Source organism: Somniosus microcephalus, chromosome 28 (assembly GCF_052327205.1).
Source record: "Somniosus microcephalus isolate GS21.2 chromosome 28, FLI_Smic_1.0, whole genome shotgun sequence".
Lineage (NCBI taxonomy): Eukaryota > Metazoa > Chordata > Chondrichthyes > Squaliformes > Somniosidae > Somniosus > Somniosus microcephalus.
This window is the reverse complement of record NC_141014.1, coordinates 24,212,419-24,356,259: the sequence shown is the minus strand read 5'-3', so window position 1 is coordinate 24,356,259 and position 143,841 is coordinate 24,212,419. Positions and strand designations below refer to the sequence as shown.

Below are 143,841 nucleotides of genomic sequence, written 5' to 3'. Positions count from 1 at the left end.
CTTCAATCACCTTAAATCTATGTCCTCTGGTTCTCGACCCTTTCGCCAATGGGAACAGTTTCCCTCTCTACTCTGTCTAGACCCCTCATGATTTTGAACACCTCTATCGGATCTCCTCTCAACCTTCTCTGCTCTAAGGAGAACAACACCAGCTTCTCCAGCCTATCCACATAACTGAAGTCCTTCATCCCTGGAGCCATTCTTGTAAATCTCTTCATAGAAATCATAGAAATTTACACCACACACTTCTGTACCCTCTCCAAAGCCTTCACGTCCTTCCTAAAGTGTGGTGCCCCGCATTGGAGACAATACTCCAGCTGGCGCAGAACTAGTGATTTTTATACATTTAAAAAGAAAGTAAGACTTGCATTTAAAATACGTCTTTCACAACCACCGGACATCTCAAAGCGCTTTACAGCCAATGAAGTACTTTTGAGTAGTCACTGTTGTAATGTAGGAAATGCAGCGGAGGAGGAATTCACACTGCAGGTCGCATGAGGGGCAAACTTTTCTCATATTCATGTATGTATTCATAGTTTGAATAAAAGCTCTATCATACGGGACAGAGGGAGGCAATTCGGCCCATCACAGAATCACAGAAACCCCACAGTGCAGATAGAGGCCATTTCGGCCCATCGAGCCTGCACCGACACATATCCCACCCGATCACCGTAACCCCTACACCAACACATATCCCACCCTATCCCCGTAACCCCACGTATTTAATCCCCCTAACACTAAGGGGCAATTTATCATAGCCAATCATCCTAACCCGCACATCTTTGGACTGTGGGAGGAAACCGGAGCACCCGGAGGAAACCCGGTGCTGGCTCTTTGAAAGACCTATCTCATTAGTCCCACTCCCTTGCTCTTTCCCCCTCTAAATAGAGCATAATTTTTCTATTTACTTTGGTGTCTCACAATATGGGACCATTTGTTATTAAAGTTGGTATTTTTTTTTGGATTCCTTTTCACCATAAGATTGGAGTTAAGATACAGAGCAGCCATGATCTAATTGAATGGCGGAACAGACTCGAGGGGCTGAACGGCCTCCTCCTGTTCCGATAGGTCCTAGAACTCATGTCATGATCACAGCTGCTGCTTTGCCTTGATCTTGGTAAAAGGTGTTAACCCAATGTTGTGTATTAATATAAATCAGATTGAGGTATATAAGAACATAAGAAATAGGAGCAGGAGTAGGCCATACGGCCCCTCGAGCCTGCTCCACCATTCAATAAGATCATGGCTGAACTTCGACCTCAACTCCACTTTCCTGCCCGATCCCCATATCCCTTGATTCCATTAGAGTCCAAAAATCTAGCCTTGAATATACTCAACGACTGAGCATCCACAGTCCTCTGGGGTAGAGAATTCCAAAGATTTACAACCCTCTGAGTGAAGAAATTTCTCCTTATCTTAGTCCTAAATGTCCAAGCCCTTATCCTGAGACTATGCCCCTAGTTCTCGACTCTCCAGTCAGGGGAAACAGCCTCTAAGGGGGCGATTTTCCCACTGGAGGCGAGATGGAGGCGGGTTTCAGTTTGGGTGGGATTGAAACCCGCCTCCACTGATAGGTTTCAAAAATTTGCGATTTTCCCATGATTGGCCATTTGATTTCAGAGGTGTGGGATGCCCTTGCTTAATTAGTGTTTTGGGACTGAAACTCGCCTCTGTTGACAGCACTTTTCCAGTCTGATTTTATGGCTTCTTGCTCCCTTGGCTCATTCCACAGCATTTCTTCGTCTCCTGCACCACCTCCAACATCTTTTGAGAAACCACTATGTCCAATTCCAAGGCAAGGGCCTACCCGAGGCTCTCAGATGAGGCGCTGCAAATGTTGTTGGAGGGGGTGACACTAGCAGGGAGGTGCTCTTCCACTCATCTCAGAGGAAGAGGCCTGCCAATGAAACCAAGGCTGTGTGGGTACAGCTGGCAAGGGATATAACCTCCAGATCTGTGTGCAGATTGGAGACTGTTTCTGTGTACAGGAAACTCTTTTTTATCCGGCACCGACGGGACCGGCGTGGTGCCGGTTTATCAAAAAGTCCGGATTAGAGAGAGGTATAGTAAAAGGTACGAGAGCCCCGTACACAGCCACAGATCCAGGCATCCCTGTTGCATGGCAACAGGTGCAGGAACCCCGGCCACAGACCAAGCGTCCCTGTTGCATAGCAACAGGTGCAGGAACCCCGGTTACACGGCCACAGATCCAGGACCGGCCACTAAAACTTACCTGAACCTACTCCTGAATTTTGCCGGTTAACAGAGATTTCTGGTTATTTAGGTGCCGGTAAATCGAGAATTTCCTGTATTGATGAAATCCCATCCCTGTTGGAAAGCATTAAAATGATTTGAAGCTAAAATGTTGGTGTAATGCCATCTGTTCTTTCGCCTTAGGCAGCTCCACAGTGTGGGCACCGCCACACTTGCGTTGTCAGGTTGGTGGCCTGAGTGAAAGGAGGCCAGAGAGTCATGTCCGTTGTCAATGATGTCCTAGGATGGAGCAAAGGACATGTGCCAACTTGGGCAACCTATGCAAATCTGGCCATGATAAGTTCATCCCTTGCATCCCGGGCAGCCATGTGTTCGCGTGCTGCCACTGCCGCTGGTCGATACACCGGCGCTCTGACTCCTCCTCCAGGTCCTCCTCCTCCTCCAGATCCTCCTCCTCATCCTCATCTGAGGTCCATGCAGAAAGAAAACGAATGGTTCCTGACGTAATAAAACTCACTACACACTTGGTTTGAGCATAAAGCAAGGCTTTAATCAACTTATTTCAGAACATGGAGGTCTAGTTGTATCCACTAGCTCCTTGTCTTTTACAAAATGTCCCTGGCAAGCTGGGGTCAACGCCCAAGTATTTATACTCCTTGGACAGGGCCACCAGCTGGCCGTCCAGTGTTACAGGAAACTTTCGATTTACCGGCACCTAAATAACCGGAAATCTCGGTTAACCGGCAAAATTCAGGAGTAGGTTCAGGTAAGTTTTACTTCATATTGTACTTGCCTTCCTCGATCTGTTGCTGTGCAAGGGTGTGGCTGCAGCTGTTGCTAAGCTACAGAGACGCTTGGAACTTGTGGCCATTGTTCTGAACCTGTTGCTAAGCAACAGGGTTTGTTGCTTTATACGGAGCTCTCAGCTCTCCGTATGTTTTACTATAGCGTTCGGTTATCCGGAATTTTTGATGAACCGGCACCACGTCGGTCCCGTCGGTGCCGGATAAAAAAAAGTTTCCTGTATTTCATCGGTAGTTTCTCGATGATGAGATTTATGACAGTTCCCATGCTGCTTGTAGATGCCTTTTTGGGGAAGCGCTCATTGCAAGCGGGGAGAGGGTCTTCCAAGGAGGTCCCAAAGTTGATGGAGTCAAGCTGCAGCACCTCCGACTTCGGAAAGCCTTCTAAAAGTGCTCAGAGACCTTTTAAAGCCAAGGCCTGGCACCTGCCAGTAATCCTTGCTGCAATAAACGATGTCTTGTTAGACCTGCAGCAGCGAGGAGGCCACCCACGAGTCAACCCGCCAGGTTTACCTAGCGTGGTTTAGGAGGTGCGCGGATCACGCCGAAAAGCTGGAAAAATCACGAGGGCCTCTCAAAATAGGCTTAGAGAGGCCCTTAACAAGCATTTAAGGATCTTTAATAGCGCAATGGCCAGCTGGAGGCGGGAGCGTTTCCCGACCTCCAAAACCGGCACCAGCAAAATCCCTTGGAGGCTGGTTCTGAACCCGACCTCTTTGAATCTGATTTTCCCGCCTCCAAACCTGCCTCCTCCGACGTCAGAAAATCGCCCCCTTAGCATCTACCCTGTCAATCCCGCTCAGAATCTTATATGTTTCAATGAGATCACCTCTCATTCTTCTAAACTCCAGAGAGTATCGGTCCATTCTACTCATGGTGTTGGTGCAGCTTTGAGCATGAATAGGAAATTGGTAAGAAGTTTGTTGTTATTTTCATATATTCACTTTCTTCCCTTGGAGAGAGTAGTGTGAAGTAGTGGAAGGATTCGCAGGCCGATTAACAGTCTGACAAACCACAACGTGGATGCTCCTTCCAAGGCCATAACCATCTTCATACCAGCTGACGGGGTGGTTAGTCCTATAGGGCGAGTATTTTATGGGCTCCCACAACCCATACAATGGGGGAGGAGCACCCACAATCACCAGACGCAGGTTTCCCGCTGGATGTCAACCTAGTTTTCAGAGGCAGAGCTCCGGTCTCCACTCACCAGGACTGTCTGGAGCACGGTATGAATCTGACTCAGAGGTAGGAATGCCAAAGACTCGCTCCAGTAGGGAGGTACGAGGTGACGGTTAAGATAAAAGAAAATATTTCTGGCAGGAAGTGACAAGTGGTGTCATCCAAGGATCTTTGATGGAGCCCAGCTTTTCTTCTCTACATGTCATTTGGTGTGGGAATAGATGGGAGTATAGCCAAGTTTGCCGATCATACCAAATTAGGAGGTGTTATAATTTGTGTAGAAGAAAGCAGAAAAAATTGCAAAAATACATACAGGAAACTCTTTTTTATCCGGCACCAACGGGACCGGCGTGGTGCCGGTTTATCAAAAAGTCCGGATTACAGAGAGGTATAGTAAAAGGTACGAGAGCCCCGTACACGGCCACAGATCCAGGCGTCCTTGTTGCATGGCAACAGGTGCAGGAACCCCGGCCACAGAACAAGCGTCCCTGTTGCATAGCAACAGGTGCAGGAACCCCGGTTACACAGCCACAGATCCAGGAACGGCCACTAATATGAAGTAAAACTTACCTGAACCTACTCCTGAATTTTGCCGGTTAACAGAGATTTCTGATTATTTAGGTGCCGGTAAATCGAGAGTTTCCTGTAGATAGTTTAAACAGATTGATGGCAGATGCAATGCATTAATTAGAACACTTTGGCCATGAGAATAGCAGTTGGGGATATAAAGAAAGAAAAAGATCCTATGTAGCACCTTTCATGTCCTCAAGACATCCCAAAGTGCTTTACAGCCAATTAAGTACTTTTTGAAGTGTAGTCACTGTTGTAATATAGGAAACCAGGCAACCAATTTGCACACAACAAGCTCCCACAAACAGCAACATGATAATGACCAGATAATCTTTAGTGATGTTGGTTGAGGGATAATTATTAGCCAGGACAATTCCCCTGCTCTTCGAGAAAGTGCTTTGGGACCTTTTACATCCACCTGAGAGGGCAGTCGGGGCCTTGGTTTAGCACCTCATTAGAAAGACAGCACAGCACTCCCTTGGTACTGGCATTGAAATATTAGCCTAGATTTTGTGCTCGAGTCTCTGGAGTGGGACTTGAACCCACAACCTTCTGACTCAGAGGCTATCCACTGAGCCACAGCTGACACATATAGACTAAATAGAAAGCATAAAAAGAATAAATGAACAATGGAATTTAGGGAAATAGTCATTAAAAACTAGCTCACTGCTGTCAAAAGCAATCCAAAAAGGCTAATGGTATGCTGGGCTTCATCACAAGAATATAAAAACAAAGATGTACTATTGCAGTTATACAGGGTGCTAGTCAGACCTTATTTACAGTATCATGTTCAGCATTGCCCACTCTACCTTAGGAAGGAAACAATGGCCTTGGAAGGAGTCCAGAGATGATTCACCAAATGATAACTGGGTTGAAGGGACTTTACTACGATGAGAGACTGGGTAAATTTAGATCATATTGCCTAGATATGAGGAGGTTAAGGGGTGATCTGTTTGAGGTAGTAAGGAAATCCAGAACAAGGAGAAATAAAATGTGTTCTGAGCAGGTTAAAAAGTGAATCGAAGAAAAAAATCTTCATACATAGAGTTGGGAGAATATGGAAAGCACTGCACCAGAGTGCCATAGATGTGGAAACGAATAAGGTGTTTTAAAGGGTCAGAGATATTTACTTGGGAGTTAAAGGGCTTGGAGAAAGGGTGGGAGACTGGTATTATAAAGACAAAATGGCAGAGCTGTCCCAATGGTCCACATGTCCTAATCCTGTATCTATGCTGCGTTGCACAAATATCTGCCTAATTAAGTGGGATAAAAACGGAGGTCCTCTTTTATACATGGTTAAAGATGGGATTGGAAGTTGTAATAAGTATTGATAGAGATGATAGAATATTGTGCAGAACAAGATAGTTCCTGCTGGGACTATAACAAACAGCAACAACTTGCATTTATATAGCGCTTTTAATGTAGACAAAGTCCCAAGCCACTTCACAGAGACATAATCGGAAAACAAATGGATGCCAAGCCAAAGAAGAACGTAGGGCCTAGACAGCAGAAGGCACAGCTGCCAGTGGTGAGGTGAAGGGCAGGCAGTTAAAACACAAGAGGCCAGAGTCGGAGGAATGGAGAGTTCAAGCGGTCATAAGACTGGAGGAAAGAAAGACTTGCATTTATATAGCGCCTTTCACGACCTCAGGACGTCCCAAAGGGCTTTACAGCCAATTAAGTACTTTTGAAGTGTAGTCACTGTTGTAATGTAGGAAAGGCCGCAGCCAATTGCACACAACAAGCTCCCACAAACAGCAATGTGGTAATGACCAGATAATCTGTTTTTTAGTGATGTTGATTGAGAGATAAATATTGGCCAGGACACCAGGGATAACTCCCCTGCTCTGCTTCGAAATAGTGGCAGGGGATCTTTTACATCCACCTGAAAAATCAGACAAGGCCTCGGTTTAACGTCACATCCGAAAGATGGCACCTCCGACAGTGCAGCACTCCCTCAGCACTGCACTGGAGCGTCAGCCTAGATTTTGTGCTCAAGTCTGTGGAGTGGGCACTTGAACCCACAACCTTCTGACTCAGAGGCGAGAGTGCTGCTGAGCCACGGCTGACTAAGTTACAGAAATAGGGAGAGGCAAGGCCATGAAGGGATTTAAAGAGAATTTTAAATTTACGGAAATAAAATGTCAAGCAAGACGACTGGCCAAGGATGTTTAATGTAGGATGCAAATCTAGTTAGTTTTGCTTTGTTTATCTTTGTTTTTTGGCATTGCTATTCAAAAAAATGCATTTTATTTCAATATAAATCATCTGCCGCTCCTAATCAATCAGCAGTGTTACTCTCTGGTCATATAACAGAAGATGCTCTGGGTAAGTAAAAATATATCTGGAACATAACATTTTAACCAGATGAATCTGGGAACTGGCAATTTGTAAGGTTTTTTAATCCGTGCATTTTTATCCTCTTTGAGGTGAAAATTATTAGTCTTGAGAGTGAAACATTCTTCCACTTTAGACACACATTGTGAACATCAAGAGCATCCAGGTCTCCTTTAATGCATGTTAAAACACCCTTTACAATGCCTCAAGCTCAGCAGAGCACTCATACAGCATAAGTGAAAATCCAACTCCCACTCTGGCCATCTGATGGTCTCCATAACACCAATCTTGTTGTGTCAGGACAGAGATGAGGAGGAATTTCTTCACCCAGAGAGTGGTGAACCTGTGGAATTCTCTGCCACAGAAGGCAGTTGAGGCCAATTCATTAAATATATTCAAGAAGGAGTTAGATATATTTCTTAAGGCTAAAGGGATCAAGGGATATGGGGAGAAAGCAGGGACAGGGTACTGAATTTGGATGATCAGCCATGATCTCATTAAATGGCAGAACAGGCTCGAGGGGCCGAATGGCCTACTCCTGCTCCTATCTTCTATGTTTCTATGTTTCTCTGTCTGTTGTGGAGCCATTGCCATTGAGAAGTAAATTGAGATTGTTTCAGATTATATTACAGAGAGACAAAATGATCATTCCTTCAGAGTGGACGTGTCAGCCATGGCTCAGTTGGTAGCATTCCTTGCCTCTGAGTCAGAAGGTAGTGGGTTCAAGTTCCCACTCCAGAGACTTGAGCACAAAAAGAATCTAGGCTGACACTCCAGTGCGGTGCTGAGGGAGCACTGCACTGTCAGAGGTGCCGTCTTTAGGATGAGACATTAAACCGCGGCCCTGTTTGCCCTCTCTCAGGCGGATGTAAAAGATCCCATGGCACTATTTTGAAGGAGAGCAGGGGAGTTCTCCCCGGTGTCCTGGGGCCAATATTTATCCCTCAATCAACATCACTGAAAAAACAGATTAGTTGGATTTTCACTTATGCTGTATGAGTGCTCTGCTGAGGTTGAGACATTGTAAAGGGTGTTTTAACATGCATTAAAGGAGGCCTGGATACTCTTGATGTTCCCACTGTATGTCTAAAGTGGAAGAATGTTTCACTCTCAAGACTAATAATTCTCACCTCAAAGAGGATAAAAATGCACGGATTAAAAACATTAAAAATTGCCAGTTCCCAGATTCATCTGGTTAAACACAGAAACATAGAAACATAGAAGATAGGAGCAGGAGTAGGCCATTCGGCCCCTCGAGCCTGCTCCGCCAATCAATGAGATCATGGCTGATCATCCAAATTCAGTACCCTGTCCCTGCCTGCTCTCCATATCCCTCGATCCCTTTAGTCTTAATAAATATATCCAACTCCTTCTTGAATATATTTAATGAATTGGCCTCTACTGCTTTCTGTGGTAGAGAATTCCACAGGTTCACCACTCTCTGGGTGAAGAAATTCCTCCTCATCTCTGTCCTAAATGGCTTACCCCTTATCCTTAGACTGTGACCCCTGGTTCTGGATTCCCCGGCCATCGGGAACATCCTTCCTGCATCTAGTCTATCTAGTCCTGTTAGAATTTTATAAGTTTCAATGAGATCCCCTCTCATTCTTCTAAACTCCAGCGAGTATAAGCCCAATCGACCCAATCTCTCCTCATACGTCATTCCTGCCATCCCAGGTATCAGCCTGGTGAATCTTCGCTGCACTCCCTCCATGGCAAGAAAACATCCTTCCTCAGATAAGGCGACCAAAACTGCAGACAATACTCAAGATGTGGTCTCACCAAGGCCCTGTACAACTGCAGCAAGACATCCTTGTTCCTGTACTCGAACCCTCTCGCTACGAAGGCCAACATACCATTTGCCTTCTTAACCGCCTGCTGCACCTGCATGCTTACCTTCAGCGACTGGTGCACAAGGACACCCAGGTCTCGTTGCACTTCCCCTTCTCCCAATCTATTGCCATTCAGATAATAACCTGCCTTCCTGTTTTTGACACCAAAGTGGATAACCTCGCATTTATCCACGTTATATTGCATCTGCCATGCTTCTGCCCAATCACCCAACCTGTCCAAACTAGTTTCTCGGCATCCTCCTCACAGCACACACGCCCACCCAGCTTTGTGTCATCTGCAAACTTGGAGATATTACATCTAGTTCCCTCGTCTAGATCATTAATATATATTGTGAATAGCTGGGGTCCTAGGACCGATCCCTACGGTACCCCACTAGTCACTGCCTGCCACTCGGAAAAAGACCCGTTTATTCCAACTCTTTGCTTTCTGTCTGCCAACCAGTTCTCTATCCAAGTCAATACCTTGCCCCCAATCCCATGTGCCTTAACTTTACACGCTAATCTCTTATGCGGGACCTTATCGAAAGCCTTCTGAAAGTCCAAATACACCACATCCACTGGTTCTCCCTTATCTATTTTACCAGTTACATCCTCAAAAAATTCCAGTAGATTAGTCAAGCATGATTTACCTTTTGTAAATCCATGTTGACTTTGTCTGATCCTGTCACTGTTTTCCAAGTGCTCTGCTATTACATCTTTTATAATGGACTCTAGCATTTTCCCCACTACCGTATGTTCCAGATATATTTTGCTTATATGACCAGAGAGTATCACTGCATTATCACATTTCTGTTTTGTGGGAGCTTGCTGTGCGCAAATTGGCTGCTACGTTTCCTACATCACAACAGCGACTACACTTCAAAAAGTACTTCACTGTAAAGTGATTTGGGACATCCGGTGGTTGCGAAAGGTGCTATTTCAATGCAAGTCTTTTTAAAAAATCTGAATCTTAATTTCAGAGGTGAAAGGACATGGCTAAATCCAGAGAATGGGAATTAATTTAATATTCAAGGCAACTGCGTGTTCGGAAAGAACAGAAAAGACGTAGTGTAGCCATATACATCAGGGATAACTAGGAGGTAAGTGAACTTGATCAGGTGAGAGGGAAGGTAAACCACAAAAAGAATCACTGGATAGAAATCTCTAATGTGAAAAATATCCAAGCTAACCCTATGGGATGTGCTATTGATCTCCAGATCAATACAAGAAGGAGGAGATTTTGCTCTATAAAGAGATAAGAAGGGTTTGTGAACAGGAAATTTTACTCACTTAATGGGAGATTTCACTCAACCCTCGATCAATCGGGGAACCCCAAGTGAGATAGGGTCAGAATTGGTAAATGTTCTGCATTTCTGTTTCACGATTTCATGCATAAGGGAAGCCACAGTATGCAGTGCTTATCTTGACCTGGTATTTGTAAATGACAACATACAGGAAATGGAAGTTGAGCATTCCTGGGGCACAATGACCACAGAATGAGAAAGTTTAGCATGATTATACCAAAAATCCAGGACTTTAACTTTAAAAGTACCAATTCAAAGAGATGAGGGAAAAATTAAAACAAATGGTTTGGAGGAGAATGTCAACAATTCCATAGAAAACAAATGGAACAAATTTAAAAGCATAATTAACAAAGTAAAATGAAGAGGAAAAATGATTACAAATCCAGGAAGAAGTTAGGATCATGCAGAATCAAGGTAAAAGGGTGATCAGGAGCAAAGAGAAACCATGGGTAAAAAACATAACTTGCAGAGGCAAAATATAACAGTACTTTTTTTTTGTTCTTGCGGGGGTGGGGGGTGGGGTGTTCGGTGACACTGGCAAGGCCACATTTATTATCCGTCCCCTGTTGCCCTGAGAACGTGCTGATAGGCCTTCTCGAACCACTGCAGTCCGTCCGGTGATAATGCTCCCACAATTATTTTAGGTGGGGAATCCCTACCAGCATTTTGACGTAACAATAATGAAGGAACGGCGGTGATATATACCCAAGTCCAAATGGTGTGTGACTCCGAGAGGAAACCGGACCTGATAGTGTTCCTATGACATTGCCACTTTTGCCTTTCTTGGCGGTAGAGGTAGCCGGGGTTGTCAGTGCTGTTGAAGGAACCTTAGTGAGTTGCTGCAGTGCAGCCTGTAAACTGTACATACTCTTCTTAGGCAGTCCCTCGGAACCGAGGATGATTTGCTTCCACATTAAAAATGAGTTCTCAGGTGACTGATGAGTCCAATGCGGGACCTACAAGGGTAGATTTTCCCGAACCTGTCGGGAAGAAGGCGGGACTTCCCCTTTCGGGTTTTTGACCCGCCTACTTCGACGTCCGGCCAATCCGCGAGATTGTCCCTTGATTGACCTTGTTGAGCCCGCCCAGCGGGCTCAGCAGGCCAATTAAGGGCCACCCGGCAACAGGTGACGTCACAGACTGAAATTTCTATTGCCTCACTATTGCCTCACAGCACCAGGGACCCGGGTTCGAATCCGGCCTCGGGTGACTGTCTGTGTGGAGTTTGCACATTCTCCCCGTGTTTGCGTGGGTTTCCTCCGGGTGCTCCAGTTTCCTCCCACAGTCCAAAGATGTGCGGGTTAGGTTGATTGGCAATGATAAATTGACCCTTAGTGTTAGGGGGATTAAATACGTGGGGTTACGGGGATAGGGTGGGATATGTGTTGGTGTAGGGGTTACGGGGATCGGGTGGGATATGTGCCGGTGCAGGCTCGATAGGCCGAAATGGCCTCTATCTGCACTGTGGGGTTTCTGTGAAGAGTTCTTGACAGATGAAATATCAGTGTTTCACAGCTGTTTGAAGCTGTCAAACACTGACACTCTGAGTTCTAACATGAGTCCTTCTGCACAGACTCAGTTAGAACTCTCACCGGCACTCAAAGCTGAAGGCTGTCACTTTTGACAGATCGCAGCCATTCAGCTTTCAGTTCCGGCTGAGTGATGCGTTCCCGACGGCTACAGGAAGAAAGGCTGTTAAGGTAAGTACAGGTAAGTAAAAGTTCTTTACACACTTTAGACACACCAAACACACTTACCTTTACACACATGCACCCATCACTCACCTGAGCACCGACATCGCGACCCCTCCAACTCCTTCAACCCGACGGCCTGCCTGCTCTAACCTGGCGTGGTTTGGAGCCGTCAGGAAACCCACACGAAACCCCTCAAAATAGGGATTAGGCTAAAAACTGCCTGTTAACTACCTGTTAACAGGCAGTTAATTGGCACTAATCCCTTCCCTCCTGGTTTCGGCGGGTCCCAGTGCGGGGCGGGTAACCGCCGCCCCTGAAACTTACGTGGGGCGGGGTTTTGGGCGGGATGGTGTCGGGACCCCCAAATTCGGGATTTCCCCCCCCCCACACGCCTGAAACCCCGCCTGATGGCTCCACGAAAATCTAGCCCACAGTCTCTGTCACAGGTGGGGCAGACGGTGGTTGAAGGGGGCGGGTGGGTGGGGTGCTTGGGTTGACGTGCGCTCCTTGCGCTGCCTGCGCTTGGCTTCCGCTTGCTCCCGGCGAAGAGACTCGAGGTGTTTGGCGCCTTCCCGGATGCTTCTCCTCCACTTTGTGCGGTCTTGGGCCAGGGATTCCCAGGTGTCGATGGGGATGTTACACTTTTTCAAGGAGGCTTTGAGGGTGTCCTTGAAGCGTTTCCTCTGCCCACCTGGGGCTCTCTTGCCGTGCCGGAGCTCCGAGTAGAGCGCTTGTTTTGGGAGTCTCGTATCGGGCATGTGGACAATGTGACCCGTCCATCGGAGCTGATTGAGCGTGGTCAGAGCTTCGATACTGGGGATGTTGCCCTGTGCAAGAACACTGACGTTGGTGCGCCTATCCTGCCAATGGATTTGCAGGATCTTGCGGAGGCAGCGTTGGTGGTACCTCTCCAGAGCTTTGAGGTGCCTGCTGTACGTGGTCCATGTCTCTGAGGCATACAGCAGGGCGGGTATACTGTTGTGCAAGTGGTGGAGGGGTGGAGATTGAATCCAGTAGGAGGGATGCCGATCAAGCAAAGTGTTTTGTCCTGGATTTTGTTGAACTGCTTGAATGCTGTTGCAGCTTCACCTATCCAGGCAAGTAGTGAGCATTCCATCGCACCTCTGACTTGAGCCTTGTAGATGGTGGAGAGGTTTTGAGGAGTCAGGAGGCAAGCCACTTGTCACAGCGTATCCAGCCACTGCCATAGCCACAGTGTTGATATGATTGGTCCAGTTAATCTTATGGCCAATGATGATTCCCCCCTGCCTCAATAAAATATGATAGATAGAAAGTCATTGATGAAGTAGGTGAAGATGATCGGGCTGAGGAAGCTTCCCTGAACACCTGCAGCAATGTCCTGGGGCAATGATGTTTGGCCTCTGACAACCATAACCACCTTCCTTTGCATCAGATATGACTCTAGGTGTTGGAGGGTTTTCCCATTGACCTCAATTTTGCTACTGTTCCTTGGTGCCATACCCAATCATATACTGCGTTCATGTCAGGGGTAGTTACTGTCACCGCAACAGTACTTGAATAGCAACAGGATTGTTAGAAAAGAGAAAGAAAGACTTGCATTTCTATAGCGCCTTTCACAACCTCAAGTCCCAAAGAGCTTTACAGCCAATGAAGTACTTTTGAAGTGTAGTCACTGTTGTAATGCAGGAAACATGGCAGCCAATTTGTGCACAGCAAGCTCCCAGAAACAGCAATGTGATAATGACCAGATAATCTGTTTTTAGTGATGTTGATTGAAAGATAAATATTGGTCAGGTCACCGGGGCTAACTCCCTTGCCCTTCTTCTAGATAGTGCCATGGGATCTTTTACGTCCACCTGAGAGGGCGGACAGGGCCTCAGTTTAACATCACCTCCGAAAGACGGCACCTCCGACAGTGCGGCGCTCCCTCGCTGCACTGGAGCGTCAGCCTAGATTTTTGTGCTCAGGCCTCTGGAGTGGGACTTAAACCCACAGCCTTCATAAGTACCAACGGAGCCACGGCTGACCTTCACAATGTGCTATAAAATTGACCTAACCCTGCAGGCACTGTCTCTATGTAAGGCAGGACCCTTGATATTTCCGTGGTGCAGCTGAACGTCAGGGACCGTTTCAAATGAACTCAACCCCTCCTCCAGACAGTGCTTGCTGCTGGCTTGTGCATATCATACTGACACTGCCAATGTGCCAAATTATTCTTTTGTAAGTAACATACAACAAATCTGTCACTGACTTCCGCAAAATATATGTATTTTATTTTTAATTCTATAAAACAACAAAGTCCAATTAAGGAACTGGGAGCCCTGGGACCAGTTGTTTCATCAGAACTACATTTATTTTATATTTAATACATTTTGATGGTACAAGGCAAATCTTTTGGAAGAACATGGTGAAAGGGAGGAAAATAAAAAAACACTTCTGCGCTCTAGATTTACAGCCATTCTGCATTCACTATGCACAGTCTTTGCCTCTTTAACCATTCCCAATAAGCAGAGCTCAATTAAAAGTGCCAGGACACAAACTCTTCTGTGTCTCTCAATCCAAACTATAACATTTATATTCTACTCTGCTCTTCTGATGTCTCATGGGAAACGGTGTCTTAATGTTGTAACCCACTGATCCTCACGGTGATACAACATGGATTTTCGCTTGCTATTTCCTTAAATCTGTGCACGTTGGAACTTGGCAAGAAAACTAATGAAAGGGACGACCCTTGAACTAGCACAAGAAATGAGAGAAACGATGAGGCTAATTCTGATCAGAAAGATGACACACTGGGGACACATTCAGGAGTCACAAGGAAAGTTGTTCAGGTTGTTAATGTCTGGAAACGGTGATGGTTTGAGTGTCAGCCGTGGCTCAGTTGGTAGCGCCCTCACCTCTGAGCCAGAAGGTTGTGGGTTCATAGTCCCACTCCAGAGGCTTAAAAACAAAAATCCAGGCTGACGTTCCAGTACAGTATTGAGGGAGTGCTGCTCTGTCAGAGGTGCTGTCTTTTGGATGAGACGTTAAACTGAGACGTTAAACTGCTCTCTCAGGTGGATGTAAAAGATCCCATGACACTATTTCAAAGAAAAGCAGGGGAGTTATGGTGTCCTGGCCAATATTTATCCCTCAATCAACATAACAAAAAAACAGATTATCTGGTCATTATCACATTGCTGTTTGTGGGAGCTTGCTGTGCACAAATTGCCTGCTGTGTTTCCTACATTACCACAGTGACTACACTTCAAAAAGTACTTTGTTGGCTGTAAAGCGCTTTGGGACGTCCGGTGGTCATAAAGGGCACTATAGAAATGCAAGTCTTTCTTTACAGATCAAAGGGGCAAGCAGAGATAAGTATGGCTAGATAATGTGATGGAATTTAACTTCAGGAACTGATGCGCTCCACCCAGGCAGAGACTGGAAAGTACAGAGTGCACGGGTCACCGGGCTCCAGAGAGGGGAAGGCATATGCAAAAAATGATTTCCTTATATTGAGTTTTCAATCTCAGCTCAGTCACCTCAGAGAGGCCAATGGAAGGTGGGCACATGCCCAAATGGAAGGAAGGAAAGTTGAAGAGACACGTTCTGTAAAACAAAGGGCTAATCGTTGAATCCTGCAAAGCTGAAACTCAGACAAAGGCGTATACATCCTGTATTATCCAGAGTTTCTAGTTGAAACCGGTGCCTGCTTGGCCGCAGTCAGAATGATCCGCAAGATCCTGCAAATCCATTGGCAGGATAGGCGCACCAACGTCAGTGTTCTTGCTCGGGCCAACATCCCCAGCATCGAAGCTTTCACCACGCTCAATCAGCTCCGATGGACGGGTCACATTGTCCACATGCCCGATACGAGACTCCCAAAACAAGTGCTCTACTTGGAGCTCCGGCACGGCAAGAGAGCCCCAGGTGGGCAGAGGAAATGCTTCAAGGACACCCTCAAAACCTCCTTGAAAAAGTGTAACATCCCCATCGACACCTGGGAATCCCTGGCCCAAGACCGCGCAAAGTGGAGGAGAAGCATCCGGGAAGGCGCCGAACACCTCGAGTCTCTTCGCCGGGAGCAAGCGGAAGCCAAGCGCAGGCAGCACAAGGAGCGCACGTCAACCCAAGCACCCCACCCACCCGCCCCTTTAACCACCGTCTGCCCCACCTGTGACAGAGACTGTAGGTCCCGCATTGGACTCATCAGTCACCTGCGAACTCATTTTTAATGTGGAAGCAAGTCATCCACATGCGAGAAGCATCAGGAACAAGGTAGATGAATTAGCTGTGGAAATAGAGGTTAATAATTATGACCTAATTGGGATTACGGAAACATGGTTGCAGGGTGAGCAGGGCTGGGAGCTTAACATACAGGGGTATTCAGTATTTAGGAAGGATCGACAAAAAAGAAAGGGAGGAGGGGTAGCATTGCTAGTAAAAGAGGGGATAAATGCAATTGAAAGGAAGGATATTAACTCAGTTAATACAGAATCTATATGGGTGGAGCTAAGAAATAGCGAGGGGCGAAAAACATTAATAGGAGTGGTATATAGGCCTCCAAATAGTAAAATAGAGGTTAGGGAGGGCATCACGAGGGAAATTAGAGAAGCGTGCAATAAGAGCACAGCTGTCATCATAGGTGACTTTAACTTACATATAGATTGGACTAGCCTAATCAGTAAAAATAATGAGGAGGAGGAATTCCTTGAGTGTTTGAGGGATGGTTATCTGGATCAATATGTCGAGGAACCAACTCGGGAACAGGCTATATTGGACTGGGTACTGTGCAATGAGAAGGGACTAATCAGTAATCTTGTTGTACGGGGACCCTTGGGTCAGAGCGATCATAACATGATCGATTTCTCACTCGAAATGGAGAGCGAAGAAATTGACTCAGAGACTAAGGTCCTGAATTTAAACAAGGGGAATTATGATGCCATGAGACGGGAACTGAGTAGGTCTGATTGGACAACGTTCCTGGGAGGACTGGAGGTAGATAAACAATGGCAAACATTTAAAGATAGAATGACAAAATTGCAAAAATTGTTTATACCAATCTGGCATAAAAGGAAATCTAAAAAGGTGACTCAACCGTGGATAACAGGGGAAATTAGAGACAGCATAAAATCCAAAGATAGGGCGTATAAAATAGCCAAAAAAAGCGCCAGAGCGGAAGATTGGGAACAGTTTAAGATAGAGCAAAGGAGGGCAAAGGGCATAATCAAGAGGGGCAAAATAGCTTACGAAAACAAGCTGGCGGAAAATATAAAAACTAACTCCAAAAGCTTTTATAAGTATATCAAAAGGAAAAGACTGGTGAAAACCAAAGTTGGTCCATTGCAGTCAGATACGGGGGAATATATAATGGGAAATAAGGAAATGGCAGATCAACTAAATGCATACTTTGGGTCAGTCTTTACGAAGGAAGACACAAAAAACCTCCCTGGGATATCGGGAAAAATAGGGACATTGGCAAAGGAGGAACTGACGCAAATCAATATCTCTAAGGATATGGTGTTAAGGAAGCTAAAGGGATTGAAGGTGGACAAATCCCCAGGGCCTGATAACATGCATCCTAGGGTACTGAAGGAGGTGGCCCTAGAGATAGCGGATGCACTAAGGATGATTTTTCAGAATTCATTAGACTCGGGAACAGTGCCGATGGATTGGAGGGTAGCTAACGTTACCCCACTATTCAAAAAGGGGGGTAGGGAAAAAGCAGGTAATTACAGACCTGTAAGCCTTACATCAGTTGTGGGCAAAATGCTGGAGTCCATCATTAAGGATGAAATAGCGGAGCACTTAGCAAATGGGGACAGGATAGGACAGAGTCAACATGGATTTACAAAGGGTAAATCGTGCTTGACTAATCTATTGGAATTTTTTGAGGGAGTAACTGGTAGAATAGATGGGGGAGAGCCAGTAGATGTGGTGTACCTGGACTTCCAAAAGGCCTTCGATAAGGTCCCACATAAAAGATTAGCATGGAAAATTGAGGCTCATGGGATAAAGGGGAAAGTTTTGGCGTGGATAGGGAACTGGCTGTCAGATAGAAAACAGAGAGTTGGAATAAACGGCTCATTTTCTGAATGGCAGGCAGTAACAAGTGGGGTACCACAGGGATCTGTCCTGGGCCCCCAGCTGTTCACAATTTACATTAATGACCTGGATCAGGGAGTCGGATGCAGCATTTCCAAATTTGCAGACGACACTAAACTAGGAGGGGGGGTGGGCTCAGAGGAAGAGACCAGGAAGCTCCAGAGCGATTTGGACAGACTGGGCGATTGGGCGGATAAATGGCAGATGCACTATAATGTGGACAAGTGCGAAGTTATCCACCTTGGGTGCAGGAACGGGAGGGCAAATTATTATTTAAATGGCAATAGATTGGGAGAGGGGGAAGTACAGAGAGACCTGGGTGTTCTTGTACACCAGTCACTGAAGGCGAGCATGCAGGTGCAACAGGCAGTCAAGAAGGCAAACGGTATGCTGGCCTTCATAGCAAAAGGGTTAGAATACAGGAACAGGGATACCTTGCTGCAGCTGTACAGGGCACTGGTGAGACCACACCTCGAGTACTGTGTACAGTTTTGGTCGCCTCATCTGAGGAAGGATGTTCTTGCCATGGAGGGGGTGCAGCGGCGATTCACCAGGCTGATACCAGGAATGGCGGGAATGACCTATGAGGAGAGACTATGTAGTTTAGGGATGTACACACTGGAGTTTAGAAGATTGAGAGGGGACCTCATAGAAGTGTATAAAATTCTGACAGGTCTAGACAGACTGGATGCAGAAGGAATGTTTCCCTTGGCGGGTGAGAACAGAACTAGAGGACATAATTTGAGGATAAGGGCTAAACCATTTAGGACAGAGATGAGGGGGAATTTCTTCACTCAGAGAGTGGTGAACCTGTGGAACTCATTGCCACAGAGGGCAGTGTACGCCAGCTCATTAAATATATTTAAGAGGGAATTAGATATATTTCTACGGGCAAAAGGGGTTAAGGGTTACGGAGAGAAGGCGGGGACGGGATACTGAATTAAAAGATCAGCCATGATCTCATCGAATGGCGGAGCAGGCACGAAGGGCCGAATGGCCTACTCCTGCTCCTATCTTCTATGTATCTATGTATCCTCGGTTCTGAGGGACTGCCTAAGAAGAAGAAGAGTCTGAATGAGATCACTCAAAGTTGTAGACTGCACTGGTTAAAGTGCTATGAGTTTTACAAGGAAGAATCCAGGAAGACAGTTCATAGCAGGGCCCTGTTGTCCTGGTTATGACCTGGAGATTAGCAAAAATGAAAAGAGTGTAGCATCTGAGTGGAGTGCTGTCCTTTGTGAGACTAATTGACATCTGGCAATCGTTGTTTCAAGACCGATCGATAGATTTTAGGATACTGAGGGACTCAAGGGATATGGGGATCGGGCAGGAAGGTGGAGTTGAGGTAGAAGATCAGCCATGATCTTATTGAATGGCGGAGCAGGCTCGAGGGGCCGAATGGCCGACTCCTGTTCCTATTTCTTATATTTCTGATACTTACCTGTCCAGTTGAATGACACCTTGGAAAGAATCCATGTGACAGATTTGATTGTCTGGATTGGTCTCTGCCCTGTCCCTTAAATAGGATTGACTTATTAAAAATAAAGATGTCCTCATGGTCCTCCTATGCTTTGCTCACAGAAAGTCAGGACAAAGTGAATTTCCTTCAGAGTGCTTTCGTGCTGTACGGAGATTTGCAGTTTCTGGTGCTTTTGAAACTCCATCTAGTGGTAGAAGTGCAGAAAAAGAAAGAATTGCATTTATATAGCGCCTTTTAAAAAGATTAGCTGGCGCTCCTGTAAGATGCGAATCATAGAAACTTACAGCACTGAAGGAGGCCATTCGGCCCATCGTGTCCGTGCCGGCCGACAAAGAGCTATCCAGCCTAATCCCACTTTCCAGCTCTTGGTCCGTAGCCCTGCAGGTTACGGCACTTCAAGTGCATATCCAAGTGCTTTTTGAATGCAATGAGGGTTTCTGCCTCTATCACCCTTTCAGGCAGTGAGTTCCAGACCCCCACCACCCTCTGGGTGAAAGAAGTTCTCAACTCCCCTCTAATCCTACCAATTACTTTAAATCTATACCCCCTGGTTATTGACTTCTCTGCTAAGGGAAATAGGTCCTACTTATCCACTCCATCTCGGTCCCTCATCATTTTATACACCTTAATCAAGTTTCCCCTCAGCCTGCTCTGTTCCAAAGAAAACAACCCCAGCCTGTCCAATCTTTCCTCATAGCTAAAACTCCCCAGTCCCGGCAACATCCTCGTAAATCTCCTCTGTACCCTCTCTAGCGCAATCACATCTCAAATCAACTTTTATTGTCATTGTTAGTGCACAAGTGCAGTACAACGAAATGTAGGCTTCCGGCTCCCGAGAGTGTACATTTGGATTAAGACATTTAAACATTCAGCATACATTTGGCTTGTAGTATATTAACATAACATAACCATAATAAAGTGCATTGGCAGATGTGCAGGCTTTAGAGTTTGTTTGTGGAGTTCAGTAGGATGATAGCCCTGGGAAAGAAGCTGTTCCTAAATCTGGTCGTACGGGTGCGAATGCATCTGTAGCGTCTCCCAGATGGCAGGAGGGCGAACAGACTGTGGCTGGGGTGGGTAGGGTCTTTGATGATGGACCGTGACCTCCGTAGACAGCGTTTCTGGTATATGTGCTCTATGGTCGGTAGCCGGGTGCCGGTAATGCGCTTCTGTAATGTGGTGACCAGATCTGTACTCAGTACTCTAGCTGTGGCCTACAGGGCTACGGACCAAGAGCTGGAAAATGGGATTAGGCTGTATAGCTCTTTTTCAGCCGGCACAGAAACGATGGGCTGAATGGCCACCTTCTGTGACATAAATTTCTATGATTCTATGTTAAACCAATATTTTGTATCTGTCTTCACAGTAGAAGACACAAAAAACACATCAGAAATATTGCAGAACCAAGGGTCTAACGAGAGTGAGGAACTTAAAGTAATTAATATTAGTAAAGAATAAGTACTGGAGAAATTAATGGGACTAAAAGCCGACAAATCCCCTCGACCTGATGGCCTACATCCTAGGGTTCTAAAAGTGATAGTGGATGCATTGGTTGTGATTTTCCAAAATTCCCTAGATTCTGGAATGATTCCAGTTGATTGGAAGGTAGCAATGTTACCCCGCTATTCAAGAAAGGAGAGAGAGAGAGAAAACAAAACTACAGGCCAGTTAGCCTGACATCAGTCATCAGGAAAATGCTGGAATCCATTGTTAAGGAAGTGGTGACAGGGCACTTAGAAAATCATATTATGATTAGACAGAGTCAATATAGTTTTATGAAAGAGAATTGGTGTTTGACAAATCTATTAAAGTTTTTTGAGGAGGTAACTAGCAGGGTAAATAAAGGGGAACCAGTGGATCAAGTACATTTGGATTTTCAAAAGACATTCGATAATGTGCCACACGAAAGGTTGTTATACAAGATAAGGGCTCATGGGGTTGGGGGTAATATATTAGCATGGATAGAGGATTGGTTAAAGGTCAGAAAACAGAGAGTAGGAATAAACGGGTCATTTTCAGGTTGGCAGGTGTGCAACGATCAGTGCTGGGGCCTCAGCTATTTACAATCTATACTAATGGCCCTGAAATTAGGATCGGGAGCTTGCCGCGCGTGCAAGCCCCCGATGTGCACTCACCCTGCGCGCCGACATCTGAAGCCCGGGCCTGCTCGCATTTCCTGTCACTGGCTCGGTTCAGATGTCGGCGCGATGTGCTTACCTGATCCAGCGGCGTAGTTAGTGCGATGTGCCGGCTGGGATCAGGTGAGCACTGTGCAGCCAATCAGGGGAGGGGAAACTCATTCATGAGTTTGACAGTAAGAGCTGTCAAACTCAGGAAAAGTATGGGCTGCCAAAACACTACTTTAACTTTAAATAAAATTTTAAAAAACATCCCACTGATTATATTAACTATAAATAAGTTTAAAAAAATGTTTTAAACAATTAATCAATTTTTTGTAAAAAATAAATTTTTAAGAAATAGGGTCTAAAACTAAACTTACCTTACTGTAAATTCTTTAAAAATAACAAACCTGTGGAAAAAAAATGTCTACATTGTACTAAAAGCCCACTTACCTATAAAACTAAATACTTACATCTGGTTTTTCCACGGGTAAAAACCGGAGGCCTTTACACTCGGGCAACTGTGAAAAAAAAAAGGAATTTCACTGGGCACGCGCTGCCTGTGCAGTCGCGCGCATACTGCCTCTTAACCCCTTGGGTCAGAGGACAGGAAATGCCGGTTTTCAGCGCATGCGCTGTGCATGCTGAAAACCGGCAATTCCTCCGGGCACATGCGTGAGTACCCCGTCCGTACTCACGCGTTGTGCCCGGAATTACTGGGCCATTGACTTACATGAAGGGACCGAGTGTAATGTATCCAAGTTTGCTGATGATACAAAGCTAGGTGGGAAAGTAAGCTGTGAGGAGGACACAAAGGTCGGAATTTTCTGTACCTGGGCGGGTCGGGCGCGGGTGGTCGGCGTGGCGGGTCGCGAGCCCGTTTTTGCTTCCATCCCGCTGCAGAAATCGACTTTGCCCTAATGGGGCCTATTAAGCCCGCCCTGCGCGTTACCCGGTCCAATTAAATGGTGCGGGTCCGATTACGTCATCGATGACGCGTTTTCAGCCGGGATATTTAAAGGAGCCATGGCCACATTGCATTTGAAGGTGCTTCTGGGATTGTGCAGCCAGCACGCTGAAGGTTTTGATTTCTCCAAATAATTGGAGAGATGGCTACACAGAGGCAGAGGGCTGCACCCAGGTTCTCCGATGACTCCCTCCATATGCTTCTGGAGGGAGTCACAGCACGCAGGGTGGTCCTTTCCCTTCCAGTGGGTGGAAAAGACCTCCCCAGGAGATGAAAAGAGCCTCGCTCCAAATTACAGAGGAGGTCAACAGCAGGGATGTGTTCAGGAGGACCTGGGTGTAGTGCCGGAAATGTTTCAATGATCTCATTAGAGCTGTAAAGGTGTGTGCAAAGCCACATTCAACTTTATTCTGCTGTGCCTCTCATCACATCCCCATCACTCTGCCTTCCCAACCGTACTCCTACACATCCTTAGTCACACCAATATACCTTGCATGTCCACCCATCCCTCTCTCTCTAACTACATTATCACATCCCCATCTTACTAGCCACCCCTCACACTCAGCCTCATCCTAGTGCCATCATACCAACTAACACATAAGGAGGCCACATGGCATTGCCAACCCAATCCATCATAGTCTCCCTCTAAAGATGTAACCCATCCATTCCTTAGACTCATTCCATCACTCTCACTCAACCTTCTCTTCTTTCCTTCCTTGCAGGAGAAGAGAGCCCACAACATGAGGGAGAGGGAGAGAACTGGAGGTGGACTTCCATCATTTGCCACCTTCACAACAGCAGAGGAGGCTGAGTTGGGAGTATCGGGAGTGACCGAGCAGCTGGAGGTGGGAGACGGAGAGAGGAGGACATCTCAGCAACCTGGTGACAGAACTACATATCATACAACTACATGGCATACATCAGTCACTCATATGGGGACTGATGTCATCAGTCACTGAATGGTCATCAGGTGCATAATGGTATGTGTACCCATTCTTCATATGGCATATCTAACTCATCTCTTTACTCTCACACAGGTCCATCAAGAGCCCCACACCCCCCCCCCCCACCACTATCCAGGAGGAAGAGGAAGACAACTCCTCAGAGGAGCCTCCAGCCTCTGAGGACGCAGTGTCTCCAGACATGAGCGCACCCAGCACCAGCGCAGAGACGCACACCTTGGTGGGTCCCTCGCGAGATAGAATAGTGTTGTCACCGGGTCCGTCACAAGTCATAAGTGAGCAAGAGCATATGGTGGAGACAGGGACAGCAGTGGAGACTCCTCGCTGGAGGGCACAGGACACTCCCAGCTCTGCTCAGCTGCCTGCAGATGTGAGCCTCGGGGGCCAGCCAGAAAGAGGGGGATCCTGGAGGTGCAGGAAGAAGCGCAGGAGGCTCTGACAGGTTTTGCGACCGCGATGTCTGCAAAAGTTCGGAGAATGGAGGAGACCATCACCAACATGAGCACCACTGTGTCGCAGGTGCTGGCGACTGTAGGCTCTTCCATGGATAGGATGGCCACCTGCATGGAGCAGCTAATGCACCACTCACAGGAGCACATGGTCTCTATGGAGAATAAATGGCTATCTGTGGAGAATAGATGGCAGAGGCTCATAGACCTCCTGCCTAGTAGTGATGTCAGCGTAGACGTGGGTCCTCATGGCTCCACTGATGTGCAGCAAGGTGCTCTCCAGCTCCTTGCTAGCAGGGAAGTGTGGGTGGCCCATGAGAGGGATGACGATGAGAGGGGAGAGGGAAGTGGGGGCTCCTCTCAAAGCGCTTACGCTTCTCCCCCGTTGCCACTCCCTCAGTCAGAGCCCCAGATGCCGCCTCGGATCGCGATGGCCGAATCTGCCCCTGCACAGTCGCAGGAGGAGCAGACTTTGGTGGGCCCATCACAAGCTCCAAAACCCAGAGGACGTCCACCAAGAGTGTCTAAGCAGTCGCAGCAGGGAAGTAGGCAGGCTGCCTCTACCTCTGCTGAAGCCACAGGGGTAGCACCTCGTAGAAGCACGCGGAAGAGAAAGATGACACACAAGTAGATTCACAAGGGTAGCCACTTGGGTGTTTTAGTCAATGTTAATGTCAAGTTTCCATTAATGTATTGTCAACCATAAAAATCTTTATTTTCACCACTTTCCTGTCTTGGACACATTTGTTTGCACCTTTGGAAGTGGCTTAGTGAGTTGCAGTGAATGGTGAAACATAATGGTACCTCCAGTAATGGTGGTCAGTGTGAAAGGAATAGCTTGGTTATTGTCGGGATCCTTTATGGTGCTGCTGTGGGGTGGTGCCAACCTGGCACAGCATGTGGCAGCCATATGGGTGTACTGCGTAAAGTTAAGTAAATTTGGACATGATGAGGCCATCCCTGGCTTCCCGGTGCTTGGGTGCTGGTGGGATCTGGCCCGCAGGTTCCTCCAGCTCCTGCTCCTCTTTGTCTTCCAGCTGATGCTCCTCCTCCTCCTCCTCCGAAGAGGCTGTGTGCTCAGTGCTTTGCTCCTCATGCAGCAGTAATCCTCGCTGCTGCACCCTGTTGTGCAGGGCGCAGCAGACCACGACGATTCTGGAGACCCTGGATGGTGCGTACTGAAGGGCTCCTCCAGATCTGTCAAGGCATCGGAAGTGCATTTTGAGCATAACTAATTGGCCCAGAAATTCGGGTCGGAGGCTTCCCGCGGGTGCAAGCCTCCGACTTGCACTTACCTAGCGCGCCGGCCGTTGTGCTGTGGGCCCGCGTGGGATTCCGATCCTGGGCCTCCTCCAACTGCCGGCGCGCAGTGCTTGCGTATCCCAGGGGCGTAGTTAGTTCGAAGCGTCCCCTGGGATCACGTGGGCCATGGAGAGCCAATGGTAGCAGGGAATCTCTATTCATAGATTTGACAGGAAGAGCTGTCAAATCTATGAATACAATTCAGCCCCAAAATACCACTAAAGCTTCAAATAATTTTTTTTTAATCGCCTTTTTAAAATAACTATAAATTACATAAAATAACAATTTTAAACAATAATTTAAATTTTTGAAAAAATTAATTACAGTTTCTAACAGGGCTAAAAATAAACTTACCTTTCTTTAAAGTATTTAAAAATAATAAACCTGTGGAAAAAATATAACTTAATTCATCACTTACCTTGTTAAAAGCAGGCCTTGCGACTGTGTTTTACAAGCGTAGCTCCTGGAGACTTACCCTCCCGGAGAAAGCTACAAAAAAAACAGAAGTTCCAGGCGTACGCGCTGCCTCTCCAGCGCACGCGTTCGACCTGTGAACCCCTTCCTTTAAGGGAACGGAAGTTCTGGTTTCCCGCGCATGCGCAGTGCGTGCACGAAACCGGCACTTTCGTTGGGCCTACATGTGAGTCCCCAGCGCGTACTCACCCGTGGGGACCCGAAGTTCTGGCTTGTCTGCTCTATGACACATCTGGTGGAAATGTGGCTTTCATTGTGTCTTTCCTGGCCTCAGTACTTGGCCTTCTCAAGGGTGTCATGAGCCAAATGGATAGCTCTTGTCTCCAAGCAGCCAGCCGGAAAGTCTGTTTGGACGAGCGAAGAGCTAAGGGAGGCTGGACTGGCGAAGGACTAAAGAGTCATGGCAGCTGCCAGGGAATTTGGCACACACGTGCATGATGATCTTCCTATGGTTGCAGACGAGCTGTACATTGAGGGAGTGGAAGCCCTTGCAGTTGACAATGACTCCTGGGTGATGATGGGGTGCCCTGATGGCCACATGTGTGCAGTCAATGAGGCCCTGCACCCATGGGAAGCCAGGCAGAGTGGCAAAGCCAAGCGCTCGCTCAGTAACACTGGCTTCATCAGTGGCAAAGTTGATATAATTGGCTGACTTGTCAAACAGGGCATCGGTGACCACCTGATGCTGCACAGGACAGAGGGCATCAGCACAGGGCTGCACCGCACCAGTGGCGATATCCCCAACACAGGGTATTCAGGCAGAGGATGAGCTTCCTCAACATGACTGAGCAGCAGTGCCAAAGGAGGCTCAGACTATCGCGCCAGGTCATCGTAGACATTTGCACATTGCTCGAGCTGCCGCAAATGTCTGCTGCAGATCCCTGGAAGAAGTTGAGGGCACTGGTGACTTTGACAGCCACTGGTAAGGCATGTCCACCCGCTCCACAGAAAAGGTGGTAGAGAGAAAACAGGGAATTATAGACCAGTAAGCCTGACATCGGTAGTGGGGAAAATGCTAGAGTCCATTATAAAAGATGTAATTGCAGAGCACTTGGAAAACAGTGACAGGATCGGACAAAGTCAACATGGATTTACAAAAGGTAAATCATGCTTGACTAATCTACTGGAATATTTTGAGGATGTAACTGGTAGAATAGATAAGGGAGAACCAGTGGATGTGGTGTATTTGGACTTTCAGAAGGCTTTCGATAAGGTCCCGCATAAGAGATTAGCGTGTAAAGTTAAGGCACATGGGATTGGGGGCAAGGTACTGACTTGGATAGAGAACTGGTTGGCAGACAGGAAGCAAAGAGTTGGAATAAACGGGTCTTTTTCCGAGTGGCAGGCAGTGACTAGTGGGGTACCGCAGGGATCGGTCCTAGGACCCCAGCTATTCACAATATATATAAAAGATCTAGACGAGGGAACTAGATGTAATATCTCCAAGTTTGCAGATGACACAAAGCTGAGTGGGCGTGTGTGCTGTGAGGAGGATGCCAAGAAACTCCAGTATGATTTGGACAGGTTGGGTGATTGGGCAGAAGCATGGCAGATGCAGTATAAGGTGGATAAATGCGAGGTTATCCACTTTGGTGGCAAAAACAGGAAGGCAGATTATTATCTGAACGGCAATAGATTGGGAGAAGGGGAAGTGCAACGAGACCTGGGTGTCCTTGTGCACCAGTTGCTGAAGTTAAGCATGCAGGTGCAGCAGGCGGTTAAGAAGGCAAATGGTATGTTGGCTTTCGTAGCGAGAGGATGTCTTGCTGCAGTTACACAGGGTCTTGGTGAGACCACATCTTGAGTATTGTGTGCAGTTTTGGTCGCCTTATCTGAGGAAGGATGTTCTTGCCATGGAGGGAGTGCAGCGAAGATTCACCAGACTGATACTTGGGATGGCAGGAATTACGTATGAGGAGAGATTGGGTCGATTGGGCTTATACTCGCTGGAGTTTAGAAGAATGAGAGGGAATCTCATTGAAACTTATAAAATTCTAACAGGACTAGACAGACTAGATGCAGGAAGGATGTTCCTGATGGTTGGGGAGTCCAGAACCAGGGGTCACAGTCTAAGGATAAGGGGTAAGCCATTTAGGACAGAGATGAGGAGGAATTACTTCACCCAGAAAGTGGTGAACCTGTGGAATTCTCTACCACAGAAGGCAGTGGAGGCCAATTCATTAAATATATTCAAGAAGGAGTTAGATATATTTCTTAAGGCTAAAGGAATCAAGGGGTATGGGGAGAAGGCAGGGACAGGGTACTGAATTTGAATGATCAGCCATGATCTCATTGAATGGCGGAGCAGGCTCGAGGGGCCGAATGGCCTTCTCCTGCTCCTATCTTCTATGTTTCTATGTTTCTATGTCCTGGGGCTGAGATGATTGTCCTCCAACAACTACAACCATCTTCCTTTGTGCTAGGTATGACTCCAGTCAGTGGAGAGTTTTCAACCTGATTCCCATTGACTTCAATCTCACCTCACCTCTGGAATTCAGCTCTTTTGCCCATGTTTGGACCAAGGCTGTAATGAGGTCAGGAGCCGAGTGGTCCTGGCGGAATCCAAACTAAGCATCAGTGAGCAGGTTATTGGTAAGTGCCGCTTGATACCACTGTCGACAACACCTTCCATCACTTTGCTGATGATTGAGAGTAGACTGATGGGGCGATAATTGGCCGGATTGGATTTGTCCTGCTTTTTGTGGACAGGACATACCTGGGCAGTTTTCCACATTGTCAGATGCCAGTGTTATAGCTGTACTGGAACAGCTTGGCTAGTGGCACGGTTAGTTCTGGAGCACAAGTCTTCAGCACGACAGCCTGGATGTTGTCAGGGCCCATAGCCTTTGCTGTATCCAGTGCGCTCAGCTGTTTCTTGATAGCACGTGGAGTGAATCGAATTGGCTGAAGACTGGCTTCTGTGATGGTGGGGATCTCAGAAGGAGGCCGATATGAATCATCCGCTCGGCAATTCCGGCTGAAGATGGTTGCATACGCTTCAGCCTTGTCTTTTGCTGGGCTCCATCATCATTGAGGATGGGAATATTCATGGAGCCTCCTCCTCCTGTTAGTTGTTTAATTGTTCACCACCATTCACAACTGGATGTGACAGGACTGCAGAGCTTTGATCTGATCCATTGATTGTGGGATCGCTTAGCTCTGTCTATAGCATGCTGCTTCCGCTGTTTAGCATGCATGTAGTCCTGTGTTGCAGCTTCCCCAGGTTGGCACTTAATTTTTAGGTACGCCTGGTGCTGCTCCTGGCATGCTCTTCTGCACCGAGGTTGGTCCCCTGGCTTGATGGTAATGGTAGAGTGAGGGATATGCCGGGCCACGAGGTTACAGATTGTGGTGGAATACAATTCTGCTGCTGCTGATGGACCACAGCGCCTCATGGATGCCCAGTTTTGAGCTGCTAGATCACTTCTGAATCTATCACATTTAGCACGGTGGTAGTGCCACACAACACGATGGAGAGAGTCCTCAGTGTGAAGACTGGATTTCGTCTCCACAAGGACTGTGTGATGGTCACTGCTACCAATGCTGTCATGGATAGATGCATCTGCGACAGGTAGATTGGTGAGGACGAGGTAAAGTAGGTTTTTCTCTCGTGTTGGTTCTCTCACCACCTGCTGCAGTCCTAGTCTGGCAGTTACGTCCTTCAAGACTCGGCCAGCTCGGTCAGTAGTGCTGCTACCGAGACACTCTTGGTGATGGACATTGAAGTCCCCCACCCAGAGTACATTCTGTGCCTTTGCTACCCTCAGTGCTTCTTCCAAGTGGTGTTCAACATGGAGGAGCACTGATTCATCAGCTAAGGAAAGGCGGTAGGTGGTAATTAGCAGGAGGTTTCTTTGCCCATGGGGTCGGGAGTCAATGTTGAGGCCCACTCCCTCCCGACTGTATACCACGGTGCTGCCACCTCTGGTGGGTCTGTCCTGCTGGTGGGACAGGACATACCCAGGGATGGTGATGGAGGAATCTGGGACATTGGCTGATTCTGTGAGTATGACTATCAGGCTGTTGCTTGACCAGTCTGTGGGACAACTCTCGCAATTTTGGCACAAGCCCCCAGATGTTAGAAATGAGGACTTTGCAGGGTCGACTTGGCCGAAGCCAGTGCCGAGGTCGATGCCGGGTGGTCCATTTTAAAATTCTTATTATTGTTTTTCGTAGCGGTTGTGTATGACTGCGTGGCTTGCTAGACCATTTCAGAGGGCAGTTAGGAATCAACCACATTGTAGATCTGGAGTCACATTGATGTGCCAAATAACTGCCTGAATCCATGAGGTTAAAGCTTAAAACTAAAGGCTTTTATTAAGTAAGAACATGGCATCAAGTTAACACAGGGCAACCATCATTCATCACCGACCCAGCCCTTGGCAGAACATTCCAGAAGAGGGGCGGGGCTAGGGAGGAGCATTAATGGTTACACCGGTGGAACATTCCAGACATTAACAAGTACAACAACAACAACAATACAAATGCCAGAACACAGAGTTATTTCATCACATTCACCCCCTGCTATAGATTCAGTCTGTCAGGAGGTCTGATAATCCTCTGGGAATGACGTAACTCTTGCTGAGGCTCCTCCCGGAGTACTAACTCCGGTTCATTCGAATTCCCAGAATCATCAGTATTTTCCACACTGAGGGTTTGTGTCTCTGAAGGTCCAATACCACGATTGAAAACTCTACTCTCAGAGTCGAACTCTTTTCGAGCTCCAGCAGGTGCAAGATCTTTAATAGAGACCGTATCCTCTCGCCCATCCGGATATTGAATATATGCATACTGGGGATTAGCATGGAGGAGTTGTACTTCCTCCACCAGTGGATCAGTCTTGTGGCCTCTCACATGTCTGCGCAACAACACAGGGCCCGTGGTCGTCAACCATGTGGGTAACATTACTCCATTAGTAGCTTTTCTTGGAAAACTAAACATCCTTTCATGAGGGGTGGCATTCGTCGCTGTACACAAAAGAGACCTTATGGAATGCAACATGTCTGGCAGGACATCCTGCCAGCGAGAGGTCGGCAGGCCTCGCGACTTTAGAGGCAGTACGATAGCCTTCCACACTGTCGCATTTTCTTTCTCGACCTGCCCATTACCACGAGGGTTATAGCTGGTAGTTCTACTCGTTGCAATCCCTTTCGATAGCAAAAACTGTCGCAATTCTTCGCTCATAAAGGAAGAACCCCTATCACTATGTATATAGTTAGGCATGCCGAACAAGGAAAACAGTTGGCAGAGGCATTTAATTACAACAGCACTAGTCACATCCGGACAGGGGATAACAAAAGGGAACCGAGAGTACTCGTCTATAATATTAAGAAAATAGACATTACGGTCGCTCGATGGAAGGGGACCTTTAAAATCGAGACACAAACGCTCAAATGGTCGAGTTGCTTTAATAAGATGAGCTGGCTCGGACGGCTTATAGAAGCGGGGTTTGCATTCAGCACAAACACGACAGATTCTGGTCATTGTCCGGACCTCCTCAATAGAGTAGGGTAGATTGTGGGACTTAATGAAGTGGTTCATTCTGGTAACCCCAGGGTGGCAGAGTGCGTCGTGGAGACTTTGAAGCTTATCTATACCTAGACTAGCACATACTCCTCGTGACAAAGCATCCAATGGCTCATTAAATACTCCAGGCCTGTACTGAATATCATAGTCATATGTTGACAGTTCTATTCGCCATCTTAAAATCTTATCATTTTTGATCTTGCCTCTGCTTAGTGTTGAACATAAAGGCCACGGATCGCTGGTCAGTAATGAGCGTAAAACGTTGGCCAGTGAGATAATGTCTCCAATACCTGACTGCTTCGATAATCGCCTGTGCCTCCTTTTCCACTGAAGAATGTCGAACTTCTGGTCCTTGCAATGTACGAGAGAAGAAAGCTACTGGTCTACCAGCTTGGTTAAGAGTTGCTGCCAACGCAAAATCAGATGCATCACTTTCCACTTGAAAAGGGATCTTCTCATCCATGGCACATACCACTGCCTTCTTAATGTCCCATTTGATATTAAGGAAAGCCTTCTGAGCTTCCGCCGATAGCGGAAAAGACGTCGACTTAATAAGAGGTCGGACTTTATCTGAGTAGTTAGCCACCCACTGGACATAGTACGAGAAGAATCCCAGACACCTTCTTAAAGCTTTTACAGTGTGAGGTAAAGGTAATTCCTTAAGTGGGCGTAATCTTTCAGGATCTGGCCCGATTACCCCATTCTCCACAACGCAACCAAGAATACACAAACGTGTAGTATTGAAGGTACACTTGTTTTCGTTGTAGGTCAGGTTTAACCTCTTTGCAGTCTCTAGGAACTTCGCGAGATTTTGATCATGCTCCTGTTGGTCGCGCCCACAGATAATAACATTGTCCAGGTACGGGAATGTTGCTTCCAACGCGTATTCATCCACCATACGATCTATCTCCCGTTGGAAGACGGATACCCCATTCGTCACTGCAAAGGGCACCCTAAGGAATTGGTACAGGTGCCCATTAGCTTCGAAGGCCGTATAAGGTCGGTCTTCTATTTTAATGGGGAGTTGATCGTAGGCAGACTTTAAATCAATGGTGGAGAACACGCGGTACTGAGCTATCTGGTTCACCATCTCAGAAATACGAGGCAAAGGATAGGCGTCTAATTGGGTATACAAGTTTATAGTCTGGCTATAATCGACCACAAGTCTTTTCTTTTCATTAGTTTTAACCACCACCACCTGGGCACGCCACGGGCTATTACTGTGTTCGATGATTCCCTCCCGTTGAAGCCTTTCCACTTCCTCTTTTATAAATGTTTTATCTTCTGAACTATACCGTCGACTCTTAGTCGCTATAGGTCTACAATTAGGAGCAAGGTTCACGAACAAGGAAGGCGGACTTACTTTTAAAGTAGAAAGGCCGCAGACTGTGAGTGGAGGCTGAGATCCACCATACTTAAGGGTAACGCTCTCATGCTGACACTGGAAGTCCAAGCCTAAAATTAAGTTCACACACAACTGAGGTAATATGAGGAGTTTAAAGTCCTTATACTCCGTATCCTTAACGGTCAATGTGACTTTACAATAGCCAGTTACCTCCAAAGTAAGGAACTTGGACGCCATCACAATTTCACTTCGAGTAGGATACACCTTCAATGAACAGGAGTTAACAAGGTTGGGGTGTATAAAACTTTCAGTACTGCCACAGTCTATCAAACACCCAGTAGGACGACCATTAATCTTGATGTCCATCATAGATTTCGACAAGGAACACGGTATGGTCTGGTCAACCGTAGCCGAGGCTAGAGTAAAATGATAGGCAGCAGCAGAGAAGACATCGGGTACAGGATTATCCTTACACACTTTACTAAAATGTCCCCGTTTCTTACATTTAAAACAGGTAGCCTCTCTGGCTGGGCATCTTTGCCTGGGGTGTTTAGATTGGCCACAAAAATAACATGGGGTACGGCCGCAACAATAGGATTAAGTGGAGGCTCCATTGGTGTTATGGATGCCTCCATACTCGGAACACATGAGGCTGAGAGAGATGCATGGGCTGATGCATACACTTCTAAATTCTTCTGGGCTACATCTAACGATCAAGCAGTAGCGACGACTGTTTTTAAAACTAACGAGTCGTTCTCGAGGAGTCTCTGTCTAATATAATTAGATCGGAGGCCAGATATGAAAGAATCACAGGTGGCTTCTTCCTGATACACTATGGCAGAGACAGCCTTGTAGTTGTAATCCTTAGCCAAAGCCTTAAGGTCCTGCAGGAAATTATCCAGAGATTCCTCGGGTAATTGCCTGCGAGTAGACAAAAGATAGCTAGCGTATACTTTGTTAACCGACTTAAGGTACTGGGCCTTAAGGGCTGCGAGGGCCTCTTCATATGTAGTAATATCTTCAATTATCGAGTAAGTTTGATGACTTACCAAGTTGGTTAGAAGACCCAACTTGTTAACCATTGAATCGACCGATGCGATGAAGTGTTCAAAACATCGAAGCCAATGCGTAAATTTCTTTGATGCGTCTGCCAAATGGGGATCGATATCCAGACGCACTGGTTTCAAAAATCGATCCATCTTCCAAAAGTTGTTACTTAATAAAATTGATGTGCCAAATAACTGCCTGAATTCATGGGCCTAGAAATTCAGTTGCGTGCGCCAGCCGTTAGTGCCTTAAGAGGAGTAGACTTCGAGCGCTAGGCACTTAGCGGCCAGGCGCAGCGCGATCTGCGCCTACGCCCAACTTCAGTAGACATTTAGCGCCGGCGCAAAGTGTTTGCGCGCGCTCAGCTGCGCGCGCAGCTTATGACGTCATTTCGTCGTGCAACGCCCTTTGTGCGCCCCAAACCGGAACTTCAGTCGCGCCCGCCCAATGTGGGCGTGGCGGTGCTAAGAACTGTGAAGTGGAACGCAGCAGAGGCCCTGCGGGCCTCGGGGAGCGCTAATTAAAGGGCACTTACACTGAACGATAAAGGCCAGGGACCCGGGTTCAAATCCAGCCTCGGGTGACTGTCTGTGTGGAGTTTGCACATTCTCCCCGTGTTTGCGTGGGTTTCCTCCGGGTGCTCCGGTTTCCTCCCACAGTCCAAAGATGTGCGGGTTAGGTTGATTGGCTATGATTAAAAAAAAATTGACCCTTAGTGTTAGGGGGATTAAATACGTGGGGTGAGTGGGATATGTGTTGGTGTAGGGGTTGCGGGGATCGGGTGGGATATGGTGTCGGTGCAGGCTCGATGGGCCGAAATGGCCTCTATCTGCACTGTGGGGTTTCTGTGATTTGTGATTTTGCTGCAATGACTTTTGTGCAATGGATTTCTGGACAGAGACCAAGGAAGAGACCTTACTGATTTGGCCCAACATAGGAGAGGTATTTTTGGCTTCTGGCCAGAGCTTGGCAATTTGCCTCATTGTGATTTCATTGTTTGCCAGTATATTATGGGGGCTGCATGGGGTGCCAACCCTCAGTTCCAGCATTATGTGCGAAGGGCTCGCAGACGCGGTGTGAGAGGGGCAGCCATGCCTAGACGCAGAGGGGGCATCAGGCGTCGGCAACGTAGGCCTTACCCACTCAGGGAATACCGCCAGCAGGTGTCCTATCTCACCATGACTGCCGCGCAGTGTGTTAAGAGGCTGCGCTTCAGAAGGGAGGTGGTTGCAGAGATCTGCCAGCTGCTTCACAGAGATCTGCATCCACAGCTGATGTGCAGGACATCTCTGTCGGTGGAAGTGAAGGTCACGGTGGCTCTGAACTTTTATGCAAGCGGCTCCTTCCAAGCCGCTGCTGGGGACATAGCTAACATATCCCAGTTCGCCGTGCATCGCTGCATCCGGCAGGTCACCGATGCCCTTTTCACAAGGAGACACCAATTCATCTCCTTCCCCATGACCCTGGAGAGGCAGGAGCAGCATGCAGTCGGATTTGCGAGGATCGCAGACTTCCCCATGGTGCAGGGCGCCATTGACTGCACGCATGTGGCTTTGCGGGCACCTATCGACAATGCCGAGGATTACCGCAACCGGAAGGGCTACCATTCCCTCAATGTACAGCTGGTGTGTGACAACAGGCAGCGCATCCTAGCTGTCAATGCCCGCTTTCCAGGCAGCAGCCACGATGCATTTATCCTGCGCCAGACTACTGTGGCTGACATGTTCCAGGCACAGCCTCCCCCAAGAGGATGGCTTATCGGGGACAAAGGCTATCCTTTGTGTACATGGCTCATGACCCCGCTCCGCGCGCCCAGGACCCCTGCTGAGGAGGCATACAACGAAAGCCATCAAGCCACAAGGAACATCATAGAGCAAACGATTGGCATCCTCAAGCAACGGTTCCACTGCCTGGATCGCTCCGGCGGATCTCTGCAGTATTCGCCGGATAGAGTCTCCCAGTTCATCATCGTTTGCTGCATGCTGCACAACCTGGCTATCCGCAGGACTCAGGCACTGCCACCTCATGTTGGACCACCACCTCAGGAGGAGGAGCAGGAGGACCATGAGGAGGAGGAGGAGGAGGAGGAGGAGTACCAGCCCAGGAGGGAGCCACAAGGTCCAAGGGCCGTCCGTCGGCGGCTTATTGAACGACACTTCGAGGCCCCCTGTCAGGGAATGGCTTGTGGCAATGAAGGGACATGAATGCAGCCGCTCTGCAAGCCCTCAGCCGGTTAACGCAACAACCACTTCAAACATCAAACATGGACAAGCTGAATAAAGAAAAAGCTTTATTGAACAAACTCAGGGCCCTTCCCACATGAAACCCAAAAACAGACAACACCCCCAAAAAACAGTCAAACACATGACTCACTCCCACAACCTGGGGAGGAATAACAAAACTTTTCCATCCAAATGGCCTTCATCCTCGGCCTTACCAAAACAACCACCCCCATAGACAACACAACCACCCCCATATAAAAAAATATTTGGCAACACCCTCTACTTTGTGTGCCGAGAGGGCGAGTCCTTGTCCAGCCTTTTCCGGCACCTGGCCGACCTGCTGCTCCGCCTCAACCTGGGCCCTGTGGGTGCTGCAAGGCTGGGGGAAGGCTCCTGAGGGGCACATGGCGTGACGGCAGATGCCCTTGGGGGTCGGCCTAGACGAGCTCTGGCCCTCGAGGGGCCGGCTGCTGACTGCTGCAGCTGTGGCTGGGCAGCATCAGTCTCTCCAGCAGCTCGTGGCAGCTTCACTGGGGGAGTGGCAGTGGCGGCTGCAGCAATGGGGGCAAGCTGGCTGATGCCAGGTGCTCGCTGCTCGCCTGAGACACTGGCACTCGGCCGGGCTGGCACTGCAGCAAGCGCAGCAATCTGCTGAAGGCCAGACCGCTGTGCTGCTGCAGCGCGGCAGGTGCCCTGGCGATGCCTGGCTGACACAGCGAGTGTGGCAGCAGTGAGTGCCTGTACTGCCCTGGTCTGTGCCCGCATCAGACCAGCCAGTGACTGCACGGCACCACTGATCAACTGGCCACTCGCTGCCTGTGCTGCCCTGAAGTCGTCCCGACTCGCGTCCTGTGCTGCCCTGAATTCGGCCCGACTCGCGTCCTGTGCTGCCCCGAATTGCTCGAAACCCCTGGCCTGTGCTGCCCCGAGTTGCTCGAAACCCCTGGCCTGTGAGGCCCCGAAATCGGACACACTATGAGCCAGGGACTCGATGGCCCCAGGCAACCGTGCCACAACCCCCATGAACTCGGTGTGCCGTCGATCCGAGTCCGTGGACATTTGATCGAGGAGGCGCACCTCCTGGGCGAGGACCGTCTCCGGACTGGAGGCCGGACTCTCCCTCTGGGGAGAAGGCCACCGAGCTGCCCGACCCTTCCCGCGTGGCTGGACGCCACTGGGCCCAGCAACTACACTCCCCTGCAACACTTCCCCCCTCTGGGGAGAAGGCCGCCGAGCTGCCTGACCCTTCCCGCGTGGCTGGACGCCACTGGGCCCAGCAACTACACTCCCCTGTAACACGTCCCCCCTCTGGGGAGAAGGCCGCCGAGCTGGCCGACCGTTCCTGCGTTGCTGGACGCCACTGGGCACAGGAGCTACACCCCCCTCCGACACTTCCCCCTGGCTCTCCTCCAGGGAAGACGTGTCCCCTCCATTGCCATCCCCTGGCGCGGATGAGGGTTCCCCCGATGGGCCGCCTTCCTCTTGCTCCTCCTCGTCCTCCTCTTCCGAGGGACTGTCACTGGCAGCTTCAGGGACCTCCTCCTCACCAGCTGAAAGCAGGAAGGCACAAGAGTAGCTTTAGAGTGAGGACAGGGCGTCAGCGAGGGAGGCATGAGTGGTGGCATTCAGCGCATTGGTCGGACAGTGGCAAAGGATGTAGATCTGAAGCGCAAGGGGAACGAGAGAGGTCCAAAAGGTGATGTCCTTACCATTGGGGCCCAGCACAGGGTCAGCATCTCCACATGCAACGGGGCCAATCAGCCGGCCACCCATGAGTCGACCCACGCGCTCCTCCAGGTCACTGAGCTGCTGGAACTGGGGACGGCCTCCCCCGGTGTCAGTCCGGCTCCTCAGATTCTGGGCCAGCTTGGCCTGCAAGAGAAAGGACGGCCTCTAAGTACAGTGTGGTGCCCTGTTGTTGTGTGCACTGCCTCCCATGGTCGAATAGCTTGGCCAGTGTGGTGCCCTGTTGTTGTATGCACTGCCTCCCATGGTTGAATAGCTTGGCCAGTGTGGTGCCCTGTTGTTGTATGCACTGCCTCCCATGGTCGAATAGCTTGGCCAGTGTGGTGCCCTGTTGTTGTATGCACTGCCTCCCATGGTCGAATAGCTTGGCCAGTGTGGTGCCCTGTTGCTGTATGCACTGCCTCCCATGGTCGAATAGCTTGGCCAGTGTGGTGCCCTGTTGCTGTATGCACTGCCTCCCATGGTCGAATAGCTTGGCCAGTGTGTAAAGTGCAGAAAGTGCAATTGATGTTCATGCCAGTGCCATAGCTGCTGGATGAGGGCTGGCCATTAGGGCTTTGAGGTCCCTTTGCCCATAATGTGAGGTGCACATGCAAGGATGAGGAGGACACTGGAAAGGGCACTCACCCTGACAATCCGAGTGAGGTCGTTAAACTTTTTCCGGCATTGGACACCAGTCCTGGGGACATCGCAGGTGGCTGTGACCCTCTGGGCGACATCCCTCCAGGCTTTCCTGTACACCCTGGTGGCAGGCTTCTTGCCACTGTCCAGGAACAAGATATGGCGTCTCCTCTCCAAAGCCCTAACCAGCACCTTTAAATCATGGGCAGAGAAGCGCTGCGCTCGCTCACGGGCCCTCTGCATCCTTCCTGGCGCTATTTCTCTCCAGCAGCAGTGTTTAGGCCTAGCTGGAGGGCTGCAGTATCCAGGGCGTGGCAGCAGACGAACTCGACCCTTCCCCCTTTAAGAGCTGGCCGGCGCCAGGGTGTCTGCTGTCAATCAAGAAATGACCGCACCTGCGCTGCACCCGGCCTCGGCGGTATCACTCTGCACCGCCGGCTTAGCGCCTAAAGATAGCCGTGCACCGCCAGTTTTAGCGCTCGAGCAAACTCCTTGGCCAAAGCTACTGAATATCGGCGAAGTGGCCTCCACTTTGCGCCGGGCGCAAACTTTAGCGGCCGCCCGACTTTACCGCCCCAAAAGTGGCTATACTGAATTTCTAGGCCATGAGGTTAAAGCTTAAAACTAAAGGCTTTTATTAAGTAAGAACATGGCATCAAGTTAACACAGGGCAACCATCATTCATCACCGACCCAGCCCTTGGTAGAACATTCCAGAAGAGGGGTGGGGCTAGGGAGGAGCATTAGTGGTTACACCGGTGGAATATTCCAGACATTAACAAGTACAACAACAATACAAATGCCAGAACACAGAGTTATTTCATCACACACATATAGGCCAGACCAGACCAGGTAAGGACGGCAGATTTCCTTCCCTAAAGGACATTAGTGAACCAGATGGGTTTTTATTACAATCTGATCGTTTTGTGATCACCATAACTTTTTATTCCAGATTTATTTAATTAACTGAATTTAAATTCCCCAGCTGCTTGAGAAACAATAGAGGTGCCATTACATTGAGAAACAGTAGAGGTGCCATTACACTACTAGATGTATTCTATAGGCCACCAAGTAATGGGATAGGTACAGAGGAGCAAATTTGCAGGGAAATTACAGAGAGGTGCAACAACTATAGAGCAGTGATAATGGGGGGACTTCAACTATCCTAATATAGACTGAGATAGTAATAGTGTAAAGGGCAGAGAGGGGGAAGAATTTCTGAAGGTGTTCAGGAGAATTTTCTTGATCAGTACATTTCTGGCCCAACGAGGAAGGAGGCATTGCTGGATCTGGTTCTGGGAATGAGGTGGGTCAAGTAGAGCAAGTGTCAGTAGGGGAGCAATTTAGGGAACAGTGATCACAGTATCCTAAGGTTTAGATTAGCTATGGAAAAGGACAGGGAGCAATCTAGAATAAAAATACTTAATTGGAGGAAAGGCCAATTTCAGTGGGTTGAGAATGGATCTGGCTCGGGTAAACTGGAATCAAAGATTGGCAGGCAAAACTGTAATCGAACAATGGGCTGCCTTTAAAGAGGAGATGGTTCAGGTACAGTCGATGTACATTCCCACAAGGGGGAAAGCAAGGACAACCAAAACCAGAGCTCCCTGGATGACGAAAGAGATAGAAAGTAAGATGAAGCAGAAAAAGGGGTCGTATGACAGATGTGAGATTGAGAATACAAGTGAGAACCAGGCTGAATATAGAAAGTTCAGAGGGGAAGTAAAAAAGGAAATAAGAGGGGCAAAGAGAGAGTATGAGAATAGATTGGCAGCTAACATAAAAGGGAATCCAAAAGTCTTCTATAGGCATATAAATAGTAAACGGGTAGTAAGAGGAGGGGTGGGGCCGATTAGGGACCAAAATGGATATCTACGCATGGAGGCAGAGGGCATGGCTGAGGTACTAAATGAGTACTTTGCATCTGTCTTTACCAAGGAAGAAGACGCTGCCAAAGTCATAAGTGAAAGTGGAGGTAGTTAAGATACTGGATGGGATAAAAATTGATAAAGAGGAGGTGCTAGAAAGGCTGGCTGTACTTAAAGTAGATAAGTCACCAGGACTGGCTGGGATGCACCCTAGGATGCTGAGGGAAGTAAAGGTGGAAATTGCAGAGGTACTGCCCATAATCTCCCAATCCTCCTTGGATACGGGGGTGGTGCCAGAGGAGTGGAGAATTGCAAATGTTACACCCTTGTTCAAAAAAGGGTGTAAGGATAAACCCAGCAACTACAGACCAGTTAGGTTAACCTCGGTAGTGGGGAAGCTTTTAGAAACGATAATCCGGGACAAAATTAACAATCACTTGGACAAGTGTGGATTAATTAAAGAAAGCCAGCACGGATTTGTTAAAGGCAAATCGTGTTTAACTAACCTGATTGAGTTTTTTGAGGTAACACAGAAGGTTGATGAGGGTAATGCGGTGGATGTGGTGTACATGGACTTCCAAAAGACATTGGATAAAGTGCCACATAAATAGCTTGCCAGCAAAGTTGAAGTTCATGGAATAAAAGGGACAGTGGCAGCATGGATACAGAATTGGCTCAGTGACAGGAAACAGAGAGTAGTGGTGAACGGTTGTTTATCGGACTGGAGGAAGGTACAGTGGTGTTCCCCAGGGGTCAGTACTAGGATCACTGCTTTTCTTGATATATATTAATGACTTAAACTTGGGTGTACAGGGCACAATTAAAAAATTTGCAGATGACACAAAACCTGGAAGTATAGTGAACAGTGAGGATTGTGATAGACTTCAAGAGGACATAGACAGGCTGGTGGAATGGGTGAACATGTGGCAGATGAAATTTAATGCAGAAAAGTGCGAAGTGATACATTTTGGTAGGAAGAACGAGGAGAGGCATTTGCCCAGAACTTGGTGTCGGGGGCTTGCCGCGTGTGCAAGCCCCCGATGTGCACTTACCCGGCGCGCCGACATCTGAAACCTGGCCCGCAGTGAATTTCCTGTCAGTGGCCAGGTTCTGATGTCGGCGCGCTGTGCTAACCTGACCCAGCGGCGTAGTTAGTGCGATGTGCCGGCTGGGATCAGGTGAGCACTGTTCAGCCAATCAGGGGAGGGGAAACTTCATTCATAAGTTTGAGAGTAAGAACTGTCAAACTCATGAGAAGTACTGCACCCCAAAACACTACTTAAACTTTAAATAACATTTTAAAAAACATCCCAATCATTAAATTAAGTATAAATAAGTTTAAAAATTTTTTTTAACAATAATTATTTTTTTGGGAAAAAAATTAATTTTTAATAAAAAGGGTCTAAAACTAAACTTACCTTATTGTAGATTCTTTAAAATAATAAACCTGTGGGAAAAAAATTCTAAATTGCACTAAAACACCACTTACCTGTAAAAATAAATACTTACGTGTGCTTTTTACAAGCGTAAAGACCGGAGGCCTTTACACACGCGCAAATCCCCCAAAACAGAGGAAATCCAAGACGCACGCGCTGCCCCCTACAGCGCACGCGCTAGCCTCTTCACCTCTTGGGTTAGAGGAGAGGAAATGTCGGTTTTCAGCGCATGTGCTGTGCATGCTGAAAACCGGCATTTCCTCCAGCCAGACGCGTGAGTAACCCTTCCGTACTCACGCGTTTGGGGAGGAATTACTGCCCCAATATAAACTAACGGGTACAATTCTAAAGGGGGTGCATGAACAGAGAGACCTAGGGGTATATGTGCACAAATCGTTGAAGGTGGCAGGGCAGGATGAGAAAGCGGTTAAAAAGGCTTACAGATTAGGGTTAGGGTTAGGGATCCTGGGCCTCATAAATTGCGGCCTAGAGTACAAAAGCAAGGAAGTTATGATGAACCTTTATAAAACACTGGTTTGGCCTCAACTGGAGTATTGTGTCCAATTCTGGGCACCGCACTTTAGGAAGGATGTGAAGGCCTTACAGAGAGTGCAGAAAAGATTTATAAGAATGGTTCCAGGGATGGGGGACTTCAGTTACGTGGACAGACTGGAGAAGCTGGGGTTGTTCTCCTTGGAGCAGAGAAGGGTGAGAGGAGATTTGATAGAGGTGTTCAAAATCATGAGGGGTCTAGACAGAGTAGATAGAGAGAAACTGTTCCCATTGGTGGAAGGGTTGAGAACCAGAGGACACAGATTTAAGGTGATTGGCAGAAGAACCAAAGGCGACATGAGGGAAAAAAATTACACAGCGAGTGGTTAGGATCTGGAATGCACTGCCTGAAAGGGTGGTGCAGGCAGATTCAATTGTGGCTTTCAAAAGGGAATTGGATAAGTACCTGAAGGAAAGAAATTTGCAGGGCTATGGGGAAAGGGCAGAGGAGTGGGACTAGCTTAACTGCTCTTGCAGAGAGCCGGCATGGGCTCGATGGGCCAAATGGCCTCATTCTGTGCTGTAACCACTCTATGATTCCCTGGTGGGATTTTGAACTCACAGACTCCGGATTATTTGTCCAGTAACATAACCACTATGCTACCGTTCCTTCTGTGCTGTACTCTTCTCTGATACAACAGGCAGCCTGGGAAGTCTGTGAATCTGCTGAAAAGCCTATGAGACGGGACTGTTCCTTGCAACACCCTCCACCCCAGCCTTGTCCAATGTCCGGCGTGCGACCAAAGCCATTGAGTTGCTGAAAGCGGCACTGGGCCCCGACTCCACTAGGTGTATCGAGGAGGCTCAAGCACATGGGGCGATCCCGTCCTAACTGACCCCCGTTCGGACGGAATTCCTCATCGGTGCGTGGCCCCGAAACCCCTCTCGGGAACCGGCGCCTCACAACTTGAGCCGCCTCGGGGAAATGCCCTCCATGCCCTTTAGCTCTGCGCAGGGGGGTTTCCTGTACGGGCTGCTCCTGCACACTCTCCGCTTTGTCATCTTCGCCTGCCGACCAGACACGCCCTGGCATGCCATCTTGCCATCCGGCGGAGGTCCCCAATGGGGGACTCTCTATGTGGGAGTCCTCCCCTTTTCTATTGGGGACTTGGCCTGGAGGGTGTTGCACGGAGCAGTCCCGTGCAATAAAATGTTAAGTAGGTTCATGGACTCCCAGGCCGCCTGCCTTTTTTGCGGCCTAGAGGAGTCCGTGTTCCATGTTTATATTCAATGTGTGAGGTTGCAGCCCGTTCCATTATTTAAAGGGGCTGCTCCTCGATTTTTGGTTGCACTTCAGTCCCACGCTCCTGATCTTCGGTCACCCAGTGCGGAGGGGAGCGGGCAGGTCGGAGGACCTCCTCGTAGGGCTGCTCCTGGGCCTGGCCAAAATGGCCATTAATATTTTTCTCTCCCACATGGCAGCTGTCTCCCATTCTGCCAGCGCATTTCACGCCTAATCTAGAGCCGTCTTTTGTCTCCACTAGTCCTACCACCATCTCGTCTTGTTTTGAATAGCTCTCAATGTCTCTTCACTTCTCTTTTGTTCTTTCCCAGCCCCCATACTGGCCTTTTAATCTATTTCATTTCCTGTGCTTCTTCAGTCTTGACAAAGGGTTTTGACCCGAAACGTTGACTCTATTTTCTCTTCACGATGTTGCCTGGCCTGCTGAGTTTTTCCAGCATTTGCTGTTGTTATTTTGGCCATTAATAGGTCCAGGCAGCGGGCGGTCCTCTGGCCCAATTGCCTGCCTCTCTTCCGCGGCTATGTTCGCGCCCGGGTGGCCCTGGAGATGGAGCAGGCGGTGTCCGCCGGCACGCTCGAGGCCTTCCTTGGGCGCCGCGGGGACTGGAGTGCATCGTCACCTCACCCCCCCCCCCGCAAGGTAATTTTAATTTAATTTGATAAGTTTTATTTTAAGTTCTATTTAACTTACAGTTAATTTACAGGTAATTTGGTTCAATAAAAGAGCACCCTCCAGCCCCAGCGCTGTTAGCTTGTGCACGAATTCTAGTGGACAACGTAAGGGGCGGTGAGAAGTCTGTAATGGGTTTAAAGGTTTGCAGTGGCTCCGCCCTGAGGAAGGGCAGCATGGCGTTGGTCAGGACGGTGGTGTCTCCTGCCTGGCTGGCCGAGGCGGTGAAAAGCGCTAAGGCAGGAGCCCTGCGGGTGCTGGACTCCTCCTGGTACCTGCCCACCGTGCAGCGGGATGGCCGGCAGGAGTTCAAGGAGAAGCACATTCCCAGCGCCGTTTTCTTCGACCTGGACGAATGCAGCGACCGGTCCTCGCCTTACGAGCATATGCTGCCCGGGGAACAGCAGTTCTCCCAGTACGTGTGCCGGCTGGGCATCGGCGGCGCCACTCACGTCGTGGTCTACGACGCCAGCGACGTGGGCATGTTCTGCGCCCCCCGGGTCTGGTGGATGTTCCGGCTCTTCGGGCACAGCAAGGTGTCGGTGCTGGACGGTGGCTTGGCCAGCTGGTGCCGGGAGGGTCTGCCGGTCACTTCGGAGCTGGCGGAGCCTCCCCTCGCCCAGTTCAAGGCGAGCGGCAGTCACTGGGTCAAATCCTACCAGCAGGTCCTGGACAACATCGAGAAGAAAGAGTTCCAGCTGGTGGACGCCAGACCAGAGGGGAGATTCCGAGGCATTCAACCCGAGCCCAGAAAAGGTTTCCTAAAAAAAAAAGTTATTTTGATTTCTTCATCGCTCCAGATTTATGTATTATTCCCCATTGCATTCAGCTCAAGTATCCTGCAACATATTTTGCAACCTAAGATTTTTATTTACATATGACAATTTCTAATCTGTTATTTTTTTGCTGTAAACACAACAATTATTCATTCTTGGGAAGTGGGCATTGCTGGCAAGGTTGGCATTTATTGCCCCCCCCCCAGCTCTGAGGCAGTAGTGGTGGTGAGCCGCTGCGGTCATAGAATATACAGCGCCGAAACAGGCCATTCGGCCCAAAATGCCAGCGTTTATGCTCCACTCGAGCCTGCTCTCTGCTCCCTCATATGCCTATCTAGCTCCTCCTTAAATGCCTCTATGCCAGTCGCTTCAACCACTCCCTGGGGTAGCGAGTTCCACATTCTCGCCTCTCTCTGGGTAAAGAAGTTTCTTCTGAATTCCCTATCTGATTTCTTGGTGACTATCTTGTATTGATGGCCTCTAGTTTTGCTCTCCCCCCCCCCCCCCCCCACAAGTGGAAACACACTCTCTCTGTGTAGCAGTCCGTGTGGAGTTATTCTTTGTGGCAGTTTGGACCAACTCAGTGGTTTGGTAGGCCGCTTAAGAGGGCAGTTAAGAGTTGGTGTGGGACTGGAGTCATATGTAGGCCAGGCCGGGTAAGAACGTCAGGTTGCTTTCCCTAATGACCATTAGTGAATCAGTTGGGTTTTTATGACAATCCGACGGGTTCATGGCCACTTTGACTGTTGTCAGCTTTTTATTTACAGATTTTAAAGCCAATTACAAATTCTCAAACTGCCATGTCCACAGCAATGTGGTTGACTCTTAACTGCCCTCTGAAATGGCCTAGCAGCCACATGGTTGTTTGTATAAGGCGGCTCACCACCACCTTCTCAAGGGGCAATTGGAGATGGGCAATAAATGCTGGCCTTGCCAGCGACGCCCACATCCCGTGAATGAATTTTTTTTTAAATCTGAAATTACTGGATGCTGCCTGCCGTTTCACATTATTTGCTTATCTGCTGGCAGAAGGAGGATTTATTTTTCTGTCGAGCGAGAGAAGCGTTTCCTGTGCGAGCTGCCAGTGGGGAAAACCTCGCCTGTGGGTGGGGGAAATTCCGTGTCTGTTGCTCACGTTTTCCGGTGTCTCTGTTCCTGTGACTTCCTGAACGGTGCAGCTGGCGGCTGAGACTGGTAGTCAGAAGATGAGCCCTGATGTGTGATGTAATGATGTGTATTAGATGCATTGTTGGATCACTGCGCCTTTACGCTATATTGTGGTGGTGGCAGATAAACATGCCGTGGAATTCCGGCGCAGTTAGGATGCCCAGCATGTTTCCCAAACTCTTTTTGAATACAGGTTGAATGCTAAGTACAATAAATTTGATTTATATAGCACTTTTTATTTACATTTAATAGCAAAATGTCCCAAGGTACTTCACAGTTGGGGAATAGAAGTAGTGAAACTTTTGGTTACTTAGATTTTACTTAAAAACAGAACACAAAATGGTTGCCTCACTCAGTCAGCTGATGTTGTCCTAGGCTGTTGTCCAAGCAACCATAGTTTTAAATGAATTGAAACAACTTCCAGAAAATGATCCTTTAATACTAAGTTGCATCCTTCATAACTCGTCCCTGTGCTTTTCCCTAAACCACAATTGCTTTTTTGGAAATATAGTTCTGAATTTTCCATAACATTTTAAATTTCTGCCTGTATGCTTCTCGTTTTAAAATCCACATTGTATGTTCTGTTTACTTGTGAAGACGCAGTACCCTAACCCTAACCCATTTTCTCTCTTTTCCCCTACCCTGGGCCCTCAGTGATTGTTTGCTAACAATTCAAATACAGGGGTACAGTAGCACAGCGGTTATGTTGCTAGTAATCCAGAGACTTAGACTAATAGATCCAGAGACATGAGCTCCAGTCCCACCACAGCAGCTGGGGAATTTAAATTCAGTTAATTCAATAAATCTGGAATAAAAAGTTAGTGTCAGTAATGACGATCATGAAACTGCCTTTTGGATGAGACGCTAAATTGAGGCCTTGTCTACTCCCTCAGGTGGACGTAAAAGATTCCATGACACTATTCAGAGAAGAGCAGGGAAGTTCTCTCTGTGTCCTGGCCAATATAACTAACATCACTAAGGCAGATTATTTGGTCGTTCATCTCGCTGCTGTTTGTGGGATCTTGCAGTGCGCAAATTAGTTGCCATGTTTCCTACATTACAATAGTGACTGCACTTAAAACACTTAATCGGCTGTGAAGCACTTTGAGACGTCCTGAGGCTGTGAAAGGTGTTATATAAATTCAAGATGGTTCTTTCTTTATTTTCTTTCTTGGGTTTACATTTTAGAATTCTCTGGTCCCAAAACTGATGGGTGGGAAACCTGACTCCCCTTGAGCTGAATACTGGCCACGTTTCCACATGTGGGGGGTTGTTCTGCAGTGTGTGAAGCTACCCCCTCCACCCCGCCCTGCCCCGCAACATTACTGGCTCAGTGAGAGTTCGAGCAGGCAGGTATTTGATTTCTGACAATGTTCTCTAATGATTAACATCCGTGTTGATTCAGAGCAACAAATAAACCTTTACAAATGACTGATCAGGCATTCAACGATCAACGACTTCAATGACCTGGAACTTTCTTGTGTAATTTGTTTTTCATGGGCATGGGAGCATCTGTACACATCATTACTTATCACCAACCAGATTTCAGGTTGTAATCAGCCATCACGAAATATTCCGCTGTAGTCTTCCCGTACCAAGTGGTGAGGACGAGGTCAAGTAGGTTTTTCTCTCGTGTCGGTTCTCTCACCACCTGCCGCAGTCCTAGTCTAGCAGCTATGTCCTTCAGAACTAGTGTAAGAAGTCACACAACACCAGGTTATAGTCCAACAGCTTTATTTGAAATTTATTTGTGATTATTTGAAATCACAAGCTTTCGGAGTGCTGCTCCTTCGTCACTTCACCTGACGAAGGAGCAGCACTCCGAAAGCTTGTGATTTCAAATAAAGCTGTTGGACTATAACCTGGTGTTGTGTGACTTCTTACATTTGTCCACCCCAGTCCAACTCCGGCATCTCCACACCATGGCTTCAGAACTAGGTCAGTAGTGGTGCTACCGAGCCACTCTTGGTGATGGACATTGAAGTCCCCCACCCAGAGTACATTCTGTGCCCTTGCTACCCTCAGTGCTTCTTCCAAGTGGTGTTCAACATGGAGGAGTACCAATTCATCAGCTGAGGGAGGGCGCTAGGTGGTAGGAGGTTTCCTTGCCCATGCTTGACCTGAAACCTTGAAACTTCATGGGGTCCGGAGTCAATGTTGAGGACCACTCCCTCCCGAGCTTGCTGTGCGCATATTGGCTGCTGTGTTTCCTACATTGCAACACTTCAAAAAGTACTTAATTGGCTTTGGGACATTTGATGGTCGTGAAAAGCGCTATAGAAATGCAAGTCTTTTTTCTTTTAACTGGGCTGGGTTTGCACAACTCATTATTTTTTTGTCTTATTTCTTTAGGTTTTGAACCTGGTCACATCCCAGGCAGTATCAATATCCCCTTTACGGCCATCTTGAACCCAGAGACCCTAAAGGTGAAGAGCGAGAAGGAGCTGCAGCGCCTGTTTAAGGAGCACAACGTCGACCTGACCAAGCCGCTGGTGGGGACCTGCGGCACTGGGGTCTCCGCCTGCCACGTCGCTCTTGCCGCCTACCTCTGCGGGAAAGAAGACGTGATGATCTACGATGGTGCCTGGGTGGAGTGGTACACACGAGCCGAGCCGAATTGCATCATCTCTGAGGGAAATGAGAAAATGAAATAGGCATCAGCATTTCAGGTTGCGCTGCTCCGGCATTGAGATTAGTGGGAAAGTTAGTGACTCCCTCTTAATTTTTTTTTTTGACTAGTGTCAGGGCAGTCTATCTTTTATTGATGATGTGGAGATGCCGGTGTTGGACTGGGGTGGACAAATGTGAGAAGTCACACAACACCAGGTTATAGTCCAACAGCTTTATTTGAAATCACAAGCTTTTGGAGCGCTGCTCCTTCGTCAGGTGAAGTGAAGAGAAGCATACAGGCACAGCATATATAGTCAGAGAAAACTGACTAAAGGGCAGTTAGAAAGATTACCTGTAATCATTTGGCAGTTTTCTCTGACTATATATGCTGTGCCTGTATGCTTCTCCTCACTTCACCTGACGAAGGAGCAGCGCTCCGAAAGCTTGTGATTTCAAATAAAGCTGTTGGACTATAACCTGGTGTTGTGTGACTTCTCACATTTATCTTTTATTGGGTTGGGAGCAACGTTCCCTGTAAGCTGCACTTTGTTCTGCACAGCCTGTTTCTTTTACTGCGTGGTCCCTTTAAATTTCTGCACATGCGCGGTATTTACAATGGAAAAGCCGGTGAGCGGCCTGCGTGTGACCTTTCCCATTACTGTGCGGCCATGCAGCTTAGAGGGAATATTGGTTGGGAGATAGGAGGAGGGAGCCTTTAAAACCAAAGCTTGTAGAGATTCTTTAAAGGTTCAATCTGCTCCCTGTTAAAGCGATACTCCAAGTACTTGGCTGGAGTTCTTCGGTGTTGTTTGTGGCAACAATAGATGACCTTCCCTTTTAATGTTGCTTCTATTCATATTTGTGGGTTTCTCAAGTTGGTGAATAAACTGGAGGCTCAGCCTTTCACAAGGAAGGTGGGGTGGGGGTAGGCAGAGAAAAGCCAAGGGTGGTTTGTCTCGAGCAGCTCCCGTGCACAGCGCTTAGTGCATCGAGAATGGTGCCTTGGTGACAAAATGGTGTGGGGACAGGCCTGAAAAATGAAAAGAAAATCCATTTCTGGTGAAAGCTGACATCTGCCAGAATCAGCCGCAGACTTTTCCCCATGGTTCTCTGAGGCATCGCGTTGTCATTTACCCAGGATACTCGGTGCGCTCAGAGGCTGAGCGCCCGCTGCACAGTAATGTTCCTGAAAAGTGCTTCACGCAATGAATTGCTTCTTGAAATGCAGCGACGTGTGTGTGTGTGCGCGTGCAGCCCAGATTTCAAAGTGAGGCCAGATGTTTTTTGATGCGGTCAGGATCCCAGAAATTGAAATCTTAAGTCTGGAATATCTGCCTTTTCTAAGTGAAATTGTTTGTCAAAAGGCCAATGTTTCACTTATTTATTTTTGACATGTGCAACCTTGTAAATTGTGAAGTTTCTCAGCCCATGTCACTAGGGCAGCACTTTTGGGGCCAGGAATTAAGATTGCTCATGCTCCACCCCACAGTGTGAGGGCAATGTAGGTTAGAACCCGGTTCTGTCCGATTCCTGATCTAAGCCATAGCAAGCGGAGGCTATAACATTTCCCTTCAGCAAGAAAGAAATGTTGGAGAGGAGAACAGTACCTCAGCAGTCCTTAATGTCCCTTCCAGCCCACTGGAACTGCGTCATGTGCTCGTCTTCTGGGCAGAAGAGGTTTCAAAGCTGGTGGACACTAAATCTGCCTGTCTGGTGGCCAGTGTGTGTCATGGCTGTAGCTGCCTCCTGTTTTAAGAGGGAGAAATAGATTGGAAACCCTTAAAGTTGGTCTCATTCACTGTATAAATAGCATCTGTGTCAAGTCTGATACTTGCATGCAGTGACCAATTCCAGATGTTGCGATGAAACCTGATTCCTGTGGGTAACACTCAGTACTGTTATCCAGCAACATGTCCGACGTTGTTTCAGGCCTGTTCTCAATCCCTGTACACTCGGCGCATGCCAAATGTGCCTCTGATCTTCTCAATTTCACACACTGGCCAAGTGTGCTGTGATGGAGATTTAAGGAATACATGGAGAAGGGGGGGGGGGCAGTATTTAAAAATTATACAGCCAAAGCCTTCCCATAAACCCTTGCTGCCGGTGAAAGCAACAATGGAATGGAAAGTGCGGGGTCAACTCCAAGATTACTTATTTTGCCGCTGTGTAAGTTTGCTGGCAGGCCAGCTGGGGTGTTTGATTAGAGTCTGACAATTTCAAAGCATTTGTGTGAGACAGATATGTCAAAAGTCCTTTTTAGAGGGAGCCTTAATCAAGATGAATATTTGAAAAGGTAAAGAGGGGAATAGCATTTGTGGTAAAGTTGGTTTGGTTAGACCTGGATTATTCTATGTACATAAAAATACTAAATATGTAAAATATGAAAAGTCAATTAATTTGAACCATTAAGTCAGTCTCTAACAGACAACCGACTCTGATTGTTGGGAGTAATGCAGGGCTCGGTGCTGTAGCTTTCTTTCCACGAGGCTTCCAGTGTTACAATCTGCATTCTGTGTATTGACCGCGTGTGGCTAGAAATTCCTCCGTATATTACACTACAATGGGTACGTGACTTTGCCTGTGGGATAAACAAAATGGATGGTGGAATTTCTACCAACAGAGTCCATGTTCTTGGCTCGCTAACTAAAGGCTGTGGGTTCAAATACCTAGGTGTTAGGTGGGCTCAGTGGGTAGCACACTCGCCTTCTGAGTCAGAAGGTCGTGGGTTCAAGCCCCACTCCAGAGACTTGAACACAAAATCTAGGCTGACGTCCAGGGCAGTGCTGAGGGAGTGCTGCACTGTCGGAGGTGCCATCTTTCGGATGAGATGTTAAACCGAGGCCCCTTCTGCCGTCTCAGGTGGGCGTAAAAGGGAGAGTGAAACAAATAACATTACAGCTTCAGGCCAGTAACGTTCCATTGAATGAAGTGTTGACACTTTTGTAGATTAATTGCTAAATGTGTCCTTGAACCCAATGGATGCTAATTGTAATTATATTCTTTCAATAAAATGAATGTAGCTTCAGTTGAGTAAGTTGTTTTATTCTGCTATCTTTTGCATCAAAGTAGATTGTTAAAGATTGGATCTGTCTTTCCTGTGTGTTTTATGATGAGTGGTTATTAGAATATTGCTGATAGGGCTACAGATTCCATCAAATTACAACAACACATCACATGTAAGACCATTCTTAGAAATGTTAGTCAGACAAAGATTTTACTGTGGTTCCTTTGGTCCAACTGGTTTTTCTTGCTCCCAAGTTGAAGGACCAAAGCGTTAGCTGTGAGAAGGTTATGCAATGGGGTGTGCATTTTATACCCTCCAGAACCTAAAAACCAATGTGATCCTCTATTGTGCCCCATCTGTAACTAAGGTGTGAAGGGATGAAAAGAGAACCTTCGGAGTGGGAGGAGGGAGATTTTCTCCTGCCGATTTAACTTTAGTGAAAAAGTGAGGATGAGTACAAAACAAGAAATTATATTTTATACTCCAGCTAACCCTTTTACTAAAATAGTGATAATATTCCCTCCACTAAGTTTATATCGCTTCCATTAACAAAGGGCGTAAAGGACTGTTCCAAAAATGTTTGCCCCTATTTTTCTGCTCTAAAATGACCACTTGTATTTAATCTATTTTTGGTGGTGTTGGTTTGAGGTGAGGATGTTTATTAGGCCACCGGGAGAACTCCTTGCTGTTCTTTGATTAGTCCAATGGCATCTTCATGCCCACTTGAACGCGCCTCCTGTTTAACATCTCCATTTGAAAGAAAAAAAGACTTGCATTTATATAGCACCTTTCACAACCTTAGGACGTCCCAAAGTGCTCTACCGCCAATGAAGTACTTTTTTTGAAGTGGAGTTTGGTACGGTAGCATAGTGGTTATGTTACTGGACTAGTAATCCAGAGGCCTGGACTAATAATCCAAGAGACGTGAGTTCAAAATCCCACCATGGAAGCTGGAGGATTTAATATTCAATTAATTAAATCAATCTGGAATTAAAAAGCTAGTATCAATAATGGTGACTATGAAACTACAGGACTGTTGTAAAAACCCAACTGGTTCATGTAGTGTATGTAACCGTTCCACCTTTAAGAGAACTATTTTAAGGGTTGCACTACTTTATCTTGGCTGCTGTATACTGTAATACCGGTGGTGACCACACCGGTATATAAGCGCTGTGTAATGATTTATTGGGCAGTTCCGCCCTGACCTTCGACTAGTAAAGACCTGTTAAAAGTTTACTCTTGTGGTCTGTGTAATAATTCTCATTATAACACACAGACTTATCAGTGGCGACGAGTACGATCTTACCCTGCGGCAAAGATACATCCAAGGCAGTTTAGGGAAAGAGATCTGCCATCCTTACCTGGTCTGGTCTATATGAGTCCAGACCCATAGCAATGTTCCTATTTACACCTCCTCTAGACCCATCGTTTGTTTCTTTACTTGTCCCATTACCATCTGCTTTTGCCTTGCACCATCATCCCTTTTGTCATTTAATCTCTCCTGTCTTTCACCCTATCACAGACTATCCCTTTTTATTTTTTCCTCCCGTCCCCGCTTTCCCTGCCTCTGTACTTGCTTAAAACCTGTTACATCTCTAACTTTTTTCAGTTCTGAAGAAGGGCCATCGACCTGAAACGTTAAATCCGTTTCTCTCTCCACAGATGCTGAATATTTCCAGCATTTTCTGTTTTTATTCCATTTTCAATGGGCTCAGTGGGTAGCACTCTCGCCCCAAGTCAGAAGGTTGTGGGTTCAAGTCCCACTCCAGAGACTTGAGCACAAAAATCTAGGCTGACACTCCAGTGCAGTGCTGAGGGAGTGCGGCACTGTCGGAGGTGCCGTCTTTCGGACGAGACGTTAAACCGAGGCCCCGTCTGCTCTCTCAGGTGGATGTAAAAGATCCCATGGCACTATTTCGAAGAAGAGCAGGGGAGTTATCCCCGGTGCCCTGGCCAATCTGGTCATTATCACATTGCTGTTTGTGGGAGCTTGTTTAGCGCAAATTGTCCGCCCCATTTACTACATTACAACAGTGACTTAACTTCCCAAAAAAAAGTACTTCATTGGCTGTGAAGTGCTTTTGACGTCCTGAGGTGGTGAAAGTTGCTATAGAAATGCAAGATAACAACAGAAAATGCTGGAAAAACTGAGCAGGCCAGGCAACATCCGTGGAGAGAGAAATAGAGTCAGCGTTTCAGGTCGAAACCCTTCGTCAGGACTGAAAAAACACAGGAAATGAAACAGATTAAAAGGCCGGTTTGGGGGCTGGGAAATGGGGATGAAAGAACAAGAGAGAAGTGAAGAGACATTAAGAGGTATTCAAAACGAGACGAGATGGTGATAGGACTAGTGGAGACAAAAGACGGCTCTAGATTAGGCGTGAAATGCGCTGGCAGAATGGGAGACAGCTGCCATGTGGGAGAGAAAAAAAGGGGGAAGGGCACAAAACAAAGGTGTGGATAAAAAATATATATAAAAATGTAATAGGGGCCGAGGTTATGATTTGAATTGTTGAACTCGATATTGAGTCCGGAAGGCTGTAAAGGTGCTGTTCCTCGAGCTTACACTGGGTTTCCATGGAACAATGCAAGAGCCCGAGGACGGTGAGGTCAGAGTGGGAATGGAGCGGTGAATTAAAATGACAGGCGACCGGAAGCTCGGGGTCACCCTTACGGACTGAATGGAGGTGTTCTGTAAAGCGGTCACCCAATCTGCGTTTGGTCTCCCCAATGTAGAGACCACATCGTGAACAGCGAATACAGTATACTAGATTGCAAGAAATGCAAGCCTTTCTTTTATTGAAGTGGTTGCAGCGCAGTACCGCTCTGGTACCACTGGGGGTGGTAGTGTAATGTTTAGCCTGCAACCGGGTGGCGGTCTGCCGGTCCTGCAGGTGGCGCTGTGGAGGGAGGAGCGGGCGGAGTGAGGCTGCGGGGCCTTGGGTGGTTGTTCTCTCAGGGCTCCGACGCTCCTGCGGCTTTAAACGGATCCGAGTGCGGCGGCTCCAGGGCACTATGTCGGCAGCGCTGATCAGGAAGGGGCTGGATCTGATGAGCGAGGATGTTAGAGGTAGAGGAATATATCAGCCCGCCGGGATCACGGCTTAATTTAAGCCCCGGTCGGGATTGGAAAGGGCCTGCCTCCCTGGCTAGGCCTCAATGGCCGCCCGCTCTCTCCCAGGTCACTGAGATCAGCAGCGGTAATTCCGGCCTCCCAACAGAGGGGACGCTGTGTGTGGGGGCAGGTGCAGCGCCCCCTGCCGCCCAGACTGAGATCAGCAGCGGTAATTCCGGCCTCCCAACACAGGGAGCGCTGTGTGTGTGGGGCAGGTGCAGCGCTCCCTGCCGCCCAGGCTGAGATCAGCAGCCTCAGCCATTGAGCCTAGGCACTCCTTACCTTTTAAATGCCCCCCGCCCCCATCCCAACATTTCAAAATGCTAAACAGAGATTGATCTTTGCAGTTCTGTGTTCTGGAATTCCTTCCCTAAACCCCTCTCGTTAAAACCTTTGATCACCTCAAGGAAAAAAAGACTTGCATTTGTATAGCGCTTTTCACGACCACCGGACGTCCCAAAGCGCTTTATAGCCAACTAGCTGAAGTGCCCGGCGATGCCGAGGCTTTTTCGAGGGCATGTTGTTGTTGGAAGAGAGAGAGAGAGAGAGAGAGAGAGAGAGCGACTGGGGGGGGGGGAGGAGAGAGAGCGACTGGGGGGGGGGAGGAGAGAGAGCGACTGGGAGGGAGGGAGGGGAAGGGAGGGGGAGGAGGAGGGGAAGGGAGGGGGAGGAGGGGGGGAAGGGAGGGGAAGGGAGGGAGGAGGGGGGGAAGGAAGGGAGGGAGGGGAAGGAGGGGGGGGGAGGGAGGGGAAGGAAGGGAGGGGGGCCGCCCCCCCCCGAGGTGAAGACCGCCGATTGCGACTGTGCGAGACAGCCGGCGGGCCCGGTTGCCAGGGTAACCGTTGACGCTCAGCAAGCCCCGCCCCCCCGGCCGAGCCAGAGAGATACGCCGCGTCTCAGCTCCTGCTGCGCGCGCACCCTTTAGTAAGGTAGCGGCGCTGGGCTGAGGCCTGCCTCTGCAGCCTTCGAGTGGGGCCGGGAGGTGCCTAGCTCGGGCGTGGGTGCGGAGGAGAAGCCGAGGCTTCGAGGCCTACCTGGAAAAACGGGGAAAGGTAGGAAAATTAATGAGATTAGATAAGTTAATTCGTTTCTAAATCATTTTTTTAAAAAACAATATGTGTTTTAAAAGCAACGTTTTTTTTAAAGACGCAGAAAGCGGGAAAAAGAAAGGAAAAGTTTGGAATCAAGATGGCGGCGACTCACCTCGGTTCAGAACGATAAGGCCCGCCCACACACGCACCGATTGGCCCGGCCGCACGCGGCAGCAAGCCGCCGTACGATTGGTCGACCTCGAGGTCACTCTGTCGCTAATGAGCGGATAATGAGATGCTAATGAGCGGAATGTTGAAGGTTTTTGGGATACCGCGGGCGCGATTTTAGCCCGGCCGAAACGTAAATACGCTTAAAACCGTCTCGGAAGCGTAAGCTTTCTTTGGAGGTAACGTGCGCGTAGGTACGCCCTGTAACTTTCGAGCGCATAGCCCGCCAGACGCACACGCGATGACAGACAGAATGACAGACAGAATGACAGAATGACAGATGTACCGATTTATATATATAGATAGACTAGCTGGAGTGCCCGGCGGTGCCGAGGCTTTTTCGAGGGCATGTTGTTGTTGGAAGAGAGAGAGAGAGAGAGCGACTGGCGGGGGGGGGGGGAGAAGAGAGAGAGAGCGCGACTGGGGGGGAAGAGAGAGAGCGACTGGGGGAAGAGAGAGAGCGACGGGGGGAAGAGAGAGAGCGACTGGGGGGAAGAGAGAGCGGGTGGGGGGAAGAGAGCCGGGGGGGAAGGGAGGGCGGGGGGGAAGGGAGGGGGGAAAGGGGTGGGGGGGAAGGGAGGGGGGAAAGGGGCGGGGGGAAGGGAGGGCGGGAAGGGGAAGGGGGGGCGGGGGGGCCCAGGCCGAGAGCCCTGCTCTCCGAGCCCCGCCCCCCCCGGCCGAGAGCCCTGCTCTCCGAGCCCGATTGTGGCTCTGAGAGACGGCCGGCGGCCGAGTCCCGCCCCCCCCCCCCCCCCCCCCCCCGGCCGAGCCCGATTGCGGCGCTGAGAGACGGCCGGTGGCTGAGCCACGCCCCCCCCCGGCCGAGGCCGATTGCGGCTCTGAGAGACGGCCGGCGGCCGAGCCCCGCCGAGCCCGATTGCGGCTCTGAGAGACGGCCGGCGGCCGAGCCCCGCGCGCCCCCCCCCCGCCGAGTGCGGAACAGAGACGCCGCGTCTCTCCTGCTGCGCGCGCACCCTGACCCTCGTGGCTGACGCCGTTGCCCTGGGTAACGTGACATGGTGGCGGGGGGGGCGGGGGGTGAGGAGCTTAGCAGAAGCGCAATCACCTAGCTTGGGCCTGGCTGGGCAAGAAAGGCGCAGGCTTTGAGGCCTAAGAAAAAAACGGGGAAAGGTAGGAAAAAGAATGTTCAGGTTAGGTTTACAAATGAGTGATTTTTTTTAAAACAATTTAATAAATTCAATTTTATTTTGGTGGAAATGTATATTTGAAAAGAAAGACGCAGAAAGCAGGAAAAAGAATGGAAGCAAGATGGCGGCGACTCACCTCGGTTCAGAACGATAAGGCCCGCCCACACACGCACCGATTGGTCGACCGTCAGGTCACCAAAGCGTAGGATTGGTCAATCGTCCCGTCACTCGACCGTAGGAGGGCCCGGCCGCACGCGGCAGCAAGCCGCCGTACGATTGGTCGACCTCGAGGTCACTCTGTCGCTAATGAGCGGATAATGAGATGCTAATGAGCGGAATGTTGAAGGTTTTTCGGATACCGCGGGCGCGATTTTAGCCTGGCCGAAACGTAAATACGCTTAAAACCGTCTCGGAAGTGTAAGCTTTCTTTGGAAGTAATGCGCGCGTAGGTATGCCCTGTAACTTTCGAGCGCATAGCCCGCCAGACGCACACGCGATGACAGACAGAATGACAGACAGAATGACAGACAGAAGTATCGACCAATTTATATATATATATATATAGATGAAGTACTTTTTGAAGTGTGGTCACTGTTGTAATTGCGCACAGCAAGGTCCCACAAACAGCAATGAGATAATGACCGGATAACAACAGAAAACGCTGGAAAAACTCAGCAGGCCAGGCAACATCTGTGGAGAGAGAAACAGAGTCAACGTTTCTGGTCGAAACCCTTCGTCAGAACTGAGAAAAAAAGGCCGGAAATGAAAAGATTAAAAGGCAGTTTGGGGGCTGGGAAATGGGGGAGGGGATGAAAGAAGAGACATTAAGAGATATTCAAGGTGAGACGAGATGGTAATAGGACAGGTAAAGAAACAGACAATGGCTCTGGATGAAGTGTGAAATGCGCTGGCAGAGTGAAAGACAGCGGCCATGTGGGAGAGAGAAAAGGAAAAGGCGCAAACCAAAAGTGTGGATAAAAAATATAAAAATAAAATAGGGGCCGAGGTAATCTGGTTTTAGTGATGCTGATTGAGGGATAAATATTAACCAGGGCACCAGGGATAACTCCCCTGCACCTCTTCGAAATAGTACCATGGATACTGTCTCCGTTAATTTGTATTTAAAAATATATATATATTTTATTGTTTTTAATCCTATTTTGTTACGCAGACTGGAGGGGGAGGAAACATTCAGACTGCTTGTGTGGGAGTGCCAAAACTGGATCATATTGTGAGAGTGTTTCCCTCTTGAAAGAAAGTTTTGCATTTCTATAGCGCCTTTCATGACCTCGGGACGTCCCAAAGTGTTTTACAGTCAATGAAGTACTTTTGAAGTGTAGTCACTGTTGTAATGTAGGAAACGCAGCAGCCAATGTGCACACAGCAAGCTCCCACAAACAGCAGTGTGATAATGACCAGATAATCTGTTTTTGTTATGTAGATTGAGGAATAAATATTGGCCAGGACACCAGGGATAAATTCCCCTGCTCTTCTTCAGAATAGTGTCATAGATCTTTTACATCCACCCGAGAGAGCAGACAGGGCCTCGGTTTAACGTCCCGGCAGAAAGACGGCACCTCTGACAGTGCGGCGCTCCCTCAGCACTGCACTGGGAGTGTCAGCCTAGCTTTAGTGCTCAAATCTCTGGAGTGGGACTTGAACCCACGACCTTCTGACTCAGAGGCGAGTGTGCTACCCACTGAGCCACAGCTGACACTATGGTCCCCATCTTCACTCACTCAGGTCCCAGAGGTGCAGCCCTGGACGTATCTGGTGCATATCTGCTTTAGCCGTCCATCACCAGATCTGGCTGGAGCACGTCGGGCACTATCGGGCCTCATTCTCCTCTACCAAAATCACCCACTGCACCAGAATTGTGCTGGAGACCAGAGCTGACTCCCAGCTTCTTCTCTGCACCACTGAGCGTCTCCTTAAACCTTTCTCTTTTGCTGTGTTAACCCTCATAGACCAGTACAGCACAGAAGGAGGCCATTAGGCCCATCGAGTTTGCGCCGGCTCTTTCGAAGAGCAACAGAGGGCCTTGGTGAGACCACACCTGGAGTACTGTGTACAATTTGGGTCTCCTTACCTAAGGAAGGATATACTTGCCATAGAGGGAGTGCAACGAAGGTTCACAAGATTGATTCCTGGGATGGCGAGACTGTCGTATGAGAAGAGATTGAGTAAACTAGGATTGTATTCTCTTGAATTCAGAAGAATGAGAGGGGATCTCATTGAAGCATACAAAATGATTACAGGGCTTGATAGGGTGGATGCTGGGAGAATGTTTCCCTTGGCTGGGGAGTCTAGAACCAGGGGCCACTGCCTCAGGATAAAGGGTAGGCCATTCAGGACTGAGATGAGAAGAAATTTCTTCACACAGAGGGTGGTGAACCTTTGGAATTCTCTACCCCAGAGGGCTGTGGAGGCTCAGTCATTGGGTATATTCAAAACAGAAGTCGATAGATTTCTGACTAGTAAGGGCATCAAGGGATATGGCGATAGGGCCGGTGAATGGAGTTAAGGTTGAAGATCAGCCATGATCTCATTGAATGGCGGAGCAGGCTCGAATGGCCTACTCCTGCTCCCATTTCTTATGTTCAATCCAGTTAGTCCCACTCTCCTCTCCAACAAGAAGTGTGAGCTGAATGAAGGATTGTCTCTGCCCCTGAAATCCGATGAGATTCTGCTACCAGAAGCAGTGTTTCGAGTGTAGCGGGCCTTTGGTGTGAGGTGATTGCCTTGCAAAGGCCTACTGACGGTTAGCGGCTCGGTCGCTGACTCTGCAGAATTTCATGATGGCTCTGGGGTACGTGTTGAAGCCCACGCACTGAATATTATTAGGGGTGCAGCAGCTCCTCTGGGCTAAGAGATGGTGTTTGGAATCCAGAAAATGTTATCTATTGGCCCGGATTTTCCGGGGCCTATGACCGCATACGCAGGCGCGAAACTTGCGATACGTCGAGTTTCAGTTTGACAGATCCACCGCATCCCCGGGAAATGGACATCCGCTATGGCGGAGAGTTGGGCTAGTTACCCAACTACTGCCCAGCGAATGCCCGTGAAACTCTTACGCCTGGTCGGGCCTTCTTTTACCAGCGTAAGAGCTTAAATAAATATTAATACATTTTAAAAATTATTTTAACATAAAAAAACTTTAAAATTAGTTATAGGTTATTTTTAGCCCCTTTACAAATAAATTTTTGTTATAAATGTTTAATTGTATTTTAATTAATTTTGAACATGTAGTTTATTTTTATTTAACTGGTGTATAATTGTGTTTTTTAGGGGATTCCTATTCATGCTCATGGGGATCCCGTACATAAATGGAATCCCCATAAGCATAATAGGGATCCCCCTTTTTGATTGGTTGGCCTGGCCCACGTGATCCCAGGGGCGCTTGCGAACCGCCTGCGCCCCGGGATACGTGGGCCTTTACGCAGGCCTACGCCTGCAGGCCCAGGACCGCGAGTGTTTGAACCTCCGGGGCCATCAGGTAGGTTCGTACTTTTCTCGCGGTTCGGAGGCATTCGCCCGCAAATTCAGGCCCAATCAGTTTGTAACTATCCGTACGTCTGTGATCCGCTTATGAAAATCAGCAGAGATTTTATTCCACGCAAAAATCCATCCCATCACAGTCCCACTCCCCCTCCAAAGGCTCTTTATCCGGTTTGAGTCGCTGTAATCTGCTGGGTGGGTTGGCAGTTTAATAACAACCTAAGAATAGGAGCCAGAGTAGGCCCATTCAATAAGATCATGGCTGGTCTTCTACAGCAACTCCACTTTCCTGCACTACCCCCATAACCCTTGATTCCCTTGGTGTCCAACAATCTGTCGATCTCCGCCTTGAATATACTCAATGACTGAGCCGCCACAGCCCTCTGGGGCAGAGAATTCCAAAGACTCACCACCCTCTGAGTGAAGAAATTCCTCCTCATCTCAATCCTAAATGGCCGACCCCTTATCCTGAGACTGTGACCCCTAGTTCTAGACACTCCAGCCAGGGGAAACAGCCTCTCCGCATCTACCCTGTCAAACACCCTCAGATTAGGCTGGAAAGCTCTTTGTTGGCCGGCGTGGACACGATGGGCCGAAATGGCCTCCTTCTGTGCTGTAACTTTCTATGATTCTATGAGAATCTTATATGTTTCAATGAGATCACCTCTCAAATCTTTTAAACTCCAGAAAATATAGTCCCATTCCTCTCAATCTCTCCTCAGAGAACAGCCCTCTCATCCCAGGAATCAGTCTAGTGAGCCTTCGTTGCACCGCCACTAAGGTGAGTAAATGCTGGGCACAGGAAACTCTTTTTTTATCCGGGACCGGCGTGGTGCCGGTTGATCAAAAAGTCCGGATTACAGCGAGGTATACTTACCAAGGTACGAGAGCCCCGTACACGGCCACAGGTGCAGGAGTCCTGGTTACACGGCACTTGTGCAGGAGTCCCTGTTGCACGGCCACAGATCCAGGAACCCCGGTTACACGGCCACTAATATATAGTAAAACTTACCTGAACCTACTCCTGAATTTTGCCGGTAAAAAGAGAGTTTCCTGTAAATGGTGACCAACCTCTCCCATTGCTGTGTTTCAGATAAAGGGCAGAGCAGGAAGAAGGCGATTGCAGGGCGCTCGTCCGGCCCTGACCGTTTGCGCCTGGTTAATACGAACAAGAAGGGAATAAGGAAGCAATTAGAGAGGATTCATGGACAACGGAAGAAGAACAAAGCAACCGTCAAAGGCAAGGTGGTCAAATCGGCGCTGGGTAAGTGACACCGCTGGCTCAGTTTGAGCCAATCGCTCTGCTTGCATCTGCAGCGAAATTACTCAGCCCCTTCTCGAGAAAAGATAAGTGGGAAAGAATATATTCTGGCTGATGCATCACCGACCAGTATTCATGGTTGTGCTCAGTGTTAATGAGAGTCTTGTTTGCCTCCACAGAGGAGTATTGGAAGAAAAAGGCTGCAGACCACACTGAGGAAAACCTCCGGTACATGCTCGGTTCCACATACCTGACTGAGAGCTTCGTTACCCAAAAGGTGTGTATCTCTAATGCGTCAGTTGCTTGCAGTCTCCCCTCTGCGCCAGAAGATTGCAGATTGAAGTCCCACCCAGAAAAAAAACCTCTTCAACTTGTTAATGTGACCATCGGAAATCAGGTCCTGAACCTTGCATTAGACAAAGCTGAAGAAAGGACTGGCTTCTTAATGTGTCAGCCGTGGCTCAGTGGGCAGCGCTCTCGCCCCGGAGTCAGGAGGCTCTGGTTTCAATTCCCGCTCCAGGGACCTGAGCATAAAATCCAGGCTGACACTCCCAGAGCAGTGCTGAGGGAGTGCCGCACTGTCGAAGGTGCTGTCTTTCGGATGAGACGTTAAACCGAGGCCCCGTCTGCCCTCTCAGGTGAACGTAAAAGATCCCACAGCACTATTTCGAAGAAGAGCAGGGGAGTTCTGGGGCCAATATTTATCCCTCAATCAACATCATTAAAACAAATGATTATCACATTGCTGTTTGTGGGAGCTTGCTGTGTGCAAATTGGCTGCCGCGTTTCCTACATTACAACAGTGACTACACTTCAAAAAGTACTTCATTGGCTGTAAAGCGCTTTGCAACATCCTGAGGTTGTGAAAGGCGCTATATAAATGCAAACCTTTTTCCTTTTTCATAGTTGCCTGTTCAGCCAGGCTTGAGTCTTTGGGAGCAGTTTGTAAACTTCACCGGAAACTGACTGCACATGGGGTCACCGCGCACAACGCCCTGTAATTGGGTCTATAAATCATTCCGCAGCCCAGTCACAGCCCCACTCTTAGGTTTGTGGTCTGATTATTTCTCTGTGTGCAGTGTCTTCCAAGGGTTTTCCAAGTTAAAGGAGCTTTATGAATGTGAATTGTCGGGCACACTGATGTATTCATTTTTAAGTGAAGTCACCCATCCCCGCTACCATGCCAAAGAAAAAGAAAGACTTGCATTTATTTAGCGCCTTTCACGACCTCAGGACGTCCCAAAGCGCTTTACAGCCAATGAAGTACTTTTGAATTGGAGTCACTGTTGTAATGTAGGGAACGCAGCAGCCAATTTGCGCACAGCAAGCTCCCACAAACACCAATGTGATAATGACCAGATAATCTGTTTTTGTTAATGTTGGTTGAGGGATAAATATTGGCCAGGACACCGGGGGGGGTAACTCCCCCCTGCTCTTCTTCGAAATTGTGCCACAGGATCTTTTACGTCCACCTGAGACGGGCCTCGGTTTAACATCTCATCTGAAAGACGGCACCTCTGACAGTGCGGCACTCCCTCAGCACTGCACTGAAGCATCAGCCTAGATTTTGTGCTCGAGTGTCTGGAGTGGGACTTGAACCCACAACCTTCTGACTCCGAGGCTAGAGTGTGAGCCACGGCTCCCTCTCCAAGGCCTATGGGGAAATAGCGGGGAGTGGGACTAATTGGATAGCTCTTTCAAAGAGCCATCACGATGGCCCGAATGGCCTCCTGTGCTATATTATTCTGCGATTCTATGAATGGCACTACATAAATATAATGCTGTTGTCTTCTTCGGCCCAGCACACAGAAAAAGTTGATGTGAGAACTATCTTTCAATGTAAAGTTCTAATGCTGAGGGTTTTATTTTCATTGCAGGTTTTGGCGTACAGTCGAGGAAGGAAAGCAAAGGATCGTCCGGAGACAAAGCAAGTGAAAAAGGAAGAGAAGAGTGTATTCTCGGAGAGCGAATTTAAGAAGTTTGAAAGAGAGTATTTTGGGACATCCTAACCTCGGCAGAAAGTTTAATTTGGGGGAAATGGAAGAAGCGGGGACCAAGCTGGATGCAGTTGTTGAGGGGAGAGATCACACCACTGCAGCAACAAGCCGCACCTACCCCTGAACATATCAAGTCTTAACTGTGAAGACTGTGCTGGGGACTGATGTATTGAGATTTGGTGCGTGTGTGTGTGAGAGAGTGAACGAGGGAGAGAGACTGAGCAGGGAATGAAAGTATTGACTCCTCCTGAGATCAAGACCTGCCTGCAAAGTCTGTCAGTGTCTAGTAATTGCTGTAACAATGCTAGTTTAATAGTTAGAGCCATTGATTTGCCATGGCGCAATAGTCAAGGTCTCCCCTTGCATCATGCAAAAGTGTGCACAATAAATTGCATTAAGTATTGCGTTGAACCAAATCACTCATTGCCCTGTCTAACTTCTGCTCCCCTAGTGACCGCACAAAGTGTGTCCTGGAACAGGAACATTTCAAGGTATTCTCTCCCCTTCTCTTCGGGTCTTCCTGTCCCACCACAAACCATCCCAAAGGGCTGGGCCGTCTCGCTGGGTTTTTACGTGGTCAGTAGCTGAGTGATCTGGACCAGGGAGCCCAGATTCAAAGCCCAGCCTGTGCTGAATCTCGGCTGGGGTGCTGCCATTCGCTCCAGTGCCCTGGTGTTAAAGATGGTGAAAATAAGTCGGGGTTCCTGCTACCTAAACGCTATCCAAGCAACCCCTATTGCCTCCATGTGGATATCCGGTATGGACAGAATTGGGCCCACCCTCTATGCCCCATTCCCCCAACCCCCCCCACCATGACTCACATTATTCAGGCTTGTACATGAAGAATGGCCATATGAGTGCGATGAGATGAAGGCAGTGCCTGTGTAGCCAACCCCATCTCTTGCTGAACCTCCCAGTGCCTTCAAAACGGGAAGCGTAAAGTTCAGGGAACATCTCTCTTGACCTGAAGGTGCCAGCTCCATCAGATACCTCACTTAAGAACGGGAACCATGGCTAATTCTTCCCCCCCCCCCCTATCCCTAGCCTTGAGAGAGCTAAGGCTGATTATGTCACTGTGACCCTAGCTGCACAGTCACCCTGGCTGAGTGCAGCTAACTCGGTGCAGATTCAACCTGAGATCTTCCCATTGGGTTTAACACAGTACCACACCAAACTGTGCTGTGACCTTCCCATTGGGTTTAGCTCAGTACCACACCAAACTGTGCTGAGATCTTTCCATTGGGTTCAACACAGTACCACACCAAACTGTGCTGAGATCTTTCCATTGGGTTCAACACAGTACCACACCAAACTGTGCTGAGATCTTTCCATTGGGTTCAACACAGTACCACACCAAACTGTGCTGAGATCTTTCCATTGGGTTCAACACAGTACCACACCAAACTGTGCTGAGATCTTCCCATTGGGTTTAGCTCAGTACCACACCAAACTGTGCTGAGATCTTCCCATTGGGTTTAGCTCAGTACCACACCAAACTGTGCTGAGACCTTCCCATTGGATTTAGCTCCGTATCACACCAAACTGTGCTGAGACCTTCCCATTGGGTTTAGCTCCGTATCACACCAAACTGTGCTGAGACCTTCCCATTGGGTTTAGCTCCGTATCACACCAAACTGTGCTGAGACCTTCCCATTGGGTTTAGCTCCGTATCACACCAAACTGTGCTGAGACCTTCCCATTGGGTTTAGCTCTGTATCACACCAAACTGTGCTGAGACCTTCCCATTGGGTTTAGCTCCGTATCACACCAAACTGTGCTGAGATCTTCCCATTGGGTTCAACACAGTACCACACCAGACTGTGCTGAGACCTTCCCATTGGGTTTAGCTCCGTATCACACCAAACTGCTGAGACCTTCCCATTGGGTTTAGCTCCGTATCACACCAAACTGTGCTGAGACCTTCCTAATTGCATTTAGCTCAGTACAACACATAGGATTACATAGGCTATATGGCACAGAAACAGGCCATTCGGCCCAACCAGTCCATGCCGGTGTTCATGCTCCACTCGAACCTCCTCCCGTCTTTCCTCATCAGCGTAACCCTCTATTCCCTTCTCCCTCATACGCTTGTCCAGCCTCCCCTTAAATGTATCTATACTATTCGCTTCAACCACTCCCTGTGGTAGCGAGTTCCACATTCTCACCGCTCTCTGGGTAAAGAGGTTTCTTCTGAATTCTCTATTGGATTTCTTGGTGACTATCTTATATTGATGGCCTCTAGTTATGCTCTTCCCCACAAGTGGAAACATTCTCTCTGTATCCACTCTATCCACACTGCCTTCATCTCATCGCAATCATAATTTTAAAGACCTCTATTAGGTCACCCCTCAGCCTTTTTTCAAGAGAAAAGAGACCCAGCCTGTTCATCCTTTCCTGATGGGTATACCCTCGCATTTCTGGTATCATTCTTGTAAATCTTCTCTGCACCCTCTCCAGTGTCTCTATATCCGTTTTATAATATGGCGACCAGAACTGTACGCAGTACTCCAAGTGTGGTCTAACCAAGGTTCGATACAGGTTTAGCATAACTTCCCTACTTTTCAATTCTATCCCTCTAGAAATAAACCCTAGTGCTTGGTTTGCTTTATGGCCTTGCTAACCTGTGTCGCAACTTTTAGTGATTTGTGTATTTGTACTCCGAGATCCCTTTGTTCCTCTACCCCACCTAGACTCACACCCTCCAAGTGATAAGTGACCTCTCTATTCTTCCTACCAAAATGTAATACCTCACATTTATCTGTGCTGAACTTCATTTGCCATTTATATGCCCATTCTACAAGTTTATTAATGTCCTCCTGTAATTTGTTGCAGTCCTCCTCAGTATTGACTATCCCCCCTCCCCCAATTTGGTGTCATCTGCAAATTTAGAAATTGTGTTTTTGATTCCAAGGTCTAAATCGTTAATGTGAATTGTGAACAGCGGTCCCAGCACTGATCCTTGTGGAACCTGTTGTGTGCTTCCAGCAAATGTTTTGTGTTTTTTTGAATTTCTGACTTTTTTAAATTGCTGTTTGCTTTGTGATCCTGTTGCTAATAAATTAATCTAAAAAGGTCTGTGTGTGACGCTGGAGCAGTTGTGCTTATGTCCATGGTTATAGAGGATTTTGTGGTGCGGCAGATCAGAAATCACTAAAAACTAGCGGACAGGTACAAATGAATAATTAAAAAGAAACCGGAATACAATGGGGTGGGAATCATTCGATAGTTGTATAAAGTTAGATCCCAGCTGGAGTACTGCGTTCAGCTCTGGGCACCGCAGGAGGGATATATTGGGCCAGAAATTGGGGTCCCCACGGGTGAGTACGCGCTGGGTACTCACGCGCAGGCCCAACGAAAGTGCCGGTTTCGTGCATGCTCTGCGCATGCGCGGGAAACCGGAACTTCCGTTCCCTTGAAGGAAGGGGTTCACAGGTCGAACGCGTGCGCCGGAGAGGCAGCGCGTACGCCTGGAACTTCTGTTTTTTTTGCAGGTTTCTCCGGGAGGGTAAGCCTCCAGCAGCTACGCTTTTAAAAAGCAGTCGCAAGGCCTGCTTTTAACAAGGCAAGTGGTGAATTAAGTAAAATTAAAACATTTTTTCCACAGGTTTATTATTTTTAAATACTTTAAAGAAAGTAAGTTTATTTTTAGCCCCGTTAGAAACTGTAATTCATTTTTTCAAAAATTTAAATTATTGTTTAAAATGGTTATTTTATGTAATTTATAATTATTTTAAAAATGTGATAACTAAAACTTCAAATAATTTTTTTTTTTAATGTTTTGGGGCTGAATTGTATTCATAGAGCTTCCTGTCAAATCTATGAATACAGATTCCCTGCTACCATTGGCTCTCCATGGCCCACGTGATCCCAGGGGACGCTTCGAACTAACTGCACCCCTGGTGTAGTGTCCGTGTGTAGATAAAGACACTGAAGACAGGAGTTGGTTCATAGGTATTTACTAAGCAAGTCTGGGGGGGGTTCTAAAGGATATACACAATACACAGGCTTATATAGCCCAAGTGGCAATTACCGGCATTACGCACACCTGGGGCTCTTAAAGGCACATACACCACAATTGCTCTTAAAGGCACATACACCACACCTGGGATACGCAAGCACTGTGCGCCGGCAGTTGGAGGAGGCCCAGGATCGGAATCCCACGCGGGCCCACAGCACAACGGCCGGCGCGCTAGGTAAGAGCAGGTCGGAGGCTTGCACCCGCGGGAAGCCTCCGACCCGAATTTCTGGGCCATTGACTTTGGAGAGGATCTAGCACAGATTCACCAGGATGATACCGGGTCCAAAAGGGTTAAATTATGAGGACAGGTTGCATGGACTGGGCTTGTATTCCCTTGACTAGAAGATTAAGAAGTGATCTAATTGAGGTGTTTAAGATGATTAAAGGATTTAATATGATAGATAGAACTTTATTCTGGTGGGGAGAGTCCAGAACAAGGGCCATAACCTTAAAATTAGAGCTAGACTATTCAGGGGTGATGTCAGGAAGCACTTCTTCACACAAAGGGTAGTGGAAATCTGGAACTCTCCCCAAAAAGCTGTTGAGGCTGGGGGGTCTATTGAAAATTTCACAACTGAGATTGATAGATTTTTGTTCGGCAAGGGTATTGAGGGTTAAGGAACCAAGGCGGGTAGATGGAGTTAAGATCCAGATCAGTCACGATCTAATTGAATGGCGGAACAGGCTCGAGGGGCTGAATGGCCTCCTCCTATTCCTATCAGATTGTTGGAGCATCATGTCAGAGTGGTCGGACATACAGATCTTGACTGTACTATGTGGGATATCTGGGAAGTTCCAAATGGGGTTGTGTCTGCTTTCACGCGTGAAGGGAAAATTGATGGATGAGTCACCCACAGCTGTTCCTGTTTCCCTCCTTGTGACAGCGGACTCTGTATCCGGGTCATCTTCTGGCTGTCTCAGTAGAGGAACAGTACGTGGCGTAAGGAGGCATAAGGAGCAGGAGATGAAATCACAAATCTGCTGATGGGTTGTTTTTTTTTAAATTCTCGGGATGTGGGTGACACTGGAACGGCCACATTTACTGCCCATCCCGAAATACCCTGAGGAGCCAATGGGCTTTCTCCTTGAACCACAGGTGGCAGTTCTATTGTACAAGGTGGAAATGCTTAAAGCTGTCACTCTGCGCACAGCAAGCTCCCACAAACAGCAACGTGATAACGACCGGAGAATCTGTTTTTAGAAATGTTGGTTGAGGGATAAATATTGGCCAGGACACTGGGGAGAACTCCCCAGCTCTTCTTCAAAATAGTGCCATGGGATCTTTTATGTCCACCTGAGAGAGCAGACGGGGCCTCGGTTTAACATCTCATCCGAAAATGCAGCACTCCCTCAGCACAGCACTGGGAATGTCAGCCTAGATTTTGTGTTAAAGTCTCTGGAGTGGGGCTTCTGACTCCGAGGTGGACTTCAGTTCTGCAGCATCTCCAGTATTAAACCCACATCTTTCCTTTGTGGATCAGCAGATGGAGCACCGGTTTTACAAGCCACTCCGTCAGACTTCATTCATTTAATACTCAGCAGTAGAATCGTACTGAAAAGAATCCTAGGACTAGGATTGTTCTCCTCAGCAGAGAAGGTTCTGGGAAGATCTGATAGAGGTGTTCAAAATCATAAAAGGGTTTTTTGATTGAGTAAATAAGGAGAAACTGTTTCTAGTGGCAGTAGGTCCAATAATCAGAGGACACAAATTTACGGTGATTGGCAAAAGAACCAGAGGCGACAAGGAAAAAACATTTACGCAGCGAGTTGTTGTGATCTGGAACGCGCTGCCTGAAAGGGCGGTGGAAGCAGATTCAATAGTGACTTTCAAAAGGGAATTGGATAAATACTTGAAGGGGAGAAATTTGCAGGGATAGGGCTGGGGAGTGGGACTAATTGGACGGCTCTTTCAAAGAGCCGGCGCAGGCACGATGGACCGAATGGCCTCCTTCTGTGCTGTATCGTACTATGATTCTATGATTACTGATCAGAAACCCTATTCAGTTTGAACGCTGTGCCGGTTGTGTAATACTTGGAGGATTATCAGTCCTGGCTGCCAGCAGGTAGCAGTGTCGCTCTGCTTCTTGGTGAGCTTATTCAGACTTGAAGCCGGGGATGGCAAGGGTCTGCCTCCATCTTGCGATGTGTAGCAGCCATTTTGTAGACTTCCCTGGACCTGGGCTGCTTGATGATTATATTGCTTGAAATATGCCCGATGAATGAGTATTGTCTGCCTGACATATCCCGGCCGAGGACCGTATCCCAGCCTTCAGTTCTGAACTCTCCTCTAGGGTTGTCGGTCCTCCAGGACGCTGCTGTCGGCAACCCAGGAGATCAATCATTGATGTGTTACACAACTGTGGGTTTTTTTTTTGACACTTTTGTTTACTGGTTATAAAATATTGGACGGAGGGAAAAAAAGGCTGTAAAGAATCGTCCGATCGGGTAATCACAATCTAGGCTGACACTCCCAGTGCAGTGCTGAGGGAGTGCGGCACTGTCAGAGGTGCCGTCTTTTGGATGAGACGTTAAACCGAGGCCCCGTCTGCCCTCTCAGGTGGACGTAAAAGATCCCGTGGCCACTATTTCGAAGAAGAGCAGGGGAGTTCTCCCCGGTGTCCTGGGGCCAATATTTATCCCTCAACCAACATCACTAAAACACAGATGATCCGGTCATTATCACAGTGCTGTTTGTGGGATCTTGCTGTGCCAAAATTGGCTGCTGCGTTTCCTTCATTATAACAGTGACTGCACTTCAAAAAGTGCTTCACCTGGCTGTAAAGCACTTTCGGACGTCCTGAGGTCGTGAAAGGTGTATAAATGCAAGTCTTTCTTTCTAAGGAGGAGTCTGCTGGATTATTGGCGTGGGAAGGTGGGACACCGCGAGGAAGGGCAGCCATTGGCGGGAGGGTGAGGGCAGGCCGGTCGGAGTCAGGAGGTCGTGCGATGACCCCTCCAGGAATATACCCGACCAGAGTTGGCAAAGCCTCCTCTCCTCACCTCGCTCCCATTCTGGAGGCCTCCGGGTAGAGCAGCCTGCACCACGATGAGAATGAGGTGGCGGTGGTGACTCCCCTTCAATCTTCCGATAGCTGACAGCAGATATGTGAGAGAGAAAAAAGCTGAAGATAATCAGCCAGTTCCCAAAAATAGAACAACTTTTTCAGGCGAGGATCAAAAAACAAATGGGAAGCGTTACTTATGTCTGAAGCTCTTTGAGTGACAGTGAATAGATTCGGCTATTAGTTAAACTTTACAGGCAAGGGTTTTGCTGTATTGTAATTTTGATCGCCCCCCCCTCCATATACCGTGACTAGGATAACTGATATAGTGCAGAGTCCCACGACAGATCTTACAAGTTAATATACTCCATGTGCAGTGTGATTTTCAGTCCAAGGATTGTAATTCTGCAGTGAGAATGCCAGTTTCTGAGTGAATCTGAAAAATAAAAAAACATAATAAAAAGTATGAAAGATACAGCCCACGCCACAAATGCAGGGAGGACGTTGAGCTCTGCTTGTGTCCTGCACTTTATATTGCTCCAGCATTACAGCCCACGCATCTTTCCTCATTGCCATGAATATTCCATGTTACTTATTGTGACCTTAGATAGTATTACTGTGTGAACCTAGCTCAGGACCGGGCACCCTCCCGCCAGGCCCCCAGACCCCTCGCTCCCACTTGCCTGAGTCCACCTCCTCCCAATGCAAGGCCCGAGCCTCTGCTGCCTCCTTTCTGCTCACCATGCTGACCAGGTTATTTTTCAGGCAATCGAAGGGTAGGAGCCCCACACCTGTCCATGGGAGGGAAAATGGAGAGAAGTGTGTGAGAAACAGAGAGAGAGAGTGTGAGAAACAGAGAGAGAGAGAATGTGAGAAACAGAGAGAGAGAGAATGTGAGAAACAGAGAGAGAGAGAATGTGAGAAACAGAGAGAGAGAATGTGAGAAACAGAGAGAGAGAGAATGTGAGAAACAGAGAGAGAATGTGAGAAACAGAGAGAGAGAGTGTGACAAACAGAGAGAGAGAATGTGAGAAACAGAGAGAGAGAGAATGTGAGAAACAGAGAGAGAGAATGTGAGAAACAGAGAGAGAGAGAATGTGAGAAACAGAGAGAGAGAGAATGTGAGAAACAGAGAGAGAGAGTGTGAGAAACAGAGAGAGAATGTGAGAAACAGAGAGAGAGAGAATGTGAGAAACAGAGAGAGAGAGAATGTGAGAAACAGAGAGAGAGAGAATGTGAGAAACAGAGAGAGAGAGAATGTGAGAAACAGAGAGAGAGAGAATGTGAGAAACAGAGAGAGAGAATGTGAGAAACAGAGAGAATGTGAGAAACAGAGAGAGAGAATGTGAGAAACAGAGAGAGAGAATGTGAGAAACAGAGAGAGAGAATGTGAGAAACAGAGAGAGAGAATGTGAGAAACAGAGAGAGAGAATGTGAGAAACAGAGAGAGAGAATGTGAGAAACAGAGAGAGAGAATGTGAGAAAGAGAGAGAGAGAGAATGTGAGAAACAGAGAGAGAGAGAATGTGAGAAACAGAGAGAGAGAATGTGAGAAACAGAGAGAGAGAATGTGAGAAAGAGAGAGAGAGAATGTGAGAAACAGAGAGAGAGAATGTGAGAAACAGAGAGAGAGAGAATGTGAGAAACAGAGAGAGAGAATGTGAGAAACAGAGAGAGAGAGTGTGAGAAACAGAGAGAGAGAATGTGAGAAACAGAGAGAGAGAGTGTGCGAAACAGAGAGAGAGAATGTGAGAAACAGCGAGAGAGAGAATGTGAGAAACAGAGAGAGAGAATGTGAGAAACAGAGAGAGAGAATGTGAGAAACAGAGAGAGAGAACGTGAGAAACAGAGAGAGAGAGAATGTGAGAAACAGAGAGAGAGAGAATGTGAGAAACAGAGAGAGAGAGAGTGTGAGAAACAGAGAGAGAGAGAATGTGAGAAACAGAGAGAGAGAGAATGTGAGAAACAGAGAGAGAGAATGTGAGAAACAGAGAGAGAGAATGTGAGAAACAGAGAGAGAGAGAATGTGAGAAACAGAGAGAGAATGTGAGAAACAGAGAGAGAGAGAATGTGAGAAACAGAGAGAGAGTGTGAGAAACAGAGAGAGAGAGAATGTGAGAAACAGAGAGAGAGAGAATGTGAGAAACAGAGAGAGAGAGAATGTGAGAAACAGAGAGATAGAATGTGAGAAACAGAGAGAGAGAGTGTGAGAAACAGAGAGAGAGAATGTGAGAAAGAGAGAGAGAGAATGTGAGAAACAGAGAGAGAGAATGTGAGAAACAGAGAGAGAGAATGTGAGAAAAAGAGAGAGAGAGAATGTGAGAAACAGAGAGAGAGAGAATGTGAGAAACAGAGAGAGAGAGAATGTGAGAAACAGAGAGAGAGAATGTGAGAAACAGAGAGAGAGAATGTGAGAAACAGAGAGAGAGAGAATGTGAGAAACAGAGAGAGAGAGAATGTGAGAAACAGAGAGAGAGAGAATGTGAGAAACAGAGAGAGAGAGAATGTGAGAAACAGAGAGAGAGAGAGTGTGAGAAACAGAGAGAGAGAATGTGAGAAACAGAGAGAGAGAGAATGTGAGAAACAGAGAGAGAGAGAATGTGAGAAACAGAGAGAGAGAGAATGTGAGAAACAGAGAGAGAGAGAATGTGAGAAACAGAGAGAGAGAGAATGTGAGAAACAGAGAGAGAGAGAGTGTGAGAAACAGAGAGAGAGAATGTGAGAAACAGAGAGAGAGAGAATGTGAGAAACAGAGAGAGATCTTATCAGTATTATTACTATTATTAGATAGATATATGTGCATGCCTCATGAAATTTATACTAAATCATCACTTAGCATTATAGAAAATAGTGTTTCCACACTCATCCCACAAAATAGGTCCATTTTATTTCGTTTTATTGAACTATATAAATGCGTTCTTTCCACATAAGCTGCTGGAATATCCAGGGCCTCCGCTCCTCAACTTTTGGGATGAAGAGTACAGACCCTGAATTCCTAAAAGCTATAAAAGACATTAATATAATTGTGTTAACAGAAACATGGTGCCAAAAGGACATGCCGACCCACTGTCCTCCAATGTACCATGAAATCATTGTGCCCTCAGTAAAGAACACTAAAACACGCAAGGGCAGAACCTCCGGGGGAATATTGGTGTGGTATAAGGGAGAACTGGACAAACACATCTCACCGGTAAAACAGGGGAAATCACACGTATGGCTAAAACTAGATAAAAATATAGGAATAGCAAAAAAAGATGTTTACTTATGTGCGATCTACATACCTCCAATAGATTCGCCATATTTCGAAGAGGAGTTATTTGATACTCTCCACATGGAAATCAGCCATTTCCAGGCCCAAGGAAAGGTGATAATATGTGGGGACCTAAATGCAAGGACCGGCTGTGAACCTGACTTCATAGACCCACAGAGAAACAACCATGTGTTTGGCCAGACCCCTTTAGATGTCACACCAGCCATCGCAAATCGGAACAACCTTGATCGTGAAATAAATAAAAGCGGTAGGGAGGTAGTGCAACTCTGCCGAGCCTTAGGCCTGTACATAGTTAATGGTAGGTTCAGAGGGGACTCCCTAGGGAGACTCACATACTCCTCAACTCTTGGGTCTAGTGTGGTGGACTATACAATCACTGACCTGGACCCCTGCGATATCAACGCATTCACTGTCAGGCAGCAATCCCCCCTCTCAGACCATAACCAAATAAATGTGTACCTTAAACTTTCTGCCCAAACTACAGACACAAAAAAGGAACACAGTAAGCTACATAAAATAAACCAGACATACAGATGGGCCCCAGACAGTGGAGATAAATTCATCACAGCACTAAATTCACCTGATCTCACAAGTAAAATTTCAAAATTTAAAGAAAATCTATATGAGATCACCAGAGATGGTGTAAACACGGCCATAGAGGATATAAATATGATCTTCCATGAGGCAGCTGTAAAAGCCGACCTCGTGAAACAGAAGAGGAAGCATCACAAAAGACAAAATAAAAATATGAAATGGTTTGACCACGAATGCAAAAATGCCAGAAAAGACCTGAGAAAAATATCAAACCAAAAGCATCGGCAACCAAACAATCCGGACCTACGTACTAGATACAATGAAACCCTCAAAAGATATAAACACACCATTAGGAACAAAACACAAAACTATACCCACAAAATACTCGAAGAAATTGAAAACTCCACCAATCCAAAACAATTCTGGGAAATGTGGAATAACCTGAGTACAACACAATTGCAAGCATTACCAATCCAAGATGGCGACATCTGGAGAACACATTTTGAAAACCTCTACAAAGACATCCCAAAAAACAAAACAAACCCAAGTCAACATCAGGTCACAGAAAAACTCCACACATTAGAAGCAACAATTAAAGACAACCAAAACCCTCTAGACTCCCCAATCACATGGAAAGAACTGGCCACAAAAACAAAATCTCTCCACCTAAAGAAAGCCTGTGGCCCAGACAACATTAAAAATGAAATGCTAAAGTTCAGCAATATGGAGATGCAGGGTGCGATACTCAAACTATTCAACATCATATTACGCTCAGGCTGTTTTCCCGATATCTGGTGCCAAGGACTAATCTCCCCCATATATAAAAGTGGAAACAAATCAGACCCAAATAACTACCGCGGCATCTGTGTCAACAGTTGTCTAGGGAAGTTATTCTGCAGTATTCTAAATAGTAGATTACTTGATTTTCTTAACAAACATAATATCCTCAGAAAAAACCAAATAGGCTTTCTTCCAAAACACCGCACCGCCGACCATATCTATACCCTTCACACCCTCATTGAAAAACATAAACACCAAACAAAAAATGGGAAAATATTCGCCTGTTTCATCGACTTCAAGAAAGCCTTTGACTCTATATGGCACGAAGGGCTCTATTATAAACTTCTTCAGTGTGGAATAGGGGGCAAAGTCTATGACCTTATTAAATCAATGTATCTGAAAAACAAATGCGGGGTCAAAATTGGAGACAAACGCACCGATTTCTTCACCCAGAGAAGAGGCGTCCGGCAGGGCTGCAATTTGAGCCCGACCCTGTTCAACATATACATAAATGAATTAGCAGACATGCTGGAGCAAAGCGAGTCACCAGGTCTCCGTCTCCTGGATGGAGAAGTGAAGTCCCTGTTCTATGCGGACGACCTAGTTCTGCTGTCTCCCACAGAACAGGGATTACAACAACAACTAGACCTACTCGACAAATACTGCCAAAATTGGGCTCTAACAGTAAATCTAAAGAAAACCAACATCATGATTTTTCAGAAAAGACCCAGATGTCAGGAAAACAAATACCAGTTTACCCTCAGTGATACCACTATAGGACACACTATGAGCTACACCTACCATGGTCTAACTATTACAGCATCAGGGAGCTTCAGCATAGCAGTGAATGCACTAAAAGAAAAAGCCCGAAGAGCCCTATATGCAATAAAAAGAAAACTCTACAACATCCAAATCCCAATCAAAATCTGGCTCAAAATTTTTGACAGCATAATCCTGCCCATTGCACTGTACGGTAGTGAAGTATGGGGCCCGCTAAATCACCAAAGCTACACTAAATGGGAAAAACACACAATAGAAGCCCTACATGCAGAATTCTGCCGAAGCATCCTTCGCACCCAAAGAAAAACGCCAACAAATGCATGCAGAGCCGAACTAGGCAGATACCCACTGATAATAAACATCCAAAAACGAGCACTAAACTTCCTAAATCACCTCAAATCTAGCTCCCCAGACACCCTTCATTTCAAAGCCTTTCAGACCCAAGAGCTAAACCCAGAAAAGAGTCCCCTGAGTCAGCTGCTACTGAAACTAAGTACTCAGCCGGACCCTGACCAGCCCCAGACCAACACAGCCGTCCAAACACCAATCCGAGTGAACCAAATCATTAAAAAATGCAAAGAAACCTACCTGGAACATTGGAACAAAATAATCGAAAGCCAAAGCAGATTAGAATGTTACCGGGCCCTAAAAAGAGAATATAAACTGGCAGACTACCTCACGACCATCAGAGACACAAAACAGAGACAGACCCTCACCAGGTACAGACTAAGCGACCACCAACTGGAAATTGAAAAAGGCAGATACAAGAAATCCTGGCAGCCTAGAGAGAATAGAATATGCGATCAATGTCTGGCTGGCGAGGTTGAAACAGAAATGCATTTCCTCCTAAAATGCGAAAAATTCAACACATCAAGAAACATATTATTCAACAAGCTAAGCCAAACAACCCCAGATTTCAAGGAATTGGATGATCTGTCAAAATTGAGATTAGTCCTAGGAGAAGGAGACAGACCATACCTTGGGGCTAAATATGTAACAACATGTCACAACCTGAGGACTGTTTAAAAGTAAGACTGTTTAAAATTAATATTGAACATACCAAATGAAGTAGAAAGACTGTTTAAAATTAATATTGTTTAAAAGTAATATTGTATATACCCAACAAATGTCAAATCGATTGACACCTACAGAATGTTGGAAAACTGTACCTTTTTGCTATGTAAGCTTTGGCAATATGGTTCTCTGTAAACTTTCATGCCAATAAAGCATTTGAATTGGAATTGGAATTGGAATTGGAATGTGAGAAACAGAGAGAGAGAATGTGAGAAACAGAGAGAGAGAATGTGAGAAACAGAGAGAGAATGTGAGAAACAGAGAGAGAGAGAATGTGAGAAACAGAGAGAGAATGTGAGAAACAGAGAGAGAGAGAATGTGAGAAACAGAGAGAGAGAATGTGAGAAACAGAGAGAGAGAATGTGAGAAACAGAGAGAGAGAATGTGAGAAACAGAGAGAGAGAATGTGAGAAACAGAGAGAGAGAGAATGTGAGAAACAGAGAGAGAGAATGTGAGAAACAGAGAGAGAGAGAATGTGAGAAACAGAGAGAGAGAATGTGAGAAACAGAGAGAGAGAATGTGAGAAACAGAGAGAGAGAGAATGTGAGAAACAGAGAGAGAGAATGTGAGAAACAGAGAGAGAGAATGTGAGAAACAGAGAGAGAGAATGTGAGAAACAGAGAGAGAGAATGTGAGAAACAGAGAGAGAGAATGTGAGAAACAGAGAGAGAGAGAATGTGAGAAACAGAGAGAGAGAATGTGAGAAACAGAGAGAGAGAATGTGAGAAACAGAGAGAGAGAATGTGAGAAACAGAGAGAGAGAGAGTGTGAGAAACAGAGAGAGGGAATGTGAGAAACAGAGAGAGAGAGAATGTGAGAAACAGAGAGAGAGAATGTGAGAAACAGAGAGAGAGAGAGAATGTGAGAAACAGAGAGAGAGAGAATGTGAGAAACAGAGAGAGAGAGAATGTGAGAAACAGAGAGAGAGAATGTGAGAAACAGAGAGAGAGAGAGAATGTGAGAAACAGAGAGAGAATGTGAGAAACAGAGAGAGAGAGAATGTGAGAAACAGAGAGAGAGAATGTGAGAAACAGAGAGAGAGAGAGAGTGAGAAACAGAGACAGAGAATGTGAGAAACAGAGAGAGAGAATGTGAGAAACAGAGAGAGAGAGAGAGTGAGAAACAGAGAGAGAGAATGTGAGAAACAGAGAGAGAGAGAGAATGTGAGAAACAGAGAGAGAGAGAGTGTGAGAAACAGAGAGAGAGAATGTGAGAAACAGAGAGAGAGAATGTGAGAAACAGAGAGAGAGAATGTGAGAAACAGAGAGAGAGAGAATGTGAGAAACAGAGAGAGAGAATGTGAGAAACAGAGAGAGAGAATGTGAGAAACAGAGAGAGAGAGAATGTGAGAAACAGAGAGAGAATGTGAGAAACAGAGAGAGAGAGAATGTGAGAAACAGAGAGAGAGAATGTGAGAAACAGAGAGAGAGAATGTGAGAAACAGAGAGAGAGAATGTGAGAAACAGAGAGAGAGAGAATGTGAGAAACAGAGAGAGAGAGAATGTGAGAAACAGAGAGAGAGAATGTGAGAAACAGAGAGAGAGAATGTGAGAAACAGAGAGAGAGAATGTGAGAAACAGAGAGAGAGAATGTGAGAAACAGAGAGAGAGAGAATGTGAGAAACAGAGAGAGAGAATGTGAGAAACAGAGAGAGAGAATGTGAGAAACAGAGAGAGAGAATGTGAGAAACAGAGAGAGAGAATGTGAGAAACAGAGAGAGAGAATGTGAGAAACAGAGAGAGAGAGAATGTGAGAAACAGAGAGAGAGAATGTGAGAAACAGAGAGAGAGAATGTGAGAAACAGAGAGAGAGAATGTGAGAAACAGAGAGAGAGAGAGTGTGAGAAACAGAGAGAGAGAATGTGAGAAACAGAGAGAGAGAGAATGTGAGAAACAGAGAGAGAGAATGTGAGAAACAGAGAGAGAGAGAGAATGTGAGAAACAGAGAGAGAGAGAATGTGAGAAACAGAGAGAGAGAGAATGTGAGAAACAGAGAGAGAGAATGTGAGAAACAGAGAGAGAGAGAGAATGTGAGAAACAGAGAGAGAATGTGAGAAACAGAGAGAGAGAGAATGTGAGAAACAGAGAGAGAGAATGTGAGAAACAGAGAGAGAGAGAGAGTGAGAAACAGAGACAGAGAATGTGAGAAACAGAGAGAGAGAATGTGAGAAACAGAGAGAGAGAGAGAGTGAGAAACAGAGAGAGAGAATGTGAGAAACAGAGAGAGAGAGAGAATGTGAGAAACAGAGAGAGAGAGAGTGTGAGAAACAGAGAGAGAGAATGTGAGAAACAGAGAGAGAGAATGTGAGAAACAGAGAGAGAGAATGTGAGAAACAGAGAGAGAGAGAATGTGAGAAACAGAGAGAGAGAATGTGAGAAACAGAGAGAGAGAATGTGAGAAACAGAGAGAGAGAATGTGAGAAACAGAGAGAGAGAATGTGAGAAACAGAGAGAGAGAATGTGAGAAACAGAGAGAGAGAGAGTGAGAAACAGAGAGAGAGAATGTGAGAAACAGAGAGAGAGAATGTGAGAAACAGAGAGAGAGAGAATGTGAGAAACAGAGAGAGAGAATGTGAGAAACAGAGAGAGAGAGAATGTGAGAAACAGAGAGAGAGAATGTGAGAAACAGAGAGAGAGAATGTGAGAAACAGAGAGAGAGAGAGAGTGAGAAACAGAGAGAGAGAATGTGAGAAACAGAGAGAGAGAATGTGAGAAACAGAGAGAGAGAAAGTGAGAAACAGAGAGAGAGAATGTGAGAAACAGAGAGAGAGAGAATGTGAGAAACAGAGAGAGAGAATGTGAGAAACAGAGAGAGAGAATGTGAGAAACAGAGTGAGAGAGAGTGTGAGAAACAGAGAGAGAGAATGTGAGAAACAGAGAGAGAGAATGTGAGAAACAGAGAGAGAGAGAATGTGAGAAACAGAGAGAGAGAATGTGAGAAACAGAGAGAGAGAATGTGAGAAACAGAGAGAGAGAATGTGAGAAACAGAGAGAGAGAATGTGAGAAACAGAGAGAGAGAATGTGAGAAACAGAGAGAGAGAATGAGAGAAACAGAGAGAGAGAATGTGAGAAACAGAGAGAGAGAATGTGAGAAACAGAGAGAGAGAATGTGAGATAGAGAGAGAGAGAATGTGAGAAACAGAGAGAGAGAGAATGTGAGAAACAGAGAGAGAGAATGTGAGAAACAGAGAGAGAGAGAATGTGAGAAACAGAGAGAGAGAATGTGAGAAACAGAGAGAGAGAATGTGAGATAGAGAGAGAGAGAATGTGAGAAACAGAGAGAGAGAATGTGAGAAACAGAGAGAGAGAATGGGAGAAACAGAGAGAGAGAATGTGAGAAACAGAGAGAGAGAGTGTGAGAAACAGAGAGAGAGAGAATGTGAGAAACAGAGAGAGAGAATGTGAGAAACAGAGAGAGAGAGAGAGTGAGAAACAGAGAGAGAGAATGTGAGAAACAGAGAGAGAGAGAATGTGAGAAACAGAGAGAGAGAGAATGTGAGAAACAGAGAGAGAGAATGTGAGAAACAGAGAGAGAGAATGTGAGAAACAGAGAGAGAGAGAATGTGAGAAACAGAGAGAGAGAATGTGAGAAACAGAGAGAGAGAATGTGAGAAACAGAGAGAGAGAATGTGAGAAACAGAGAGAGAGAGAATGTGAGAAACAGAGAGAGAGAATGTGAGAAACAGAGAGAGAGAATGTGAGAAACAGAGAGAGAGAATGTGAGAAACAGAGAGAGAGAGAATGTGAGAAACAGAGAGAGAGAGTGTGAGAAACACAGAGAGAGAATGTGAGAAACAGAGAGAGAGAATGTGCGAAACAGAGAGAGAGAATGTGAGAAACAGAGAGAGAGAATGAGAGAAACAGAGAGAGAGAGAGTGTGAGAAACAGAGAGAGAGAGAATGTGAGAAACAGAGAGAGAGAATGTGAGAAACAGAGAGAGAGAATGTGAGAAACAGAGAGAGAGAGAATGTGAGAAACAGAGAGAGAGAATGTGAGAAACACAGAGAGAGAATGTGAGAAACAGAGAGAGAGAGAGTGTGAGAGACAGAGAGAGAGAGTGTGCGAAACAGAGAGAGAGAATGTGAGAAACAGAGAGAGAGAATGTGAGAAACAGAGAGAGAGAATGAGAGAAACAGAGAGAGAGAGAGTGTGAGAAACAGAGAGAGAGAGAATGTGAGAAACAGAGAGAGAGAATGTGAGAAACAGAGAGAGAGAATGTGAGAAACAGAGAGAGAGAATGAGAGAAACAGAGAGAGAGAGAGTGTGAGAAACAGAGAGAGAGAGAATGTGAGAAACAGAGAGAGAGAATGTGAGAAACAGAGAGAGAGAATGTGAGAAACAGAGAGAGAGAGAATGTGAGAAACAGAGAGAGAGAATGTGAGAAACAGAGAGAGAGAGAATGTGAGAAACAGAGAGAGAGAATGTGAGAAACAGAGAGAGAGAATGTGAGAAACAGAGAGAGAGAATGTGAGAAACAGGGAGAGAGAGAATGTGAGAAACAGAGAGAGAGAATGTGAGAAACAGAGAGAGAGTGTGAGAAACACAGAGAGAGAATGTGAGAAACAGAGAGAGAGAATGTGCGAAACAGAGAGAGAGAATGTGAGAAACAGAGAGAGAGAATGAGAGAAACAGAGAGAGAGAGAGTGTGAGAAACAGAGAGAGAGAGAATGTGAGAAACAGAGAGAGAGAATGTGAGAAACAGAGAGAGAGAGAATGTGAGAAACAGAGAGAGAGAATGTGAGAAACAGAGAGAGAGAATGTGAGAAACAGAGAGAGAGAGAATGTGAGAAACAGAGAGAGAGAATGTGAGAAACAGAGAGAGAGAATGTGAGAAACAGAGAGAGAGAGAATGTGAGAAACAGAGAGAGAGAATGTGAGAAACAGAGAGAGAGAATGTGAGAAACAGCGAGAGAGAATGTGAGAAACAGAGAGAGAGAGAATGTGAGAAACAGAGAGAGAGAATGTGAGAAACAGAGAGAGAGAATGTGAGAAACAGAGAGAGAGAGAATGTGAGAAACACAGAGAGAGAGAATGTGAGAAACAGAGAGAGAGAATGTGAGAAACAGAGAGAGAGAATGTGAGAAACAGAGAGAGAGAGAATGTGAGAAACAGAGAGAGAGAACGGGAGAAACAGAGAGAGAGAGAATGTGAGAAACAGAGAGAGAGAGAATGTGAGAAACAGAGAGAGAGAATGTGAGAAACAGAGAGAGAGAATGTGAGAAACAGAGAGAGAGAATGTGAGAAACAGAGAGAGAGAAGTGAAATCCCTGTTCTATGCGGACGACCTGGTTCTGCTGTCTCCCACAGAACAGGGATTACAGCAACAACTAGACCTACTCGACAAATACTGCCAAAATTGGGCTCTAACAGTAAATCTAAAAAAAAACAACATCATGATTTTTCAAAAAAGGCCCAGATGTCAGGAAAACAAATACCAGTTCACCCTCAGTGATACCACTATAGGACACACTATGAGCTACACCTACCTTGGTCTAACTATTACAGCATCAGGGAGCTTCAACATAGCAGTGAAAGCACTAAAAGAAAAAGCCCGAAGAGCCCTATATGCAATAAAAAGAAAATTCTACAACATCCAAATCCCAATCAAAATCTGGCTCAAAATATTTGACAGCATAATCCTGCCCATTGCACTGTACGGTAGTGAAGTATGGGGCCCGCTAAATCACCAAAGCTACACTAAATGGGAAAAACACACAATAGAAGCCCTACATGCAGAATTCTGCCGAAGCATCCTTCGCATCCAAAGAAAAACGCCAACAAATGCATGCAGAGCCGAACTAGGCAGATACCCACTGATAATAAACATCCAAAAACGAGCACTAAACTTCCTAAATCACCTCAAATCTAGCTCCCCAGACACCCTTCATTTCAAAGCCTTTCAGACCCAAGAGCTAAACCCAGAAAAGAGTCCCCTGAGTCAGCTGCTACTGAAACTAAGTACTCAGCCGGACCCTGACCAGCCCCAGACCAACACAGCCGTCCAAACACCAATCCGAGTGAACCAAATCATTAAACAATGCAAAGAAACCTACCTGGAACATTGGAACAAAATAACCGAAAGCCAAAGCAGATTAGAATGTTACCGGGCCCTAAAAAGAGAATATAAACTGGCAGACTACCTCACGACCATCAGAGACACAAAACAGAGACAGACCCTCACCAGGTACAGACTAAGCGACCACCAACTGGAAATTGAAAAAGGCAGATACAAGAAATCCTGGCAGCCTAGAGAGAATAGAATATGCGATCAATGTCTGGCCGGCGAGGTTGAAACAGAAATGCATTTCCTCCTAAAATGCGAAAAATTCAACACATCAAGAAACATATTATTCAACAAGCTAAGCCAAACAACCCCAGATTTCAAGGAATTGGATGACCTGTCAAAATTGAGATTAGTCCTGGGAGAAGGAGACAGACCATACCTTGGGGCCAAATATGTAACAACATGTCACAACCTGAGGACTGTTTAAAATTAAGACTGTTTAAAATTAATATTGAACGTACCAAATGAAGTACAAAGACTGTTTAAAATTTATATTGTTTAAAAGTAATATTGTATGTACCCAACAAATGTCAAATCGATTGACACCTACAGAATGTTGGAAAACTGTACCTTTTTGCTATGTAAGCTTTGGCAATATGGTTCTCTGTAAACTTTCATGCCAATAAAGCATTTTAATTGGAATTGGAATTGGAATGTGAGAAACAGAGAGAGAGAGAATGTGAGAAACAGAGAGAGAGAGAATGTGAGAAACAGAGAGAGAGAATGTGAGAAACAGAGAGAGAGAGAATGTGAGAAACAGAGAGAGAGAATGTGAGAAACAGAGAGAGAGAATGTGAGAAACAGAGAGAGAGAGAATGTGAGAAACAGAGAGAGAGAATGTGAGAAACAGAGAGAGAGAATGTGAGAAACAGAGAGAGAGAGAGAGTGAGAAACAGAGAGAGAGAATGTGAGAAACAGAGAGAGAGAATGTGAGAAACAGAGAGAGAGAAAGTGAGAAACAGAGAGAGAGAATGTGAGAAACAGAGAGAGAGAGAATGTGAGAAACAGAGAGAGAGAATGTGAGAAACAGAGAGAGAGAATGTGAGAAACAGAGTGAGAGAGAGTGTGAGAAACAGAGAGAGAGAATGTGAGAAACAGAGAGAGAGAATGTGAGAAACAGAGAGAGAGAGAATGTGAGAAACAGAGAGAGAGAATGTGAGAAACAGAGAGAGAGAATGTGAGAAACAGAGAGAGAGAATGTGAGAAACAGAGAGAGAGAATGTGAGAAACAGAGAGAGAGAATGTGAGAAACAGAGAGAGAGAATGTGAGAAACAGAGAGAGAGAATGAGAGAAACAGAGAGAGAGAATGTGAGAAACAGAGAGAGAGAATGTGAGAAACAGAGAGAGAGAATGTGAGATAGAGAGAGAATGTGAGAAACAGAGAGAGAGAGAATGTGAGAAACAGAGAGAGAGAATGTGAGAAACAGAGAGAGAGAGAATGTGAGAAACAGAGAGAGAGAATGTGAGAAACAGAGAGAGAGAATGTGAGATAGAGAGAGAGAGAATGTGAGAAACAGAGAGAGAGAATGTGAGAAACAGAGAGAGAGAATGGGAGAAACAGAGAGAGAGAATGTGAGAAACAGAGAGAGAGAGTGTGAGAAACAGAGAGAGAGAGAATGTGAGAAACAGAGAGAGAGAATGTGAGAAACAGAGAGAGAGAGAGAGTGAGAAACAGAGAGAGAGAATGTGAGAAACAGAGAGAGAGAGAATGTGAGAAACAGAGAGAGAGAGAATGTGAGAAACAGAGAGAGAGAATGTGAGAAACAGAGAGAGAGAATGTGAGAAACAGAGAGAGAGAGAATGTGAGAAACAGAGAGAGAGAATGTGAGAAACAGAGAGAGAGAATGTGAGAAACAGAGAGAGAGAATGTGAGAAACAGAGAGAGAGAGAATGTGAGAAACAGAGAGAGAGAATGTGAGAAACAGAGAGAGAGAATGTGAGAAACAGAGAGAGAGAATGTGAGAAACAGAGAGAGAGAGAATGTGAGAAACAGAGAGAGAGAGTGTGAGAAACACAGAGAGAGAATGTGAGAAACAGAGAGAGAGAATGTGCGAAACAGAGAGAGAGAATGTGAGAAACAGAGAGAGAGAATGAGAGAAACAGAGAGAGAGAGAGTGTGAGAAACAGAGAGAGAGAGAATGTGAGAAACAGAGAGAGAGAATGTGAGAAACAGAGAGAGAGAATGTGAGAAACAGAGAGAGAGAGAATGTGAGAAACAGAGAGAGAGAATGTGAGAAACACAGAGAGAGAATGTGAGAAACAGAGAGAGAGAGAGTGTGAGAGACAGAGAGAGAGAGTGTGCGAAACAGAGAGAGAGAATGTGAGAAACAGAGAGAGAGAATGTGAGAAACAGAGAGAGAGAATGAGAGAAACAGAGAGAGAGAGAGTGTGAGAAACAGAGAGAGAGAGAATGTGAGAAACAGAGAGAGAGAATGTGAGAAACAGAGAGAGAGAATGTGAGAAACAGAGAGAGAGAATGAGAGAAACAGAGAGAGAGAGAGTGTGAGAAACAGAGAGAGAGAGAATGTGAGAAACAGAGAGAGAGAATGTGAGAAACAGAGAGAGAGAATGTGAGAAACAGAGAGAGAGAGAATGTGAGAAACAGAGAGAGAGAATGTGAGAAACAGAGAGAGAGAGAATGTGAGAAACAGAGAGAGAGAATGTGAGAAACAGAGAGAGAGAATGTGAGAAACAGAGAGAGAGAATGTGAGAAACAGAGAGAGAGAGAATGTGAGAAACAGAGAGAGAGAATGTGAGAAACAGAGAGAGAGTGTGAGAAACACAGAGAGAGAATGTGAGAAACAGAGAGAGAGAATGTGCGAAACAGAGAGAGAGAATGTGAGAAACAGAGAGAGAGAATGAGAGAAACAGAGAGAGAGAGAGTGTGAGAAACAGAGAGAGAGAGAATGTGAGAAACAGAGAGAGAGAATGTGAGAAACAGAGAGAGAGAGAATGTGAGAAACAGAGAGAGAGAATGTGAGAAACAGAGAGAGAGAATGTGAGAAACAGAGAGAGAGAGAATGTGAGAAACAGAGAGAGAGAATGTGAGAAACAGAGAGAGAGAATGTGAGAAACAGAGAGAGAGAGAATGTGAGAAACAGAGAGAGAGAATGTGAGAAACAGAGAGAGAGAATGTGAGAAACAGCGAGAGAGAATGTGAGAAACAGAGAGAGAGAGAATGTGAGAAACAGAGAGAGAGAATGTGAGAAACAGAGAGAGAGAATGTGAGAAACAGAGAGAGAGAGAATGTGAGAAACACAGAGAGAGAGAATGTGAGAAACAGAGAGAGAGAATGTGAGAAACAGAGAGAGAGAATGTGAGAAACAGAGAGAGAGAGAATGTGAGAAACAGAGAGAGAGAACGGGAGAAACAGAGAGAGAGAGAATGTGAGAAACAGAGAGAGAGAGAATGTGAGAAACAGAGAGAGAGAATGTGAGAAACAGAGAGAGAGAATGTGAGAAACAGAGAGAGAGAATGTGAGAAACAGAGAGAGAGAAGTGAAATCCCTGTTCTATGCGGACGACCTGGTTCTGCTGTCTCCCACAGAACAGGGATTACAGCAACAACTAGACCTACTCGACAAATACTGCCAAAATTGGGCTCTAACAGTAAATCTAAAAAAAAACAACATCATGATTTTTCAAAAAAGGCCCAGATGTCAGGAAAACAAATACCAGTTCACCCTCAGTGATACCACTATAGGACACACTATGAGCTACACCTACCTTGGTCTAACTATTACAGCATCAGGGAGCTTCAACATAGCAGTGAAAGCACTAAAAGAAAAAGCCCGAAGAGCCCTATATGCAATAAAAAGAAAATTCTACAACATCCAAATCCCAATCAAAATCTGGCTCAAAATATTTGACAGCATAATCCTGCCCATTGCACTGTACGGTAGTGAAGTATGGGGCCCGCTAAATCACCAAAGCTACACTAAATGGGAAAAACACACAATAGAAGCCCTACATGCAGAATTCTGCCGAAGCATCCTTCGCATCCAAAGAAAAACGCCAACAAATGCATGCAGAGCCGAACTAGGCAGATACCCACTGATAATAAACATCCAAAAACGAGCACTAAACTTCCTAAATCACCTCAAATCTAGCTCCCCAGACACCCTTCATTTCAAAGCCTTTCAGACCCAAGAGCTAAACCCAGAAAAGAGTCCCCTGAGTCAGCTGCTACTGAAACTAAGTACTCAGCCGGACCCTGACCAGCCCCAGACCAACACAGCCGTCCAAACACCAATCCGAGTGAACCAAATCATTAAACAATGCAAAGAAACCTACCTGGAACATTGGAACAAAATAACCGAAAGCCAAAGCAGATTAGAATGTTACCGGGCCCTAAAAAGAGAATATAAACTGGCAGACTACCTCACGACCATCAGAGACACAAAACAGAGACAGACCCTCACCAGGTACAGACTAAGCGACCACCAACTGGAAATTGAAAAAGGCAGATACAAGAAATCCTGGCAGCCTAGAGAGAATAGAATATGCGATCAATGTCTGGCCGGCGAGGTTGAAACAGAAATGCATTTCCTCCTAAAATGCGAAAAATTCAACACATCAAGAAACATATTATTCAACAAGCTAAGCCAAACAACCCCAGATTTCAAGGAATTGGATGACCTGTCAAAATTGAGATTAGTCCTGGGAGAAGGAGACAGACCATACCTTGGGGCCAAATATGTAACAACATGTCACAACCTGAGGACTGTTTAAAATTAAGACTGTTTAAAATTAATATTGAACGTACCAAATGAAGTACAAAGACTGTTTAAAATTAATATTGTTTAAAAGTAATATTGTATGTACCCAACAAATGTCAAATCGATTGACACCTACAGAATGTTTGAAAATGTACCTTTTTGCTATGTAAGCTTTGGCAATATGGTTCTCTGTAAACTTTCATGCCAATAAAGCATTTGAATTTGAATTTGAATTTGAGAGTGTGAGAAACAGAGAGAGAATGTGAGAAACAGAGAGAGAGAGAGTGTGAGAAACAGAGAGAGAGAGAATGTGAGAAACAGAGAGAGAGAATGTGAGAAACAGAGAGAGAGAGAATGTGAGAAACAGAGAGAGAGAAAGTGAGAAACAGAGAGAGAGAGAATGTGAGAAACAGAGAGAGAGAGAATGTGAGAAACAGAGAGAGAGAGAGTGTGAGAAACAGAGAGAGAGAGAATGTGAGAAACAGAGAGAGAGAATGTGAGAAACAGAGAGAGAGAATGTGAGAAACAGAGAGAGAGAGAATGTGAGAAACAGAGAGAGAGAATGTGAGAAACAGAGAGAGAGAATGTGAGAAACAGAGAGAGAGAGAATGTGAGAAACAGAGAGAGAGAATGTGAGAAGCAGAGAGAGGGAGAATGTGAGAAACAGAGAGAGAGAATGTGAGAAACAGAGAGAGAGAGAATGTGAGAAACAGAGAGAGAGAATGTGAGAAAGAGAGAGAGAGAATGGGAGAAACAGAGAGAGAGAGAATGTGAGAAACAGAGAGAGAGAATGTGAGAAACAGAGAGAGAAAGAATGTGAGAAACAGAGAGAGAGAATGTGAGAAACAGAGAGAAAGAATGTGAGAAAGAGAGAGAGAGAATGTGAGAAAGAGAGAGAGAGAATGAGAAACAGAGAGAGAGAGAATGTGAGAAACAGAGAGAGAGAGAATGTGAGAAACAGAGAGAGAGAATGTGAGAAACAGAGAGAGAGAATGTGAGAAACAGAGAGAGAGAGAATGTGAGAAACAGAGAGAGAGAATGTGAGAAACAGAGAGAGAGAGAATGTGAGAAACAGAGAGCGAGAATGTGAGAAAGAGAGAGAGAGAGAATGTGAGAAACAGAGAGAGAGAATGTGAGAAACAGAGAGAGAGAGAATGTGAGAAACAGAGAGAGAGAGAATGTGAGAAACAGAGAGAGAGAGAATGTGAGAAACAGAGAGAGAGAGAGTGTGAGAAACAGAGAGAGAGAGAATGTGAGAAACAGAGAGAGAGAATGTGAGAAACAGAGAGAGAGAATGTGAGAAACAGAGAGAGAGAGAATGTGAGAAACAGAGAGAGAGAATGTGAGAAACAGAGAGAGAGAATGTGAGAAACAGAGAGAGAGAATGTGAGAAGCAGAGAGAGGGAGAATGTGAGAAACAGAGAGAGAGAATGTGAGAAACAGAGAGAGAGAGAATGTGAGAAACAGAGAGAGAGAGAATGTGAGAAACAGAGAGAGAGAATGTGAGAAAGAGAGAGAGAGAATGGGAGAAACAGAGAGAGAGCGAATGTGAGAAACAGAGAGAGAGAATGTGAGAAACAGAGAGAGAGAGAATGTGAGAAACAGAGAGAGAGAATGTGAGAAACAGAGAGAAAGAATGTGAGAAAGAGAGAGAGAGAATGTGAGAAAGAGAGAGAGAGAATGAGAAACAGAGAGAGAGAGAATGTGAGAAACAGAGAGAGAGAGAATGTGAGAAACAGAGAGAGAGAATGTGAGAAACAGAGAGAGAGAATGTGAGAAACAGAGAGAGAGAGAATGTGAGAAACAGAGAGCGAGAATGTGAGAAAGAGAGAGAGAGAGAATGTGAGAAACAGAGAGAGAGAATGTGAGAAACAGAGAGAGAGAATGTGAGAAACAGAGAGAGAGAGAGAGTGAGAAACAGAGAGAGAGAGAGTGAGAAACAGCGAGAGAGAGAATGTGAGAAACAGAGAGAGAGAATGTGAGAAACAGAGAGAGAGAATGTGAGAAACAGAGAGAGAGAGAATGTGAGAAACAGAGAGAGAGAATGTGAGAAAGAGAGAGAGAGAATGTGAGAAACAGAGAGAGAGAGAATGTGAGAAACAGAGAGAGAGTGTGAGAAACAGAGAGAGAGAATGTGAGAAACAGAGAGAGAGAGAATGTGAGAAACAGAGAGAGAGAATGTGAGAAACAGAGAGAGAGAATGTGAGAAACAGAGAGAGAGAATGTGAGAAACAGAGAGAGAGAATGGAAATCAGCCATTTCCAGGCCCAAGGAAAGGTGCTACTATGTGGGGACCTAAATGCAAGGACAGGATGTGAACCTGACTTCATAGACCCACAGGGCAACAACCATGTGTTTGGCCAGACCCCTCTATATGTCACACCAGCCATCGCAAACCGAAACAACCTCGATTGTGAAATAAATAAAAGCGGTAGGGAGGTAGTGCAACTCTGCCGAGCCTTAGGCCTGTACATAGTTAACGGTAGGTTCAGAGGGGACTCCTTAGGGAGACTCACATATTCCTCAACTCTTGGGTCTAGTGTGGTGGATTATACAATCACTGACCTGGACCCCTGCGATATCAACGCATTCACTGTCAGGCAGCAATCCCCCCTCTCAGACCATAACCAAATAAATGTGTACCTTAAACTTTCTGCCCAAACTACAGACACAAAAAAGGAACCCAGTAAGCTACATAAAATAAACCAGACATACAGATGGGCCCCAGACAGTGGAGATAAATTCATCACAGCACTAAATTCACCTGATCTCACAAGTAAAATTTCAAAATTTAAAGAAAATCTATATGAGATCACCAGAGATGGGGTAAACATGGCCATAGAGGATATAAATATGATCTTTCATGAGGCAGCTGTAAAAGCCGACCTCGTGAAACAGAAGAGGAAGAGTCACAAAAGACAAAATAAAAATAAGAAATGGTTTGACCACGAATGCAAAAATGCCAGAAAAGACCTGAGAAAAATATCAAACCAAAAGCATCGCCAACCAAACAATCCGGACCTACGTACTAGATACAATGAAACCCTCAAAAGATATAAACACACCATTAGGAACAAAACACAAAACTATACCCACAAAATACTAGAAGAAATTGAAAACTCCACCAACCCAAAACAATTCTGGGAAATGTGGAATAACCTGAGTACAACACAATTGCAAGCATTACCAATCCAAGATGGCGACATCTGGAGAACACATTTTGAAAACCTCTACAAAGACATCCCAATAAACGAAACAAACCCAAGTCAACATCAGGTCACAGAAAAACTCCACACATTAGAAGCAACAATCAAAGACAACCAAAACCCTCTAGACTCCCCAATCACATGGAAAGAAATGGCCACAAAAACAAAATCTCTCCACCTAAAGAAAGCCTGTGGCCCAGACAACATCAAAAATGAAATGCTCAAGTTCAGCAATATGGAGATGCAGGGTGCGGTACTCAAATTATTCAACATCATATTACGTTCAGGCTGTTTTCCCGATATCTGGTGCCAAGGACTAATCTCCCCCATATATAAAAGCGGAAACAAATCAGACCCAAATAACTACCGCGGCATCTGTGTCAACAGTTGTCTAGGGAAGTTATTCTGCAGTATTCTAAATAGTAGATTACTTGATTTTCTTAACAAACATAATATCCTCAGAAAAAACCAAATAGGCTTTCTTCCAAAACACCGCACCGCCGACCATATCTATACCCTTCACACCCTCATTGAAAAACATATACACCAAACAAAAAATGGGAAAATATTCACCTGTTTCATCGACTTCAAGAAAGCCTTTGACTCTATATGGCACGAAGGGCTCTATTATAAACTTCTTCAATGTGGAATAGGGGGCAAAGTCTATGACCTTATTAAATCAATGTATCTGAAAAACAAATGCGGGGTCAAAATTGGAGACAAACGCACCGATTTCTTCACCCAGAGAAGAGGCGTCCGGCAGGGCTGCAATTTGAGCCCGACCCTGTTCAACATATACATAAATGAATTAGCAGACATGCTGGAGCAAAGCGAGTCACCAGGTCTCCGTCTCCTAGATGGAGAAGTGAAATCCCTGTTCTATGCGGACGACCTGGTTCTGCTGTCTCCCACAGAACAGGGATTACAGCAACAACTAGACCTACTCGACAAATACTGCCAAAATTGGGCTCTAACAGTAAATCTAAAGAAAACCAACATCATGATTTTTCAAAAAAGGCCCAGATGTCAGGAAAACAAATACCAGTTTACCCTCAGTGATATCACTATAGGACACACTATGAGCTACACCTACCTTGGTCTAACTATTACAGCATCAGGGAGCTTCAGCATAGCAGTGAATGCACTAAAAGAAAAAGCCCGAAGAGCCCTATATGCAATAAAAAGAAAATTCTACAACATCCAAATCCCAATCAAAATCTGGCTCAAAATATTTGACAGCATAATCCTGCCCATTGCACTGTACGGTAGTGAAGTATGGGGCCCGCTAAATCACCAAAGCTACACTAAATGGGAAAAACATACAATAGAAGCCCTACATGCAGAATTCTGCCGAAGCATCCTTCGCACCCAAAGGAAAACGCCAACAAATGCATGCAGAGCCGAACTAGGCAGATACCCACTGATAATAAACATCCAAAAACGAGCACTAAACTTCCTAAATCACCTCAAATCTAGCTCCCCAGACACCCTTCATTTCAAAGCCTTTCAGACCCAAGAGCTAAACCCAGAAAAGAGTCCCCTGAGTCAGCTGCTACGGAAACTAAGTACTCAGCCGGACCCTGACCAGCCCCAGACCAACACAGCCGCCCAAACACCAATCCGAGTGAACCAAATCATTAAAAAATGCAAAGAAACCTACCTGGAACATTGGAACAAAATAACCGAAAGCCAAAGCAGATTAGAATGTTACCGGGCCCTAAAAAGAGAATATAAACTGGCAGACTACCTCACGACCATCAGAGACACAAAACAGAGACAGACCCTCACCAGGTACAGACTAAGCGACCACCAACTGGAAATTGAAAAAGGCAGATACAAGAAATCCTGGCAGCCTAGAGAGAATAGAATATGCGATCAATGTCTGGCTGGCGAGGTTGAAACAGAAATGCATTTCCTCCTAAAATGCGAAAAATTCAACACATCAAGAAACATATTATTCAACAAGCTAAGCCAAACAACCCCAGATTTCAAGGAATTGGATGATCTGTCAAAATTGAGATTAGTCCTAGGAGAAGGAGACAGACCATACCTTGGGGCCAAATATGTAACAACATGTCACAACCTGAGGACTGTTTAAAATTAAGACTGTTTAAAATTAATATTGAACGTACCAAATGAAGTACAAAGACTGTTTAAAATTAATATTGTTTAAAAGTAATATTGTATGTACCCAACAAATGTCAAATCGATTGACACCTACAGAATGTTGGAAAACTGTACCTTTTTGCTATGTAAGCTTTGGCAATATGGTTCTCTGTAAACTTTCATGCCAATAAAGCATTTTAATTGAAAAAAAAAAAAATTAGAATGTGAGAAACAGAGAGAGAGAGAGAGCTACACCTACCTTGGTCTAACTATTACAGCATCAGGGAGCTTCAGCATAGCAGTGAATGCACTAAAAGAAAAAGCCCGAAGAGCCCTATATGCAATAAAAAGAAAATTCTACAACATCCAAATCCCAATCAAAATCTGGCTCAAAATATTTGACAGCATAATCCTGCCCATTGCACTGTACGGTAGTGAAGTATGGGGCCCGCTAAATCACCAAAGCTACACTAAATGGGAAAAACATACAATAGAAGCCCTACATGCAGAATTCTGCCGAAGCATCCTTCGCACCCAAAGAAAAACGCCAACAAATGAATGCAGAGCCGAACTAGGCAGATACTCACTGATAATAAACATCCAAAAACGAGCACTAAACTTCCTAAATCACCTCAAATCTAGCTCCCCAGACACCCTTCATTTCAAAGCCTTTCAGACCCAAGAGCTAAACCCAGAAAAGAGTCCCCTGAGTCAGCTGCTACGGAAACTAAGTACTCAGCCGGACCCTGACCAGCCCCAGACCAACACAGCCGTCCAAACACCAATCCGAGTGAACCAATTCATTAAAAAATGCAAAGAAACCTACCTGGAACATTGGAACAAAATAACCGAAAGCCAAAGCAGATTAGAATGTTACCGGGCCCTAAAAAGAGAATATAAACTGGCAGACTACCTCACGACCATCAGAGACACAAAACAGAGACAGACCCTCACCAGGTACAGACTAAGCGACCACCAACTGGAAATTGAAAAAGGCAGATACAAGAAATCCTGGCAGCCTAGAGAGAATAGAATATGCGATCAATGTCTGGCCGGCGAGGTTGAAACAGAGATGCATTTCCTCCTAAAATGCGAAAAATTCAACACATCAAGAAACATATTATTCAACAAGCTAAGCCAAACAACCCCAGATTTCAAGGAATTGGATGACCTGTCAAAATTGAGATTAGTCCTAGGAGAAGGAGACAGACCATACCTTGGGGCCAAATATGTAACAACATGTCACAACCTGAGGACTGTTTAAAATTAAGACTGTTTAAAATTAATATTGAACATACCAAATGAAGTACAAAGACTGTTTAAAATTAATATTGTTTAAAAGTAATATTGTATGTACCCAACAAATGTCAAATCGATTGACACCTACAGAATGTTGGAAAACTGTACCTTTTTGCTATGTAAGCTTTGGCAATATGGTTCTCTGTAAACTTTCATGCCAATAAAGCATTTGAAATAGAAATAGAAAATAGGAATGTGAGAAACAGAGAGAGAGAATGTGAGAAACAGAGAGAGAGAATGTGAGAAACAGAGAGAGAGAGAATGTGAGAAACAGAGAGAGAGAGAATGTGAGAAACAGAGAGAGAGAATGTGAGAAACAGAGAGAGAGAATGTGAGAAACAGAGAGAGAGAATGTGAGAAACAGAGAGAGAGAATGTGAGAAACAGAGAGAGAGAGAATGTGAGAAACAGAGAGAGAGAATGTGAGAAACAGAGAGAGAGAATGTGAGAAACAGAGAGAGAGAGAATGTGAGAAACGGAGAGAGAGTGTGAGAAACAGAGAGAGAGAGAATGTGAGAAACAGAGAGAGAGAGAATGTGAGAAACAGAGAGAGAGAGTGTGAGAAACAGAGAGAGAGAATGTGAGAAACAGAGAGAGAGAATGTGAGAAACAGAGAGAGAGAGAATGTGAGAAACAGAGAGAGAGAATGTGAGAAACAGAGAGAGAGAATGTGAGAAACAGAGAGAGAGAGAATGTGAGAAACAGAGAGAGAGAGAGTGAGAAACAGAGAGAGAGAATGTGAGAAACAGAGAGAGAGAGAATGTGAGAAACAGAGAGAGAGAGAATGTGAGAAACAGAGAGAGAGAGAATGTGAGAAACAGAGAGAGAGAAAGTGAGAAACAGAGAGAGAGAATGTGAGAAACAGAGAGAGAGAGAATGTGAGAAACAGAGAGAGAGAATGTGAGAAACAGAGAGAGAGAATGTGAGAAACAGAGAGAGAGAACGTGAGAAACAGAGAGAGAGAGAACGTGAGAAACAGAGAGAGAGAGTGTGAGAAACAGAGAGAGAGAATGTGAGAAACAGAGAGAGAGAACGTGAGAAACAGAGAGAGAGAGAACGTGAGAAACAGAGAGAGAGAGTGTGAGAAACAGAGAGAGAGAACGTGAGAAACAGAGAGAGAGAGAACGTGAGAAACAGAGAGAGAGAATGTGAGAAACAGAGAGAGAGAACGTGAGAAACAGAGAGAGAGAGAACGTGAGAAACAGAGAGAGAGAGTGTGAGAAACAGAGAGAGAGAATGTGAGAAACAGAGAGAGAGAATGTGAGAAACAGAGAGAGTGAATGTGAGAAACAGAGAGAGAGAGAATGTGAGAAACAGAGAGAGAGAACGTGAGAAACAGAGAGAGAGAGAACGTGAGAAACAGAGAGAGAGAGTGTGAGAAACAGAGAGAGAGAATGTGAGAAACAGAGAGAGAGAATGTGAGAAACAGAGAGAGAGAGAATGTGAGAAACAGAGAGAGAGAATGTGAGAAACAGAGAGAGTGAATGTGAGAAACAGAGAGAGAGAGAATGTGAGAAACAGAGAGAGAGAATGTGAGAAACAGCGAGAGAGAGAATGTGAGAAACAGAGAGAGAGAATGTGAGAAACAGAGAGAGAGAATGTGAGAAACAGCGAGAGAGAGAATGTGAGAAACAGAGAGAGAGAATGTGAGAAACAGAGAGAGAGAATGTGAGAAACAGAGAGAGAGAATGTGAGAAACAGAGAGAGAGAGAATGTGAGAAACAGAGAGAGAGAATGTGAGAAACAGAGAGAGAGAGAATGTGAGAAACAGAGAGAGAGAATGTGAGAAACAGCGAGAGAGAGAATGTGAGAAACAGAGAGAGAGAATGTGAGAAACAGAGAGAGAGAATGTGAGAAACAGAGAGAGAGAATGTGAGAAACAGCGAGAGAGAGAATGTGAGAAACAGAGAGAGAGAATGTGAGAAACAGAGAGAGAGAATGTGAGAAACAGAGAGAGAGAATGTGAGAAACAGAGAGAGAGAGAATGTGAGAAACAGAGAGAGAGAATGTGAGAAACAGAGAGAGAGAGAATGTGAGAAACAGAGAGAGAGAATGTGAGAAACAGAGAGAGAGAATGTGAGAAACAGAGAGAGAGAGAATGTGAGAAACAGAGAGAGAGAGAATGTGAGAAACAGAGAGAGAGAATGTGAGAAACAGAGATAGAGAATGTGAGAAACAGAGAGAGAGAGAATGTGAGAAACAGAGAGAGAGAATGTGAGAAACAGAGAGAGAGAATGTGAGAAACAGAGAGAGAGAATGTGAGAAACAGAGAGAGAGAATGTGAGAAACAGAGAGAGAGAGAATGTGAGAAACAGAGAGAGAGAATGTGAGAAACAGAGAGAGAGAATGTGAGAAACAGAGAGTGAGAGAATGTGAGAAACAGAGATAGAGAATGTGAGAAACAGAGAGAGAGAATGTGAGAAACAGAGAGAGAGAGAATGTGAGAAACAGAGATAGAGAATGTGAGAAACAGAGAGAGAGAGAATGTGAGAAACAGAGAGAGAGAATGTGAGAAACAGAGAGAGAGAATGTGAGAAACAGAGAGAGAGAATGTGAGAAACAGAGAGAGAGAATGTGAGAAACAGAGAGAGAGAATGTGAGAAACAGAGAGAGAGAGAATGTGAGAAACAGAGAGAGAGAATGTGAGAAACAGAGAGAGAGAGAATGTGAGAAACAGAGAGAGAGAATGTGAGAAACAGAGAGAGAGAATGTGAGAAACAGAGATAGAGAGAATGTGAGAAACAGAGAGAGAGAGAATGTGAGAAACAGAGAGAGAGAAATAAATAAAAGCGGTAGGGAGGTAGTGCAACTCTGCCGAGCCTTAGGCCTGTACATAGTTAACGGTAGGTTCAGAGGGGACTCCTTAGGGAGACTCACATATTCCTCAACTCTTGGGTCTAGTGTGGTGGATTATACAATCACTGACCTGGACCCCTGCGATATCAACGCATTCACTGTCAGGCAGCAATCCCCCCTCTCAGACCATAACCAAATAAATGTGTACCTTAAACTTTCTGCCCAAACTACAGACACAAAAAAGGAACCCAGTAAGCTACATAAAATAAACCAGACATACAGATGGGCCCCAGACAGTGGAGATAAATTCATCACAGCACTAAATTCACCTGATCTCACAAGTAAAATTTCAAAATTTAAAGAAAATCTATATGAGATCACCAGAGATGGGGTAAACATGGCCATAGAGGATATAAATATGATCTTTCATGAGGCAGCTGTAAAAGCCGACCTCGTGAAACAGAAGAGGAAGAGTCACAAAAGACAAAATAAAAATAAGAAATGGTTTGACCACGAATGCAAAAATGCCAGAAAAGACCTGAGAAAAATATCAAACCAAAAGCATCGCCAACCAAACAATCCGGACCTACGTACTAGATACAATGAAACCCTCAAAAGATATAAACACACCATTAGGAACAAAACACAAAACTATACCCACAAAATACTAGAAGAAATTGAAAACTCCACCAACCCAAAACAATTCTGGGAAATGTGGAATAACCTGAGTACAACACAATTGCAAGCATTACCAATCCAAGATGGCGACATCTGGAGAACACATTTTGAAAACCTCTACAAAGACATCCCAATAAACGAAACAAACCCAAGTCAACATCAGGTCACAGAAAAACTCCACACATTAGAAGCAACAATCAAAGACAACCAAAACCCTCTAGACTCCCCAATCACATGGAAAGAAATGGCCACAAAAACAAAATCTCTCCACCTAAAGAAAGCCTGTGGCCCAGACAACATCAAAAATGAAATGCTCAAGTTCAGCAATATGGAGATGCAGGGTGCGGTACTCAAATTATTCAACATCATATTACGTTCAGGCTGTTTTCCCGATATCTGGTGCCAAGGACTAATCTCCCCCATATATAAAAGCGGAAACAAATCAGACCCAAATAACTACCGCGGCATCTGTGTCAACAGTTGTCTAGGGAAGTTATTCTGCAGTATTCTAAATAGTAGATTACTTGATTTTCTTAACAAACATAATATCCTCAGAAAAAACCAAATAGGCTTTCTTCCAAAACACCGCACCGCCGACCATATCTATACCCTTCACACCCTCATTGAAAAACATAAACACCAAACAAAAAATGGGAAAATATTCGCCTGTTTCATCGACTTCAAGAAAGCCTTTGACTCTATATGGCACGAAGGGCTCTATTATAAACTTCTTCAGTGTGGAATAGGGGGCAAAGTCTATGACCTTATTAAATCAATGTATCTGAAAAACAAATGCGGGGTCAAAATTGGAGACAAACGCACCGATTTCTTCACCCAGAGAAGAGGCGTCCGGCAGGGCTGCAATTTGAGCCCGACCCTGTTCAACATATACATAAATGAATTAGCAGACATGCTGGAGCAAAGCGAGTCACCAGGTCTCCGTCTCCTGGATGGAGAAGTGAAGTCCCTGTTCTATGCGGACGACCTGGTTCTGCTGTCTCCCACAGAACAGGGATTACAGCAACAACTAGACCTACTCGACAAATACTGCCAAAATTGGGCTCTAACAGTAAATCTAAAGAAAACCAACATCATGATTTTTCAGAAAAGACCCAGATGTCAGGAAAACAAATACCAGTTTACCCTCAGTGATACCACTATAGGACACACTATGAGCTACACCTACCTTGGTCTAACTATTACAGCATCAGGGAGCTTCAGCATAGCAGTGAATGCACTAAAAGAAAAAGCCCGAAGAGCCCTATATGCAATAAAAAGAAAATTCTACAACATCCAAATCCCAATCAAAATCTGGCTCAAAATTTTTGACAGCATAATCCTGCCCATTGCACTGTACGGTAGTGAAGTATGGGGCCCGCTAAATCACCAAAGCTACACTAAATGGGAAAAACACACAATAGAAGCCCTACATGCAGAATTCTGCCGAAGCATCCTTCGCACCCAAAGAAAAACGCCAACAAATGCATGCAGAGCCGAACTAGGCAGATACCCACTGATAATAAACATCCAAAAACGAGCACTAAACTTCCTAAATCACCTCAAATCTAGCTCCCCAGACACCCTTCATTTCAAAGCCTTTCAGACCCAAGAGCTAAACCCAGAAAAGAGTCCCCTGAGTCAGCTGCTACTGAAACTAAGTACTCAGCCGGACCCTGACCAGCCCCAGACCAACACAGCCGTCCAAACACCAATCCGAGTGAACCAAATCATTAAAAAATGCAAAGAAACCTACCTGGAACATTGGAACAAAATAACCGAAAGCCAAAGCAGATTAGAATGTTACCGGGCCCTAAAAAGAGAATATAAACTGGCAGACTACCTCACGACCATCAGAGACACAAAACAGAGACAGACCCTCACCAGGTACAGACTAAGCGACCACCAACTGGAAATTGAAAAAGGCAGATACAAGAAATCCTGGCAGCCTAGAGAGAATAGAATATGCGATCAATGTCTGGCTGGCGAGGTTGAAACAGAAATGCATTTCCTCCTAAAATGCGAAAAATTCAACACATCAAGAAACATATTATTCAACAAGCTAAGCCAAACAACCCCAGATTTCAAGGAATTGGATGATCTGTCAAAATTGAGATTAGTCCTAGGAGAAGGAGACAGACCATACCTTGGGGCTAAATATGTAACAACATGTCACAACCTGAGGACTGTTTAAAAGTAAGACTGTTTAAAATTAATATTGAACGTACCAAATGAAGTAGAAAGACTGTTTAAAATTAATATTGTTTAAAAGTAATATTGTATATACCCAACAAATGTCAAATCGATTGACACCTACAGAATGTTGGAAAACTGTACCTTTTTGCTATGTAAGCTTTGGCAATATGGTTCTCTGTAAACTTTCATGCCAATAAAGCATTTGAACTGAACTGAACTGAACTGAATGTGAGAAACAGAGAGAGAGAATGTGAGAAACAGAGAGAGAGAATGTGAGAAACAGAGAGAGAGAATGTGAGAAACAGAGAGAGAGAATGTGAGAAACAGAGATAGAGAATGTGAGAAACAGAGAGAGAGAATGTGAGAAACAGAGAGAGAGAATGTGAGAAACAGAGAGAGAGAATGTGAGAAACAGAGAGAGAGAGTGAGAAACAGAGAGAGAGAATGGGAGAAACAGAGAGAGAGAAAGTGAGAAACAGAGAGAGAGAGAATGTGAGAAACAGAGAGAGAGAATGTGAGAAACAGAGAGAGAGAATGTGAGAAACAGAGAGAGCGAATGGGAGAAACAGAGAGAGAGAAAGTGAGAAACAGAGAGAGAGAGAATGTGAGAAACAGAGAGAGAGATACAATAGAAGCCCTACATGCAGAACTCTGCCGAAGCATCCTTCGCACCCAAAGAAAAACGCCAACAAATGCATGCAGAGCCGAACTAGGCAGATACCCACTGATAATAAACATCCAAAAACGAGCACTAAACTTCCTAAATCACCTCAAATCTAGCTCCCCAGACACCCTTCATTTCAAAGCCTTTCAGACCCAAGAGCTAAACCCAGAAAAGAGTCCCCTGAGTCAGCTGCTACGGAAACTAAGTACTCAGCCGGACCCTGACCAGCCCCAGACCAACACAGCCGTCCAAACACCAATCCGAGTGAACCAAATCATTAAAAAATGCAAAGAAACCTACCTGGAACATTGGAACAAAACAACCGAAAGCCAAAGCAGATTAGAATGTTACCGGGCCCTAAAAAGAGAATATAAACTGGCAGACTACCTCACGACCATCAGAGACACAAAACAGAGACAGACCCTCACCAGGTACAGACTAAGCGACCACCAACTGGAAATTGAAAAAGGCAGATACAAGAAATCCTGGCAGCCTAGAGAGAATAGAATATGCGATCAATGTCTGGCCGGCGAGGTTGAAACAGAGATGCATTTCCTCCTAAAATGCGAAAAATTCAACACATCAAGAAACATATTATTCAACAAGCTAAGCCAAACAACCCCAGATTTCAAGGAATTGGATGACCTGTCAAAATTGAGATTAGTCCTAGGAGAAGGAGACAGACCATACCTTGGGGCCAAATATGTAACAACATGTCACAACCTGAGGACTGTTTAAAATTAAGACTGTTTAAAATTAATATTGAACATACCAAATGAAGTACAAAGACTGTTTAAAATTAATATTGTTTAAAAGTAATATTGTATGTACCCAACAAATGTCAAATCGATTGACACCTACAGAATGTTGGAAAACTGTACCTTTTTGCTATGTAAGCTTTGGCAATATGGTTCTCTGTAAACTTTCATGCCAATAAAGCATTTGAATTTGAATTTGAATTTGAGAGTGTGAGAAACAGAGAGAGAATGTGAGAAACAGAGAGAGAGAGAGTGTGAGAAACAGAGAGAGAGAGAATGTGAGAAACAGAGAGAGAGAATGTGAGAAACAGAGAGAGAGAGAATGTGAGAAACAGAGAGAGAGAAAGTGAGAAACAGAGAGAGAGAGAATGTGAGAAACAGAGAGAGAGAGAATGTGAGAAACAGAGAGAGAGAGAGTGTGAGAAACAGAGAGAGAGAGAATGTGAGAAACAGAGAGAGAGAATGTGAGAAACAGAGAGAGAGAATGTGAGAAACAGAGAGAGAGAGAATGTGAGAAACAGAGAGAGAGAATGTGAGAAACAGAGAGAGAGAATGTGAGAAACAGAGAGAGAGAGAATGTGAGAAACAGAGAGAGAGAATGTGAGAAGCAGAGAGAGGGAGAATGTGAGAAACAGAGAGAGAGAATGTGAGAAACAGAGAGAGAGAGAATGTGAGAAACAGAGAGAGAGAATGTGAGAAAGAGAGAGAGAGAATGGGAGAAACAGAGAGAGAGAGAATGTGAGAAACAGAGAGAGAGAATGTGAGAAACAGAGAGAGAAAGAATGTGAGAAACAGAGAGAGAGAATGTGAGAAACAGAGAGAAAGAATGTGAGAAAGAGAGAGAGAGAATGTGAGAAAGAGAGAGAGAGAATGAGAAACAGAGAGAGAGAGAATGTGAGAAACAGAGAGAGAGAGAATGTGAGAAACAGAGAGAGAGAATGTGAGAAACAGAGAGAGAGAATGTGAGAAACAGAGAGAGAGAGAATGTGAGAAACAGAGAGAGAGAATGTGAGAAACAGAGAGAGAGAGAATGTGAGAAACAGAGAGCGAGAATGTGAGAAAGAGAGAGAGAGAGAATGTGAGAAACAGAGAGAGAGAATGTGAGAAACAGAGAGAGAGAGAATGTGAGAAACAGAGAGAGAGAGAATGTGAGAAACAGAGAGAGAGAGAATGTGAGAAACAGAGAGAGAGAGAGTGTGAGAAACAGAGAGAGAGAGAATGTGAGAAACAGAGAGAGAGAATGTGAGAAACAGAGAGAGAGAATGTGAGAAACAGAGAGAGAGAGAATGTGAGAAACAGAGAGAGAGAATGTGAGAAACAGAGAGAGAGAATGTGAGAAACAGAGAGAGAGAATGTGAGAAGCAGAGAGAGGGAGAATGTGAGAAACAGAGAGAGAGAATGTGAGAAACAGAGAGAGAGAGAATGTGAGAAACAGAGAGAGAGAGAATGTGAGAAACAGAGAGAGAGAATGTGAGAAAGAGAGAGAGAGAATGGGAGAAACAGAGAGAGAGCGAATGTGAGAAACAGAGAGAGAGAATGTGAGAAACAGAGAGAGAGAGAATGTGAGAAACAGAGAGAGAGAATGTGAGAAACAGAGAGAAAGAATGTGAGAAAGAGAGAGAGAGAATGTGAGAAAGAGAGAGAGAGAATGAGAAACAGAGAGAGAGAGAATGTGAGAAACAGAGAGAGAGAGAATGTGAGAAACAGAGAGAGAGAATGTGAGAAACAGAGAGAGAGAATGTGAGAAACAGAGAGAGAGAGAATGTGAGAAACAGAGAGCGAGAATGTGAGAAAGAGAGAGAGAGAGAATGTGAGAAACAGAGAGAGAGAATGTGAGAAACAGAGAGAGAGAATGTGAGAAACAGAGAGAGAGAGAGAGTGAGAAACAGAGAGAGAGAGAGTGAGAAACAGCGAGAGAGAGAATGTGAGAAACAGAGAGAGAGAATGTGAGAAACAGAGAGAGAGAATGTGAGAAACAGAGAGAGAGAGAATGTGAGAAACAGAGAGAGAGAATGTGAGAAAGAGAGAGAGAGAATGTGAGAAACAGAGAGAGAGAGAATGTGAGAAACAGAGAGAGAGTGTGAGAAACAGAGAGAGAGAATGTGAGAAACAGAGAGAGAGAGAATGTGAGAAACAGAGAGAGAGAATGTGAGAAACAGAGAGAGAGAATGTGAGAAACAGAGAGAGAGAATGTGAGAAACAGAGAGAGAGAATGGAAATCAGCCATTTCCAGGCCCAAGGAAAGGTGCTACTATGTGGGGACCTAAATGCAAGGACAGGATGTGAACCTGACTTCATAGACCCACAGGGCAACAACCATGTGTTTGGCCAGACCCCTCTATATGTCACACCAGCCATCGCAAACCGAAACAACCTCGATTGTGAAATAAATAAAAGCGGTAGGGAGGTAGTGCAACTCTGCCGAGCCTTAGGCCTGTACATAGTTAACGGTAGGTTCAGAGGGGACTCCTTAGGGAGACTCACATATTCCTCAACTCTTGGGTCTAGTGTGGTGGATTATACAATCACTGACCTGGACCCCTGCGATATCAACGCATTCACTGTCAGGCAGCAATCCCCCCTCTCAGACCATAACCAAATAAATGTGTACCTTAAACTTTCTGCCCAAACTACAGACACAAAAAAGGAACCCAGTAAGCTACATAAAATAAACCAGACATACAGATGGGCCCCAGACAGTGGAGATAAATTCATCACAGCACTAAATTCACCTGATCTCACAAGTAAAATTTCAAAATTTAAAGAAAATCTATATGAGATCACCAGAGATGGGGTAAACATGGCCATAGAGGATATAAATATGATCTTTCATGAGGCAGCTGTAAAAGCCGACCTCGTGAAACAGAAGAGGAAGAGTCACAAAAGACAAAATAAAAATAAGAAATGGTTTGACCACGAATGCAAAAATGCCAGAAAAGACCTGAGAAAAATATCAAACCAAAAGCATCGCCAACCAAACAATCCGGACCTACGTACTAGATACAATGAAACCCTCAAAAGATATAAACACACCATTAGGAACAAAACACAAAACTATACCCACAAAATACTAGAAGAAATTGAAAACTCCACCAACCCAAAACAATTCTGGGAAATGTGGAATAACCTGAGTACAACACAATTGCAAGCATTACCAATCCAAGATGGCGACATCTGGAGAACACATTTTGAAAACCTCTACAAAGACATCCCAATAAACGAAACAAACCCAAGTCAACATCAGGTCACAGAAAAACTCCACACATTAGAAGCAACAATCAAAGACAACCAAAACCCTCTAGACTCCCCAATCACATGGAAAGAAATGGCCACAAAAACAAAATCTCTCCACCTAAAGAAAGCCTGTGGCCCAGACAACATCAAAAATGAAATGCTCAAGTTCAGCAATATGGAGATGCAGGGTGCGGTACTCAAATTATTCAACATCATATTACGTTCAGGCTGTTTTCCCGATATCTGGTGCCAAGGACTAATCTCCCCCATATATAAAAGCGGAAACAAATCAGACCCAAATAACTACCGCGGCATCTGTGTCAACAGTTGTCTAGGGAAGTTATTCTGCAGTATTCTAAATAGTAGATTACTTGATTTTCTTAACAAACATAATATCCTCAGAAAAAACCAAATAGGCTTTCTTCCAAAACACCGCACCGCCGACCATATCTATACCCTTCACACCCTCATTGAAAAACATATACACCAAACAAAAAATGGGAAAATATTCGCCTGTTTCATCGACTTCAAGAAAGCCTTTGACTCTATATGGCACGAAGGGCTCTATTATAAACTTCTTCAATGTGGAATAGGGGGCAAAGTCTATGACCTTATTAAATCAATGTATCTGAAAAACAAATGCGGGGTCAAAATTGGAGACAAACGCACCGATTTCTTCACCCAGAGAAGAGGCGTCCGGCAGGGCTGCAATTTGAGCCCGACCCTGTTCAACATATACATAAATGAATTAGCAGACATGCTGGAGCAAAGCGAGTCACCAGGTCTCCGTCTCCTAGATGGAGAAGTGAAATCCCTGTTCTATGCGGACGACCTGGTTCTGCTGTCTCCCACAGAACAGGGATTACAGCAACAACTAGACCTACTCGACAAATACTGCCAAAATTGGGCTCTAACAGTAAATCTAAAGAAAACCAACATCATGATTTTTCAAAAAAGGCCCAGATGTCAGGAAAACAAATACCAGTTTACCCTCAGTGATATCACTATAGGACACACTATGAGCTACACCTACCTTGGTCTAACTATTACAGCATCAGGGAGCTTCAGCATAGCAGTGAATGCACTAAAAGAAAAAGCCCGAAGAGCCCTATATGCAATAAAAAGAAAATTCTACAACATCCAAATCCCAATCAAAATCTGGCTCAAAATATTTGACAGCATAATCCTGCCCATTGCACTGTACGGTAGTGAAGTATGGGGCCCGCTAAATCACCAAAGCTACACTAAATGGGAAAAACATACAATAGAAGCCCTACATGCAGAATTCTGCCGAAGCATCCTTCGCACCCAAAGGAAAACGCCAACAAATGCATGCAGAGCCGAACTAGGCAGATACCCACTGATAATAAACATCCAAAAACGAGCACTAAACTTCCTAAATTACCTCAAATCTAGCTCCCCAGACACCCTTCATTTCAAAGCCTTTCAGACCCAAGAGCTAAACCCAGAAAAGAGTCCCCTGAGTCAGCTGCTACGGAAACTAAGTACTCAGCCGGACCCTGACCAGCCCCAGACCAACACAGCCGCCCAAACACCAATCCGAGTGAACCAAATCATTAAAAAATGCAAAGAAACCTACCTGGAACATTGGAACAAAATAACCGAAAGCCAAAGCAGATTAGAATGTTACCGGGCCCTAAAAAGAGAATATAAACTGGCAGACTACCTCACGACCATCAGAGACACAAAACAGAGACAGACCCTCACCAGGTACAGACTAAGCGACCACCAACTGGAAATTGAAAAAGGCAGATACAAGAAATCCTGGCAGCCTAGAGAGAATAGAATATGCGATCAATGTCTGGCTGGCGAGGTTGAAACAGAAATGCATTTCCTCCTAAAATGCGAAAAATTCAACACATCAAGAAACATATTATTCAACAAGCTAAGCCAAACAACCCCAGATTTCAAGGAATTGGATGATCTGTCAAAATTGAGATTAGTCCTAGGAGAAGGAGACAGACCATACCTTGGGGCCAAATATGTAACAACATGTCACAACCTGAGGACTGTTTAAAATTAAGACTGTTTAAAATTAATATTGAACGTACCAAATGAAGTACAAAGACTGTTTAAAATTAATATTGTTTAAAAGTAATATTGTATGTACCCAACAAATGTCAAATCGATTGACACCTACAGAATGTTGGAAAACTGTACCTTTTTGCTATGTAAGCTTTGGCAATATGGTTCTCTGTAAACTTTCATGCCAATAAAGCATTTTAATTGGAATTGGAATTGGAATTGGAATGTGAGAAACAGAGAGAGAGAGAATGTGAGAAACAGAGAGAGAGAATGTGAGAAACAGCGAGAGAGAATGTGAGAAACAGAGAGAGAGAGAATGTGAGAAACAGAGAGAGAGAATGTGAGAAACAGAGAGAGAGAGAATGTGAGAAACAGAGAGAGAGAATGTGAGAAACAGAGAGAGAGAGAATGTGAGAAACAGAGAGAGAGAATGTGAGAAACAGAGAGAGAGTGCATTAAGACACGCAAGGGCAGAACCTCCGGGGGAATCCTGGTGTGGTATAAAGGAGAACTGAACAAACACATCTCACCGATAAAACAGGGAAAATCACACGTATGGCTAAAATTAGATAAAAATATAGGAATAGCAAAAAACGATGTTTACTTATGTGCGATCTACATACCTCCAATAGAATCGCCATATTTTGAAGAGGAGATATTTGACACTCTCCACATGGAAATCAGCCATTTCCAGGCCCAAGGAAAGGTGCTACTATGTGGGGACCTAAATGCAAGGACAGGATGTGAACCTGACTTCATAGACCCACAGGGCAACAACCATGTGTTTGGCCAGACCCCTCTATATGTCACACCAGCCATCGCAAACCGAAACAACCTCGATTGTGAAATAAATAAAAGCGGTAGGGAGGTAGTGCAACTCTGCCGAGCCTTAGGCCTGTACATAGTTAACGGTAGGTTCAGAGGGGACTCCTTAGGGAGACTCACATATTCCTCAACTCTTGGGTCTAGTGTGGTGGATTATACAATCACTGACCTGGACCCCTGCGATATCAACGCATTCACTGTCAGGCAGCAATCCCCCCTCTCAGACCATAACCAAATAAATGTGTACCTTAAACTTTCTGCCCAAACTACAGACACAAAAAAGGAACCCAGTAAGCTACATAAAATAAACCAGACATACAGATGGGCCCCAGACAGTGGAGATAAATTCATCACAGCACTAAATTCACCTGATCTCACAAGTAAAATTTCAAAATTTAAAGAAAATCTATATGAGATCACCAGAGATGGGGTAAACATGGCCATAGAGGATATAAATATGATCTTTCATGAGGCAGCTGTAAAAGCCGACCTCGTGAAACAGAAGAGGAAGAGTCACAAAAGACAAAATAAAAATAAGAAATGGTTTGACCACGAATGCAAAAATGCCAGAAAAGACCTGAGAAAAATATCAAACCAAAAGCATCGCCAACCAAACAATCCGGACCTACGTACTAGATACAATGAAACCCTCAAAAGATATAAACACACCATTAGGAACAAAACACAAAACTATACCCACAAAATACTAGAAGAAATTGAAAACTCCACCAACCCAAAACAATTCTGGGAAATGTGGAATAACCTGAGTACAACACAATTGCAAGCATTACCAATCCAAGATGGCGACATCTGGAGAACACATTTTGAAAACCTCTACAAAGACATCCCAATAAACGAAACAAACCCAAGTCAACATCAGGTCACAGAAAAACTCCACACATTAGAAGCAACAATCAAAGACAACCAAAACCCTCTAGACTCCCCAATCACATGGAAAGAAATGGCCACAAAAACAAAATCTCTCCACCTAAAGAAAGCCTGTGGCCCAGACAACATCAAAAATGAAATGCTCAAGTTCAGCAATATGGAGATGCAGGGTGCGGTACTCAAATTATTCAACATCGTATTACGTTCAGGCTGTTTTCCCGATATCTGGTGCCAAGGACTAATCTCCCCCATATATAAAAGCGGAAACAAATCAGACCCAAATAACTACCGCGGCATCTGTGTCAACAGTTGTCTAGGGAAGTTATTCTGCAGTATTCTAAATAGTAGATTACTTGATTTTCTTAACAAACATAATATCCTCAGAAAAAACCAAATAGGCTTTCTTCCAAAACACCGCACCGCCGACCATATCTATACCCTTCACACCCTCATTGAAAAACATATACACCAAACAAAAAATGGGAAAATATTCGCCTGTTTCATCGACTTCAAGAAAGCCTTTGACTCTATATGGCACGAAGGGCTCTATTATAAACTTCTTCAATGTGGAATAGGGGGCAAAGTCTATGACCTTATTAAATCAATGTATCTGAAAAACAAATGCGGGGTCAAAATTGGAGACAAACGCACCGATTTCTTCACCCAGAGAAGAGGCGTCCGGCAGGGCTGCAATTTGAGCCCGACCCTGTTCAACATATACATAAATGAATTAGCAGACATGCTGGAGCAAAGCGAGTCACCAGGTCTCCGTCTCCTGGATGGAGAAGTGAAATCCCTGTTCTATGCGGACGACCTGGTTCTGCTATCTCCCACAGAACAGGGATTACAGCAACAACTAGACCTACTCGACAAATACTGCCAAAATTGGGCTCTAACAGTAAATCTAAAGAAAACCAACATCATGATTTTTCAAAAAAGGCCCAGATGTCAGAAAAACAAATACCAGTTTACCCTCAGTGATATCACTATAGGACACACTATGAGCTACACCTACCTTGGTCTAACTATTACAGCATCAGGGAGCTTCAGCATAGCAGTGAATGCACTAAAAGAAAAAGCCCGAAGAGCCCTATATGCAATAAAAAGAAAATTCTACAACATCCAAATCCCAATCAAAATCTGGCTCAAAATATTTGACAGCATAATCCTGCCCATTGCACTGTACGGTAGTGAAGTATGGGGCCCGCTAAATCACCAAAGCTACACTAAATGGGAAAAACATACAATAGAAGCCCTACATGCAGAATTCTGCCGAAGCATCCTTCGCACCCAAAGAAAAACGCCAACAAATGCATGCAGAGCCGAACTAGGCAGATACCCACTGATAATAAACATCCAAAAACGAGCACTAAACTTCCTAAATCACCTCAAATCTAGCTCCCCAGACACCCTTCATTTCAAAGCCTTTCAGACCCAAGAGCTAAACCCAGAAAAGAGTCCCCTGAGTCAGCTGCTACGGAAACTAAGTACTCAGCCGGACCCTGACCAGCCCCAGACCAACACAGCCGTCCAAACACCAATCCGAGTGAACCAAATCATTAAAAAATGCAAAGAAACCTACCTGGAACATTGGAACAAAATAACCGAAAGCCAAAGCAGATTAGAATGTTACCGGGCCCTAAAAAGAGAATATAAACTGGCAGACTACCTCACGACCATCAGAGACACAAAACAGAGACAGACCCTCACCAGGTACAGACTAAGCGACCACCAACTGGAAATTGAAAAAGGCAGATACAAGAAATCCTGGCAGCCTAGAGAGAATAGAATATGCGATCAATGTCTGGCTGGCGAGGTTGAAACAGAAATGCATTTCCTCCTAAAATGCGAAAAATTCAACACATCAAGAAACATATTATTCAACAAGCTAAGCCAAACAACCCCAGATTTCAAGGAATTGGATGATCTGTCAAAATTGAGATTAGTCCTAGGAGAAGGAGACAGACCATACCTTGGGGCCAAATATGTAACAACATGTCACAACCTGAGGACTGTTTAAAATTAAGACTGTTTAAAATTAATATTGAACGTACCAAATGAAGTACAAAGACTGTTTAAAATTAATATTGTTTAAAAGTAATATTGTATGTACCCAACAAATGTCAAATCGATTGACACCTACAGAATGTTGGAAAACTGTACCTTTTTGCTATGTAAGCTTTGGCAATATGGTTCTCTGTAAACTTTCATGCCAATAAAGCATTTTAATTGGAATTGGAATTGGAAATTGGAGAGAGAATGTGAGAAACAGAGAGAGAGAATGTGAGAAACAGAGAGAGAGAATGTGAGAAACAGAGAGAGAGAGAATGTGAGAAACAGAGAGAGAGAATGTGAGAAACAGAGAGAGAGAGAATGTGAGAAACAGAGAGAGAGAGAATGTGAGAAACAGAGAGAGAGAAAGTGAGAAACAGAGAGAGAGAATGTGAGAAACAGAGAGAGAGAATGTGAGAAACAGAGAGAGAGAATCTGAGAAACAGAGAGAGAGAGAATGTGAGAAACAGAGAGAGAGAATGTGAGAAACAGAGAGAGAGAATGTGATAAACAGAGAGAGAGAGAGTGTGAGAAAGAGAGAGAGAATGTGAGAAACAGAGAGAGAGAGAATGTGAGAAACAGAGAGAGAGAGAATGTGAGAAAGAGAGAGAGAGAATGTGAGAAACAGAGAGAGAAAATGTGAGAAACAGAGAGAGAGTGTGAGAAACAGAGAGAGAGAATGTGAGAAACAGAGAGAGAGAGAATGTGAGAAACAGAGAGAGAGAATGTGAGAAACAGAGAGAGAGAATGTGAGAAACAGAGAGAGAGAGAATGTGAGAAACAGAGAGAGAGAATGTGAGAAACAGAGAGACAGAATGTGAGAAACAGAGAGAGAGAATGTGAGAAACAGAGAGAGAGAGAATGTGAGAAACAGAGAGAGAGAATGTGAGAAACAGAGAGATAGAGAATGTGAGAAACAGAGAGAGAGAGAATGTGAGAAACAGAGAGAGAGAGAGTGTGAGAAACAGAGAGAGAGAGAATGTGAGAAACAGAGAGAGAGAATGTGAGAAACAGAGAGATAGAGAATGTGAGAAACAGAGAGAGAGAGAATGTGAGAAACAGAGAGATAGAGAATGTGAGAAACAGAGAGAGAGAATGTGAGAAACAGAGAGAGTGTGAGAAACAGAGAGAGAGAATGTGAGAAACAGAGAGAGAGAATGTGAGAAACAGAGAGAGAGAATGTGAGAAACAGAGAGAGAGAGAATGTGAGAAACAGAGAGAGAGAATGTGAGAAACAGAGAGAGAGAATGTGAGAAACAGAGAGAGTGTGAGAAACAGAGAGAGAGAATGTGAGAAACAGAGAGAGAGAATGTGAGAAACAGAGAGAGAGAGAATGTGAGAAACAGAGAGAGAGAGAGTGTGAGAAACAGAGAGAGAGAGAATGTGAGAAACAGAGAGAGAGAATGTGAGAAACAGAGAGAGAGAGAGAGAGTGTGAGAAACAGAGAGAGAGAATGTGAGAAACAGAGAGAGAGAATGTGAGAAACAGAGAGAGAGAATGTGAGAAACAGAGAGAGTGTGAGAAACAGAGAGGGGAAATCACACGTATGGCTAAAACTAGATAAAAATATAGGAATAGCAAAAAAAGATGTTTACTTATGTGCGATCTACATACCTCCAATAGAATCGCCATATTTCAAAGAGGAGTTATTTGATACTCTCCACATCGAAATCAGCCATTTCCAGGCCCAAGGAAAGGTGATAATATGTGGGGACCTAAATGCAAGGACCGGTTGTGAACCTGACTTCATAGACCCACAGGGAAACAACCATGTGTTTGGCCAGACCCCTTTAGATGTCACACCAGCCATCGCAAATCGGAACAACCTTGATCGTGAAATAAATAAAAGCGGTAGGGAGGTAGTGCAACTCTGCCGAGCCTTAGGCCTGTACATAGTTAATGGTAGGTTCAGAGGGGACTCCCTAGGGAGACTCACATACTCCTCAACTCTTGGGTCTAGTGTGGTGGACTATACAATCACTGACCTGGACCCCTGCGATATCAACGCATTCACTGTCAGGCAGCAATCCCCCCTCTCAGACCATAACCAAATAAATGTGTACCTTAAACTTTCTGCCCAAACTACAGACACAAAAAAGGAACCCAGTAAGCTCCATAAAATAAACCAGACATACAGATGGGCCCCAGACAGTGGAGATAAATTCATCACAGCACTAAATTCACCTGATCTCACAAGTAAAATTTCAAAATTTAAAGAAAATCTATATGAGATCACCAGAGATGGTGTAAACACGGCCATAGAGGATATAAATATGATCTTCCATGAGGCAGCTGTAAAAGCCGACCTCGTGAAACAGAAGAGGAAGCATCACAAAAGACAAAATAAAAATATGAAATGGTTTGACCACGAATGCAAAAATGCCAGAAAAGACCTGAGAAAAATATCAAACCAAAAGCATCGGCAACCAAACAATCCGGACCTACGTACTAGATACAATGAAACCCTCAAAAGATATAAACACACCATTAGGAACAAAACACAAAACTATACCCACAAAATACTCGAAGAAATTGAAAACTCCACCAATCCAAAACAATTCTGGGAAATGTGGAATAACCTGAGTACAACACAATTGCAAGCATTACCAATCCAAGATGGCGACATCTGGAGAACACATTTTGAAAACCTCTACAAAGACATCCCAAAAAACAAAACAAACCCAAGTCAACATCAGGTCACAGAAAAACTCCACACATTAGAAGCAACAATTAAAGACAACCAAAACCCTCTAGACTCCCCAATCACATGGAAAGAACTGGCCACAAAAACAAAATCTCTCCACCTAAAGAAAGCCTGTGGCCCAGACAACATCAAAAATGAAATGCTAAAGTTCAGCAATATGGAGATGCAGGGTGCGATACTCAAACTATTCAACATCATATTACGCTCAGGCTGTTTTCCCGATATCTGGTGCCAAGGACTAATCTCCCCCATATATAAAAGTGGAAACAAATCAGACCCAAATAACTACCGTGGCATCTGTGTCAACAGTTGTCTAGGGAAGTTATTCTGCAGTATTCTAAATAGTAGATTACTTGATTTTCTTAACAAACATAATATCCTCAGAAAAAACCAAATAGGCTTTCTTCCAAAACACCGCACCGCCGACCATATCTATACCCTTCACACCCTCATTGAAAAACATAAACACCAAACAAAAAATGGGAAAATATTCGCCTGTTTCATCGACTTCAAGAAAGCCTTTGACTCTATATGGCACGAAGGGCTCTATTATAAACTTCTTCAGTGTGGAATAGGGGGCAAAGTCTATGACCTTATTAAATCAATGTATCTGAAAAACAAATGCGGGGTCAAAATTGGAGACAAACGCACCGATTTCTTCACCCAGAGAAGAGGCGTCCGGCAGGGCTGCAATTTGAGCCCGACCCTGTTCAACATATACATAAATGAATTAGCAGACATGCTGGAGCAAAGCGAGTCACCAGGTCTCCGTCTCCTGGATGGAGAAGTGAAGTCCCTGTTCTATTCGGACGACCTGGTTCTGCTGTCTCCCACAGAACAGGGATTACAACAACAACTAGACCTACTCGACAAATACTGCCAAAATTGGGCTCTAACAGTAAATCTAAAGAAAACCAACATCATGATTTTTCAGAAAAGACCCAGATGTCAGGAAAACAAATACCAGTTTACCCTCAGTGATACCACTATAGGACACACTATGAGCTACACCTACCTTGGTCTAACTATTACAGCATCAGGGAGCTTCAGCATAGCAGTGAATGCACTAAAAGAAAAAGCCCGAAGAGCCCTATATGCAATAAAAAGAAAATTCTACAACATCCAAATCCCAATCAAAATCTGGCTCAAAATTTTTGACAGCATAATCCTGCCCATTGCACTGTACGGTAGTGAAGTATGGGGCCCGCTAAATCACCAAAGCTACACTAAATGGGAAAAACACACAATAGAAGCCCTACATGCAGAATTCTGCCGAAGCATCCTTCGCACCCAAAGAAAAACGCCAACAAATGCATGCAGAGCCGAACTAGGCAGATACCCACTGATAATAAACATCCAAAAACGAGCACTAAACTTCCTAAATCACCTCAAATCTAGCTCCCCAGACACCCTTCATTTCAAAGCCTTTCAGACCCAAGAGCTAAACCCAGAAAAGAGTCCCCTGAGTCAGCTGCTACTGAAACTAAGTACTCAGCCGGACCCTGACCAGCCCCAGACCAACACAGCCGTCCAAACACCAATCCGAGTGAACCAAATCATTAAAAAATGCAAAGAAACCTACCTGGAACATTGGAACAAAATAACCGAAAGCCAAAGCAGATTAGAATGTTACCGGGCCCTAAAAAGAGAATATAAACTGGCAGACTACCCCACGACCATCAGAGACACAAAACAGAGACAGACCCTCACCAGGTACAGACTAAGCGACCACCAACTGGAAATTGAAAAAGGCAGATACAAGAAATCCTGGCAGCCTAGAGAGAATAGAATATGCGATCAATGTCTGGCTGGCGAGGTTGAAACAGAAATGCATTTCCTCCTAAAATGCGAAAAATTCAACACATCAAGAAACATATTATTCAACAAGCTAAGCCAAACAACCCCAGATTTCAAGGAATTGGATGATCTGTCAAAATTGAGATTAGTCCTAGGAGAAGGAGACAGACCATACCTTGGGGCTAAATATGTAACAACATGTCACAACCTGAGGACTGTTTAAAAGTAAGACTGTTTAAAATGAATATTGAACGTACCAAATGAAGTAGAAAGACTGTTTAAAATTAATATTGTTTAAAAGTAATATTGTATATACCCAACAAATGTCAAATCGATTGACACCTACAGAATGTTGGAAAACTGTACCTTTTTGCAATGTAAGCTTTGGCAATATGGTTCTCTGTAAACTTTCATAAAAATTGTGAGCATAAAAAAAGCCTGAGGGTTTTATACCTTAATGCGAGAAGCATCAGGAACAAGGTAGATGAATTAGCTGTGGAAATAGAGGTTAATAATTATGATCTAATTGGGATTACGGAAACATGGTTGCAGGGTGAGCAGGGCTGGGAGCTTAACATACAGGGGTATTCAGTATTTAGGAAGGATCGACAAAAAAGAAAGGGAGGAGGGGTAGCATTGCTAGTAAAAGAGGGGATAAATGCAATTGAAAGGAAGGATATTAACTCAGTTAATACAGAATCTATATGGGTGGAGCTAAGAAATAGCGAGGGGCGAAAAACATTAATAGGAGTGGTATATAGGCCTCCAAATAGTAAAATAGAGGTTAGGGAGGGCATCACGAGGGAAATTAGAGAAGCGTGCAATAAGAGCACAGCTGTCATCATAGGTGACTTTAACTTACATATAGATTGGACTAGCCTAATCAGTAAAAATAATGAGGAGGAGGAATTCCTTGAGTGTTTGAGGGATGGTTATCTGGATCAATATGTCGAGGAACCAACTCGGGAACAGGCTATATTGGACTGGGTACTGTGCAATGAGAAGGGACTAATCAGTAATCTTGTTGTACGGGGACCCTTGGGTCAGAGCGATCATAACATGATCGATTTCTCACTCGAAATGGAGAGCGAAGAAATTGACTCAGAGACTAAGGTCCTGAATTTAAACAAGGGGAATTATGATGCCATGAGACGGGAACTGAGTAGGTCTGATTGGACAACGTTCCTGGGAGGACTGGAGGTAGATAAACAATGGCAAACATTTAAAGATAGAATGACAAAATTGCAAAAATTGTTTATACCAATCTGGCATAAAAGGAAATCTAAAAAGGTGACTCAACCGTGGATAACAGGGGAAATTAGAGACAGCATAAAATCCAAAGATAGGGCGTATAAAATAGCCAAAAAAAGCGCCAGAGCGGAAGATTGGGAACAGTTTAAGATAGAGCAAAGGAGGGCAAAGGGCATAATCAAGAGGGGCAAAATAGCTTACGAAAACAAGCTGGCGGAAAATATAAAAACTAACTCCAAAAGCTTTTATAAGTATATCAAAAGGAAAAGACTGGTGAAAACCAAAGTTGGTCCATTGCAGTCAGATACGGGGGAATATATAATGGGAAATAAGGAAATGGCAGATCAACTAAATGCATACTTTGGGTCAGTCTTTACGAAGGAAGACACAAAAAACCTCCCTGGGATATCGGGAAAAATAGGGACATTGGCAAAGGAGGAACTGACGCAAATCAATATCTCTAAGGATATGGTGTTAAGGAAGCTAAAGGGATTGAAGGTGGACAAATCCCCAGGGCCTGATAACATGCATCCTAGGGTACTGAAGGAGGTGGCCCTAGAGATAGCGGATGCACTAAGGATGATTTTTCAGAATTCATTAGACTCGGGAACAGTGCCGATGGATTGGAGGGTAGCTAACGTTACCCCACTATTCAAAAAGGGGGGTAGGGAAAAAGCAGGTAATTACAGACCTGTAAGCCTTACATCAGTTGTGGGCAAAATGCTGGAGTCCATCATTAAGGATGAAATAGCGGAGCACTTAGCAAATGGGGACAGGATAGGACAGAGTCAACATGGATTTACAAAGGGTAAATCGTGCTTGACTAATCTATTGGAATTTTTTGAGGGAGTAACTGGTAGAATAGATGGGGGAGAGCCAGTAGATGTGGTGTACCTGGACTTCCAAAAGGCCTTCGATAAGGTCCCACATAAAAGATTAGCATGGAAAATTGAGGCTCATGGGATAAAGGGGAAAGTTTTGGCGTGGATAGGGAACTGGCTGTCAGATAGAAAACAGAGAGTTGGAATAAACGGCTCATTTTCTGAATGGCAGGCAGTAACAAGTGGGGTACCACAGGGATCTGTCCTGGGCCCCCAGCTGTTCACAATTTACATTAATGACCTGGATCAGGGAGTCGGATGCAGCATTTCCAAATTTGCAGACGACACTAAACTAGGAGGGGGGGTGGGCTCAGAGGAAGAGACCAGGAAGCTCCAGAGCGATTTGGACAGACTGGGCGATTGGGCGGATAAATGGCAGATGCACTATAATGTGGACAAGTGCGAAGTTATCCACCTTGGGTGCAGGAACGGGAGGGCAAATTATTATTTAAATGGCAATAGATTGGGAGAGGGGGAAGTACAGAGAGACCTGGGTGTTCTTGTACACCAGTCACTGAAGGCGAGCATGCAGGTGCAACAGGCGGTCAAGAAGGCAAACGGTATGCTGGCCTTCATAGCAAAAGGGTTAGAATACAGGAACAGGGATACCTTGCTGCAGCTGTACAGGGCACTGGTGAGACCACACCTCGAGTACTGTGTACAGTTTTGGTCGCCTCATCTGAGGAAGGATGTTCTTGCCATGGAGGGGGTGCAGCGGCGATTCACCAGGCTGATACCAGGAATGGCGGGAATGACCTATGAGGAGAGACTATGTAGTTTAGGGATGTACACACTGGAGTTTAGAAGATTGAGAGGGGACCTCATAGAAGTGTATAAAATTCTGACAGGTCTAGACAGACTGGATGCAGAAGGAATGTTTCCCTTGGCGGGTGAGAACAGAACTAGAGGACATAATTTAAGGATAAGGGCTAAACCATTTAGGACAGAGATGAGGGGGAATTTCTTCACTCAGAGAGTGGTGAACCTGTGGAACTCATTGCCACAGAGGGCAGTGTATGCCAGCTCATTAAATATATTTAAGAGGGAATTAGATATATTTCTACAGGCAAAAGGGGTTAAGGGTTACGGAGAGAAGGCGGGGACGGGATACTGAATTAAAGGATCAGCCATGATCTCATTAAATGGCGGAGCAGGCACGAAGGGCCGAATGGCCTACTCCTGCTCCTATCTTCTATGTATCTATGTAATAAAGCATTTGAACTGAACTGAACTGAACTGAATGAGGGAAACAGAGAGAGAGAATGTGAGAAACAGAGAGAGAGAGAATGTGAGAAACAGAGAGAGAGAGAATGTGAGAAACAGAGAGAGAGAGAATGTGAGAAACAGAGAGAGAGAAAGTGAGAAACAGAGAGAGAGAATGTGAGAAACAGAGAGAGAGAATGTGAGAAACAGAGAGAGAGAATGTGAGAAACAGAGAGAGAGAATGTGAGAAACAGAGAGAGAGAGAATGTGAGAAACAGAGAGAGAGAATGTGAGAAACAGAGAGAGAGAATGTGAGAAACAGAGAGAGAGAGAATGTGAGAAACAGAGAGAGAGAGTGTGAGAAACAGAGAGAGAGAATGTGAGAAACAGAGAGAGAGAATGTGAGAAAAAGAGAGAGAGAGAATGTGAGAAACAGAGAGAGAGAATGTGAGAAACAGAGAGAGAGAATGTGAGAAACAGAGAGAGAGAGAATGTGAGAAACAGAGAGAGAGAATGTGAGAAACAGAGAGAGAGAATGTGAGAAACAGAGAGAGAGAATGTGAGAAACAGAGAGAGAGAATGTGAGAAACAGAGAGAGAGAGAATGTGAGAAACAGAGAGAGAGAATGTGAGAAACAGAGAGAGAGAGAATGTGAGAAACAGAGAGAGAGAGAATGTGAGAAACAGAGAGAGAGAATGTGAGAAACAGAGAGAGAGAGAATGTGAGAAACAGAGAGAGAGAATGTGAGAAACAGAGAGAGAGAATGTGAGAAACAGAGAGAGAGAGAATGTGAGAAACAGAGAGAGAGAGAATGTGAGAAACAGAGAGAGAGAATGTGAGAAACAGAGAGAGAGAATGTGAGAAACAGAGAGAGAGAATGTGAGAAACAGAGAGAGAGAATGTGAGAAACAGAGAGAGAGAATGTGAGAAACAGAGAGAGAGAATGTGAGAAACAGAGAGAGAGAATGTGAGAAACAGAGAGAGAGAATGTGAGAAAGAGAGAGAGAGAGAATGTGAGAAACAGAGAGAGAGAATGTGAGAAACAGAGAGAGAGAATGTGAGAAACAGAGAGAGAGAGAGTGAGAAACAGAGAGAGAGAGAGTGAGAAACAGCGAGAGAGAGAATGTGAGAAACAGAGAGAGAGAATGTGAGAAACAGAGAGAGAGAGAATGTGAGAAACAGAGAGAGAGAATGTGAGAAACAGAGAGAGAGAGAATGTGAGAAACAGAGAGAGAGAATGTGAGAAACAGAGAGAGAGAATGTGAGAAAGAGAGAGAGAGAGAATGTGAGAAACAGAGAGAGAGAATGTGAGAAACAGAGAGTGAGAAACAGAGAGAGAGAATGTGAGAAACAGAGAGAGAGAGAATGTGAGAAACAGAGAGAGAGAGAATGTGAGAAACAGAGAGAGAGAGAATGTGAGAAACAGAGAGAGAGAATGTGAGAAACAGAGAGAGAGAGAATGTGAGAAACAGAGAGAGAGAATGTGAGAAACAGAGAGAGAGAATGTGAGAAACAGAGAGAGAGAGAATGTGAGAAACAGAGAGAGAGAGAATGTGAGAAACAGAGAGAGAGAATGTGAGAAACAGAGAGAGAGAATGTGAGAAAGAGAGAGAGAGAGAATGTGAGAAACAGAGAGAGAGAATGTGAGAAACAGAGAGTGAGAAACAGAGAGAGAGAATGTGAGAAACAGAGAGAGAGAGAATGTGAGAAACAGAGAGAGAGAGAATGTGAGAAACAGAGAGAGAGAGAATGTGAGAAACAGAGAGAGAGAAAGTGAGAAACAGAGAGAGAGAATGTGAGAAACAGAGAGAGAGAATGTGAGAAACAGAGAGAGAGAATGTGAGAAACAGAGAGAGAGAATGTGAGAAACAGAGAGAGAGAATGTGAGAAACAGAGAGAGAGAATGTGAGAAACAGAGAGAGAGAATGTGAGAAACAGAGAGAGAGAGAATGTGAGAAACAGAGAGAGAGAGAATGTGAGAAACAGAGAGAGAGAATGTGAGAAACAGAGAGAGAGAAAGTGAGAAACAGAGAGAGAGAATGTGAGAAACAGAGAGAGAGAGAATGTGAGAAACAGAGAGAGAGAATGTGAGAAACAGAGAGAGAGAGAATGTGAGAAACAGAGAGAGAGAATGTGAGAAACAGAGAGAGAGAGAATGTGAGAAACAGAGAGAGAGAATGTGAGAAACAGAGAGAGAGAATGTGAGAAACAGAGAGAGAGAGAATGTGAGAAACAGAGAGAGAGAGAATGTGAGAAACAGAGAGAGAGAATGTGAGAAACAGAGAGAGAGAGAATGTGAGAAACAGAGAGAGAGAATGTGAGAAACAGAGAGAGAGAAAGTGAGAAACAGAGAGAGAGAATGTGAGAAACAGAGAGAGAGAGAATGTGAGAAACAGAGAGAGAGAATGTGAGAAACAGAGAGAGAGAGAATGTGAGAAACAGAGAGAGAGAATGTGAGAAACAGAGAGAGAGAATGTGAGAAACAGAGAGTGAGAATGTGAGAAACAGAGAGAGAGAAAGTGAGAAACAGAGAGAGAGAATGTGAGAAACAGAGAGAGAGAATGTGAGAAACAGAGAGAGAGAGAATGTGAGAAACAGAGAGAGAGAATGTGAGAAACAGAGAGAGAGAAAGTGAGAAACAGAGAGAGAGAATGTGAGAAACAGAGAGAGAGAATGTGAGAAACAGAGAGAGAGAAAGTGAGAAACAGAGAGAGAGAATGTGAGAAACAGAGAGAGAGAATGTGAGAAACAGAGAGAGAGAAAGTGAGAAACAGAGAGAGAGAATGTGAGAAACAGAGAGAGAGAATGTGAGAAACAGAGAGAGAGAGAATGTGAGAAACAGAGAGAGAGAATGTGAGAAACAGAGAGAGAGAAAGTGAGAAACAGAGAGAGAGAATGTGAGAAACAGAGAGAGAGAATGTGAGAAACAGAGAGAGAGAGAATGTGAGAAAAAGAGAGAGAGAATGTGAGAAACAGAGAGAGAGAAAGTGAGAAACAGAGAGAGAGAATGTGAGAAACAGAGAGAGAGAAAGTGAGAAACAGAGAGAGAGAATGTGAGAAACAGAGAGAGAGAATGTGAGAAACAGAGAGAGAGAGAATGTGAGAAACAGAGAGAGAGAATGTGAGAAACAGAGAGAGAGAGAATGTGAGAAACAGAGAGAGAGAATGTGAGAAACAGAGAGAGAGAATGTGAGAAACAGAGAGAGAGAATGTGAGAAACAGAGAGAGAGAATGTGAGAAACAGAGAGAGAGAAAGTGAGAAACAGAGAGAGAGAATGTGAGAAACAGAGAGAGAGAATGTGAGAAACAGAGAGAGAGAAAGTGAGAAACAGAGAGAGAGAATGTGAGAAACAGAGAGAGAGAATGTGAGAAACAGAGAGAGAGAAAGTGAGAAACAGAGAGAGAGAATGTGAGAAACAGAGAGAGAGAATGTGAGAAACAGAGAGAGAGAGAATGTGAGAAACAGAGAGAGAGAATGTGAGAAACAGAGAGAGAGAATGTGAGAAACAGAGAGAGAGAATGTGAGAAACAGAGAGAGAGAGAGTGAGAAACAGAGAGAGAGAGAGTGAGAAACAGCGAGAGAGAGAATGTGAGAAACAGAGAGAGAGAATGTGAGAAACAGAGAGAGAGAGAATGTGAGAAACAGAGAGAGAGAATGTGAGAAACAGAGAGAGAGAGAATGTGAGAAACAGAGAGAGAGAATGTGAGAAACAGAGAGAGAGAATGTGAGAAAGAGAGAGAGAGAGAGAATGTGAGAAACAGAGAGAGAGAATGTGAGAAACAGAGAGTGAGAAACAGAGAGAGAGAATGTGAGAAACAGAGAGAGAGAGAATGTGAGAAACAGAGAGAGAGAGAATGTGAGAAACAGAGAGAGAGAGAATGTGAGAAACAGAGAGAGAGAATGTGAGAAACAGAGAGAGAGAGAATGTGAGAAACAGAGAGAGAGAATGTGAGAAACAGAGAGAGAGAATGTGAGAAACAGAGAGAGAGAGAATGTGAGAAACAGAGAGAGAGAGAATGTGAGAAACAGAGAGAGAGAATGTGAGAAACAGAGAGAGAGAATGTGAGAAAGAGAGAGAGAGAGAATGTGAGAAACAGAGAGAGAGAATGTGAGAAACAGAGAGTGAGAAACAGAGAGAGAGAATGTGAGAAACAGAGAGAGAGAGAATGTGAGAAACAGAGAGAGAGAGAATGTGAGAAACAGAGAGAGAGAAAGTGAGAAACAGAGAGAGAGAATGTGAGAAACAGAGAGAGAGAATGTGAGAAACAGAGAGAGAGAATGTGAGAAACAGAGAGAGAGAATGTGAGAAACAGAGAGAGAGAATGTGAGAAACAGAGAGAGAGAATGTGAGAAACAGAGAGAGAGAATGTGAGAAACAGAGAGAGAGAGAATGTGAGAAACAGAGAGAGAGAGAATGTGAGAAACAGAGAGAGAGAATGTGAGAAACAGAGAGAGAGAAAGTGAGAAACAGAGAGAGAGAATGTGAGAAACAGAGAGAGAGAATGTGAGAAACAGAGAGAGAAAGAATGTGAGAAACAGAGAGAGAGAATGTGAGAAACAGAGAGAGAGAGAATGTGAGAAACAGAGAGAGAGAAAGTGAGAAACAGAGAGAGAGAATGTGAGAAACAGAGAGAGAGAATGTGAGAAACAGAGAGAGAGAATGTGAGAAACAGAGAGAGAGAATGTGAGAAACAGAGAGAGAGAGTGCGAGAAACAGAGAGAGAGAATGTGAGAAACAGAGAGAGAGAGTGCGAGAAACAGAGAGAGAGAATGTGAGAAACAGAGAGAGAGAGTGCGAGAAACAGAGAGAGAGAATGTGAGAAACAGAGAGAGAGAGTGTGAGAAACAGAGAGAGAGAATGTGAGAAACAGAGAGAGAGAATGTGAGAAACAGAGAGAGAGAGAATGTGAGAAACAGAGAGAGAGAATGTGAGAAACAGAGAGAGAGAATGTGAGAAACAGAGAGAGAGAATGTGAGAAACAGAGAGAGAGAATGTGAGAAACAGAGAGAGAGAATGTGAGAAACAGAGAGAGAGAGAATGTGAGAAACAGAGAGAGAGAGAATGTGAGAAACAGAGAGAGAGAATGTGAGAAACAGAGAGAGAGAATGTGAGAAACAGAGAGAGAGAGAATGTGAGAAACAGAGAGAGAGAATGTGAGAAACAGAGAGAGAGAATGTGAGAAACAGAGAGAGAGAGAATGTGAGAAACAGAGAGAGAGAGAATGTGAGAAACAGAGAGAGAGAGAATGTGAGAAACAGAGAGAGAGAATGTGAGAAACAGAGAGAGAGAATGTGAGAAACAGAGAGAGAGAGTGTGAGAAACAGAGAGAGAGAAAGTGAGAAACAGAGAGAGAGAGAATGTGAGAAACGGAGAGAGAGAATGTGAGAAACAGAGAGAGAGAATGTGAGAAACAGAGAGAGAGAATGTGAGAAACAGAGAGAGAGAATGTGAGAAACAGAGAGAGAGAGAATGTGAGAAACAGAGAGAGAGAATGTGAGAAACAGAGAGAGAGAATGTGAGAAACAGAGAGAGAATGTGAGAAACAGAGGGAGAGAATGTGAGAAACAGAGAGAATGTGAGAAACAGAGAGAGAGAGAATGTGAGAAACAGAGAGAGAGAATGTGAGAAACAGAGAGAGAGAATGTGAGAAACAGAGAGAGCGAATGGGAGAAACAGAGAGAGAGAAAGTGAGAAACAGAGAGAGAGAGAATGTGAGAAACAGAGAGAGAGAATGTGAGAAACAGAGAGAGAGAATGTGAGAAACAGAGAGAGAGAATGTGAGAAACAGAGAGAGAGAATGTGAGAAACAGAGAGAGAGAATGTGAGAAACAGAGAGAGAGAGAATGTGAGAAACAGAGAGAGAGAATGTGAGAAACAGAGAGAGAGAATGTGAGAAACAGAGAGAGAGAGAATGTGAGAAACAGAGAGAGAGAGTGTGAGAAACAGAGAGAGAGAGAATGTGAGAAACAGAGAGAGAGAGAGTGTGAGAAACAGAGAGAGAGAATGTGAGAAACAGAGAGAGAGAATGTGAGAAACAGAGAGAGAGAATGTGAGAAACAGAGAGAGAGAATGTGAGAAACAGAGAGAGAGAATGTGAGAAACAGAGAGAGAATGTGAGAAACAGAGAGAGAGAGAATGTGAGAAACAGAGAGAGAGAATGTGAGAAACAGAGAGAGAGAATGTGAGAAACAGAGAGAGAGAGTGTGAGAAACAGAGAGAGAGAAAGTGAGAAACAGAGAGAGAGAGAATGTGAGAAACGGAGAGAGAGAATGTGAGAAACAGAGAGAGAGAATGTGAGAAACAGAGAGAGAGAATGTGAGAAACAGAGAGAGAGAATGTGAGAAACAGAGAGAGAGAGAATGTGAGAAACGGAGAGAGAGAGAACAGAACCGTGCTTTTATACCTGACCCAAGACCCCCCTCTAGACCACAGACTGTAGACCAAGAACTGAGAAAGATCATGACGATGCTGAACAGCCTGATAGAAAGCCGGAGAAATTATTAATATTGTTATTTATCATTATCATTATTGTTATCTTATCAGTATTATTACTATTATTAGATAGCTATATGTGCATACCTCATGAAATTTATACTAAATCATCATTTAGCATTATAGAAAATAGTGTTTCCACACTCATCCCACAAAATAGGTCCATTTTATTTCGTTTTTTTGAACTATATAAATGCGTTCTTTCCACATAAGCTGCTGGAATATCCAGGGCCTCCGCTCCTCAACTTTTGGGATGAAGAGTACAGACCCTGAATTCCTAAAAGCTATAAAAGACATTGATATAGTTGTGTTAACAGAAACATGGTGCCAAAAGGACGTGCCGACCCACTGTCCTCCAATGTACCATGAAATCATTGTGCCCTCAGTAAAGAACACTAAAACACGCAAGGGCAGAACCTCCGGGGTAATATTGGTGTGGTATAAGGGAGAACTGGACAAACACATCTCACCGGTAAAACAGGGAAAATCACACGTATGGCTAAAACTAGATAAAAATATAGGAATAGCAAAAAAAGATGTTTACTTATGTGCGATCTACATACCTCCAATAGAATCGCCATATTTCAAAGAGGAGTTATTTGATACTCTCCACATGGAAATCAGCCATTTCCAGGCCCAAGGAAAGGTGATAATATGTGGGGACCTAAATGCAAGGACCGGTTGTGAACCTGACTTCATAGACCCACAGGGAAACAACCATGTGTTTGGCCAGACCCCTTTAGATGTCACACCAGCCATCGCAAATCGGAACAACCTTGATCGTGAAATAAATAAAAGCGGTAGGGAGGTAGTGCAACTCTGCCGAACCTTAGGCCTGTACATAGTTAACGGTAGGTTCAGAGGGGACTCCCTAGGGAGACTCACATACTCCTCAACTCTTGGGTCTAGTGTGGTGGACTATACAATCACTGACCTGGACCCCTGCGATATCAACTCATTCACTGTCAGGCAGCAATCCCCCCTCTCAGACCATAACCAAATAAATATGTACCTTAAACTTTCTGCCCAAACTACAGACACAAAAAAGGAACCCAGTAAGCTCCATAAAATAAACCAGACATACAGATGGGCCCCAGACAGTGGAGAAAAATTCATCACAGCACTAAAGTCACCTGATCTCACAAGTAAAATATCAAAATTTAAAGAAAACCCATACGAGATCACCAGAGATGGTGTAAACATGGCCATAGAGGATATAAATATGATCTTCCATGAGGCAGCTGTAAAAGCCGACCTTGTGAAACAGAAGAGGAAGCGTCACAAAAGACAAAATAAAAATAAGAAATGGTTTGACCACGAATGCAAAAATGCCAGAAAAGACGTGAGAAAAATATCAAACCAAAAGCATCGCCAACCAAACAATCCGGACCTACGTACTAGATACAATGAAACCCTCAAAAGATATAAACACACCATTAGGAACAAAACACAAAACTATACCCACAAAATACTCGAAGAAATTGAAAACTCCACCAACCCAAAACAATTCTGGGAAATGTGGAATAACCTGAGTACAACACAATTGCAAGCATTACCAATCCAAGATGGCGACATCTGGAGAACACATTTTGAAAACCTCTACAAAGACATCCCAATAAACGAAACAAACCCAAGTCAACATCAGGTCACAGAAAAACTCCACACATTAGAAGCAACAATTAAAGACAACCAAAACCCCATAGACTCCCCAATCACATGGAAAGAACTGGCCACAAAAACAAAATCTCTCCACCTAAAGAAAGCCTGTGGCCCAGACAACATCAAAAATGAAATGCTCAAGTTCAGCAATATGGAGATGCAGGGTGCGGTACTCAAATTATTCAACATCATATTACGTTCAGGCTGTTTTCCCGATATCTGGTGCCAAGGACTAATCTCCCCCATATATAAAAGTGGAAACAAATCAGACCCAAATAACTACGGCGGCATCTGTGTCAACAGTTGTCTAGGGAAGTTATTCTGCAGTATTCTAAATAGTAGATTACTTGATTTTCTTAACAAACATAATATCCTCAGAAAAAACCAAATAGGCTTTCTTCCAAAACACCGCACCGCCGACCATATCTATACCCTTCACATCCTCATTGAAAAACATATACACCAAACAAAAAATGGGAAAATATTCGCCTGTTTCATCGACTTCAAGAAAGCCTTTGACTCTATATGGCACGAAGGGCTCTATTATAAACTTCTTCAGTGTGGAATAGGGGGCAAAGTCTATGACCTTATTAAATCAATGTATCTGAAAAACAAATGCGGGGTCAAAATTGGAGACAAACGCACCGATTTCTTCACCCAGAGAAGAGGCGTCTGGCAGGGCTGCAATTTGAGCCCGACCCTGTTCAACATATACATAAATGAATTAGCAGACATGCTGGAGCAAAGCGAGTCACCAGGTCTCCGTCTCCTGGATGGAGAAGTGAAATCCCTGTTCTATGCGGACGACCTGGTTCTGCTGTCTCCCACAGAACAGGGATTACAGCAACAACTAGACCTACTCGACAAATACTGCCAAAATTGGGCTCTAACAGTAAATTTAAAGAAAACCAACATCATGATTTTTCAAAAAAGGCCCAGATGTCAGGAAAACAAATACCAGTTTACCCTCAGTGATACCACTATAGGACACACTATGAGCTACACCTACCTTGGTCTAACTATTACAGCATCAGGGAGCTTCAGCATAGCAGTGAATGCACTAAAAGAAAAAGCCCGAAGAGCCCTATATGCAATAAAAAGAAAATTCTACAACATCCAAATCCCAATCAAAATCTGGCTAAAAATATTTGACAGCATAATCCTGCCCATTGCACTATACGGTAGTGAAGTATGGGGCCCGCTAAATCACCAAAGCTACACTAAATGGGAAAAACACACAATAGAAGCCCTACATGCAGAATTCTGCCGAAGCATCCTTCGCACCCAAAGAAAAACGCCAACAAATGCATGCAGAGCCGAACTAGGCAGATACCCACTGATAATAAACATCCAAAAACGAGCACTAAACTTCCTAAATCACCTCAAATCTAGCTCCCCAGACACCCTTCATTTCAAAGCCTTTCAGACCCAAGAGCTAAACCCAGAAAAGAGTCCCCTGAGTCAGCTGCTACTGAAACTAAGTACTCAGCCGGACCCTGACCAGCCCCAGACCAACACAGCCGTCCAAACACCAATCCGAGTGAACCAAATCATTAAACAATGCAAAGAAACCTACCTGGAACATTGGAACAAAATAACCGAAAGCCAAAGCAGATTAGAATGTTACCGGGCCCTAAAAAGAGAATATAAACTGGCAGACTACCTCACGACCATCAGAGACACAAAACAGAGACAGACCCTCACCAGGTACAGACTAAGCGACCACCAACTGGAAATTGAAAAAGGCAGATACAAGAAATCCTGGCAGCCTAGAGAGAATAGAATATGCGATCAATGTCTGGCCGGCGAGGTTGAAACAGAAATGCATTTCCTCCTAAAATGCGAAAAATTCAACACATCAAGAAACATATTATTCAACAAGCTAAGCCAAACAACCCCAGATTTCAAGGAATTGGATGACCTGTCAAAATTGAGATTAGTCCTGGGAGAAGGAGACAGACCATACCTTGGGGCCAAATATGTAACAACATGTCACAACCTGAGGACTGTTTAAAAGTAAGACTGTTTAAAATTAATATTGAACGTACCAAATGAAGTAGAAAGACTGTTTAAAATTAATATTGTTTAAAAGTAATATTGTATGCACCCAACAAATGTCAAATCGATTGACACCTACAGAATGTTGGAAAACTGTACCTTTTTGCTATGTAAGCTTTGGCAATATGGTCCTCTGTAAACTTTCATGCCAATAAAGCATTTGAATTGGAATTGGAATTGGAATTGGAATGTGAGAAACAGAGAGAGAGAATGTGAGAAACAGAGAGAGAGAATGTGAGAAACAGAGAGAGAGAATGTGAGAAACAGAGAGAGAGAGAATGTGAGAAACAGAGAGAGAGAATGTGAGAAACAGAGAGAGAGAATGTGAGAAACAGAGAGAGAGAGAATGTGAGAAACAGAGAGAGAGAATGTGAGAAACAGAGAGAGGGAGAATGTGAGAAACAGAGAGAGAGAATGTGAGAAACAGAGAGAGAGAGTGTGAGAAACAGAGAGAGAGAATGTGAGAAACAGAGAGAGAGAGAGTGAGAAACAGAGAGCGAGAATGTGAGAAACAGAGAGAGAGAATGTGAGAAACAGAGAGAGAGAATGTGAGAAACAGAGAGAGAGAATGTGAGAAACAGAGAGAGAGAGTGAGAAACAGAGAGAGAGAATGTGAGAAACAGAGAGAGAGAGTGTGAGAAACAGAGAGAGAGAGAATGTGAGAAACAGAGAGAGAGAGAATGTGAGAAACAGAGAGAGAGAGAATGTGAGAGACAGAGAGAGAGAATGTGAGAAACAGAGAGAGAGAAAGTGAGAAACAGAGAGAGAGAATGTGAGAAACAGAGAGAGAGAGAATGTGAGAAACAGAGAGAGAGAGAATGTGAGAAACAGAGAGAGAGAGAATGTGAGAAACAGAGAGAGAGAATGTGAGAAACAGAGAGAGAGAATGTGAGAAACAGAGAGAGAGAGAATGTGAGAAACAGAGAGAGAGAGAATGTGAGAGACAGAGAGAGAGAATGTGAGAAACAGAGAGAGAGAAAGTGAGAAACAGAGAGAGAGAGAATGTGAGAAACAGAGAGAGAGAATGTGAGAAACAGAGAGAGAGAGAATGTGAGATAGAGAGAGAGAGAATGTGAGATAGAGAGAGAGAGAATGTGAGAAACAGAGAGAGAGAATGTGGGAAACAGAGAGAGAGAGTGTGAGAAACAGAGAGAGAGAATGTGAGAAACAGAGAGAGAGAGAATGTGAGATAGAGAGAGAGAGAATGTGAGAAACAGAGAGAGAGAATGTGAGAAACAGAGAGAGAGAGTGAGAAACAGAGAGAGAGAATGTGAGAAACAGAGAGAGAGAATGTGAGAAACAGAGAGAGAGAGTGTGAGAAACAGAGAGAGAGAGAATGTGAGAAACAGAGAGAGAGAGTGTGAGAAACAGAGAGAGAGAATGTGAGAAACAGAGAGAGAGAGTGTGAGAAACAGAGAGAGAGAATGTGAGAAACAGAGAGAGAGAATGTGAGAAACAGAGAGAGAGAGAATGTGAGAAACAGAGAGAGAGAGAATGTAGTATCAGATGGGGGGGGGTTGGCGGTCTGCTGCATCCCGGCTGGTGTCCAAGATGGCGGCGCCCATGATTCCCATGTGGCTGGAGTCGTCCAAGATGGCTGCTGCTGCGGTGGTTCGCACATGGCTGGGGAGGCCCAAGATGGCGGCTCGCACGGCCCACACGCGGCGCTGCTGGCGTTCGGGGTGGCTTTGGCCTTGCAGACGCTGGCGTAGTGTCCCTTTTTCCCGCAGCCCGAGCAGGTTGCATTCTTCGCCGGGCAGCGCGCTCTGGGGTGTTTGGCCTGGCCACAGAAGTAGCATTTCTGGCCTTGGGATACTGCTGTCTGGCTTTGGGACACTGCTGCGGTAGTTGGGCCGTTGTTGGGCTGTGGCTGGGGTGGCACGGTGCTATGGGGCTGTCCTACCGTGTCCCAGGTTGTCGTTCCCCGCGGCGTCCACGGTGCAGAGGAGTAGGCATCCATGCCCCGGAAGGCTGCGTCCAGCGTTAGTGCGATGTCGGAGGCTTTGTCGAGGGTGAGGTCACTCTGCTCCAGCAGTCGCTGTCGGGTGTAGTTGGACCTGTGGCCCGCTACGAAGGCATCCCGGATCAGTTCCTCCGTGTACTTAGTGGGCGTTACCGCCTTACACCCACAGGCCCGGCCAAGCACGGACAGTGCTTGGAGGTATTCCTCAGTCGATTCCCCAGGTTGTTGCTTGCGACTCCCCAGAAGGTGCCTAGCATATACTTCGTTCACAGGGCGCGTGTACTGGGTCTTGAGGAGCTGGAGGGCGGCTGTGTACGAGGTCGCGTCCCGGATGACTGAGTACACTCGGTGGTTCACCTTGGAGATCAGGACAGACAGTTTGTCCGCATCCGTTTCGACCGCAGTGGAGGCAGTCAGGAATGTCTCGAAGCACGTGAGCCAGTGAGCAAACTTGGTGGAAGCGTCCGCTTCCCGACTGTCCAGGTCCAGGCATGCTGGTGTGAGGATCTTCTCCATTATAAAAAAACAGAGAGCAGAGCCCGAGCAGCAACCGGAGCACGGAGCCTGAAGCCGGAGAAAGGCCCGAGGAACCGGGCCGAGCGAGGCACCGGAGAGAAGGAGAGCGAGCAGCAACAGGAGTCGACCCAGACCGGGAGGAACGGCCCGAGCCAGTCAAAGAGGCGAGTGGAGAGGTAGGGGTGCCGGATCGGGTCGGGCCTGGAGAGCGAGCAAGCCCGGGGCCTGAAATCCGAGAAACTCCGGGGTCGGAGAGACTCGGCCGGGCCGGGACTGCACAGCCGAGCCGAGGGGCTGGGACCAGGGCAGAGGCCCGGAGAGCGAGCAAGCCCGGGGCCTGAAAACCGAGAAACTCCGGGATCGGAGAAACTCGGACAAACACCGGGCCGGGCGGGGACTGCACAGCCGAGCCGAGGGGCTGGGACCAGGGCAGAAGCCCGGAGAGAGAGCAAGCCCGGGGCCCGAAACCCGAGAAACTCCGGGGTCGGAGAAACTCGGACAAACACCGGGCCGGGACGGGACTGCACAGCCGAGCCGAGGGGCTGGGACCAGAGCAGAAACAGCCTGAGACCGACGCGAGGAGAGAGAGGAAAACTCCGGGTCCGGAGGAAAAAAGCTATACCTAGATCTACCTAAATTTAGTTAACCTAGAAAAAGAACAACAAACCCGAAGAAAAGAAAAAAAAAAAAAAAAGAAAAAAAAAAAAAAAGAAAGAAAGAAAAAAAGGAATAGAAACCAGAGAGAAACGATAAACAACCCGAACCAGGAACCTGTGAGAGAGAGAGAGAGAAACTTTTAAGAGCAGCTATATCAAAGATGAACCCCTGAAAAACTCTCAATTTTGGACCTAAAAGTGGGATAAGGTGGAACACGACACAAAAAAAGAGAAAAAAAAGTTATCTACCTGAGACAAAACAAACGACTACAATGAGCAGGGAAATGAAATATCCTGAGCAATGCACAAAAAATAAAGCAAAGGAAAAACACAAGGACATAACACTAAAAAGTAACCCAGAGGTCCTCTACGTTGACTATACCACACACAAAGGGATTAAGACGAAGAACAACCTCATATTCTACACCGACTCCATTCCCTCATGGAAGGAGACTTTACAAAAATACTACGCATACGTCTCCAGCGAAGGTATTGGCAGTGGAGGCAGACTGAAAATATGTAAAGATGGAAATCTAGATAAAGATGACCCCCTGCTAACCATAAGCTACTACAACAAAAAAGGAAAGATCATGATACAGGGGAATGTAGAAAGTCTGGACTCCTTCGAAAAGGAATTCCCCCAGCTGAAAACTAAGGCAGACACAAATAGGACCAATGGACAGGAGGCAAAAGAGAATCGAACAGAGGATGATGAGAGCCAAGCGGAGGAAGAAGAAGAGAGTCCAGCAGAGACACACACCTCCCTGACCATCTCCACCCCCCCCACACCTCTCAACGCAAACAAACTGCTGAAAGAGAGTCTGTCCAAACTAGAACTCGAATTCAACGAATACAGAGAAACACAGACCAAGAACTGGACGGAGGAACTCAAACAGCTGAAAATGGAAAACGAGTCCACCATCCACAATCTGAGAAAGACCGTAGAGGAACAAATAAATAAGATCCAAGAACTCCATACCCAACTAAACAAAATGACGGAGGCCGTAGAAAGGCTCAGCAGGCAACACAAACCTCTTAAGGTCCAAAAAACAACACACACAAGGACACAGAACCCGTCGGATGCCACCCCACACGAGGACACACCGAAAGCCACAAACCCCGCTCCTGCCACACAGCTCACCACAGAAACCCAGCCAACAACCAGCCCTCAGTCGAGTCCTGCCCAGACTACCGCTACCCAGTCCTCACACACAGGGACGCAGAACCCGTCAGATGCCCCCCCACACGAGGACACACCGAAAGCCTCAAACCCCGCTCCTGCCACACAACATATCCCAGAAACCCAGCCAACAACCAGCCATCAGTCGAGTCCTGCCCAGACTACTGCTACCCAGTCTGAAAAACCAGCCCCTCAGGCGGTCCTGCTGACCGACTCCAACGGAAAGTTTCTGGACCCCCAGAGGCTGTTCCCAGGTCATCAAGTCCTGAAAAAATGGTGCAGCAACACAGAACATGCAATGAAGATCCTGAACAAAGAATCCCTTGGAAGCCCCAAATGGCTTGTGATCCACACAGGCACAAACGACCTACGCACCCTACGGGAAGGCACTGCTAGGGCGGTGAGCAGGATGGCGGAAAAGGCCAGCAAGGAATTCCCCGAGGCGCGGATCGTGATCTCCACACTACTGCCCAGAAAGGACACCCCAGCCTATATAATCCACAACACCAACAGGGAGATCGACACGAGATGTTCTGTCTTCCCCAACGTCTACCTGGCCCATCATCCAAACATCAACACAAGGGACCTCTATGACGAAATACATCTACTCAAACAGCGGATGTGGGTCTTTGCAAAAAACCTCATAAACACTGCCAAAAGACGCAGCCCTCCCACCCCCTCTACCATTGGGAGCCGTAACCCAAACAGGACCACCAATGTCCCCCACCCCCCTTTACAAAACCAACAACAGAACCCAAGACCCCCCTCTAGACCACAGACTGTAGACCAAGAACTGAGAAAGATCATGACGATGCTGAACAGCCTGATAGAAAGCCGGAGAAATTATTAATATTGTTATTTATCATTATCATTATTGTTATCTTATCAGTATTATTACTACTATTAGATAGATATATGTGCATGCCTCATGAAATTTATACTAAATCATCATTTAGCATTATAGAAAATAGTGTTTCCACACTCATCCCACAAAATAGGTCCATTTTATTTCGTTTTATTGAACTATATAAATGCGTTCTTTCCACATAAGCTGCTGGAATATCCAGGGCCTCCGCTCCTCAACTTTTGGGATGAAGAGTACAGACCCTGAATTCCTAAAAGCTATAAAAGACATTGATATAATTGTGTTAACAGAAACATGGTGCCAAAAGGACATGCCGACCCACTGTCCCCCAATGTACCATGAAATTATTGTGCCTTCAGTAAAGAACATTAAGACACGCAAGGGCAGAACCTCCGGGGGAATCCTGGTGTGGTATAAAGGAGAACTGAACAAACACATCTCACCGATAAAACAGGGAAAATCACACGTATGGCTAAAATTAGATAAAAATATAGGAATAGAAAAAAACGATGTTTACTTATGTGCGATCTACATACCTCCAATAGAATCGCCATATTTTGAAGAGGAGATATTTGACACTCTCCACATGGAAATCAGCCATTTCCAGGCCCAAGGAAAGGTGCTACTATGTGGGGACCTAAATGCAAGGACAGGATGTGAACCTGACTTCATAGACCCACAGGGCAACAACCATGTGTTTGGCCAGACCCCTCTATATGTCACACCAGCCATCGCAAACCGAAACAACCTCGATTGTGAAATAAATAAAAGCGGTAGGGAGGTAGTGCAACTCTGCCGAGCCTTAGGCCTGTACATAGTTAACGGTAGGTTCAGAGGGGACTCCTTAGGGAGACTCACATATTCCTCAACTCTTGGGTCTAGTGTGGTGGATTATACAATCACTGACCTGGACCCCTGCGATATCAACGCATTCACTGTCAGGCAGCAATCCCCCCTCTCAGACCATAACCAAATAAATGTGTACCTTAAACTTTCTGCCCAAACTACAGACACAAAAAAGGAACCCAGTAAGCTACATAAAATAAACCAGACATACAGATGGGCCCCAGACAGTGGAGATAAATTCATCACAGCACTAAATTCACCTGATCTCACAAGTAAAATTTCAAAATTTAAAGAAAATCTATATGAGATCACCAGAGATGGGGTAAACATGGCCATAGAGGATATAAATATGATCTTTCATGAGGCAGCTGTAAAAGCCGACCTCGTGAAACAGAAGAGGAAGAGTCACAAAAGACAAAATAAAAATAAGAAATGGTTTGACCACGAATGCAAAAATGCCAGAAAAGACCTGAGAAAAATATCAAACCAAAAGCATCGCCAACCAAACAATCCGGACCTACGTACTAGATACAATGAAACCCTCAAAAGATATAAACACACCATTAGGAACAAAACACAAAACTATACCCACAAAATACTAGAAGAAATTGAAAACTCCACCAACCCAAAACAATTCTGGGAAATGTGGAATAACCTGAGTACAACACAATTGCAAGCATTACCAATCCAAGATGGCGACATCTGGAGAACACATTTTGAAAACCTCTACAAAGACATCCCAATAAACGAAACAAACCCAAGTCAACATCAGGTCACAGAAAAACTCCACACATTAGAAGCAACAATCAAAGACAACCAAAACCCTCTAGACTCCCCAATCACATGGAAAGAAATGGCCACAAAAACAAAATCTCTCCACCTAAAGAAAGCCTGTGGCCCAGACAACATCAAAAATGAAATGCTCAAGTTCAGCAATATGGAGATGCAGGGTGCGGTACTCAAATTATTCAACATCATATTACGTTCAGGCTGTTTTCCCGATATCTGGTGCCAAGGACTAATCTCCCCCATATATAAAAGCGGAAACAAATCAGACCCAAATAACTACCGCGGCATCTGTGTCAACAGTTGTCTAGGGAAGTTATTCTGCAGTATTCTAAATAGTAGATTACTTGATTTTCTTAACAAACATAATATCCTCAGAAAAAACCAAATAGGCTTTCTTCCAAAACACCGCACCGCCGACCATATCTATACCCTTCACACCCTCATTGAAAAACATATACACCAAACAAAAAATGGGAAAATATTCGCCTGTTTCATCGACTTCAAGAAAGCCTTTGACTCTATATGGCACGAAGGGCTCTATTATAAACTTCTTCAATGTGGAATAGGGGGCAAAGTCTATGACCTTATTAAATCAATGTATCTGAAAAACAAATGCGGGGTCAAAATTGGAGACAAACGCACCGATTTCTTCACCCAGAGAAGAGGCGTCCGGCAGGGCTGCAATTTGAGCCCGACCCTGTTCAACATATACATAAATGAATTAGCAGACATGCTGGAGCAAAGCGAGTCACCAGGTCTCCGTCTCCTAGATGGAGAAGTGAAATCCCTGTTCTATGCGGACGACCTGGTTCTGCTGTCTCCCACAGAACAGGGATTACAGCAACAACTAGACCTACTCGACAAATACTGCCAAAATTGGGCTCTAACAGTAAATCTAAAGAAAACCAACATCATGATTTTTCAAAAAAGGCCCAGATGTCAGGAAAACAAATACCAGTTTACCCTCAGTGATATCACTATAGGACACACTATGAGCTACAACTACCTTGGTCTAACTATTACAGCATCAGGGAGCTTCAGCATAGCAGTGAATGCACTAAAAGAAAAAGCCCGAAGAGCCCTATATGCAATAAAAAGAAAATTCTACAACATCCAAATCCCAATCAAAATCTGGCTCAAAATATTTGACAGCATAATCCTGCCCATTGCACTGTACGGTAGTGAAGTATGGGGCCCGCTAAATCACCAAAGCTACACTAAATGGGAAAAACATACAATAGAAGCCCTACATGCAGAATTCTGCCGAAGCATCCTTCGCACCCAAAGGAAAACGCCAACAAATGCATGCAGAGCCGAACTAGGCAGATACCCACTGATAATAAACATCCAAAAACGAGCACTAAACTTCCTAAATCACCTCAAATCTAGCTCCCCAGACACCCTTCATTTCAAAGCCTTTCAGACCCAAGAGCTAAACCCAGAAAAGAGTCCCCTGAGTCAGCTGCTACGGAAACTAAGTACTCAGCCGGACCCTGACCAGCCCCAGACCAACACAGCCGCCCAAACACCAATCCGAGTGAACCAAATCATTAAAAAATGCAAAGAAACCTACCTGGAACATTGGAACAAAATAACCGAAAGCCAAAGCAGATTAGAATGTTACCGGGCCCTAAAAAGAGAATATAAACTGGCAGACTACCTCACGACCATCAGAGACACAAAACAGAGACAGACCCTCACCAGGTACAGACTAAGCGACCACCAACTGGAAATTGAAAAAGGCAGATACAAGAAATCCTGGCAGCCTAGAGAGAATAGAATATGCGATCAATGTCTGGCTGGCGAGGTTGAAACAGAAATGCATTTCCTCCTAAAATGCGAAAAATTCAACACATCAAGAAACATATTATTCAACAAGCTAAGCCAAACAACCCCAGATTTCAAGGAATTGGATGATCTGTCAAAATTGAGATTAGTCCTAGGAGAAGGAGACAGACCATACCTTGGGGCCAAATATGTAACAACATGTCACAACCTGAGGACTGTTTAAAATTAAGACTGTTTAAAATTAATATTGAACGTACCAAATGAAGTACAAAGACTGTTTAAAATTAATATTGTTTAAAAGTAATATTGTATGTACCCAACAAATGTCAAATCGATTGACACCTACAGAATGTTGGAAAACTGTACCTTTTTGCTATGTAAGCTTTGGCAATATGGTTCTCTGTAAACTTTCATGCCAATAAAGCATTTTAATTGGAATTGGAATTGGAATTGGAATGTGAGAAACAAAGAGAGAGAGAATGTGAGAAACAGAGAGAGAGAGAATGTGAGAAACAGAGAGAGAGAATGTGAGAAACAGAGAGAGAGAATGTGAGAGACAGAGAGAGAGAATGTGAGAAACAGAGAGAGAGAATGTGAGAAACAGAGAGAGAGAATGTGTGAGCAGCATAGAGAGTGTGGGAGACACCAGTATATCTGCTTCAGCAGCTCTGGATATCCTCACTCCCTTTGTCTAACCCTCAGTCGCCAATCTTTCAGTCATTAACCTCCTGCTCTATTGAGTTCTTTCTCAAAGCCTTATTACCTCCATTCCTTCAGGTGCCTCTTTGACTGTGCTTTACATTTAATCTTTTCTATCTCCTGCTTGGCATCCTCCTTTTGCTCTGTAGCATGAGATGTTCCAGGTGAGGAGCCCCATTCTATGTAAGTTGGCTGTGTGTGTAAGGATGGTGGTTTAGTGAAGCTTGCCACACTGACTAAATTTGGCTCTTTCCTTCCTTCAGTCTGCTCCTGACTTACAGCCTGTAACTGACGTTAAGGTACCCAGTATTCTATATAAACTACCCAAAGCCTTCAGTTAGTGACCAGCCTGTAACTGACTCCTGGGTATCTGTTATTCATTGAATGGCGGAACAGGCTCGAGGGGCTGAATGGACTCCTCCTGTTCCTATTTGCCTTTTCTCATTTATTCCCCGATGCCCCTAACAATTAAATACCTGCTAACCCTCACTAACTGAAAGATTCTGAGGGAGATTGACAGGTTAGATGCTGAGAGGTTGTTTCCCCCTGGCTGGAGAGTCTAGAAGGAGGGGTCACAGTCTCAGGATAAGGGGTTGGCCATTTAGGACTGAGATGAGGAAGAATTTCTTCGCTCAGAGGGTTGTGAATCTTTGGAATTCTCTACCCCAGAGGGCTGTGGATGCTCAGTCGTTGAGTATATTCAAGGCTGAGATCGATAGATTTTTGGGCTCTAGGGGAATCGAGGGATATGGAGATTGGGCGGGAAAGTGGAGCTGAGGTCGAAGATCAGCCATGATCTTATTGAAGGGCAGCACGGTGGCATAGTGGTTAGCACTGTTGCCTCACAGCGCCAGGGACCCGGGTTCGAATCAGGCCTCGGGCGACTGTCTGTGTGGAGTTTGCACATTCTCCCCGTGTTTGCGTGGGTTTCCTCCGGGTGCTCTGGTTTCCTCCCACAGTCCAAAAGATGTGCAGGTTAGGTTGATTGGCTATGATAAATTGACCCTTAGTGTTAGGGGGATTAAATACGTGGGGTTACGGGGATAGGGTGGGATATGTGTTGGTGTAGGGGTTATGGGGATCGGGTGGGATATGTGTCGGTGCAGGCTCGATGGGCCGAAATGGCCTCTATCTGCACTGTGGGGTTTCTGTGATTCTGTGAATGGCGGAGCAGGCTCGAGGGGCTGAATGGCCGACTCCTGCTCCTATTTCTTATGTTCTTATGTAGACTCTCACGTGAAGAATGCTCAGTTGGATGAGGAGTCAGAGGGCAGCCAGGGGAAGTGGAAGTAAAAAGAGGAACAGAAGAGGCCAAAAACGTTAAACAGCGGGCATTGGAAAAATACTTGCTTCACACCCCCATTACTGATGAACGTTTGGGGAAAGACAAATGATACAGGGTGAGGTTGAATGACAGAAGGAATTGGAAATTTGCTCAGAAGTGGGGAGCATGACACCAGTGCATTTGTTCAACAATTTGTGCAAAACAACAACTTGCATTTATATAGCGCCTTTAACGTAGTAAAACGTCCCACGAGATATTAGGGCAGATGACCAAAAGCTTGGTCAAAGAAGTAGGTCTTAAAGAAGCAAAGAGAGGCTGAGAGTTTTAGGGAGGGAATTCCGGAGCTTAGGGCCTTGGCAGCTGAAGGCACGGCCACCAATGGTGGAGCAATTAAAATCAGGGCTGCGCAAGAGGCCAGAATTGGAGGGGCGCAGAGATCTCGGAAGGTTGTAGGGCTGGAGGAGGTAGGGAGGGGCGAGGCCATGGAGGCATTTGAAAACAAGGATGAGAATTTAAAAATCGAGGTGTTGCTCAACCGGCAGCCAATGTATGTCAGCGAGCATAGGGGGGATGGGTGAACAGGAGATTATCTGAACACTGTCCCAGTGTTAGTGAGGCAGATTAATATTTAACAGCATGGGAAGCCAGGCGGGACAGTGTGGCTGCCTCCGTGAGCGCAAAGCAATAATTAATACCTTAGAGCAAACCAGACTGACTGGTTTCACCTGGTGAGATTCCTGGGTGTAGTGCAGTTTGGGGGTACAGGCCACACTTCTTGCTGTCACCCCTCCCTGTAACCAGGCAACTGAAAAGAGTTATTTGGTATTTAACTCCTTAAGGACTGTTCTAACAAAGGCTCCTCAATGACTCAGTGAATTTATCTGATGAGTGGCTGAGTCATAGAGACCAGGAAGGCCCTAGGTTTAGGCCCCCTCTATATACTGAGTTAGACACAAGAGTAGCAATGTTGTGGAAAGACCATCACCTCCAACTTTCCCTCCAAGTCACACACCATCCTGACTTGGGCATATATGTCGCCATCACTTGGTCAATAAGAACAGGAGTAGGACAACTGTGGGCCACAGCTAGAGTACTGTGTGCAGTTCTGGTCACCACATTACAGGAAGGATGTGATTGCACTAGAGAGGGTACAGAGGAGATTTACGAGGGTGTTGCCAGGACTGGAGAATTTTAGTTATGAGGAAAGCTTGGATAGGCTGGGGTTGTTTTCTTTGGAACAGAGGAGGCTGAGGGGAGACTTAATTGAGGTGTATAAAATTATGAGGGGTTTAGATAGAGCGGATAGGAAGGACCTATTTCCCTTAGCAGAGAGGTCAATAAACAGGGGGCATAGATTTAAAGTAATTGGTAAAAAGATTAGAGGGGAGTTGAAAAGAAATATTTTCACCCAGAGGGTGGTGGGGGTCTGGAACTCACTGCCTGAAAGGGTGGTAGAGGCAGAAACCCTCATCACATTTAAGAAGTACTTGGATCTGCACTTGAAGTGCCGTAACCTACAGGGCTACGGACCAAGAGCGGGGAAGTGGGATTAGGCTGGATCGCTCTTCATCGGCCGGCGCGGATACGATGGGCCGAATGGCCTCCTTCTGTGCCGTAAATTTCTATGATTCTATGATTCAATTAGATCCTGGCTGATCTGTATCTTGACTCCATGTACCCGCCTTGGTTCGGTCCCCCTTAATACCCTTGCCAAACAAATTGAATTCCTACCTAATACCATCAATACCACCTGGACTGCAGCAGTTCAGGCAGAAGGCCCACCAGCACCTTCTTAGGACAACTAGGGACCGGCAATAAAACGTGACCTTGCCAGACTCGCCCACATCTCAAACACATATAAAAAGAGTAGCTTTCAGCCAAGGCAATGATAATGGTGCTACGTCACAGCAGTGACTACACTTCAAAAAAGTACTTAGTTGGCTGTGAAGCGCTTTGGGATGTGAAAGGCACTATATAAATGCAAGTCTTTCTTTTCTCTCTTTTACAATTGGCCTGAGCTAATGGATTAGGGGAGGAAAAATGGCCATTGTTTTCACTCCTGATTGCTAGCGGGCGACCCCTGCTGGGAGTACATACCTGTGGATCTTCAATGAAGAAAGGATTCAGTTTGACTAATGGTTCGCCCGTGCATTTGAGCAACCTGCCAACACTCACCAGGAGTGCAGACACATGAGAACGCTCTGAGGGCTGCCAGTGCCCATGGAACCACACCCAGCAAAGAGCCTGTGTCCCAGGAGACGGGGGAAGAGAAACAAGCATTCTGCACTCACATCTGTCGATCGCACAAGTTGTTTTTTTCTCCCCTTTCTTCTATCCTGTCCTGAGTCTAACCACCTCCCCGTGACATTCAATGGCATTAACATTGCCGAATCCCCCGCTATCAACATCCTTAACTGGACCAGTCACATAAATACTGTGGCAACAAGAGCAGGTCAGAGGCTGGGTATTCTGCGGCGAGTGTCTCACCTCCTGACTCCCCAAAGCCTTTCCACCATCTACAAGGCACAAGTAAGGAGTGTGAAGGAATACTCTCTGTTGTGTATGTAACCGTTTACCTTTAAGGGAACTATAGAATGTGACCGTTCGCCTTTAAGAGCACTACTTCAGGGTGGCACTATTTATTGGCTCATGTATACTGTAATACCGATAGTGACCACACCAGTATATAAGGGTTGTGATACGTTAACTAGGGCAGAAATCGCCCAGACCTCTGAATAGTAAAGACCTGTTTTGTTGGTACTCCTAAAGTCTCTGAAGTTATTTACTGCACAACTTACAGACTTTACAATGGCGACGAGGCCGATCGTACCCTGCGGCAACAGTAGTTCCTAAGCAACTAAGGAGCGTCGAAGTGAGGCACCCGCCCTCGTCGTTCTGCTGGGTGAAAACTCGAGGCTGCAGCGATAGCAAAGAGGAAGATTTTGGCATTGAAAACTTCCATCTGCAACAGGCACTGACGGTCCCTTCTGCCACAGTGAGGAGCGAGCCGATCGACAAGAGAGGCAAGGCTGCCACGGACTGTGAGTAAGGGAACAGTAAAAGAAAATAAGGAAGGAGTAAAACCAGAGGATAAGGGCGGTACACTCGACCACGGGCGAGGGGGAAAGGAGCCAGACAAAGTCGGGTCCAGAGGCGCTGAGACCGGGAGCAGGCCGGGTGAGACAGAGCCGAGAAATCGGGAATTGGCCGAGAGCCAGTTCAGAGGCTGTAACTGTCCGCCGTCATCGGGGGTACCCGGAGCCGGTTGCCTGCCGCGGGAAGGAGAGCGCTGAAGCCGACGCGCGGGCTGGGGATCTGAAAGCCAGCGGAGAGCGCTGAAGCCGACGCGCGGGCTGGGGATCTGAAAACCAGCGGAGAGCGCTGAAGCCGACGCGCGGGCTGGGGGTCTGAAAGCCAGCGGAGAGCGCTGAAGCCGACGCACAGGCTGGGGACCGGTAGCCAGCGGCCGTCGCCCGCGGGGGAAAGTGTACCCCTCCCGCCAGGGGAAGAAGCGGGAAACCGCCATTGCCGTGGGCGGGGAGAACAGAAAAGCGCGGGGAAAACCGCCATTAAAGTGGGCGGGGAGAGCCGAGAAGCGCGGGAAAGCCGCCATTTTTCGCGGGAAAACCGCCGAAGAAGAAGGAAGAAGCGGGAAACCGCCATCTTGGAAATTATTAAGAATTTCAGAAAAGTAATAAGATTTTTCAGAAAGGCTGGTGTGTTCTCAAGAAGAGAGAAGAAAATTAATAATAAGTAAAGTAATACTTGTACTGTTCTCAAAAAGAGAAGAAGATGCCTAAGCGAGGAAATATTAATGACTTTAATGCAGAAATAGAAGACTGGGCCACGTATGTGGAACGCATAGAAATATATTGCGTAGCCAACGAAATTGAGGATGACAACAAGGCAATAACTTTGTTAAATTCGATGGGAGCAAAAACATACGGGCTTTTGAAACATCTAATAGCACCAGTTAAACCAGTGGACCAGACCTTCGAAGAGATCGTAACAGTGTTGAAGGATCACTTGAACCCCACACCGTTGATGCTGGCTGAACGATTTAAATTTTACGCCAGAACCCAGAGGCAAGATGAAAGCAATGCGGAATACTTAGTCGAACTGCGTAAGCTAGCGAAATACTGCCAGTTTGGAGGGAATTTGACAGAGGCGCTGCGGGACAAGTTCGTATGCGGCTTGGCCAAAGAAGGAACGCAGAAGCGACTTCTGGAAGAAAACGACCTCACACTGGACAGGGCTGTCCTCATAGCTTCATCGCACGAAGCCGCAGCGAAAGGGACGGCGGAAATGCAGCTAAAGGCGGCGGCACTCGGGGTGGACCAAATTACAACAAGCACTCCC

At 45.4% G+C, this 143,841-nt stretch overlaps 2 protein-coding genes across 2 annotated transcripts; both read left to right on the top strand.

Moving 5' to 3' along the window:
• Nucleotides 1-44,141: 44,141 nt before the first annotated feature.
• Nucleotides 44,142-51,606, top strand: mpst (mercaptopyruvate sulfurtransferase). Its single transcript, XM_085969611.1, has 2 exons — nt 44,142-44,784; nt 48,324-51,606. Exons 1-2 carry the CDS (start codon nt 44,160-44,162, stop codon nt 48,623-48,625), a joined length of 927 nt encoding a protein of 308 aa, XP_085825737.1. The 5' UTR covers nt 44,142-44,159; the 3' UTR covers nt 48,626-51,606.
• Nucleotides 51,607-54,483: 2,877 nt separating this feature from the next.
• On the top strand, nt 54,484-66,936 carry rps19bp1 (ribosomal protein S19 binding protein 1). Its single transcript, XM_085969610.1, has 4 exons — nt 54,484-54,655; nt 61,699-61,869; nt 62,046-62,143; nt 63,744-66,936. The coding sequence occupies exons 1-4, from the start codon at nt 54,601-54,603 to the stop codon at nt 63,873-63,875; spliced, it is 456 nt and encodes a 151-aa protein (XP_085825736.1). The 5' UTR covers nt 54,484-54,600; the 3' UTR covers nt 63,876-66,936.
• Nucleotides 66,937-143,841: the final 76,905 nt, after the last annotated feature.

Bases quoted from the DNA above. Each gene is read 5' to 3' on its own strand.
- mpst (XM_085969611.1), top strand. From the start codon at position 44,160: ATGGGTTTAAAGGTTTGCAGTGGCTCCGCCCTGAGGAAGGGCAGCATG. The intron at 44,785-48,323 runs GTTTCCTAAAAA...TTATTTCTTTAG, and splicing joins TCAACCCGAGCCCAGAAAAG to GTTTTGAACCTGGTCACATC.
- rps19bp1 (XM_085969610.1), top strand. From the start codon at position 54,601: ATGTCGGCAGCGCTGATCAGGAAGGGGCTGGATCTGATGAGCGAGGAT. The intron at 54,656-61,698 runs GTAGAGGAATAT...GCTGTGTTTCAG, and splicing joins GATGAGCGAGGATGTTAGAG to ATAAAGGGCAGAGCAGGAAG. The intron at 62,144-63,743 runs GTGTGTATCTCT...TTTTCATTGCAG, and splicing joins AGAGCTTCGTTACCCAAAAG to GTTTTGGCGTACAGTCGAGG.